The sequence below is a fragment of the Denticeps clupeoides genome, unplaced genomic scaffold (assembly GCF_900700375.1).
Source record: "Denticeps clupeoides unplaced genomic scaffold, fDenClu1.1, whole genome shotgun sequence".
Taxonomy (NCBI): Eukaryota; Metazoa; Chordata; class Actinopteri; order Clupeiformes; family Denticipitidae; genus Denticeps; species Denticeps clupeoides.
The window spans coordinates 1-139,142 of NW_021629722.1; the positions used below are offsets into that span (position 1 = coordinate 1).

Here is a 139,142-nt window from a genome sequence, read left to right on the forward strand (position 1 = left end):
TTTTTTTAACAGGTAATATCACATCACGGGTGTTTTTGTAAATGTCTCCACCCAGCCAGCAGCAGCTCTGAGGTGCTAGTGGCTATTTTGTGATAGTGAAGGTAATATCTCAACATTTGATATGTCCTTGAGTGTGTTATTCATATAACAATTATGAATGTCGCAAGACTAGAGGAAATCCATCACAGCTAACTGTGGTTAACCTGTTTAATTACTGGTTTATTGCCTAATAATGTAAAATAGTTTGTGTTGCTTTCACCAAGAAATAAAAAGAAATGAAAAACCTGACAGACCGTGGACACGTGGAATGGCAGATGGAGGTTTGGACGGTTGGCACTGGGTAAAATGTCATGAGTCTTAGTCAGATGGTCTATCGGTGATGCGTATCACCAGAAGATCTGAACTCACTGGAGCTCCTATGGGTGCCGAAGTGCAGCTCCAGGTCCAGACACTTGACCATGTCACTCAGCTTGTCGTAGTCAGGATCCTCACTGAGCTACACACACACACACACACTCGCATTTTAAACCTATAATTATTCATAATAAAATGCATATATAATATAAACTGTTCAAAACCCCCCACACGAGGCTTGAATAAAGGAACATAAGGCACATAAGGGGCCTAGTGGTTAAGGAAGCGGCCCCGTAATCAGAAGGTTGCTGGTTCGAATCCCGATCTGCCAAGGTGCCACTGAGGTGCCACTGAGCAAAAGCACCGTCCCCACACACTGCTCCCAGGGCGCCTGTCATGGTTGCCCACTGCTCTCTCAGGGTGATGGGTTAAATGCAGAGGACAAATTTCACTGTGTGCACTGTGTGCTGTGCTGCTGTGTATCACATGTGACAATCACTTCACTTTCACTTTCATATGAAGCACCTATGGACTCACCTGCCCCCAGATGGTACCCTCAGAGTTCTCCACCTGCTCCCAGCGCAGTCTCTTCACGCTCATGTGGCTGGAGTCGGAGGCGCTGGGGGAGGGTTTGGGTAAGGGTGGGGGCTCACAGGGTGGCAGTGGCGGAGGAGGGGGCGGGGTCGGCTGTTGCTGCTGATGGGCCTGCTGGGGCCTGGTGGGGCTGGACTGGGTCTGATAGGGGGGGGGCAGGAGGGGGTGCTGTGTGGGGCGGGGTGGTTGAGGCGAGGTCTGCGGGGAAGGTCGCAGGGCTGGCAGGCTCCGGTGCTGGTGCAGCAGCTGGAGGCTGGACTCCGCCCCTGCAGCATTCTGCGGCTGAGCGAGACGGGCACGGGGCAGCGCCCTCCGGCTCTGGAGCTGCTCTCTGGTGGGCAGAACCTTGTGGAGAGGCTGCCGGCCACTCAGAAAGGGATGAGGTGGAGGCGGGGGAGGCGCAGGGATGAGGGGGTGGTGTTGGAAGGCGGGCGGGGGAGGGGGCTGGGGCTCAGGGGCCGGCTGGACCGGCGGGTCGGTGAACTGCAGCGGTGGGGGAGGCGGCGGGGGGCTCTGGGGTGGAGGAGGGATGGTGATGTGCTCCGAGCTGGAGGAGCAGCTGAGGGAGGTGGTGTCATCGCTGCTGCTGTGGAGGTCACTGCTGCCGCTGCTCATCCCCCGACGCAACAGCCTCGCCTCCTGGTCGTCCTGGAAACTCATCTGGGAACAACAAACGGCACCGAAACCCGACATAAACTCTCCATCCGAGAAAAATGGACAATGGACACCAAGTTGGACTTATGTGTAAAGTGTGAAGAGAAGCGCGTGCCTCCTCGTAGTCGTTTTCTCTCCCCCATATAGTCGTCCACGAGGGTGACGCGATGTCCCAGCTGCTCGCTCAGGGCGTCCAGGAACTTGTCGGTGTCCCGGCTGCGGGGGGGTCTGGAGAAGGTGAACAGCTTGCGGGTGCGTGACAGCGGGCTGGGTGGCTCATCCTGGGGGGCGGACGGCGGTGACGCGGGGGACTGTCTAAACTCACGTACGGGTTTGAGTCCGCCCCCGGTGACGGGTCCGCCGGCGTGGCGTACTGGTCGTAATGAGGGCCGGGGTTCTTCCACGACAGCGAGAGCCCGGATTTCCGGCTCCCTTCGGAGAAAAAAAGGAAAGTACAGTGGCAGCGGGACGAAGACACGGGCTCCTCACGTCAGTTTCCCATGATGCATCTCGCAGCAGGTGAGCGCTACTGCGATGGTGGGCAGTTGCCATGGGAGGCGGTGACCTGGACAGGAAGTGGATGGCGTTACCTGTGCCAGAGTGTGAGAATGACGAACAGAGTTGTGGGTGGGTCTCCTGGCCGCTCTGGAACGTCACGCCGCTCTTCGCTGTGTACGCACCCTCCAGCTCTGAGTACACTCCTGACATCTACATGGGTGTGATCACATGGTGCACATGAGTGGCTGACAGAACGCACCGACCAATCAGAGGAAAGAAGCCCGACAAAAACACAAACTGACCAATGACCGTAAAGCCACAGATTTGCTTTTAGCGTTTTGTTTCTTTGACAGATTGGTCAGTTCATGCCTTTGCACTGCATCCCAGTCTGTGGTTTGAATGGAGTCTCAGACCAGCATCAGATATGTTTCTATGGAGTTTATTCAGTCCCAAACTATAAAAGTCATATTTTGGTTTTAAAATGACTTTGTTTAAACCAAACGAAATATATGCACAAAACTGACAAATTACTGCAAAAATATTATCTGTACTGGTTCTTTTTTTTTAATATTTCAATCTAGTTTTGATACTGAATAGTTTTGAATAACCTCCATATCCAAGCATCCAGAAGGGACCTGGTATATTTCATTGCATTCATAGGTTTCAAATACTTCCAATGCAATTCAAACCTCAACGTCCTCTCCTTAGTGGCATTTAGTTCATATCTGACGGCGGTCGTGCAGACATCATGTGTACTGAGGCTGGGGGGGGGGGTCAAAGGTTACCCACATGTCTTAAAGTGGGAGAGTCGGGGAAGGACGTCCCGTCGCCACACTGCCTCTCCTCCGGGCCGGGCCTCGCGGCCGTCGGCTCTGTGAACACCCCTGGACCACACACACAAAGCAGCATCCAGGAAAAGCGCCACACCCAGCCCCGCCCATTTTAAGCAAGCAGGCGGATGAGGAAGCGGCGGTATTCTAAAACGCCCCGGGCCCGAGTAGGCTGCTGTGACTGCGTGGAATGTGATGCACATCGAATGGGACTCAACGGGGGTTAATTGATCAGTAGGTTATCGATAAGTTTGCTTCTGTGGATAAGTGTGTATGGGAATGGGCCTGTGCAGGTGAAGGACCGTACCCATCCCCAGGTGAGTTCCGATGATGCAGTCGTCCGAGCTGCGCTCCCTCACGGCGCTTCGCTGGGTGTGTCCCCCTCACTCGCATGGAGCTCTGCGCCCGGTGCCGCCCGGGTTCTAGCGCTGCCACACAACCAGCACGATCATACTCTGAGTTACGGACAACGACTCTGCACGTTTCTCACCTGTGGTCTTGAAGCCCAGGAACCGGGACAGCTTGTTCCTGCACTGTTCCTGCTCCTCGTACGTCAGCAGCTGGTAGATGAACTGCCACAGCACCTGCTTGGCCGGTGTGTCCAGCACAGGAAATATGTCCACGATGAGGGTGTCCACGTTCCTGAAGAACAGGCGAGAGGGTCCCTCGTACTTCATCATAATTCACCTCAGTCGGTATTTATAAAGCATCTGACGCCAGTCCATCTCATGATGACATTGTAAAATATCTTCTGGATGTAAATATAAGCTAAATATAAAAAGGATTTTGGTCATATTACACCAGAAGGATCTGGAGAACCTGTGCTGGAAGAACGTCTCCAGCGCCTTGCAGACGGCGTAGCGCTCCTGCAGCGTGAGGAGGTGCTCCAGCTGCTGGCTGAAGGTGCGGCCGTGGACGCGGATGCTGGGAGGGAGGATCTCCGCCACCCACTGCAGCGAGCCGCCGGGGAGCAGGACCGCGCCAGCGGCGGCGGCCGTCCCTCCGCCTCGTCCGAGCAGGACGGCGAGTACGAGGACGCCGGCCCGTCCTCCACCACCAGGGTGGGCATCCCGCCGCTGCCCTGCAGCATGGAGACCACCTTCTCATGGGAGCAGCTCCTATACACACATACACAAACATATCGTAAATATTACTCATCTTTCTACTATTTTTACTGAATTCGTTCATATGGTGCAGGTGATGATCTGTCCCAAACCTCATGTCCAGTCCATTGAGGAAGAGGATCTTGTCCCCTGCCTTTAGGCCACATTCCTCGGCCGGGCTGTCTGAAGAGGACAAAATTCAGAACATTCTGGAGAATTTAAACATCTTCATCATCCAGAAGTGACGTCACCAGAGGTTTTATTCATCGCTACCCACACACACTGCCAATGTGTCGATATCTATCCTACACACACACACACACACACACACACACACCTTCTACACTCTCCTCTCTCCTCCCTCTCCCTGTCTGTGCGCTGCCGGGTTTAGTCACTAGTCACCCCAACCCAAACCTCCACAAACCAACACATTTACCGCAGCAAAAGTGCCTCGGTTGTGTAACCTGACCAGCAAAACCAGTGCAGGAGCTGAAAAGGACCAGTGTCAGATGTGAGATCTCTGCTTGATCCTCACTGCTCTGCTGTTGGTCTCAGACAGTCAACAGACCCACAGGAAGCCCAACAATTAATACCGGGCTGGGTTTGTATTGGGGTTCATGGGTCACAGTTTCAGTTTGGTTTCTTTAGAATGTGAGTGGAACAACAGAACTGTCTCACATCCAGAGATTTGATTACATATGAATCAACCAGCTTGTGTTCCTGAGTCTATTATTTTTCTTCCCGGAACCCAGCATCCACACAGCAGACGATGAGGATGATGTACCTGGTATAACCGAGTCGATGCAGACGGGGGCGTGTCCCCGCAGAGTGAAACCAAAACTCTTCTTCCCTCTGTACACACGCAGTGTCCTGCAGAAACAACACCACAATACACAACATATCAGCATAAAAAATCCCAACACACACACACACACACACACACCAGTACCATACATAAACACATACACACACACACACCAGTACCATACATATACACACACACACACACACACACCACACACACACACCAGTACCATACATAAACTGCTGGTGTCTTCCTTCTGTAAGTTCCTTCCTTCTTACCCACTAGGCTACTACCACTCCCACAGTACACACAAACACACACACACACACACACCAGTACCATACATAAACACATACACACACACACACACATCAGTACATGCATAAGCACAGACACACACAGACACACACACCAGTAGAAAACATAAACACACACTCAGGGTCATACAGTGAAGAGAAGGGTTCTGTGTCCAGGTCGTGTGAACGGTGTCGCCTGACGTCATCAAGACTCCCGTACATGAACAGCACAGAACACGGGGACGGACGGAAAGACACGTTTTCGCTTCAGAGGGGAATGTGGCGAAGTGTCTGACTGGTTGCTGTGGCAACTCCTCAAGGCAACAGCCAGTGCTGGGAAAATAGAGGGGGCGGATGGGGGTGCGATGTTTATATAAGGTGGGCTCGATACGACGTCGTGAGAGGACTTGAGGACATACTGGCCAGTCCATTAATAACTTTTACACACTGACCACACACATTTACAAATTCTCTCACAAAACACACACACATTCACATTTACAAACACAATTTACGTTACTAAATGCCCTCACATTATGGACAAATGCAGACAACACACAGACAATACACACATCAACATGTAACTGACCCATTTAACCCCGGCAGCCCCCCACAGGGGTGAAGCAGCAGGCGCAGCGTTCCGTATGGACTGTGTTCAGACCACATGCAGGAACCCGCACTGCGTTATATAACACACACTCCAGAGGAAGCCAGTGTCACAGCGACTCGGGTGGGAACACACTGTCCAGACGGACAGGCGGCAGTGGCAGGTCGGTTCCGTACACCAGCGCCACTTTACCTCTCCTGAACCTGAACTAGAAGCCCAATGCTGCTCACTGTATATTACATTATTACACACACACACACACATATACCTACTCAGTTTTATTTTGGTCAGAAACATACTCACACTGTGTGCTGGCAGGTACATAAATATATATATTACACACACACACACACACACACACACACACACACACACCAGTACCTACACACTCGAACAGGAGCAAACATAAACACACACACGCCAGTCCATACATAAACACACACACATACACACACCAGTACCCACACACACACACCAGTCCATACATAGACACACACACACACACACACACACACACACCAGTCCATACATAGACACACACACACACACACACCACACACACCAGTCCATACATACACACACAGACAGACTCACCTCTGGTTGGGCCCGGCGGTGATGTGGTGGCCGGCGGAGGTGGCAGGGTTGCCCTTCCGAGCGCTTCTCTCGGTGGCGGGTCCATTCTCGCCGCTGTCCCTCGGGACAGAGCTGGCACGTTTGGAGGCCTGCGGCCGCTCCTGGTGGTCCTGGCTGCGGCTGCGACGCAGGCGGCCCTTCGCCGTGCCCTCGCTCACGCTCTTACTTCGACACACGCGCTGGAGCAGGTTCTGCGAGACCGCCTCATCAAAGCGTTCCCTGTGTTTCTTGGGAATGAAGATCCTGGCGAACATGATGGACGGAGTTGGGGGGGAGGTGAGAAAGGTCAGATCAGATTCCAGTCCACAAGCACATTGTCCAAAATGTCTCCCACCCCAAAACACGAGACCCCTGTCCCTCTGACGAGGTCCTACACTGGTCTAAACGTCTCTTGAAGCTGCTGATCGGATCCAAACTTTGGCCCCGTCAAGGTTCAGGGCCCTTAAGGGTCCATGAGGACCACGAAGACAGAAATGTCCAGAGATTTCCAGAGCAGCAGCTCCACTGTCTTCCTCGCTGAGCTTCTCGGCAGCGCAGCACCCAGCAATAGAAAAGGTGTGTGGGTGTTCATCACACTGCCGCCTCTCTCTCTCCCTCTCCCCTCCTCCCTCTCTCTCTCTCCCTCCCTCCCTCTGTCGCTCGCACTCTCTCTCGTCTCCGCTTCTTCTCCTGCTCTTCCCTCCGCTTTCTTTTTCGGGGTTTAAAAATAAACCTCCCGCATCTGGATGCGCCGAACCGACCGTCTACAAGCTCGGCTTCCCACAGCGTCCCCGGCGCCTGAATGGAACTGCAGGAAGGCGCTGCAGGAAGGCGAGGAAGATGACGAAACGGCTGATCTGCTATTGCAGTGGTGAAGTTGGCCGTTCGTCGTGTTGCCGTTGTCCCCCGTACCCCGACTTCCTTGTGTGGGGAGCCCTGGCAGGCTCATTTCCAGGCAGTAATGATGATGAGACTCGCTGGAGAGTTGAAGACCAAGTACGCACAGAAAATGGAGATCTTTACATTTACAGAATTTTAGTGTCCTGCTCAGGGACACAGTGGTAGTAAGTGGGGTTTGAACCAGGGTCTTGTGGTCCATAGGCGAGTGTGTTACCCGCTAGTCTACTAGCACCCCATTATTTACATGGCGCTTCTACAATTTGAACCAAAGGAACCACAGAAACACAAAATAACAGCGTCGTAGTCCTTCTTACTGTTGCATGTGTTTTGTTGAGGTCTACATCACATGACACTGAGAAGAACAAAGCTTCGGGCCACGGGCCTTTCCTCAGGGTGCTTCCCGATTGTAACACACACACACACACACTCACACACACTCACACACACTCATACACACTCATACACCCTTTTCAAAGCAGCACGAGATCAGCGCCTCCTAAAACATGAACAAATTTCACAACAGAAAAACTTTATAATGGATCAAAAGCAACGCAGGGATCAAACCTCACGAGAACTCAACATTCTAGCATCTCTCCGCGTGGAGGACAGGACATTCCCCTCGACCCAGATGATGTCTCTGGTCTCCCAACAGTCCCTCTCTTCCATCACAAAGTGTGACTCTCTAATCGAATAAAACACTTGGGAGAGACAAGTGTCTCCAGTGTCTGGGAATCTCATTCCGAAACTCCACCATTCCCTCAAAAACCAGTTGACACTGCGAAGACTGCTGGAAACGATGTGAAGTTAAAGCTACTCACCCTAGACAGCTCATCTCATCCAAAATCTCAGTACAGAATCCAGCTGAGGAGCTGGACAGAGGAGAGAAGCGAGCACCCCGAGCGTCAAGCATCTACGGACTGAGCCAGCCGCAAAACCCCCAAAAAAAGAGAAAATCCCTCAATTTCATGGGCGAGAGAGAGAGAGAGAGTCGGGGTCAGGGAGTGGGAGGGGAGTGGACACGGGGACATGAGAGGTGGGTGAGAATAATTCACCTACCCCTACATGGCTTAAAGCACACATTTATGACAATATGACATTTATGCTACAGATATTGCACAAAACAATAAAAAAAAGGCAAAAAGAATCCATGGAAATGTTATTATTTGTATAATTTATGTATTATTAATTGTTGTTACCAGATGAACAAAATGCAATGGATAATTAAAATGAGCATAAATGTAATGTTTAGACGACATGGTGCTTCATTACCAGTCGGTAAATACCCTGGCGGTGCGGGTGGGTTACTGTAACCGGGACGAGGACGACGAAGCATCCGCAGTCACACAGCTGAGTCAGGACGAGGACAATCGCACGGAGCACGCGGTGACAAAGGCAGACGGCGACGCCCACGGCGTCGGATTTATACGGGAATGTAACGTGGGGCCCAGCCTTCCCAGAAGAGGATTCCGCCGTTTCCTACTGTCTCTGTGGTGTCCAACACGCTTGCTACAGGACCCGCTTATCCAGAGCAATTTACACGAGGGGCTTTAAAGTGTCCATCTGGTTTACTAGGACCCGATCTGTCAATACCATTAATAACTCAGTAACCACCTTTTTTTCTAATAAACATACATAAGAGGCCTTTTAATCTAAGAATTTCATAAAAAGAAAAAAAAATGTTTAGATGTTAGATGTAGGCAGTAACGCAATAATAATCCTCATCAGATTTATACTAGCACCTCGCAAACAATTACAATTTCATTGTAAATTTCATCCACGGTTTTCATGCAAAAACGGTAAAGATAAAAAAACGAGTAAAGACGTTCCTTTCGGCTCTCTTCCCGTCACGAGCGCATTCTGTAAACGGCAGCGAATTTCCCACTCAAGCAGATTAGAGATTATGGAGGGGGGTGGTAATCCCGCGGGATTGAGCGGTAGTTTCATTTATCATGATGTTCCTGACAGTGAGACCTTTTGCCAGTTTACCCGGCTTACCTCCTACATGTTTATTAATGTGTGTGTGTGTGTGTGTGTGTGTGAGTAAACCCATTAAACCCCCATCAACCCTCCGTCCGTCCTTATGAAGAGCCACGGCGGCGTCTGATTTTGGCAGGACACGCGGCGGCCCACGCCGGCGGATGAGTGGCTTTGTCGAGGGGCTGCGGGATCAGGCCTGGAGAGCTGATGGCCGGGAGGGGAACACCGCGCCGTACGCACCTTTTAACGTTCAGATTTAAACATGCGAATCGGGGTCCGCGGGGCGCTGTGGCAGCGACCTTTTCAAATCGTTACCTCTGAACGAACGTGTGACCTTCTCCATGCAGAACGCTGCGTTGTCTACGGACCGTCACGTGAACCTGCGGTCAGTCCGCATGGGACTGAAAAGGCCTCAACGCCATGGAAACGCACGGACAATAAGAGCGTGTGGGAGGTCGTGTGGATACCTGATGCTGGATATGAGTTGCTGATGCTCCTCAATTGGTCAGAATATCGGGGAGGACGCAAGCCAGCCAATCGACGTCCCTCTCGGCAGCGTAGTGCTTCAGCACGGAGAAACAGCTTCTCCTTCAGCTCAGGGTCATTACCTAGAACCTGCTCAATCTGAAACATGCACACAATACGCCATATTACACACACAGAAGACCCTGCATCATGTCCACATTCACAATGTCCACAAGGCACAGGAGACCTGCATCATGTCCACTTCACACAGAAGACCTGCATTCATGTCCACATTCACACATGTCCACAAGGCCACAGGAGACCTACATCATTGTCCACATTCACACATGTCCACAAGGCACAGGAAGACCTGCATCATGTACACATTCACACATGTCCACAAGGCACAGGAGACCTGCATCATGTTCACATTCACACAGAAGACCTGCATCATGTCCACATTCACACATGTCCACAAGGCACAGGAGACCTGCATCATGTCCACATTCCACAAGAAGACCTGCATCAGGTCCACATTCACACATGTCCACAAGGCACAGGAGACCTACATCATGTACACATTCACACAGAAGACCTGCATCATGTCCACATTCACACAGAAGACCTGCATCATGTCCACATTCACACATGTCCACAAGGCACAGGAGACCTACATCATGTCCACATTCACACATGTCCACAAGGCACAGGAGACCTGCATCATGTCCACATTCACACATCAAAACGTGGCAGCACACACACTACATACACATTATGCACAAAAAAACGACACACACAAATTGCATTAAAAACTGCATATACACAAACTTTCAGTAAAAAAAGCTATACACACACACACACACACACACACACACACACACAGACAACACCTTCAAATTCCATACAGTACAGGATATTCTGTTCATACACTCCTTCACTTCCTCTGGGACGTCTAGAGGAATTGGAATGTGAACTGAATTACACCTCCTGAAATCCATCAACCGACACCCGCAATGAAGTAGTCGGTTTCCATGGTAACAAGAGAAGTTCTGACTCCGTCTCACCCTTTTGTTGAACTCCAGGGCCTTGTGTTTGCGGTCCAGCCTCAGGCCATCGTTGCTCGGCTGCGACTCCTCGGCGCTCCAGCGCTTCTGCCTGCCGCCGAGGGCCAGGACGCCCAGTCGCAGCGTGCGGCCCTGCGAGGCCTTGATGAGCGCGGCGGCCATCTCGTGGTGCTTCACCGGGATCCCGTTCACCTCCATCACGTAGTCCCCCGCCTTGAGACCGCTGCGGCCCGCCGGGGAGCAAGGGGAGCAGTCCTCCACCAGCAGGGGGCAGTCGCCCACGATGGTGAAGCTCGAAGCGGCCGTCGGGACCTGGGCTGATGTCCATCTGGGAAACAGAGAGACGATGAGACGCCGTCTTTCTGAGCGTTCTTCTGTCCCGTCATATTGCCAATGCAGTAAAACACTTGGAAATGAAGCCGGGGTGTCAGCATCATCCACACAACGATTAAATGATCAGTTTACAGATCTGCTGAGGGATCAGATAATACGTACACGTTTACCTCAGGCCTTATTTGTTGCATTTTGTCCTGTATGCTGTACTGTATATGACAATAAAGATTGCAAGTAGGTTGAAAGCAATGGCCGAAAGGGGGGTCCCTGACCTGCTGTATGCGAGAGACGACCCCGATGCTGGGCGGGATGTTTTTCTGAGACTGGGCGAGTGCAATCAGCTCCTGGGCTCCGAGGCCGGAGACGTTCTGCCCCTCGATCTCCAGGATCTGGTCCCCGGGCTGCAGGCCCGAAAGCTGGGCGCTGCTGCCCTCCTCCACCGTCAGGATGTAGCTGGGACCCGTGCCCCCCAGCCGGAAGCCGAACTCCTCGGGCCAGCCCTGATTCGAAGCTGGCATGGTGAGGACTGCGAGAGAAGAACATTCTATTCTTTTCTTTTCTTTTTTTTTGCCGCAAAGGCCCCGTAGCCTCACCTCAATTAAACCGAGACCCAGTTTGGCACTGACACATCACCTGCGCATTTGGGATAAACCGTCTGCGTGGCCGTGAAGTGGGACTCCTGCACCTGGCTATTCCTGGTTCCCCGAGATAGAGGCCAAGGACACCAGCAGCCTTACAGTAATACAGAGGACATCTCACCAAGACCAACCCTGACGCACTGATCTCAGAACAGCAAGGGCGGGCCCACGCCACAGGTTACGTTTCCCCAGCCAAGACCATGATAAAAGCCAGGATGAAGCCTTGCAGCAACGTTCCCGTTACGTTCCCCCCACATTACAACAGATTTAACTCCTTCACCTACATGCACTCGCAACTAATGCACCAGTCCTGTAATAACTCCATAAAGCATGTCGTACGGACACTTACAGTAGTCTTTGGGCGCATGTCTCTGGCCGGACCTGCCCTGACGTAAGGAGTATCTCCCCCTTCTGTTCTGCAGAAATTTCTTCATCGCGTCCCTCCTGCCTTCGCCCCGACTGCTGCGTCCACCCTGTCGTCCCCTTGCCGTCAGAGAGAGCAGCCGGGCATCCTCAGCCGTGGGCGCGCGTCCAAAGTGCCCTTGTCTCAGAGTTGACTCTGCATCTCGGGCGAGTCTGTCCAGCCCAGCCTGTTTGCTGAGAGCCAATCACGAAACTGGGACGCGGTAGCACAGATCCTTAATAATTCTTCCTCCGAAAAGGGTGTTTTGAGGCCCCATTTTTCTATAAATACCCCCTTCCTGCGCTCTCTCCGCCAGCTCTCTCTCCAAGGGACGGAACCTGGCCCAGAATTGGCATGGGGATCCAGGAGGACGGCGCTGGCTAATTGGAGCGCCTGCGTGCCGCGTGCGAGCGCCGTTTTGCTCCGGATTAGACAGATTAGAGGCGCATCTTAAGGAGCCCCCTCACCGCGTGGCAGGGGCACATGTCTCCACCCCCACCCCTCCCAAAGAGGGGCTTAGATCCAGAGCTACTGACTCACTCAGAGGGTTTACTGAAAGCACCCCACCTTTCATGGACCCTTTAGAGGTGCAATGTGTTTAAAACGTTAAAAGGATTGGCAATTAGTAACAGTTATGTCAAAGATGTGTATGCATTGTGTTCAGGGTTGGGTAAAATAATTTCAGAATAGTGGTGATGTAATATAAATGTGTTACATTACATAAAAGAATAGAAATTAAATGCATTTTGAAATGCGCAAGAAGATCAGATGTTATGTTTCAGCGTTTGTTCATTTTTCATTTGTAATATTTCTGCGTGATTAATTTGATTATTCTTTGCATATTAAACGTGATAGTACAGGGTGGGCCATTTATATGGATACACCTTAATAAAATGGGAATGGTTGGTGATATTAACGTCCTGTTTGTGGCACATTAGTATATGTGAGGGGGGCAAACTTTTCAAGATGGGTGGTGACCATAGTGGCCACTTTGAAGTCAGCCATCTTGGATCCAACTTTTGTTTTTTCAATAGGAAGAGGGTCATGTGACACATCAAATTTTTTGGTAATTTCACAAGAAAAACAATGGTGTGCTTGGTTTTAACGTAACTTTATTCTTTCATGAGTTATTTACAAGTTCCTGACCACTTATAAAATGTGTTCAATGTCACCAACCATTCCCATTTTATTAAGGTGTATCCATATAAATGGCCCCCCCTGTAGAGTGAAGTCCTGTGCGGGACAAACTGATTTAGCACAAAATGCGAGACGTCGTGGCTAATACTCTACAGTTGGGGACTGGAATATCATCCTTAACATGAATAAAATACCAACACAGATATCATTTTTAAGGACTGTCCTCCGCGTCCCCATTAGAGGGTGCGAGTGAGAGAATCTTTTGTAAAGATGCCAGGAATCACAGGCACTTGGTACAATTTCAGCGGTCTACAGTGGCGATGGCGTAACATTCAATCAATAACGTGGTTCAAGCAGAGATCTGGCGTGAGGGCACGCTGTGCGTAGACGAATGCACGTTGTTCAGCACCATGTTGGCTTTCTTGTGACAGCCCTGTCACACCCTGTCACAGAGCAGCATGGCCATTAAAAACGCTGGCGCGGAGATACACCGCGACGCACCGTGACGTTAACTTGCCGCCATCGGGCACCGGCAGGCGGGTGACTGACACGGGGAATGTCCACGGGCGGTTCTACAGGCCCGGCTGAATAATTCAGCAGGGACGCATGTGTCCCCCGCACAGGCGTCTCCGCTTACCGCTCCTCCAAATGGATCAGGAATCACTTCATCTTTCCTACAAGCACCACACACTCGCATGCCAGCATGCCGCCACTCGATCAAAGCGGTGGAGTCCATTCAGAAAGGACACGAGTAGGAGTGAAGTAGTGAAGTAGGGTGGAAGTACCCGACATGCAGTAATGCCTTCACGTCCGAGCACCGCCAGCGAAACATTAACAAAGAGTCGGGAAGGGCCCAAGACAGACGAATGGATGCGGTCACACGCTGAGAAGATAAATAGACAGGAAAGAGAGTCACCTGCACCTGGAAAAACGGCGGGACCTCTGCGAGCTCGCGTGCCCTCGCACTCGTGTCCCAAACGTGACACGCGACACCAGCATGAGGACAGTGAGCGCCAGGCAACCCGATGCTCACCCGCCTTTAATGGCGCGGGGACGCACAATTGGCATGACGTGTTCACTGTAAAGCAAACATATGAATTCACCAATGTGGTGAGTCTTAAAAGTGTTCCTTGTTATTGCCTGGAAAATAAAGTTAACACAGAAGAGAACAGAGGGACCACGCCCCACTGAACATCGACGGGGATCATCTAGAGGAGAACCTCTCCTGGACTCCCAACGCCAGCTCAACAGCCATGAAAGTGTGGCGCCGTCTCTCCTTCCTGCGGAGGCTGAGCCCATCTCCCACCACCATCTTCACCACCCCGGCCCCAGGTCTGTCTCTACCGGGTACAAACAGATGCAGAAGTTGATGTTGAGCTCGTCATTTCAGCTAGATACATACAGTCAGGCAGAGAGGGCCCGGATGCTTCGGTACCTTTTTTTCTGGATGGTAGGAGGGTGAAGAGTGCATGTGAGGGGTGTGTAGAGTCCTTCACAGTGCTGGTGGCTTTTCTGATGCAGCGTGTGTGGTAAATGTCCATTGTGGAGGGTAGAGACAGACCTGGGGCTCTGTAATAACTGAGATCTGGCAGTGGTGGCCTAGTGGTTAATGAAGTTGCCTTGTAATAAGAAAGCTGCCAAGGTGCCACTGAGAAACGCAGCGTCCCAAGGTGCCAAGGGTGATGGGTTAAAAGCAGAGGACACATTTTGTGGTGTCACTTTCACTATGAGAGCATTCTGACCATCTGCATCGCTGTCTGGTTTGGGACCTGCACAGTATTGGACCCTACAGGATAGTGAGGACCGCTGAGAAGCGGTCCATAACGGACATTTACCACACGCTGCACCTGGAAAGCACTTCACTTTCATCCTCCGACCATCCGGTAAAAGGTACCGAAGCATTCAGACCCTCACTGCCAGACAGTATGTATGTAGCTGAAATGACAATAAAGCTCAACTTCATCTTCAAACATGTAAATCCAAAAACTCTATCAGTGCCAGTACGAGATTTTTATGAAGATTTTGGATTTAAACCCTATAGTCTAGACCTACCCAAAGTTTAATAACTGAGCTAATAAATAAATTAATAAATTATTGTTATATATTTTTTGTATATAAAATACTCACGTGACGAACAGGGGCGTGATTACGTCATCGCCTACGTTCCCGGAAGTAAAGAAGCAGGATGTAACCCGCCGACCAGCGGTAAAGCTTTAAACCAGAGTTTTTAATGAACGATCCTTAATTCGCGTATGAATTGTAAGAATAAACTGAAGATGTGTGTTGTGCAGACTTTATCCGGCTCAGCGGGCCTGGCGCCGTCGTTGCAACTTGTGTGCGGAGTTTCTGCACAGAGCTTTTATTTATCGTGATTTACGTGGCGGAGCACACAACAAGCTGCAGTAGCGTGTAAGTGTTGTGATGAAGTGCACCGTCACCGTGGCCTGGGAGAGCTGCGATTATAATCATTAATAATGTTGCTGTTGCTCTCGCCCTGTTCCAGGGTGGCCCATGGACTTCCTTACTCTGTTCGCGCTCTACGTCGCGGCCGTGCTGAGCTGCATCGTGCTTGTGTGTAAATACGGCGGCCAGCGACACCGGGCACCGGTCGGGCGCCTGTGCAGCGCGGCGGCGGCGGTGAGCAGCACGCATTCAGACGTTGCTCACTGGGATCTTTCTCCCAGGCATTTCTGCAGGTTTGATGGGGATGTTGGGTCTTCTGTAGCTGCAAATCTATGCTTAAACCGCTCATCGTTCTTACATTTACATTTAAGGCCTTTGGCAGACGCCCTTATCCAGAGCGACTTACAACGTGCTTCCATGTTACCATCAGTGAATTGATCAATTCTGGTTCACTTGGACCCCCAACTATGAATACAATCTTTTTATTCACTCTGCTGTACTTTCTATACAGAAGTCAGACAATAAGAAGGTTACAAGTTCATCTAAATATTCTCTAAAGAGGAATGTCTTGAGCTGCCGTTTGAAAGTGCTAAGTGACTGAGTTCTTTACTTTGTGCGTCACCACGTGTTCGGCAAGGTAACTGAAGCGCTGCATTATGGGATTTGTAGTTTTTGTGTGTGATCAGCGCGTCATGTCGCCGGGTCAGTATAATAAATCTGTATGAAATGGTGGCGAGTTTGACGCCAGTGTGTTATATCGTGCATTGATTGGATGTAAAAACACACGAGACGACTGCGCCAAGCCAAGTACGAGCAGCCAGTTAAAAACAGATATCTGTACCTGTTCGTGTAATGAAAACCTACCCATAAAATGAAGGGGTAAAAATATCGTACATTATGGGATTTATTGGAATTATTGATCGTACAGAGGGTTAAATTATGGTAGAAAAACGATCATTATCGTACGCCTTGCAGCGCTGGCGGTGCGGAGCGAGTCGGACACACGGGGGCGCTGTCGATCAGTATTTGATCAGAACAGCAAAACCGATTTCTTCAACTTCCAGTAATTCCATCAATAAAACCATATCCTTGCCAATACATACCCCACACCCCAGTAATTCAGTCAATACGCACAAGCAGCATAGATCGATGCGGCTTGATGGGTAGAGTGCAATAAGTACATTTAGAGGGTGCAATTAGTTAAATTGCACCACACTGCACTACTTTTGAGCACTTCCAGTGCATTATGGTTGAGAGACTGAAATGCTTGGTACTGTGGTTATGGAGAATTGTAAGAAGAATATTTTGAAATGCTATAATTTTTATGATTTGAAATATAGGGTAGATGCCGACTGGGTTGCTGAACATGTGGTTTCCTACACAGGTGCTTTCTCCCTTCGTTCCCGAAAAGCTGCAGAGGGCCGTCCTCGGAATCGTTCACAGACTCTTTCACCAGAGGTGGGCTATTCCCAAACCTTTCTTTTACTACCAGATGCTTGATGTTCTGTCTTTCGATTCACTGGCGACCTTCCACCCCCCTCAGGAGCAACTTTTTCATTTACCTGCACGTGCTGCTGGAAGTGTCTGTTTATGCCGAGTACCACTATGAAGTGTACGATTACTGCAGAGACATGGGCACCAGTGAGACCAGCCTGTACGTCCCATACGCTCTGTGGGTCATGAAGTCGATCTTCTTCTTCCTTTGCTGGAGCCGAGACCCTGGTATGTGACACATGGACATCATCTTGCCAGGACAAATGCAAGTAAAGAAAAGGGTGGTAGGTAGCGTAGTGGTTAACATACTCACGTAATAACCAGAATACTACAAAACCCCACTTACTACCACCATGTCCCTGAGCAAGACACTTTTATCCAGGGGGACTGTCCCTGTAGCTACTGACTGTAAGGCACTCTGGATAAGGGCGTCTGGTAAAAATAGTAAATTTAAAAGACTTTTATTACTGTTGAATTGTTTCCTGTGTGAAGGCACACTGACTAGAGCGAACCATGCCACGCAGCTTCAGGTCTACCCATTCGACCAGAGTCTGTTCCACTCGGGGGACTTCTGTCACACTTGTCAGCTGCAGAAACCCGCCAGGTCCAAACACTGCAGTGAGTTGTGCTATTATCCTGTTTGATGTCTGTGCCCTGTATGATTATACAGTGCCCAACTGTTCTTTGATATTCCGAACAGGTGTTTGTGACCGATGTGTCCAGCGGTTCGACCATCACTGCGTGTGGGTGAACAACTGCATCGGTGCTCAGAACACCCGGTTCTTCCTGTTGTATGTCCTGAGCGTGTGTGCCATGGCGGGGTACATTGCCACGGTGACAGTGGACATGCTGGTGCAGGTGGTGCTGGCGTCTGGGCTCCTGCATGCCCGCTACGTAGATGCTGAGGGTGAGCAGCAGCCCACCAGTGTGGCCTTTGTTGTCCAGGTGGGTTTAGCTGCAGCGGGAAATTATTTAGTCCTGACAGGCGCGTCGACCTTCACCTGCCGGCCGACCTCCGACTTCACTATGGACTGCTAGTTACCAGCACCTGAGCTGCTAAAATGTCCCAGCCAAGTGGCTGAGACATAAGAAAATCATGATATGATACAGCAGAATGTGAAAACACTGATGCTTAATAATCTTTTTTTTTTTACATTCTATGTAGCACACTTTGCACCAAAACCACCGCAATACAGCAAAATTATGGCACAAAGTACAGTGAGGCATCATTTTTACAAAATCCAGCATTTAAACATATAGGTAGAAACAGAGTAAACTAGTAAATTGTGGAAGTATAGCACAGGAAAATCATAACGTTAGTTATATCCAGTATTGTACAGTATGATGTGTTGCCATTAAAAATATTGATGCAATATTTTATGCGCTGATATTGTATCGATGCAGGGACATCAAATATCGATATTTTTGTAAATAAATTTGTTCCACCGGGTGGAGCATTTTCTTTAGTGAGGTCAGCAGAGATCGACCTCCACTCCTGTAGATGGCGCTGTGCAGCTAGGAGCTTTAAATTACTGCCTGGCATTTCACAAAGCATGACAGACAGGTCACAGCATCGTATATACGCTCAGTTTTTACATTTTCAGTGAACTCTAGAATATCGCAATATGTACAGTATCGTGACGTGTGACATATCATGAGATCCTTGCCAATACACACCCTAGTGTACTATACGATTTAAATAGAAATTCTATAGATACGTGTTATATTCAAATTTCATGCCAGACCAGGTGGGTAACTTGAAGTAACTGTTATCTCCGCAGCATCTCTTCTTGACGTTTCCCAGGATCATCTTCATGCTGGGATTCCTCATCTTCGTCTTCTTCCTACTAGCGGGCTACTCCCTCTTCCATCTCTACCTGGCTGTGTGCAATCACACCTCCAACGAGTGGCACAAGGCGCGAGGGCACGGCTGCGGGCACTGCCAGCAGGGCGGGCACCACGTCCACAGTACTTTCAGCCCTTTCAGAAGCTTCTACAGCCGTGGCCTGCTCAGGAACCTGTGGGAGATCTTCTACCCACTGTGTCCTGTTGAGAAGAAACTAAATTAGGCATTTTTTTACATTTTTGGATACATTTAATAAACAACATTTTATTACAGAGCGTGCACTACTCATGTGTTTCCGGTCCTGCCGTCCTCTGGAGCCTGAACCTGAACTGTCCAGAAAACCCACATTAAAGGCCCACCGTGTACACCACACGTGGCGGGATGTTAAAAGATATCTATTAGGAGTGGAGCAGTGAGTGGCATTTGGACAGAATTAGGGCGGGGCTGGGCAGTAACAGTGTTGCCAGGTTTGCATTTACATTTACATTTATGGCATTTATCAGACGCTCTTACCCAGAGCGACTTACAATCAGTAGTTACAGGGACAGTCTCCCTGGAGCAACTTAGGGTTAAGTGTCTTGCTCAGGGACACAATGGTAGTAAGTGGGATTTGAACCTGTGACTCTGTAGTCTTCTGGTTCATAGGCAAGTGTGTTACCCACTTGGCTACTACCATCCCAAGCGATGCTCCACCAAACTTTACACATTAACTTTTTTTTTTACTTTAAAAAATGGTTTTCTTAGAACTTTTCAAGCACAGGAATCAGAATAACTTTATTGTCGTTGTAACAGGGACCAAAAATGATAAAGTTATTCTGATGTAATACAGAAAGTAAGGGGAAAGCTAGCATATATACTGATACAGTAATTTGCACATGGAATAGAAATTGGTTTGAGATTAGGTGGAGATTAAATATCATTCAGCAGGGTAGAAACCTTGTTTTAATGCTCCTGTATCTCGGTGGCTGTTTCCGCTCTTCGTTAATGTGCTCTTGGCTGAAAGCCGTGCTATTGTTTGAACGTCCCTGCTGAAATCCCGTTCTCGCCCGCTGGTCTCGCGAGACTTGGCCGCCGCGCCGGTGCGGAAGTACGGGGAAAGGTCATGGCCGGTCCGAATTTAGCGGCCTGACGCGCAGCAGCGGAGTGACCTCTTTAAAAAAAAAAAAGCGGACCATGGCGGCGGCGGCGAAGTGCAGCCGCCTGGGCGGCCCGCTGGCGCGCCAGCTGCTGGACTCGGTGGACTCGGTCCTGTTCGACTGCGACGGGGTCATCTGGAGGGGCGACCAGGTCGTCCCCGGCGCCGCGGAGGTCATCAACCTGCTGAAGCGGCGCGGGAAGCGGGTCTTCTTCCTCACCAACAACAGCACCAAGACCAGGAAGATGTACGCGGAGAAGCTGACCCGCCTGGGCTTCGGAGCCTCGGCGGACGAGGTGTTCGCCACCGCCTACTGCTCCGCCATGTACCTGAAGTCCGTGTGCGGCCTGGAGGGCAAGGTCTACCTGATCGGCAGCGGCGCCATGCGCCAGGAGCTGGAGGAGGTGGGCATCCAGCAGGTCGGGGTGGGGCCGGACCTGGTCTCGGGGGGCCAGGCGGACTGGGCGGCCGTGCCGCTGGACCCCGAGGTGAAGGCCGTGCTGGTGGGCTTCGACGAGCACTTCAGCTACATGAAGCTGAATAAAGCCCTGCAGTACCTGGCCGACCCGGACTGCCTGCTGGTCGGGACCAACACCGACACCCGGCTTCCGCTGGAGGGGGGCAAGGCAGTCCCAGGTACAGGCCCGCCGGAGCCGGCGAGTGTGAAGCATGCTTATGCTTTTAAATTAAATTGTGATACACAGCAGCACAGCACATGGTGCACACAGTGAAATGTGTCCTCTGTATTTAACCCATCAACCTGAGTGAGCGAGCCCCCGTGAGTGGGGACGGTGCTTTGCTCAATGGCAGATCGGGATTCGAACCGGCATCCTTCTGATTACGGGGCCCGCTTCTTTAACCGATAGGCCACCACTGACCCTATAACACAAATGCACAAGCCAGCCAGGAGTCGAACCTAGAATCTTCTGATCCGTAGTCAGACGCATTATCCTTCGCATCAGTGTGGAGTAAAAAGTGGACGGAGAGCAGTCTCTTTAGACCGAGAACGTTCCGTCAACGTTGGACAACGTTGATCTCTGTTCTGGTGTGGTACATTTTAAATAATAATGCACAGATTTACTGCGAGTGTGATATTGCCCGTGTATCTACCGCTTTCGCAGCATTTTATTTTTGTGATGATACCACAGGTTTTAATATTTACGAAAATCTGGCTTTATACATCCTTACCGGGAGTTCTGTGCGATGAAATGCCTGGTCGTGTGACGTAATGACCGTAAAGGCCGGTAACTGATACTAATAAGGTAGAATATGGGCGCAAAACAGAACCAAGCGCTGTTTTCAGCGCTGATTTCAGAACAGTGAATTATTTTTTGTGGTTCCGTATGATTGGTGCACGCTTCCACCCGCCTTCGCCGACTCCGGTGCATCAGACGTAACCGCGCTACACCGTCAAACTGTACGTTTTGCCTAAACTGGTAAATGCATGTAATGTAATATAATGTAAAATCGCCATGGCAACAGCCAACCCACCTAAATGTCCATCACGTCTACATTTACAGCATTTACCCGACGCCCTTATCCAGAGCGTCCTACAATCAGTAGTTACAGGGACAGTCTCCCCCTGGAGACACTCAGGGTTAAGTGTCTTGCTCAGGGACACGATGGTAGTAAGTGGGGTTTGAACCTGGGTCTTCTGGTTCATAGGCAGACGGCATCCACGGCAGACGTTAACGTGAGCACCGCTCTGTGCCGCAGGTACCGGCTGCCTGGTGAAGGCTGTGGAGACGGCGGCGCAGCGCCAGGCGCATGTGGTGGGGAAGCCCAGCCGCTACATGTTCGACTGCGTGGCCGCCGAGTTCGGCCTGGACCCCGCCCGCTCGCTCATGGTGGGCGACCGGCTGGACACGGACATCCTGCTGGGCACCAGCTGCGGCCTGAAGACCCTGCTCACCCTCACGGGCGTGTCCACGCTGGCGGACGCGGAGGGCCACCGGGAGAGCGGCTGCCCGGTCCGCATGGCCATGGTGCCCGACTACTTTGTTGACAGCGTCGCGGAGCTGCTGCCGGCGCTGCAGGGGTGAACGCCGGCGCCGCCCGGTCACGTTTACTCCACCGAGCCGAAAAAAGAACAACCGCAGCGCGGTAATCAAATCCGGCAGTTTACATGGTTCAATATGGATTATTTTTACTTCCTGAACCGCGTTCATCATGTGACCCGGCACATCTGTACGGTGAATAAATCCAGCAGTTTACATGGTTCAATATGGACTCTTTTTTACTTCCTGAACCGCGTTCATCAAGTAAATAAACCCACATGTGACCCGGCACATCTGTACGGTGAATAAATCCAGCAGTTTACATGGTTCAATATGGATTATTTTTTACTTCCTGAACCGCGTTCATCAAGTAAATAAACCCACATGTGACCCGGCACATCTGTACGGTGAATATATTCAGTAGTTTATATGGTTCAATATGAAGTAATTTTTACTTAATGAACTGTGTTCGAGTAAATAAACCCACATGTGTCCCGGCACATCTGTACGGTGAATAAATTCAGTAGTTTATATGGTTCAATATGGACTCATTTTTACTTCCTGAACCATGTTTATCGAGTAAATAAACCCACATGTGACCCGGCACATCTGTACGGTGAATATATTCAGTAGTTTACATGGTTCAATATGGATTATTTTTTACTTCATGAACCGTGTTCGAGTAAATAAACCCACATGTGACCCGGCACATCTGTACGGTGAATAAATCCAGCAGTTTACATGGTTCAATATGGATTATTTTTTACTTCATGAACCGCGTTCATCGAGTAAATAAACCCACATGTGACCCGGCACATCTGTACGGTGAATAAATCCAGCAGTTTACATGGTTCAATATGGATTATTTTTTACTTCATGAACCGCGTTCATCGAGTAAATAAACCCACATGTGACCCGGCACATCTGTACGGTGAATAAATTCAGTAGTTTACATGGTTCAATATGGATTATTTTTTACTTCATGAACCGTGTTCGAGTAAATAAACCCACATGTGACCCGGCACATCTGTACGGTGAATAAATCCAGCAGTTTACATGGTTCAATATGGATTATTTTTTACTTCATGAACCGCGTTCATCGAGTAAATAAACCCACATGTGACCCGGCACATCTGTACGGTGAATAAATCCAGCAGTTTACATGGTTCAATATGGACTCATTTTTACTTCCTGAACCATGTTTATCGAGTAAATAAACCCACATGTGACCCGGCACATCTGTACGGTGAATAAATTCAGTAGTTTACATGGTTCAATATGGACTCATTTTTACTTCCTGAACCGCGTTCATCAAGTAAATAAACCCACATGTGACCCGGCACATCTGTACGGTGAATAAATTCAGTAGTTTACATGGTTCAATATGGACTCATTTTTACTTCCTGAACCATGTTTATCGAGTAAATAAACCCACATGTGACCCGGCACATCTGTACGGTGAATAATAAGCATGTTGTCTCCTCCTGCAGGAAGTGTCAGGTTGACTCCTGAACCATTTCTGTCCTGGATTATCCTCAGGTTGTCCCGGTATTAAATAAAGCCGTGGTGGTTTGTTCCCAATCAAAGCCTCCCTTGTTAATGTATGCGGCCGAGGGGTCGCCACGGGAACCTGTAAAGTCACCTTGGGCTGTCAGCGGCCGCGGGCGGGGTCTCCCGGACGCCCCGTGAGCGGCCACCGCCCGATGACAAACCTGTCTCCGGCGCCGGCTCTGCCTCAGCCTTTGTCCATTGTGTATCGGAGGGGTGGACGGCAGGGGGGTCACGTGTGTTCGGGAGTCGGGGGTGCAGCGCGGGAGGCGTGAGGGCGTCGGGTGGCTCGGGGGGGGACAGGTTCGGCTCAGTCCTGGCGATGAGCGCTGCCCGATGCTGGTAGGCTGGAGACACAGAGGAGGTAGCGTAATGGAGAGGTGCAGGAAGACCCCCGAGGTCGGTCTGGAGGCGCCCCGGTGCACGGTGAGGCAGATTTTTTGACTTTTCGGTAAGAGGGGACAGAGTCCTGGCGTTTTTGACGAATGTGGTCTGGTCCCCGTGTGGTGGCTAGGGCATGAGCCGGACTCGACGAGCCGTGTGGGGCTGTCTCGCCATAGCTCTGCTGCTTCTGGTAGCGTGTGCCGTGAGTCTGCCGCTGGGACTTCCTCGTGGCCGAGCAGAGGTAAGAGAACATCGGTTCCAGCGCCCCCAAATAGTCCAGAACGGCAGGACGTCATTTCATGGTGACATCTGCTCTTCTCCTGTATCTAAATGTCAGAACGTGTGTGAGTGTCTGGTTCCATGCGGTCTGTGCCTTGCAGGCAGTCACGGTCATTGTCCCTGACCAGAGCGGCCTTTTGGTCAATCAAACCGCGCGGGTGGACCGGCACAGCGATGTGGTGACCTTCTTTGTGACCTCCCAGGCCAACCACACCTCCACGGTGCTTTTTGACACGAAGCACGTAAGATCCTGCCTCAGAATCACAGACTAGTAGAACTAGTAGTGAATCAGATCGATTCTTGATCCTTATACAACATCAGTTATAATCTGGAACGTTACCGGGGAAACGAAGTGATTTCAACTTCCTAGCATCCTTATGATATATTGAAATATAAGTTTAATAACCATGTAATAACATTGTTTATGAACTAACCAGATTTCTAAAGCTAGTTGGGTCTAATACGAGGGGGAAGGAGCCTTCCCATTGGTTAATAAATCGTAACCTAGTCCAGTTAATTCGTTTTGGGGGCTGGCAGTGTGCATGATTTCGTCCCGTAACGCCACGCCGTGTGAAGAAACGCTTTTATTCACAGGGCCTCGTCTGCTACAAGCCCGGCAGCCAGAACACCTGCCTCCTGCGCAAGATGGAGGCCTCCGATTACGCCAACGTGGATGCTGTCCTGAACGGGTCCGGCCCGCAGGTCAGTGGCAGCCCCGGTCCGAAGGTGTCCGGCGAGGGACGATGCGCGCGGGTGGGGACAGCGGCACCCTGGCGGCTGGGACGTGGGTGGAGGGGTTAGCGGGACAGGGTGGTGACGCCGGTCCCAGTCTGAATTCCTCAGCGCACCTGAGGACCCCTCCCGGCGGGCTTCCTGGGTCCAGTTACAGGACGGGACCGGAGGCAGGACAATAGCCACTCTGTTGCCTTTTTTAAAGTCACTGCCCAGAGACGAAAGCGAGCTCTTCCGTTGGAGGAGCCGGGTCTCTGGTGGCTCGCCGTCTGTATGTTAAGGCGCGGCGTTTCGCCACGAACGGCGCGTCTTCGCGAGCCGCGTGAAACGGGAGAAACTGTCACCTGTCACCGGGCTCTTGACCCGAGGCTGAAATCGAGCGGTGGGACTCGTCTCTGACGGCCCGGGTCATTCAATCTCACCTGCGCGGCCCAGGCCCCCATCCAACACCAGAACCATTGAAGCCGAGGCACAATGGCCACTTGATGAAGGAGAGGGCTTCGTTTCCCGGCCCAGCCAAGCGTTGCGCCACGCCAATGCGTCTCAATCCGATCCGCCCGCCCGCCCGCCGCAGAAATGGCGTAGCCACAAACGCCTTTTGTGCTGCGGGGACGCCGCTTGGCGCTGTGAAGACGGCGGCTTTGTGACGGAGCGTCTCTTCCCCTGCAGGGCGGCCAGTTCTGGCTCGCGGCGAACGCGACGCAGAAGCACACCGAGTTCCTCAGGGTGCTGTCGGGCAGCCGCGTGGACGCCTCCACGCTACAGGTCCCCGTCCAGGAGCTCTGCCAGGGGGACTCCGTCTACTGGACCAGGAGGGCGGACGGTGAGGCTTCCCATTATTCCCGTTTTTAATTCCGGAACCTTCCCCGCAGCAGACTACACTCTGAAGTGTTTATAATGTCCAATAACTGATCAGGGTATTAATATTACATATCAATATGCAACCCTACAACCGACACATGGGATGAGGGGTGTTAGTGGCCTAGTGGGTAACACACTCGTCTATGAACCAGAAGACCCAGGTTCAAACCCCACTTACTACCATCGTGTCCCTGAGCAGGACACTTATCCCTGAGTGTCTCCAGGGGGGGACTGTCCCTGTAACTACTGACTGTAAGTCGCTCTGGATAAGGGCGTCTGGTAAATGCTGTAAAATGTAAATGTAAATACAATCTAAATTTGGGGGGATTGTGGAACGTGTATAAACTGTATTACTAACGTAATTCGATCTGTCGGGCGCGCGAGTTGTGTGAATATGTACAAGGGACGCCGGGACACATCGTCAAGTCTGTTGTCTCTCTACAGGCCCCGCCCAACAGCGTCTCATTTACTTCTGCATAGACATCTGCTTCCCCAGCAACATCTGCGTCTCGGTGTGTTTCTACTACCTGCCCGAGTGATGAGCACACACACGAAAACAGACTGGAAATGAACACACACACACACACACACACACACACACACTCCCATGATTCATCAGCGGACTCCGCCCGGCTTCCTCATTTCCTGTAACCTGAAGCTAGAGATTAACTGAGTGTTTCTGTTGTTGGGTTTTCCCAGACTTTCCAATAAAGAACCATGATATCATCTCCACAACTCTTTAGTGTTCACGGCCACATCTGAGTGTTGAACCCCATTATCAATAAAAGCGATCGTTTGGGTGATTCATTTGAAACAGGAAGACATTTTTCAGTCCGCCTTTCTTTAATCTGATTCAAGATTCAAATTGGAAAATGGATCACTGACAGTCACAAAAATGAAAAGCCTCACATTATAATTCTTTTAAATACAGAAACAGCCTCTGAGTAAACACTACAATAAACACACGTCGGCCACATATCGGAGGTGTTTAACAATGACGACGCCATGTCCTACAAGGGAGGACAGAATAACCCTCGTGTTGTCCTGATCTGATGAAGGGATCAGGGTTGTTCGATACTGGTCTTCATGATTAAAAATTGAATTTGATTGAGTTATTGGTGTTTTATTGAACTGAATAATGTCTGTTGTCCTGCCATCAGATCTTTCCTCAGAGGTGTGAAATGCAAAATTGTACATTTTAATCTGAGAGACATGCAGCACAAGGCCGAAACTGCACTGGGCAGGAGGCTTGTGGGCTCATTCCTCACCATGTTGTGGAAAAGAGAAGAATCAAGTGACATGAACATAACGTTGATGTGACGGATCCAACGTACAGAGCGTGTGGTACTTATCTTTGAAAAAAGGTCATCGCATTTGATAACCATGACAGGGTAGTTTGGGCCTGTCAGAACAACAGACCATTTACTATCGTGTTGGGAATACGTTTTTGGCTCTCTGAGGGTAACCGTTGAAGCCAAAGGCCTCGCTAAGACCATCTGACATATGGGACAAGTTGGTGCTGGCAACTGGGGTATGGAAAACCCGGAAAACTGGGAAAAAGGCAAAAAACATGTTTTACATTTGTGGCTGCCACGCTAAGACCTCTCTACACAAAATGACATATTTGTCGCTTCGTTGGGGACCACGGGACGCCCACAATTTGGGACCAAACTTTTTAAAAAGTGTGAAAAAAAAAAAAACAGGTTTGTTAAAATTTGCGATGACGCAGTTGAGCTTACAACACACACGACTTTTATGTCAAGTCGTGCGGCTTTTCGTTAGCATGCTAACATGCAAATTTTTGACCATGTGCCAAACATCGTTTAAAGTCATGTGACCGCCTGTTCCATCGGCTACTGTGATTATACTGAGCTCTTACAGCCGACACCAGCTCTGGAGGCCACGCCCAATGCTGCAACCAATGCAGGCCCGTCAAAATTTCTTTTGGAATTTTGGTTTCTAGTTCATATTTTTATACGCAATATTTATATTATTATTATATATATATATATATATCGGATGGTGCACTGAAAGTGTGTGAGGGAAAATAAACCTACATTTCTGCACACAACTCATCCTGAGATCAGGCCAGACTGGAATCAGAGGGAAATCACATCAAGCGGCGCATGATCGGCCTTCCACTACGTCGCTGTTGCTCTGATGATAATTGAATTTGCATTTCGGTTTTTCATGGTTAGCTGTTAGTTGAGTTGGAATCCTGGCTCAGGGTCCCCTGATGGGATCCGGCGGCTGCACTTCTGGAAAGTTCTGGAAAGTGAGTGTGTGTGGGTGACTAGGCAGATTATTCCCTGCGCGCCAGCCACTGCCGCAAGGACGTCCAGCACTGGTGCAAATCCTGCCCTCGCCAGTCACCTCAAAACATGCAACACGCATGTCTGCAAAGATCGCGTCGTTGCATTGCATGCACATTCAGCTCAGCTTTATCTGAAAAAGTACAATGGCTTGAAGATGAATCTTTATATAGACAGTGGTTTAAAACCAACATCCTAACTCAACCTCGACATTTACCAGTCTGTCAGAATAACTGATGGTTTTTACTCAAAATTGAGCAAAATGTGAAAACTTACTGGCCTTAAATTTCAAATGGAATAAAGAAATGGCGTAAATGTGTTTGAGTAAAATATATTATTAAAATGAGTCCGGTTGAAATGTTAGGAACATTTTGTGGGGCTGCTGCAGTCCACCACGACCCGGTCTCTGTCTGCGGAACACGCGCTTGATAAGAAAAGACAAACGAACTCTGATCTGAAGAAAAAAAAAACCATTTTATGCTCGTTTGTCGTGTTAAAAAGAGCGTAGAGGCCGCGGCTGGATTCAGGCGGATCACGTGGCGTTTCAGCCCAACACGCTGTCGTTGAAGGCCAGACACACCACGGCCTTCTGGTGGCCGCTGTACTCCCTCTTGATCTCCCCGGTCTCCACACACCAGAGCCGCGCCAAGTTGTCTGAAGAGGCTGAGATGAGGAATCGGGTGGTCAGAGGAATCGGGGGCTTTAAGGAATGCGACTGGTTGGCCGGGTCACGTGGTCTCCTACCGGTGACGATGTACTGCGAGTCTCCGGAGAAGGCGCAGTCCCACATCCACCCGCGGGACGTCTCCCCCGGGTTGTTGCTCTTGATGCTGAGCTCGGTCATCAGGGAGAAGTTCGACGTCCTCCAAATCTTGCAGGTCTGATCGGCAGAGCAGGTGGCCAGCAGGCTGCGGACAACCATGATCAGACGGGACCACGCGGGACCAGGCGTGCGGGGGCGTGCGGTCACTTACGTGGAGTCGGGGCTGAACCTGCAGCGCAGCGAGTAGCGCTTGTGAGCCGGGATTTTGGTTTTAGGGATGAGCTGCGTCACCTCGTCGCCCATCCCTCCAGCGAGGTTCCACACGTAGCAATTACCCTGAGGAGGACATCACCGGGACATATCACCGGGACATCCCGCCCGGACGTTCACGCAGCAAGGCGTGAGGACTCACCGAACTGTTGACCGCAGCCATGTAGCTGGCGTCGGGGTCAATGTGCACTGAGTTGACCGACACCTCCGGCTCCGGGATCAGCTGCTCGTTGTGGTCCGTCTTCAGGTCCCAGATGTGGATCACGCCGCTCTGGTCCCCGACAATCAGCTCAGCCTGAAACACGACGCGGCACGTTTCAACGTGAAGAAGCCCCCGTAATTCCCCGTAATGAAGACCCCCACCTGGTTGGGATGTAGACAGACGCAGTTAATGGGAGCGTTTACTTGGAAGATCCGCTGGCACTGCAGGTTCCGGGACCTGCGGGGGTTTTACACAAAAGATGAAATGAGGAGCTGGTTTGAAAATGAAGCAAATAAACTGCAATATTGACTTTAAGCAAGAGAAGACAAAAAAATTATAAAATTACAATGCACACAATAAAAAAAAAAAGATGTCACTGAGTAAATCAGTTCTGTAAGAGTTACATACAAAGATCGAGCAACGTTGCAGTAGAGTATTATAGGAAAAATGGCAATTTAGTCATATTCGAAGAACAATAATGTTAATAAACCCAACAACCTTTCCACATAATAATAACCCCGTCCTCATGCCAGATTGATTAATGAAAAAGAACAAGACGACAATATCGTTTCTGGAACTTTACTGGGTGATACTAATAGTCGGATTCTGAGACTCCAGGAATAGTCCAGGCCCCCACACTAATCGAGTAGCGTGTCTTTTCGAGGTTTGGACAGGACAGCGAGGGTGGGAGGAGCAGCACCCTTCCATCTGAGTAAGGCTGCACGTGTCCGGTATTTTACCGGGGGTCAGACACGCACCGTCACTGATACGCTGTTTGAGGACTGAGGAGAGGGTTTGAAATATCTCCCTCCGATATTTCTCAAGGCCAGGACGCGACCAGCACATATGGTCATGCGCGGCATCCTCACTTCCACATTTATCACAGCAGGGATCTACATTTGGGTAAATACGCGATAGTTTGACTTTGGACATATGACCTCTGTGCACAACTTAAAAAAAAAAGCACACAGTTAAACTGTATGCTTTTAAAATAGGGTGGTAGTAGCCTAGTGGGTAACACACTCGCCTATGAACCAGAAGACCCGGGTTCAAATCCCACTTACTACCATCGTGTCCCTGAGCAAGACACTTAACCCTGAGTGTCTCCAGGGGGGGACTGTCCCTGTAATTACTGATTGTAAGTCGCTCTGGATAAGGGCGTCTGATAAATGCTGTAAATGTAAAATGAAGCCAAATAGAAGAGCTTCTAAATGTTGTATTAAGCCTTCTGCTGGCTATTCTATAAAAGCAGGAGAGGCCACATCACCAGTGTCGTTCCACGTTACATACGTTCATATACAGACCTCAGGTCCCATATGCGCGCCATGCAGTCCTCCCCACCCGTGTACATCCAGCGGCCGTCCTCGTGGAAGCCCACCGAGGTGATGTTCTTGCTGACGCCGTCGTAGTTGATCACGGGGTTGGGGTTGTTGGAGTTCAGGTCGTACATGCGGATGTGCTGATAACCTGCAACGAGGCGTGAGAGTGTCATTGTGAGACGCTGCAGCACAGCACGCGGTGACACGGTGAAACGTGTCCTCTGCATTTAACCATCACCCTTGGTGAGCAGTGGGCACCATGACAGGCGCCCGGGGAGCAGTGTGTGGGGACGGGACCTTCATCAAGGGGACCTCGGTGTCAACCTTCTGATTACAGGGCCACCACTGGCCCGATTATTAATTATTTAGTAGAACGTGACGGAATGTAAGGGTCTCACCGGCGGCTGCGATCATGCTGCGGTCGGGGGTGACTTCCAGGGAGTTGACCTGCTGAGTACCGGGGTTAAGGAGCCCAACACCCCCTTACACGGCCCCCTTACACGGCCCTTTACACCGGTGAAGGATACGGAGTCCTGGTGCTGCACCGTCCTGGTGCAGATGCCGCTGTGCGCCTGCCAGAAGCGGACGGTGTGGTCGTACCCCGCGGTGGCCAGGATCACGGGGTCACTGCCCACCGTGCCCTGGTTCACGTTCATGGCCGCGGCGCCGGGCTCCCGGTTACGACCGCCACGCAGCAGCCCTACTTCATCTACCGGGGACCAAACACCCGACGAAGCGCTCCCGGTGTCCCGTTCCCCGCGGAAACAAGGGCGGCAGACAGACGTTCCGGATCCTCGAGGCGCTTTAGCGACCTCTGGTGGAACGGAGAGGCATCACGCAAAACTTTACTTTAATTTAATGTTAATACTATCAGCCTTTAATTTTTTTTATTGACATTTTACTTTTCTTAACTCTTACTTTTAATTTGCTGACGCTTTTATCCAAAGCGACTTACGAGGAGACACCAGCAATTCTCATTCGGTTTCTATAGATTTGGAGGTACAAAACTAAGAGCCCTGATAAGGAATAGAACATGCTGGGAAGTGCTACACTAATATATATATTTTTGTGAGTGTTTGTGCATGTGTGTGTGTGACTCGTCTGAAACACTTTTTAAACAAGTGAGTTTTCAAATGCTTCTTAAAGGTGGTGGTAGTCTCGGCTAGTCGAATGGAGCAGGACAAGTTGTCCCACCAGCCAGGGACAATAAAGCAGAACAGAGTCGATTGGGAACGGAGACCCCGTGAAGAGGGAATTTTTAGTCTCTAGTAATTTTAGTCTTTAGTAATAATTCTTAAATGCCTTTCAGGAATGCTGTAAGATCATACAGCATTATTAAGAGACTTGAATTATCTTATTTGAATGAATCTGTCTGTAATATCCTGTATCTGTAATTTCCTTTATGTGGTGGCCTAGCAGTTAAAGAGTCGAATCCCAAACCTTCAAGGTGCCACTGAGGTCCCCTTGATGAAGGTCCCGTCCCCACACACTGCTCCCCGGGCCCCTGTCCTGGTGCCCACTGCTCACCAAGGGTGATGGTTAAATACAGAGGACACGTTTCACTGTGTCGCCGTGTGCTGTGCTCACTTTCACGTCCTCTCAGATTTTAAAATGCCAATAAAAAACTGAAAGGCTGATAGTATTAACAGTAAACGTTTTAATAAATATCACATGTAAAACATATCTCATGACTAATCATAGCATGTTTACAAGAACTGTGCGTGTTTGAAATGGATCAGAACGGAGCGCGGCGCAGCACACGTCAGCCTATTTCAGAGGAGGAGGCTGGAGGTCTGCGGCGTGAGCACCCACAGACAGGAAGCTCTGCTTCACCTCCACGGGATCAGCAGGTGAGCAGGACAGGATCGTGCAGCGCAGTCCCCGCCGGGCCCCAACAGCTGGAAGGACCTGCAGTGAAGTACGCACACGTCAGGCCGGTAGAAACGACTCACAATCCAGCACAGTCAAAGGGCGCGTCGAACCTTGACGTAAATTTTACACCGCTCAAGAAGGAACCTCCATTTCATCTCCGTCCTCTTCCTTTCAGAGAGCTGCACGAACACATCCGTCTGCAATCGCACCGGAGTAAAGTGATATACATTTACATTTACAGCATTTACCAGACGCCCTTATCCAGAGCGACTTACAATCAGTAGTGACAGGGACAGTCCCCCCCTGGAGACACTCAGGGTTAAGTGTCCTGCTCAGGGACACGATGGTAGTAAGTGGGGTTTGAATATACGCAGTGATGAAAGACAGTAGCCCAGGTCCTTACTGTACATCCCAGCGTCTTCTCCGCCACGCGGCCAGCGAGGCTGCAGGACTGCAGAGTTCCAGTGTGGTCGCTGATGTCCACCGGTATTTCGAAGCCCGTCACAGCCTCTAGCCGCTGTTCCCGCCCCGGGCAGGTAACGTTGGGACAGAGTCCGACGTCCTCGGTCACCACGAAGCGGCACCTGGCGCTGAGAAAAGGTCTGAAGAAGCCACCGAGCGGTGCGCAGCGTCCACAGTGACACGTCCTCTACACTCACCAGCGGCTTCTGATCACCCGGGAGACGGCCGAGTCCAGCGCCATGGCCGAGATAAAGACGTACGCGACCGCGCAGAACGCGTTGTGGCTCTCCTGGGCCCTCAGCCTCATCAGGCTCACAGTCAGCACCTCACTGATGGAGTCAACTGATAAAAAAGACAGATCTGGAGACAGGTCCAACACCTGCACTGAGAAATGAGGCCGTCCTGCTCACGTTGAACACTATTTCCCGCCTGCCTGTCCGGCTCGTCCAGTCCCCCCGATTCCGCGAACTCTCTGGCGAAGCTGTACAGCATGTTGGCCTCCTGTGTGTCTTTACAGCATGATCTCAAGTTAAAGTGATTGTCACTTGTGATACACAGCAGCACAGCACACGGTGCACACGGTGAAATTTGTCCTCTGCATTTAACCCATCACCCTGAGTGAGCAGTGGGCGGCCATGACAGGCGCCCGGGGAGCAGTGTGTGGGGACGGTGCTTTGCTCAGTGGCACCTCAGTGGCACCTTGGCAGATCTGGATTCGAACCGGCAACCTTGTGATTACGGGGCCGCTTCCTTAACCGCTAGGCCACCACTGCCCCAAAAATATTGTGAGCTTGTTGACGCCCCTCTCCACGGAAATCTTTAGTAAAAGGCGAAAGATTTGTACGTGATGAAGAGAAGCCCAAGCGACATCTCACCAGGGTTGATGGTAATTATGGTCTTAGCCGTGACTGTGGCTATCATGGCACCGTGAAAGTTGTCAAACGTTATGCGAACGTCAGCAATGAACAGGACTGAAACGAGAGAAGCGCTGAATTAAATCATTCACACTCGTTTTAATCCGACAAAAGAGCGTCACATAATTACACAAATAAATATGCGCTGCTCATACCCGTCTCTCCTGGGACCAACGTCTGTAGAAGCTGGATGGATTCTATGTCCCAGCTGAATAACAAATCAGTTAGAAGTCAACAAACACAAATTAACCTGCATATCTCATAAAACATGTAAAGACAGACCACAGACACACCAAATCAGAGAAAAGGAATTCACGGTTTCATCAAAGAGCTTCAGTTCCAAGCGCTGTCCCCTGCGGTCGTTCGCTGTGGTGAAGGGTCTGGTCTCGCCAATCTGAGATCCACGCACAACACACACCATCACTACACAAAAATCTAATCATGCAAACAGATGTCGTTTTCATTCTATAGTTTTTTTTTCACTGAATGACGCAGCCATTTCTTACTGATTTGACAGCGGCCAGAATGTTGAGCACGCTTCCTTCCAGGCTGTGTCCATTTGCAACAATGTCCCCCAGCGAGTAGAAGTCCCCGGGATCCTTCACGGGGACGTGGAAAAGAGGAAAAAGTCTGGCCTCCACCTCCACGTTTGAACACAGCCTGATTGCTGAGTGGGTCTGTGTCACTAACAGCCTGCAGAAGCTGGGGAGAAATCAGTAGCCCTCATTATAAATATATTGGAACTATATGACACTGTACGAATGCAAGAAATGTTCATTCAGCCGTATGAAGAAACCTATTTTTCAAATGGCATTCATTACCTTGGAGTTGATGGACAAAATCGATCCTCCTTTTCTGGATCTTTAGCCGCAACAAGAGGATTTTCTAAGATAACTACAAAAAATGCTGATACTTAAACTCATCTGAAATACGTTGTCAGTCTCCCACAATAAAACCCCGGACTCACCACAGTCCCCTATTCTGAACCTGCTGGACAGTCCCCTGATGTACTGCTCGGTACCCCAGGAGGACACGTTGATGAAATGTTCAGGTGAGTCCTTGATGGTGAAGCTAAAGGTAAACCTCTCTGAGCCAAAATCTGAAATTCACACACTGGTGAGCAAACAAAGGCTACAGAAAAATAATTAATTCAATAAACAGTCTTAAGTTATGTTATATAATGAGTTACTTCTTCTGTCCGGAAAACCTTTGACATCGGTTTTTCCAATGATCACTCCCACTACAGTCTGTAAATGGAAAAAAAAACGATTCAACTTGTGGAGCCAAATAAACATGAAACTGTCCAATCTTTCTTAACATATGACTGAGCTGATAATAAATAAACCAGCAACAGGGAAATTAGTAACCGAGTCCAAAAAAAAAACATCCCCACTCTCCATTCGACTCTTTCAAAAGAGCCGAGTCGAGAAAAATATCATCCGGACTCGCCATTCGACTCTTCAAAAGAGCCGAGTCAGAGAGCCGAGTCGAGAAAAATATCATCCGGACTCGCCATTCGACTCTTCAAAAGAGCCGAGTCAGAGAGCCGAGTCGAGAAAAATATCATCCGGACTCGCCATTCGACTCTTTCAAAAGAGCAAACAACCCGTAATCAACATTTCTGCTGTTCTTAGTATATTAAACATTAGTAGCAGACATTAAATATGCGTATAACCAAACGGAGCCGACTGTAGATTGAAACAAATTGAATGGTGTGGTTGTTTAAATATATTTACTCTCTCCGTCAGCGCAGTTTGCCAAATGTACCTGTCCACTTACCGGGTGTTGGGTGTTCGGATTTAAATCTGAAATTGGGACAAAGGTTCTAGTTGTCGGGTTGTAGGTCATCTCAAGGCTGTAATCTGAGTTTTAGCAGAAACACCAGCTCAGCGTTAGCATTTCGGCTAAGTGAAATGCGATTAGTCATAAAAATTTACATTACATAAAATGTCACATTTCACACACATTACGGAACAGCGACCGAGGCCAGGTGGTTAACACACGAAAGCAGTGAACCTTCTCAGAGATGCGAAGCGGCACAGAAATGGTTTATAGTGATATTAAAGTGAGAAAAGCGCGGTTTCTGACGAGAACCTCCGTCTATACGGGAAAGCGCGCGACACGGCGGCGCGTGCGGCTTCACAACAACATTATTTATTCCTTATAAAATGTTATTTTATTCCTTATAAAAGCCCCAAAACACGCACAGAACGTGTCGATGGGCTTTTAAACAGGTTTTACTGCAACAACAACGCCCGCTCTTAATCTTGTAAAAAGTCGATAGAAAACAAAAGAGGAATTTTTGAACGCTCATGTTTCGTGACAGGCCCATAACATCCTCTAATTTAAAAGATGAATTTTATCATGAACCAACGTATGTTTTGTACTGTAAACGCGTCGCAATAAGCCTGTTTCTCTTATAGTCCAAGACTGGGTTTAATGTTGCAGCAACAAAATTGTTAGAACTTGAACACCACTCACAGGGCACTAGGTCAATCTCTATACACGTTTATTAAAATACGTTAGTCAGTATGATAAAATACATATAATTTGAGTTCTATACACTAGATACATACATTAGAACAGCTAATGTAAACCTTCCTACAAAAAAAAAAACACCAGCATACAATTTTACTTCATAAATTCATTTACAGCAGTTTGATTCGATCTTTAATAAAATAACTTTATTACAGAGTCTGAAAGGTGATGCACAGACATTAAAAAACTTTAATATACAATATACTATAATATGTATACTGAAATAGCAACGGATGCTTGAAATAGTTCTTAATAGCCAAACATCTGCATATAATAGTTCTTACCCATGTGTTACAATTTATGAACATTTGCAAAATTTTCAAGTGCAGTATAAGTGTAAGGGATGTTGCTGGCTCTGTTAAACCTGCTCCATCAATCCATACAATCTATACTAGTGCTCATTTGCTTGCAGCTTCCATGATGCAAGCATGAAAACATGACTACTTCTCACTGTCTTGTGTTTTGTAAAAGTTACTTTCTTCTTGCCAATTTGTGAAAATGTCATTTGAATTTGTTTATTCATGCAAGCATGAAGACCACAAAATTCAAATTAGCAACAAAACACCTTCCTTATCTGGGATGACCACAAATTATCAGTGAACAGGAAGTCCTGCTCAGCCTTTCTCCTGTCCACATCATGATCTGATCATCCCATCCAAAGATACGTCAACTTTGGCCTCCAACCTCGCTCTACTGTCCATCAACCTTATCTGAAAAAGACAAGGACAAAAGGAAGGGACTCATGAAGCACCTTCTGGATTAGGACTTGAAAATAGTGTAGTGGACCGTAGTCGTGTACCTTTAGGAATGAACTTGAGCGAGTGGCTGAATATTCAAAAGCGAGACAAGCCTTCTTCTGGCCCGTCATTCACAAACTCATGCCCCAGTCCATTCCCACACTTCCCACATAAAACCTGAAGACATAAGCATCAGCAAATCGTTACACGTCTGGCATTTAGCAGATGACTGTGAGCGCGGGGGACGGTCTCTAACCTTGTAGGCCGTGAGCGTCTCCATGTGCTTGGTCACGCTGTCTTCGCGGACTGTCTCGGTGAAGGCAGGCCAGGGGGAGGAATGGGCGTACTTGGACCTGCTGGAGAACAGCGGGTGTCCACACTGGGAGCAGACATACAGACCTGCAGAGGAAACCACACCCCATCAAAGCACCTCTCTCCGCGGTTAATGTGGGTCAAGACATTTACAGCATTTATCAGAGGCCCTTATCCAGAGCGAGTTACAGGGACAGTCCCCCCCTGGAGCAACTCAGGGTTAACAATGGTAGTAAGTGGGATTTGAACCTGGGTCTTCTGGTTCATAGGCGAGTGTCTAACCCACTAGGCCACTACCACCCTATAAGACACTCTTAGGTTGGTACAAGTTGTAATAATCGCTCAAGCGGACATAAATCATCGCAAGTACATTTTGTTATTACAGATGCACAGTAATAAGGAATAAAAAAAGATGTGCATGGTATATGTTAAGTATAAATGCTCGGGCCGGGCTTGGATAACTGACTTCGCGAGTTCGGGTCTGCCGCCATTCGTCCTTTCCGGGTCTCTACTGACCAACAAGAAAACGAAACTTGCCCGTTTTAAAGTGGTCCTTGTACGCCTCCTTTCCGAGAAAAGAGCAAAAAGACATCCTGCATGAAGAAGTACGCAGCACCGGTGTGCGCCAGTAGACCCGGGGACGGATGAAAGACGGCGACTTCCGGTCACGTGGCCGCCACGGAAGGTCTTCATAGCCCCGCCCCCAAATTACGACTTACTTAATATTTATTATCATAAATAATAAACTGTTTAGAGGAACAATAAACAAGTTGTGGGAAAGTTATAATTCTGAGAAATCCAACACGGAATCCAATACTCCAGAAATGAGTCTTTAAACATCAAAAACGGATGAAGCACGTACAGAGACCACTGGCATGTTAAAAAACATTTTTTTTATACAGTGAAAAAGCACAAGCACAGAAGAACCCATTAATGCAGTAAAATAAGATGATGGAGACAGTTCATATTTTTTACTCGTATTTGCAGTAATGTTTCAGCAGTTCTGGGAGTTCCAGCCAGTCCAGCGCCATCCTGTGTACAATGTGCTTTTGTATGGTCTTTCGGCATAGCGTTTGCAGAGAGGAAACTGAAATGAGAATGGAAAATCAAAAATGTAAAAATTATTTGTCAGCATTTGCCACACCTACACAGCTTCCCACAAAGGTTGTGAGACACAGCAGCACAGCACACGGTGACACATTTAACCATGACCCTTGGTGAGCAGTGGGCAGTCGTGACAGGCGCCCGGGGAGCAGTGTGTGGAGACGGTGCTTTGCTCAGTGGCACCTTGGCAGATCGGGATTCGAACCCGCAACCTTCTGATTACGGGTCCGCGTCCTTAAGCGCTAGGCCACCACTGACCCAGCAGCTTCTGCTCACTAGTAACAGGTTCTTTTCTTTTGGGGACAGTGGTGGTCTAGCAGTTAAGGAAGCGGCCCCGTAATCAGAAGGTTGCCGGTTCGAATCCCGATCCGCCAAGGTGCCACTGAGGTGCCACTGAGCAAAGCACCGTCCCCACACACTGCTCCCCGGGCGCCTGTCATGGCTGCCCACTGCTCACTCAGGGTGATGGGATAAATGCAGAGGACAAATTTCACTGTGTGCACCGTGTGCTGTGCTGCTGTGTATCACATGTGACAATCACTTCACTTTACTTACACACTTCTTACTGGGTTAAATATGACACGGACCACTATGATGCTGGCGCAGTACTGTAGTAAATTTAAATCGTACTTACAGCCATATTCCACCTGGACAATGCGAACACACTTGGTTGTAGCGAACACATCAACAACGGCATACAGGGGCCGGTCTGTGGAGATCCTCTTGGCCGAGGCTCCCATGTCCTCGCCGTTGATGACAATGTGCATGTCGGCGAGGCCCTGTTCTCGTGGCACGTACACGACGCCAATGCGACTGCGCCGGGCGGTAGGTGGGAGAGCGTTCGTCTTATACAGGTCGTCCAGGATGTGGCTGAACCTGCCGGGACGACTGCGGCCCACCAGCTTCTCTCTGGGGATCCGTACGTTCTCAATGAACAGATGTGTGCTGGTGAAAAACCTCTCGGGTCCATTTTCTCCATCTGGGGACCCCCCTGCTCGCTGCTCTGAGGGGGCGTCTTCATCTGTAACTTTATTGTGATTGCGGGTGATGGCGAACACCCAGCTGTCTCCGAGGTTGACCAGGTCCGGCAGGGAGTATTCTGGCACCGCGTCCAGCTCTCGAGGATCGCGTGCGGTCAGGCCAATCCGCAGGTGGCCGCACCAGCCCAGCTCTTTGTCCTCTATCTCCACCAGAAATATCTCCCCTGGCTTCAGGGGCTGCTTGCTGAAGCAGAGTCCATTGGCGAAGCTTTCAATACGAGTGGCTATCGTGCCAGAGGCGTCCAGTCTCACGTTAGCTCCGTGGATTTGGTGGAACTCCATAAACTGCCCCAAAACATCTGTCATGTTGAGGAATAACACTTTAAAATATCATAGTAAGAAATAACTGTTCCACTAAAGCACAGCACATGTGGCCACTGCTCCAGCGTCTAGTCCAATGGTGTCTATCAGCAGAAGCTTCGGGTGTCAAACGGGACGTCTATTTTTACTCCATGTCAAGGGCTATATTTAGCTGATGCAGAGGTATTCAAGGCAACATAGGGAGGAGTAAGAAGCCAAAAAAGAGGAACAAAAGGTGCCTACTCATTGCAAGGGTCCAGCAACTCTCTTCATTCAACAATTTAGTACAATCATTACTTACATTACTGTCCCTGTAACTACTGACTGTAAATCGCTCTGGATAAGGGCGTCTGGTAAATGCTGTAAATGTAAATGTAAAAAATGTTTGTTAATGTGAGGACCTGAGCCAGAGTGTGAACAACTTTGAAACCGCCTGGGTGCAGTTGAAAGAACTGCATTGTAAATTTAAGTTCTACAATATTGTAATGATTCATTATTAAAGCCATTTGTTTAATTGGTTCACTGAATCAGCACTGCCATCCATACACCCACATGTATATGAATTTGGCCCTGATCTGGGGAACAACTGATGAGATGAAGTGGTGAAGACAACCTTGTTCTCTGTAACCATCCCAGTCATTATCATAGTTTTTTTTATTAATGAATTCATCTCAGTTTGCAAAATAGAAGGAAAAAAATGCTTAATTTACAAGATGATTGGGAAGGAAAACACAAATGCAAACATGCAGAAATCTAAACGAATGTTGGCATAAAACTGTTTATGTCATAACCTCTGCTGGTGAGTTATTTCCTGTCTCAGGTGTGGTGACTGCGGACTGGAAGAACGCTGTCCGGTGTGCAGGTTTATTTTTGCTGAGTCCCATGAGATGCCTCCATTCGGTCTTATCCTTCTCTCTGGACACATGTCCTCTGCAGCCGCTGACGACGCAAACGTCATCTCACTCAGGATCTGCTGAATTGCTGGTCCATCCATCACGCGTATTCTGTAGGCCACTGGTGAACATAATAATGTTTTACATTAATTATGAAATCTATTATTATGGCACAGTTGCATGCAAAGCATTGGTCTTAAAATACTAGCCAGACATTAACAATGACATACTGGTGTGATTTTTCAAGCAAGAATGCATTTTTATTTCCCTTTCAGATTTACTTGTCTTTTTGTGCACTCTCCATTGTACTTCATATCAACGTCTGGACTGGGCTTGCTGAAGGAACGTGGATTTTCATAGATCTCAGGTGCTGGTCCATGGATGAAAAGTGGGATAAAAAATAAAAAAAAGTTCTTAATGATCAGATAGGGGAATTCTCCAGTCTCATCAAGATGTACAGATCTCAGATATATTTTACAACATTTACCCAAAATTATCATTTTATATTTACATTTAAACAATGCTTGTTCTAAAATATTTAAAATGTATGTGGACTATTCAAGTCTTTTGTTCGATTTCATAGTTTATCAGGATCGATGAATCCTTTTCATCGGCATCTCTCTCTCTCTCTCTCTCTCTCTCTCCTCGTGTGAGGTGAGGTTAGATGCAGAGGGTGTTGGGCTGTGATGCCTAATCTGGATTAAATGGACTGGGTGCATCCCCTCCATGACCAGATGTTGGCTGGATCGCATCTGCAGGGCAGGCGTCGCGCCGGACGGGCGGCTGAATTGTGGCCGTGACGTCACCACGTACGAGCGTGTGAAGCGGGTTCGGTCCGCGACGGGGATCATTTCTGCGGGACGTTGCGCGTAACAGACGTGGGAAGTCGCGGAACTGGAGAGGCGAAGAAGCGGCACAGGTACCGACACCATCACCATCCGTCCTCCTCATGCCGTCACACCTTCACCATCGAAGCATCTTCACAGTTACTTCATGCGTGTTTATTCATAAAAAAAAATGTCATCATTTAATTTGCATTTTACAGCATTTATCAGACGCCCTTATCCAGAGCGACTTACAATCAGTAGTTACAGGGACAGTCCCCCTCTTGAGCAACTTAGGGTTAAGTGTCTTGCTCAGGGACACAATGGTAGTAAGTGGGATTCGAACCCGGGTCTCCTGGTTCATAGGCGAGTGTGTTACCCACTAGGCTACTACCACCCTATATTTAATAAGGTGCAGTGGATGAGCAGCAGCTTTAATATTGGGTGAAGAAGTGACTCTCAGCACACTTGGGATTCAGGGACCTCAGACTCATACAAGCTTAGACTTGAGGGCACGGTCGACACGAAGGGCAATCTGTTTCAGAAGATTGTCATTTTTTGAGGTTAATCCACTTGGGTTATGTGCTCCTGATAAAAAAAAAAAAAAACACCCCGCAGAGCCCAGTTAATCTGCACCGCCGGACCGATTCCCTGTTTGCAGGACCGTCAAGCACTAAAGTAACAGCACTGACCCCGACATCCGAGCCATCATTCCACTCGGTCGTCTGGTGACACGAGAAAGCATCTGGCCTCCCATCTCAGCACCAGTATCACCTACATAAAGTGAAGCCATTAAATACAAAATAGATCCTTACAAGGCATCAGAAGGCATGTCAGAATGTGTCCCCTGCACACGTCTCCAACAAGTTGGTTGGGTGGGCAGTTTGTGCCCAGATCGTGCAGGAACATGCACGTTGCCCCACGCAACTCTGAAAATGTCTGTCATTTGTACCTAGACTGTCTGTCGGTGGGTTTAACATCCCATTTTTGGGTGGATTAAGTCAAATCCTCCAGCTGCTGTCGGATCTGCAGGGTTTGTGTCAGCAGTTATGTAACACCAGATGCTGGTGGTATGTGAAGCTTTTGTCCAAAAAGCCGCCATGCGTCCGGTTTATGTCCCCGGTGGCGCAGGATCTTTTTGTAATAACGTATATTTCATGGAGCTCAGCGGGACATCACTGCGCTCATTCAGCTCGGTGCCACCAAGCAGTCATTGTGAAGCGAGAGGTGGTGACAGGTGACAGCCTTTTCAGGAGAGCTGGTGAATGAAAGAGCCCTGCTGCTGTGCTTGATAGTGATGCTTCAGCTCTTTAGAAAGAACAAAAAAGTACCAATTATTTTACCAGTAATTCCAGTGATGTGTATCATTTAGTATATAAAAGTATTCTGTTAGAATAAATGAAAATAAATACATTCAGAGTACTCGTGGAATACTCGCAGTCGTGCTAATATGCTACACCTGGCAACATTTGCCTATTTCACAAGATGAAACACGGCCATTACATGAATAAACGGGCATCACATATAAAAATGTTATCTAGGTCCAGATGAATATCATGATCTGGATCTCAATTTAACTATAAACGGGAATATAGATTTCTTTTTTGTCAGATGCGAACGTTGCTTTGAGAGGTTTCAGTGCCCTACAATCCAGTACGTCATGTGTTCAGAAGTTTTTAGCGCAGATCAGGGTTCCGGCACGATGGCGGCAGCACCAGATTTGTATTAAAGCCAAATCCTGACAGAGCTTCTGACATTGAGCAGGAGCTCTGTCCTACTTTTCATGTTGTTTCAGAGGAACGCTGCCTGCTCTCTTTCTACAAAACGCCTGAAGCTCACATGTTCCAAGCCTGAAGAAAGGGTCTTTAGAAGGCCAAGTCCCCCCACAACGGACGTTGGCTGCTTGGCATTAAATGAAATCCACCTTGCTGAAAAGAGTTAGGTGCCCCCTGGGCAAAGTAGACAGATAAACTCTTAATTTCTTTGACAGGCTTATGGCGCCTTAATTCTGCCATGTGAAGATAAGACATGGCGGAAGCCTCCGGAAATGACAGGGGACCCCTGAGTCCCGGACTCAGCCCGGCCGAGCCGGGGACAGATGGCACGTGCAGGAGGGGCATTGTGATTCAGCTGACAGGCACGGAGGGGGAATGGGACAGTCTGGAGGACAACGAGCTCTTCTTCCCACTCAGCCGTGAGGGAGGGGGGTCCAGCGTCCCGCTGCCCAAGCAACGGTCGTGCCCTGACGAGGACTGGAACCTGCATTCGGCCACGTTCCACATGCCCCTCTCGCCCTCGTCGCCAGGGTCGCTGGGAGATCTCTCCGCCTCCCTCCCCAGCTTCCTTTCTCCAAAACCGGCCACGCCCGTCCCTCTCCACAAATCCCTGTCCACTGAACTGGAACTGAAGGACTCTTCTTCCATCTCCACTTCTTCGTCCCTAAAACCACGTCCTCTCATCAGCCTGGTGAAGTCCATCTCCACGGAGCTGTCCCGCAGCGAGCCGGAGGTGTGCCAGTCCAGATCCGACTCCAAGCTCAACCTGCACCTGCTGAAGCAGCTCGCGCAGCCCAAGTTCCGCGTCGGTGATTCCCGCACGGCCCCGCCCTCCCCGACCACCCTGTCGCCCACAGAGCCCAAAGCCAGCTTCTTCCGGGCGGAGCTGGAGGACACGCGCCGGCGCCTGCAGGACGCCATGCAGGAGCCCCTCAGCGTCTTCAGCAAGATCATGGGGGACGACAGCACGTCCAGCAGCCCCAGGCACAAGGACTCGCCGGGCTACAGGGGCCTCTATGCAGGCCTCACCAGGTCCAGCGGGGACCTCACCGCGTCGGACTCTCCCACCCGAGGCACCAAGCGCTTCGACTGTGACCCCAACCTGCCAGTCTTCAACTGGCCCATGAGGAATTCCAGGAGGACGGGCCAGCGGACGTCTCCGTCCCAGAAGCCGCAGGGCAGATCGGGAGACCAGGCACCTCCGGTGGAGCCCTCAGCCCACGGCCAGGCCGTGCCAGCGGTGCTCGGCGGGGGCTCCACAGTGCCAACGATGGGCCTGTGCTACTTCACTGCCCTGTCCTACTGCTGCCTCGTCTTTCCTCTGGGGACGTACCTGTCCGGCATGGTGCTCGGCCTGGCATTCGGCTTCATGATGGGCCTGCTCCTCATTTCTCTTGACACAAGTCGGCAGGACGCCATTCGGCCGCGCCCATGCGCCGTGGACCAGTTTGCCTACAGACATCCGTGTGACCTCCAGGGGGACCTGTCCTGCTTGAAGGTGAGCCAGCGTCAGAAGCATCACAGACACCATGCTGGTTCATTCCCCAGATCGTTCCATTTGACCCAGTTATCACACATACATCTGGGGCAGTGGTGGCCTTTCTGGGTCAGTGGTGGCCTAGCGGTTAAGGAAATGGCCCCGTAATCAGGTTGCCGGTTCGAATCACGATCTGCTGAGGTGCCACTGAGGTACCGTCCCCACACACTGCTCCCCGGGCGCCTGTCATGGCTACCCACTGCTCACCAGGGGTGATGGGTTAAATGCAGAGGACAAATTTCACTGTGTGCCATGTATCACAAGTGACAATCACTTTACTTTACATACCAGTGGCACTATCAGGTCTACATACATCATCTACTGAATTACAGTGCCAGAACCATTTACATCTACAGTACTTGCAGGGACAGTCACCCTGGAGACACTCAGGGTTAAGTGTCTTGCTCAGGGACACGATGGTAGTAAGTGGGGTTTGAACCTGGGTCTTCTGGTTCATAGGCAAGTGTGTAACCCACTTGTGGGTGACCCAGTTTTTGCTGACACCACACAACCTCTTCCAAAGACCTCGTGGCAGAAAACCAACTGATGCTACGGTCTTAAATGACTGCAAAAAGAAACCCTGCTACACGTTGCAGGTTGTCCTGTAAATCACAGTGTCTCTGAACGTAGTAATGGTAGAAGAGCCCATCATCAACACCACTGATGGGGCTCAGTCTCTCGTCGTCTCCTCTGTGTGTCTGTCCTGTCCACCAGGGCTGGTTCAATGAAACGCATTCCTACGACCCAGAGCTGTACCACCCGGCGCTCACCCACTCCGTCCACATCACGCTAGCGGGAAGCTCTCTGCAGATGGACTACCCCCGGCACAGCGTCTCGCGCCGGGCCACGACCGACAAGCCTCCCCACGGCACGGACGTTGTCCGCTCCCGAAAATGCCACCTGACCGGCAGCAAGGTCAGTTCATGTCCACCCTCCCCAACATGTCATCACATGATGATGTCTCGACAATGACGATGTCCAGTTTAATAAAAGCCATCAACACGTAGCTTGTCATCTTCTAGTAGTGCCAGTATCTTACTACCCAGTCTAATGGTTGCCTATTTTTCCAGCTTCTGAAATGATTGTGGATTGATTCTACATTCCAAAACTGTCCCTTTCTGATGTCTGCCATGTCAGGTGTTCCTCCTACCGGCAGCTTTGGCAAAAAAGAGGGTGTGGAACCAGAAATACCCAATTTGTATCACACTGGCAGAGGGTGAGGAGGCTGTGGAGGAGGTGTTAGAGGAGATGCAGGTTGAGGAGCAGAGGGATGAAAGGAAGTCTGGAGCTCAGAACACACTCTACCTGTTTGCGCGAACGGGCAGGGAGAAAGAGGAGTGGTTCCGACACTTCCTGTCTGCTTCTAGAACCAGTGACCAGGACAGATGTGGTAGGAGACAAAATCACACACACACCAAACACACTCACTAACAATGTATGTAATGCATTAACATACACATTCAAACAGCAATACACAAACACATACACCCGGGAACATTAGTAAGCGTGTATGGTGCGTGTGTGTGTACGTGCGCATGTGGGTGTGTCTGTGCATGTGTGTGTGTGTGTTTGTGTGTGTATATGCACATGTGTGTGTATATATGCGTGTGTATATGCGTGTGTGTGTATGCGTGTTTGTATGTGTACATGTGTGTGTGTGCACACGTTTGTGCATGTGTGTGTGTGTCTGTGTGTTTGTGTGTGTATATGCACATGTGTGTGTATATATGCGTGTGTATATGCGTGTGTGTGTATGCGTGTTTGTATGTGTGCATGTGTGTGTGTGCGCGCGTTTGTGTATGCGTGTGTGTGCACGTGTGTGTTTGTGTGTGGTAGGTATGTGTGCGTGTTGGGAGATTATGTCCGGCACGCTGCAGGCCAGCAGAGGCTCCAGTAAGGGCAGTGAGGAGGACCTGTCATCAATCACATGTCACCACGTCGGGGACAACGTCCTGCTGGACTACTACTCCTACATGAGAGCCCTCCTGCCGTCACCTGCACCCAGTCCCACCAGCAGCCCCGCTGCAGACAGCACCCACTCCAGCCCCACTGAGAAGGTGGGTCACCGCAGAAACACCGGGGAGACCTGAGCAAATCAGTATTAAATGATCATTTTATTACACGTGCATCCAAAACACACTAATAAGACAACATGATGTTACTGAAGATCTAGCTGTGGTTTGGGTAGAACAATCACTTGTTCTAGTAACATGAGAAGGCCGTTAGGAAGTTAGTACATTCCGTTCTTTACACCGGGGGAAAGGTCCGCACTGTGTCATACTTTTCATCTCCAGACGAGTCTTCTCCAGAGCAGACTCGTCAACAACGCTATCGTTCTTCTCATTTCTCCTCCTTTCCTTCAGAATCTTTGCTCTACGTCCCCTGGAGAGCAGCCTGTCTGGCTAAACGTTCTGATTGGCCGGATCTTTTGGGACTTCCTGCAGGAGAAGTACTGGGCCGATCTGGTGTCGCACAAGATCCAGAAGAAACTGAGCAAAATCAGGGTGAGGGGGGAAATATCCAGGGGTGTGTGATGTTTGTAATACACTGTGATAAAACAACAACAGTACATAGAACTCCAGCACTTTCACATTCACCTCCAATCACTCCGGACTCTTTTGCACAAAATCACTCAGCGCTTTTTACTTTACTGCTCTTTTTTTATGGCTCTTTTCTCTTTTCTTTGGTTATGTTTGCAATATTTGCATATTGGTTCATTGTATACTTGCAACATTTGCAATACTGTAGTCTGTAGCAGTCGCAAAAAGCATTTCACTGCACATCATACCGTGTTTGACTATGTATGTGACAAATAAATTTGAATTTGAATAATTCTATTACTGTTATCTGTGTGTGTGTATGCAGTTGCCTCATTTCATGAACGAGCTGACTCTGACAGAGCTGGACATGGGCTCTTCTATGCCCCAGGTCATGAGCACCTACGAACCTCAGGTAAACCCCAGAGGTAAGTCCACTCTCTCTCTCTCTCTCTCTCTCTCTCTCTCTAACACACACACATGCAAATCCTCATTCATGGCAGCTCATATCCTGGGACGAACGATTACTGTGCTCAGCTCTAATTCTCGTTTCGCACGCGTTGATGACAACAACAACAGCAACATTTATTTCTTATATAGCCCAAAATCACATACAGTATATTAAAGGAGTTTGGTCTTTTACCGAACTACTGAGGTGCCTGACACGAGACGTGGCCTGGCTGACGCGCTTGATGTAACAATGCTACTCTGTTGGTTCCGTTATATGCTACACAATTAAATGAACCTCGATGTCTAATACAAAAATGTCCATTTATTCCAAAGCACTTTGCAGATATCACCAGTTAGCAGTTGGAGTTGGAGGTACAGCAAACAGTCGGCGTAGCATTCGTGCAAGCGGTCAAAAAACCCTTTGCCCTTCCAGGTCAAACACCTACCAACAACATAGTTTGTGCTACCTTTATACCTGAATACCTGCATGCGCCACCCTGTGTTCCACCTAGGATATTACAACCATTAACCTTGCAACATTTGGCGGCTACACAGTATGTCTCAATGGGCTTTGACAGGCCCTACAGTTGACACCCCCACACTTGACCCTTCTGCACACAAGGAAAAACTCCACACAAAAAAACTCTAGGAGAGAGAAAAAAAAGAAAGGAAGAAACGTTGGGAAGGAGTGATACAGAGAGGGACCCCCTTCCAGGGTAGAGTGAGCCTGCAAATGGTGTCAGTGCAGGGCTGGTGATGATATAATAATAAGTCCTACAGTTGTAGGGTTGGAGAAGTCCAGGATGTATTCAGTGTCATGGTCTAGATTACGTGTCCGTAATGATGTTACTGGTCCACTTGAAGATCCCTGAAGCTGTAGTTGTAACGGTAGTGGTGGTGGCTGTGGTGACCCTCTGGTTTGTTTCATGGTATGTCCTTGTTCATCAGTTGTCAGGAACCAGGATTTATTTGCTGGTCTGATCACTGGGGTCTGCCAGTAGTCTGGGTGCTTGATTCCGTGTCTCGGAGAAAAACAAACAGAAGCAGCGGCAGACGGTTGCACTGTACGACCGATACTGAAATATGTGGTTATGGTGGTATATTGGCTAACTAGGGTGAATTTAACTTTGTCTGTGTCTAACAGGGGGACTCTGTGATAAACTGGACTTTATAATTGACACTGCGTCAAAATCAAGTGAAATGAGGGTCTAGGACTTTAGCAAAAAGCCAGAGAAAACAGATAGGTTTTGAGATTGGATTTAAACACTGAGACTGTGTCTGAGTCCCGGACACTGACAGGCAAGCTGTTCCACAACTGCGGAGCTCTATAGGAGAAGGATCTGCTCCCAGCTGTGACCTTCTGCACCTTTGGTACCAGTAGTGACCCCGCACCCATTGATCGAAGGGGGCGTGGCGGGTCATAAAGAACCAAAAGTTCACTCAGGTACTGTGGGGCGAGACCATGTAGAGCTTTATAGGTTAAAAGTAGGATTTTGTAGTCAATCCTAAATTTGATGGGTAACCAGTGCAGTGATTGTAAGACTGGGGTGATGTGGTCAAATTTCCTGGTTCTGGTTAGAACTCTGGCTGCAGCATTCTGTACTAGCTGGAGTTTACTCATGCACCTACTAGAGCATCCAGACAGTAATGCATTGCAGTAATCTAACCTTGATGTAATAAATGCGTGGACCAACTTTTCTGCATCATGCATTGAAATGATATTTCTTATTTTCGCAATATTTCTAAGGTGAAAGAATGCTATCCTAGTGACATTATCTACGTGCGAATTGAATGAGAGTCCTGCATCAATGATGACACCTAGATCCTTTAACTTCAATACTTGGTGAGATCATGGCACGGTCAGACACACCGTGCCATGCAGGTGTGTGTGAGTGTGTGTCCACGTGACGCCACCGCCGCTGAGATCCCTTCATACGTATCCTGCGTTATGTCTGTGCTGCATTCCGGTTTCTTCCGTTTTCTACTCTGCTATTAAAATTCACCACTTGTCTGCATGTGTCGAGCGTTTGCACCCCCTTCGCGCCCCGTGGCACGACACACCTCCTGACCCTACTCGTGCGGGTTCGTAGGGCCTGGCAATCCCGTAATTAACCGTAAAATCCAGATTATCCTCTCACATCACAGCTCATTATGTCGTGGATTTATTGGTTTCACCACGTTTTGACCTCCGAGGACATAAATGTGCTTTTTCTTCAGTAAAAACTGTGCTGGTTTTGTGTGTGTGTGTGTGTGTGTGTGCGTACGTGTGTGTGTGTGTGTGTGGTTGGTCAGGTTTGTGGCTGCAGCTGGAAGTCCGGTACACTGGCGCGTTGAAGATGACCCTGGAGACCAAAATCAACCTCAGCAAGCTGGGCAAAGAGGGAGCGCTGGAGTCCGAGGGGGCGGCAGACGCCGGAAGTGCAGGGTGAGAGAGGGGAAAAGTCGGGGACCCCCGCGTAAAGACCTTCATCGTCCCCCGCTTGGCCACGGGCGCGTGTGTGAATGTGACCTCGCTGTGGCTGTGTGTGCACAGCAGGTCTTGGACGGCTGTGCTGGCCGACAGCGACGAGGAGTCCTCCAGCGCAGGCTCCTCAGAAGACGAGGAGCTGCTGCTCTTGGAGCCGCAAGGGATTCTGGGAGAAAAATGTGCATCGCCTGGTGCTGAGGGGTGAGCTCTGTTTGAACTTTCTTATTCAGAGTAGCGTCACAAAATGGTAGCCCAGGTTCAAATCCCACTTACTACCATCGTGTCCCTGAGCAGGACACTTAACCCTGAGTGTCTCCAGGGGGGGACTGTCCCTGTAACTACTGATTGTAAGTCGCTCTGGATAAGGACGTCTGGTAAATGCCGTAAATGTAAAAACATCAAACAAGTGCCATTTGCAAATCTGTCTCTTCTGTCCCGCTGACAGCCGGACAGGACGCAAGATTTTACGTCTCGTTGACAAGATTGCAAAGTCCAAGTACTTCCAGAAGGCGACCGAGAACGAGTACATCCGCAAGAAAATGGAGGAGATGTCCAACACCCCTCTCCTACTCACAGTAGAGGTCCTGGAGCTTTCTGGAACACTCGTGGTCAACGTCCCACCTCCCCCTACTGACAGGATATGGTAAAAAAAAACTTTTTTTTTTTAATTCAGGCAGCTGTCGGAAGTGATGCCACCTGTTTCAGATAATCTGTTCTTCTCTCCTTCTTTTCAGGTACAGTTTCTGCTTCCCTCCTCGCCTGGACCTCAGAGTCCTCCCCAAACTGGGCGAGAGGGAGCTGACCTTCTGTCATGTCACTGAGTGGATTGAGAAGAAGCTGCAGGATGAGTTTCAGGTGACTGACCTTCCCGTTTTTTAGGATAATGTTTGTGACACTGAAGGCCTCATCGAGCCAGACTGATGTTCCCTTTCAGAAGGTGTTTGTTTTACCGAACATGGACGACATCTACCTGCCCCTCATGCATTCTGGCCTGTACCCTCAGCAGGAACAGAGCTGCTCGTCCCCTCTGGGCCCTGATGCTGTGGGGGAGTAGCGCCTCCCTGTGGACAGTGCAGGAACCGCAGCGACTCCATTACAGGAAAAAAACTGGCAGAATGAGGACGAGCGGGTATATAGACAGATGCGGGTCAATTTTCTGTAAATACGATGCTGTAACGCCATTTGCTGCCTGAAACATGACCAACAGGAATAGATGTTGGTATTTGCTTCTTTGGGGCTGATGCTGAATGGAGGAACGTTTTAGTAGAAAAGCCTTTACGTGTATGAACGTGTATGTCTGCCTGGGATAAATAAACCTTTTTCGATTTTAAACATATTTCATCGGATCTTTTTTTTTTGTTGTTGTCGTCATTGTAGCTGCATCCATTTGTCTGCCACAACTACCCTGCCTACAGTAGCTTCCTGTGCCAATACATCAATAATGAGATAAGAGAGCTTTATCTTGGTCACATGGCTTTTGCAGCAACAATAAAATGGTTTAAAAGTAAATTAACCATAAAACAAGATGATACGTGGTTTATAAAGTAACAGATATAGCACGTGAAGCGATTGTCATTGCAGCACAGCACGCGGTGACACAATGAAACGTGTCCTCTGTATTTAACCATCGCCCTGAGTGAGCAGTGGCCACCATGACAGGCGCCCGGGGACCAGTGTGTGGGGACGGTGCTCCATGGCACCTTGGCGGCTCGGGATTCGAACCGGCAACTTTATGATCCCAGGCCGATCCTTACGTGTAGGCCACCGCTGACCCATGTATGTATTTATTTATTTATAATATATACATGTTTAGTGCTACATTTCATCACTAATCAAAGTGACATCATAATTTATGCAGCAGTCTGGTTCTCACTTTGTACAAGGGTTAGGGTTAGTGTTAGGGTTAGCAATACTCTCACGTTCAGTTTTCGTCCATGCCGCTGTCTTGTTTGAATTGTGTTCTAGTTCCATCTGTACAGCATTATAACACCCGATCACTGAGAAACAGGTTTTTACTTTGTATGAAATTAAAACGCTTGAAAAATGACTTAAACTAAGTGAAAAGAACAGAACTGACCATGGTAAAAGTTAAAGTGAAGTGATTGTCACATGTGATACACAGCAGCACAGCACATGATGCACACAGTGAAATTTGTCCTCTGGATTTAACCCATCACCCTGAGTGAGCAGTGGGCACCATGACAGGCACCCGGGGAGCAGTGTGTAGGGACGGTGCTTTGCTCAGTGGCACCCCAGTGGCACCTTAGTGGATCGGGATTCAAACCTTCTGATTACCTTTCTTTAACAGCTAGGCCACCACTGACCCAGGCCACCACTGCCCCTGGTATGCCAGACCAGAATGGTGAAACCATCCCATGGCTGCTGAGTGGGGAAGTAATATCGGTTGTGCCACCCATGTCAATTGTGCCCACAACTGGTCCTTGCAGATAAGACTACAACTCAGATACTATCCTGTGCACCACCCATTCCAATCTGGGTTTGACTGGACAAGTTGCCCTGACTAAGTAAGTGTTCCTTTCAGGAAGAACATTCAATCACTGCTGCTGAGAAGGAAACAAGGCACCTGAGTTAATATTAAATCTTGGACACACATTTCAAATGTCTTTATATTATACAAACGAGAATAAACACAGTTCAGCCATCCTGTAAAAGAGCATTGGGCAACTTTTTTTTTTAGATTTGTAGGTTCTTTAATTGTTACACACTTGACACTAAATAAATTATGACAACCATATATTTTTGTGAAAGTGTCCGCAGAAATAATAAACCATTACTGGAAAATCTAGAAAGGTTTGCAGGAAATTGATGTGAGAATATTTAGGTCAATCAGTTTTTCGGTTTATGGGCTCTTTTCTGAAATTTCATTCATGAGCCATTTAAGAACAAGCATCTAATGCGTTTGAATAGTTTTGTTATCGTATTATTCATCACCAGAGAAATCCAACCAGAAGCCCCGCTCCCAGAAGGCCTGCATATAATGCCATTTCCCAGACTGCTGTGCGTTGAACCCTCCTCTTGCTGCTGCGGCTCATGTTCCCCCCGTCTGATGAAACAGGGTGACAATTTAAACCCTCTTTAGAAATTCAACCACAATACACAAGGAAACTGAGGGCTGAAACAACGAAGAACGTTGGCAAATGGATCCAAAGTACATGAAATCCCCAATCTGGCCAGTAAAAGATATTAAGTTCATTTTATTCCATGCTGACATACTGCTGAGTGCTTTTATGAGGACCTAACACGAATGTCGACACACAGCACCCAGTCGTCATGTTTAACTTCCGAAAAGCACGGATTAATTTCAGTATTCAGGGTTCAAAAGCGCGAGCCTTCGCTAATGCCTCTCCAACCTACAGCAAATAGAGCAAGGAATGTGGGGCTTGGAGGATTTAGAAATATCTGAAACTGAAAGTTTATGGCCTTGTAACCAACAAAGGGCACAATGTTGCCATACATACACAAATAGAGTATTTGCCGTTTAAAAACTCACACATGAAACTGAAGGCTGCTTATAAAGGCTGCTGCTTTGTTTTTTAGGTGTGGTCATTCATTCCACTTAAATTCTTTAGAATGACAAATTATATGTAATAAACAAAAATGATAGATGCAGGACAGCCTGCTGATTAAGGGTCCTGGTCGTTGGTCAGGACCAATGATCCGGTCAACAGGCGCCAGGGGCAGAAGGGCTTCTCTGCGGCTGTATGGAACATACTCAGTATCCAGAATTCCACGTCTGGTTCATGGTGTCAGATTGTGTCATGATAAGTTCTGTACCCAGGCCTGTTTTTCTGGTTGAGGCATTCCATTCAATTCAAACTTTATTAGTCCCCGAGGGGCAATTTAAAATAAAAAATGTTTTTATAAAAGGCACAGGCGTGGTGGACATTCCTAAAGGGTGTAGGTGGTAGTGGCCTAGCAGGTAACACTTTACTTTACTTTATTTGGCAGACGCTTTTATCCAAAGCGACTTACAATGGGACGCTTGCCTATGAACCAGAAGACCCAGGAAATCAAGCAAGACACTTAACCCGGAGTGTCTCCAGGGGGGGGGACTGTCCCTGTAACTACTGATTGTAAGTCGCTCTAGCTAAGGGCGTCTGATATTTGTTGTAAATGTACATGTCCTTGAACTGAAGTCAGCATTGAATCACAAATATGTTTTTGTATTTTTTAATGAAAAAAAAAAAAAAAAAAAAAAAAAAGTAATTTAATGTAGCAAAAAAAGGCAAAAATTGAAAAGATTTTTCAAAATTATAATATTTATTCATTACAGTTGGAAATAAAGTTGTTCAGTAAAGGTTCCATTATGGAATACAAGAGACTTCCGGCCCCTCAAGTCCAATAATATATGTTAAAAATAGCAAGGAAACACATAATATACATATATAAATTCAGAACGATTATGTAAATGATTACATACATTTATGTAAATTAATACTTCACATGATTGTAAACTGTAACATTCTGCCGTGGTTCGTGTTCCATCACATGTATAAGATAAGTTTGTGTTTACAACACAAATCTTCATTATTTGAATAAATGTGGCATCTGAATCAAAACATGATCTTGACATAAATATCAAAACGTACTTGAACAAATGGAGTAAAGTTCCCTGTTTAACATGCTGGGATTTCCATGCCGCGGGGTAACAGTTTAGCCCTGGTTTCCATGGCGACCTTGCGGGTGTAGGTGGTGCAGCGTGTCAGGATCTCTTGTGCCTGGGGACGGGGTGGGACCTTGGGCAGGGCCCTGCACCCCCTCTCTGGGCTCTCGTTACGTTCAGCCCCCAGCTTGGGCTGGCCGCTTCCCCGGAGCTCCGCCTCCTCCCCTTTGCCGGAGAGGCTGAAGGTGGGCGAGTTGCTGCCGGAAGAGGTGAAGCTGAACTCGGCCTCGGAGCTGGACTCGGAGCTGAGGCCGCTCTCTCGGCTCTCGCCGAGGTCCGGGTCGGGCCCCCGCCGAGGCTCGAGCAGCGTCTCCAGGGACCGGGACTTCATTTTCTCGGCAGCCATGGAGGGCGTGGCCACCGCGGTGGACAGGTTCAGGGTGGATCTGTACACTTGGCCGTGGAGCATCTGTAGGCCGACGTAGGGACTGTTATACGGCTGCAGGTACATGGAGGGAATGTAGCCCGCCCGCCCATCGTACCTGTGGGTGAAGAAGACGTTGGTCAACCAACGGGCCAAATTCACCGAACACCGCATCATTAGAAATATGTCCGTACCTGATGAGCCACCAGCCATCGTCCGACTTCTGCAGCACTTCCACAACAGCGCCGATGTTCACCGACACCTCATCGTCTTTCCTTGAGGCGTAGTTCTTAACGGCACAGTACAGGGAACCTGGCGACCGGAATTACGGCGTCAGACGGCGGGCCGCGTTCTAAACAGAGACGCGGAGACGGGCTACGTACAGGCAGCGACTGTGGCGTCAACGCCGTCTTCCTCTTCTTCCTCACACACCTCCAAGTAGGGGGCAGGGAACCAGGCCAGACGTTTGGCTTCATTTTCTACCAGCCACCATCCTGCCGAGCACGCACACCGTAAAAAACACAGTCCATCAAGGACCTTCTGCTCCAACGTGGTGGACCAGTGATGACCTCTGGCTGTCTGTGCTGCCGCTCACCTGCTTGGTCTTTGATGAGAACGTCGAGCCTTTCCTCCACACCCACTTTGAAGGGCCTGTTCTTGGTGTCCTTGGTCTCATACGGGGCGACCGTGCGGTACGTCTTGGTCACGAACGGCTGTGTGACGTTTCCCACGCTGAAGCGCTTCTCGTGAGGGTTCCAGGCAGCCGGCGTTTCCGCCACGTCATCAGACAGCAGCACCATGATGCTGGGAGGAGAAGAACGCGTCAGGTCCGTCACGTCCACCACACCACGAGCAGGCGGGCAGCCGCTCACCTGTTCCTCGCAAACTCGGGCTGCAGGTCGTGCTCCTTGGGCAGGAAGAACTGGATGACCTCTGAACTCTGGATGACGTTGGGGTCGCACTGCAGCAGTTCGGTGCAGTACTTCTCCAGGAGCTTCGAGCGGCGAGCCATCTTGCTGGGGCCCTTCTTCTGAAAGCTGGTCTTCACACCTGCGTTTGTGTTGAGAAGACAGCAGAGGTGTGAGATGGATTTGTTGACAGTGTGTGTGTGTGTGTGTGTGTGTGTTCTGTACCTCTGAATGTCGGGAGAATCCTCTCTCCTCGAGGAAAAGATTTTTCTCTGGGAAATTTCTTTTTCAGCTGTTTCTGTTTGACCGGACAGGGAGAAGATTATTCGTGGCGCTTCTAAAATCAGGATTACATCGTGCTTCTGTGTTCATCCGAACTTACGTGGAATTTCTTGAAGTCTTGGTACGACCTGTAGATGATCACTTCTCCATGATCTGACCACAGCACCGAGGCGATGAACATCTAAAGACACACATTCATATAACTGTAAAATGTCTGTAAAATGCTGATTATGGAGAGAAATATAGTGAGAATATGATGAGGATGATGGTGATACCTTCACACTCTCCTTTTGCATCACTCCCATAATCCGGATTTTCGCGGGGTACCGCTGCGCGCTCATCCTCCCTGAACTTGAACCCGAGACCGGACCGCGAGTGACTGCAGCCGCCGCTAACGGGGCTTTAAATAGACCCGCGGCGGCGGTGGGCGTGGCCTGGAGCGCACCTGCGCAGAGGGTGGGCGTTCCCGGCACGTGCGGGGGGCGGAAACCGGCAAAACAAAGAGCGATTATGAGTCACGTGGGAGTCAGACCCGAAATCTCATAACAGGTGAGACAAATAACAGTTCAAATGAACTAATAAAATGATCATTACTAAGTAGGTGTTACATAACCAAACTTCTCTATTATATATTTTACATTTACGGCATTTACCAGACGCCCTCATCCAGGGGGATTTACAATCAGTAGTTACAGGGACAGTCCCCCCTGGAGACACTCAGGGTTAAGTGTCCTGCTCAGGGACAGGATGGTAGTCAGTGGGGTTTGAAAATTTCTGTTAATCAAGACAATAGATTCTGAAAAAGTTACTAAATGTTACTATCTTCCAACTGAAAAACCATCACTAATTAAAATGAACCGTAAAAGCGTCTATATTAACAGGTCTGTTTCCTGCGTCCTTTCTATAATTAGTTCAGGCTGTAAACCCCCTGTGATTTGCCAGAATTGCGTGAGATGCATCTTCCTGTGCTCATGTAAGGTTTTATGTAATGACAAGGCACTGAAACTGACACCAGTCAAGCAAATACAGCTATTTTATGCTTTCTGTGGCTGTGAGGAATCGTCTCAGCGTGAAAAGGGAAGAATTCTGTTCGGAATTCTGCTTTAAGCAGAGCCAAAAGGGCCGGGCTTTGCTTTATTAAAATCAAACAAAGTGTGTTTCAGGTCCACGTATGTCATCCGGCTATAATTTCTGTGTGATGACCAGACACGTGTGCGTGGGTGTGTGTGTGGACAGGGGAATGGTGCGCAGGTGTGTGATGGCCGGGCAGGTGTCACCCAGATCTGAGGCGGCGGTCCTGGAGCTGGCAGCTCTTCACAAGGTCTCGTGACAGCCGTGACCCCCGCTCAAGGTCACGCGTGGTCCGGGCTGGTGGGTTCTCGTGCCGTGACGTCATCAGGCCGTGTTGTTGCCAAATCTGCACGTGAGGCGGCCACTTCACAGAGGAGGCCTCCGCGAGCCGGGCATGGCCACCAACAATACATGCACACAGAATATTTTCATTTGGATTATATTTTATTTAACAGTCATTCATATAATGCATGCATTAAAAACACGGAGAGCATCAGTGTAAGGCACAGATGGAGCCTTATTAAAACTTGCAACCATTGACAACAAGGTCAACCACATGCCAGAGGCTGAAAACAGAAGCACATACAGGGAGGGGCTGAAAAAGTCAACTAAAAAAACAACTAGTAACTATTATTAGCTTTAAAAAGTCAATATAGATTTATTATATAGTCTCTTTTTTTTTATTTTTTTTTTTTTTTACCGCACCTCTGATTAAGTGGCTGTAGAAAATGATCAATTAAATGCAATAGCTGGTCTGTCATTTTACCGTACGTGTCAAACCAACCCACTTGTCACCTTCCTGACTATGGTACTCCACTTCGGTCCACACGCACCTCCGTATCGGCAGCATAATTTGCAATGGAGGTAGGCTTTTCTGATAAGAAGCACAGAGCAAGTACACTGCAGAGTGGCAGGTAATCAGAAAAGCCGTCACATATACTATGAAGTATTTGTAGGAATGTGAAGTGAAAGCACCCAGTGCACCCAGTGAAACGTGGTCTCTGTATTTAACTCTCACCCTTGGTGACAGTGGGCACCATGAGAGGCGCCCGGGGAGCAGCGTGTGGGGACGCAACCTTCATCATGTGGACCTCAGTGGCACCTCGGCGGTTCGGGATTCGAACCCGCAACCTTCCGTTTACGGGGCCGCTTCCTTACCTGCTATGCCACTACTTACGATGTAACTATGGAACTTGTGCCCAATTCACAGGTTGCAGTTCCCCTTAAGTATGGACTTGTAAGCAGTTTGTAAAAGAATTTGTTGAATGAATGTGTGAAAAGCTCCGTTAAATGATCAACAGTAATAATATGTAATAAGCACATTAAAATCCAGGGCTGGGCTCGTTGCAGTAAGGAAGTTGCTCCAGTGACACAGTTAACTTGTGTGTCCCTTTTGTGCTGAAACTGGTGTTACGTGGCCTTACATAATGCTGCTGTCTGTCGCTTTTTAATAATAGCTCCGAGAGCCGGTTACTGTAAGAGCCAACCGCTCGTATGACCTGCATCTCACGCTTCTTCTGAAGCCAGGTTTCTGTTCTGTAGTCACGACAGGTATGAACGTACATCATCTCTTGTCATTCGCAGTGACCCCTGTCACCGCTGCCGTGGATGTTACCGTACGTCACAGTAGTTACTCAGGCTGGAAAATTGACCAAAAAAACAGCAACTTACAGACAGACACAACATGGCTATGATCGTTGGAAACCTTCGCCATTGTTTGCATAACATAAAAACGGCGCTTATGCAACTCAAATGAACCGCGCTGAGAAGCATTCTGGGAATGTACTGGGAAAAAGTCCAGACAGGTGAGACGGTTCATTTCCTGCCGATGGAGCTGTTATGTCAGCTACCAGTGAAGAAATTACACAACACTGATTTCGAATTCTTCCTGGTGGACACACAGGGGCCGCCAGGACATTCGGTGACAGTTCGTACGCGCAGGGACGAGCGAGTGAGACGGGAACCCTCAGCATTCAGATTTTCCGGCAGCCTGTTTTTCCATGAGAGTGACCTGTGACCTCTTTCTCGTGTGGTTTTCTGATAAAGGACCAGCACTTAGACGTGAACGAATCCGAACACCGTACAGAAAATGGTGCCAACCACAAAAACGTCTCCAGTTTCTAGCCGTTCCCTCGTTTTCCAAGCTCCAGTCCAGCATTTTACTCATCTGTACGTCCATGTCCAGCCACCCTGTTTTCTTGCCAGGTGAACCCAGAAACTCAGTACCTGCACACGTTAGCGCAGGATCCGCTCATCACAGGCAGCGCCCCAGAACTTTCGTTCCCTGGAGAGTTCATGCAAGCTAGATACTGTGAAGATACCAGCAAGCAACCCCAGCGGATCACTCATCACATCAGCTCGTTTCCATGAGTCCACTTTTACGTACAAGTCGGAGGAAAGTTTCCACGTTGCACCAGTTCTCTAAATCACAACTGACAGAACCAGAAATGCAGGGAGGAAAGAAAGTCGTGCTGATGTAAATGCGGGAACGTTCTACCTGTATTTACATCTTCAGACACAAAATCGGTTCCTACAGAGCTTATAAATGCACTTAGAATGTCAGGATATAACATTTTTAACAAACTTTGGCCCGGCCCTTTATCATCCTTCTGCACCGACATATCCAGCGTCTTATCCAGAGCGACTTCCAAAAGTAAAGTCAAATATCCATCACTTTCAGAACTTGGTATAAAAAGTGTACATTAGAGCTCTTTCAGTCCAAATATTTTCTAAGCAGGAAAGTTTTTATGTTCAGATGTTGGGAGATCTAGTGGAAGCTGATTCCACCACCTCATCTCCAGGCCAGAGAAGAGTCGAGATGGAGGTGCAGAGCGAGGAGTGATGAGAGATCATCACTGGATCATCTGGAGAGGTTGATTAGTGCGAAAATGAAGACCAACCAGGAGTGAGTTACAGTCCTGTGTTGATAAAAATGGACTAATCCTCCTAACGTTGTAGAAAAAGAATCAACGTGAAGGAGAGAGTTTTGAAATGTCAGGCGCTTTAAGTTGGATATTCTACTCTTGCATAAAAACAGAATCACTAACAGGCCCAACTAAACGTTTAAAAATGGCAAATTACTGTAAAACTCGTCACTAGAGAAATACAAAATGTTTATCAAGGAAAATATTCTCTTGTGCACACACATTATACCTGTAAAATACATATAATCTTATTATATATACATATATACTTATAATACTTACCTTTTGAGGTGTTTTAAGACCCGGCCCATGATCAGTTTCAAAAGCAGAATAAATATCAGCTCATATCAGGTTACGCATTACACGTAATCCATTTTCCGGGTATTCAAACTGAGCCAAAGTGAGCCAATACATGTGAACTGTAACAAAAGCTGGAATAAATCTTAAAATAGGTCAAGTTAAACCACAAAAAATGAGATCCTGTTGTGATATGAGATATTTCTTGGCTGCAGAAGGTCCCTCTGGCTTTCTGAGATAACAGTCGTCTTTTGTCAGGACAGACCTCACAGTAATTTAAATTTTTTATTGTTTCACTGAAATATGAAGCCACTTTGCACTCGGTCGAAATGGGCTGCACACTTTGCGGTGTAGAAAATGGCTGAAGTTATAAAATAAGACGGGTCTCCCTCATAAAACAGGCCAGACAATTTTCCCAGAAGTCATCTGAATCACATCCTGTTCGCAGAAAAGAAACAACGCAGTCCAAACAAAACTCCATTTGAAACCCGTAAACGTTGCCCGGCCTGTCCACACCTTACGCTTTCACATGATCACATGGGGGAAAGAAAATCTGTGTGACAGACTACTTCCTGGAGTATCAACCATGAGTGATGGTAGTAAGAGTGATCGGGTGACATCACCGAAGAGGGACAGTGGTGTACGTGACCAGCCGCGACGCCGGGACAATACGGGCGTCTGTTATTCATACACGTTCGCATACCTCGGAGAGTTGTGAGAGCACCACTAATGTCGGTCTGTCATCGCCGGTGGTGCGAACAGGTCAAAGGTCACCGCGTGACGTTTGTCAGACCTGTCTGAATACAACACACGCGTGCCCCATATCAGGGTTGTGGGTGCAGGAGCCCATCTCAACCCACCACAGCAGTTATGACCGTAGCGTAAAGCTCATTCTTCCGAGCCACCAGCCTACTCCCACGTTTTCCATCATTGTAGAACACAGGAAGTAGCGCCTTTTTGTCTTTTTCAAGTAAAACTTGGGAAATGTTCATGGAGTAAAATTAATGGGAATGTGGTGTTTAATGCCTGAAAGCGTCTGCTACAGAATTTACGATAAATATTAGAGAAGTGTAGGGGCAGTGGTGGCCTAGCGGTTAAGGAAGCGGCCCCGTAATCAGAAGGTTGCAGGTTCGAATCCAGATCCGCCAAGGTGCCACTGAGGTGCCACTGAGCAAAAGCACCGTCCCCACACACTGCTCCCCGGGCGCCTGTCATGGCCGCCCACTGCTCACTCAGGGTGATGGGTTAAATGCAGAGGACATGTTTCACTGTGTGCACCGTGTGCTGTGCTGCTGTGTATCACAATGACAATCACTTCATGACCATTTATGTTGGTAGATTCTCACTGAAGGCATCAAAACTATGAATGAACACATATGGAGTTATGTACTTAACAAAAAAAGGTGAAATAAATGAAACATGTTTTATATTCTTTGCTCTGATTACTGCTTTGTACACTCTTGGCATTCTCTCGATGAGCTTCAAGAGGTCGTCACCTAAAATGCTTCTCCAACAGTCTTGAAGGAGTTCCCAGAGGTGTTTAGCACTTGTTGGTCCAGCTCACCCCAAACCATCTGGACTGGGTTCAGGTCCGGTGACTGTGGAGTCCAGGTCTCCACTTTTTGTTAAGTACAGAACTCCACATGTGTTCATTCTTAGTTTTGGTGCCTTCAGTGAGAATCTACCAACGTAAATGGTCATGAAAATAAAGAAAACACATTGAATGAGAAGGTGTATATTATATACTCTCCAACACAGCAGCACAGTCCCATTTACTTTCTGTGCAGTCAGAAGAGAAACATCAATATCCAAATGTATGAAAATTGTGAGAAAGTTCTTGTCAATCATTACTGACCCAACCCCATTCAGCTTAAACTCACCTGAATTCCTCATCTGCAATTTGCCAAGATATTTGAACGGACGTCCTTAATTAATTATGTCGCTGTAGCAATTAGTACAGAGTATTTTACCCTGTAATTTACCCTGCTGTCCCTGCACTTTTAGGTATGGACTTGACTTGGGAAGTAGTGGCTCATCCAAAAGTCCCACAGAACTTCGAATCCTGTTCATGTGAAACACAGATGATGTTCTGAACGTGGAGAACTGGAGGACCGAGTGTACGTTTAAGTGAATAAAAGCAACAGTGTGCAGGGTTTGGGTTCGACTGTTTCCGTTAAACGACCCAGTGTTGTTTCATTCAAACCAGCGGTGTGACACCCAATATACAGGTTCTCAGAGCATCACTCTCTCTCTCACATACACACACACACACACACACACACACACACACACACACACACACACACACACACACACGTTTCCATACGACAGAAACTAAAAATTGTGCTTCCTGCGGCGCCATGCGATTTTCCTGGGGGGGATTTGGTGGCTGTTTGGGGGGCGGGGCTGGCGTTCAAACTAACCGGCTGGGGCCGCCCCTTTCCGTGACATCACAGTCACGTTGATGTGTGAGGAGCAGTATTTCTACTGGCACGCTTACTATCAGTTAGTTCAGAAGACCGAAAATATCGATCCAACGCCGATACCATCTTGGTATGGATCCGCACATCCCTACGGCCTTACGCATGTTGCCTATGTGCCAGGTGCTGAATGTCCCGGATTTCTGCAATTTGGCCTTTAACAAGCTGAGGTTTCACTGAAAATTACATTTTGGAAAACGATGATTTCTGATTCATTCATTTCATAAAAACAGATCAAATTAAGGAGCTAAATGTCATTTCACACAGCACTGGATCACCTAAAACGTGCGATGCCAAACCTGCCCCAGATATTTACCGCTTTTATCATACCTACATTCAAACATGGAAAGTGACTTGGGATTCAGAGTCACAAAAGCTTCAAAATTAATATTAATATAGAGCATTATTTTACACAACGTTGCTGTCTGACTGTGAACAGGCCTACAGATCAGCATCTCACTGACTTCATTTTAATAAATCTATGCAAACACAAAATTGTAACCTGAAGATACCTCTGTGACTCAATACACAACTTTTAGTCGTGTATATACACACACACACAAAAGTATATAACCAAGTTGTCCCGTGAGGACTAGTGATATGAGACAGGGCACAAAAAACTGTGTTCATATATGCTTTACTGTGCACCAGCTCTCTCTGTACATGGTCACACTCTCAGTTTCAAATACTCACACACACACACACACACACACACACACTTGTGTATTTAAGAAGACGACAGGATCAGGTTAAGCATGTTGCTCTCAAAAGGCAGGAAAATAAAAGTAAACACTAAACACAACAGAAGGTTCCGGTGAAACGTCTCTCTTCAACACCACGGAAGCCGCCGTCACATTGCATAGTTAGACACATTAGGGGATGTCTGGCGTGGAGAAGATCTTTGAGGAAAATCAGTTCTGTGAAAGGAGGTTCAGAAGAGAAGCGCTGTGAAGCAACTATGACCTTTAGCATATTTCACACTCACACACACACACACACACACACACACTCCCCGAATATCTTACACCATCTCACACGCAGCAAATTCGTCGTTAAAACTAAAGTCTTGCCTTTACTCCAAAATAAAGTTGCCCCCGTTCACTATACAACGTGTTCTTAGCAATAAAGCAATACTGTCCATCGCCTGGAGAGTCCATCCGTCCACGTCCAGAGCTAAAACTCAAACGAAGCCCAGTGCAGCTGCTGGAGAAGCCACGCCCACACCAGTGCGAACACAAGCAGCAGAGTCGGTGAAGATCAGCTTTAAAAACCAGACACTTTAAAAACACACACGGGGCCCCTCCGGCCGCGGCCCCACGCGTCCGCGCCGCGGCGGACAGGCGGTGACGCTCGCCGCCGCTGCCGCCAGTCCGTAGTCTGTCCGTTGCCATCGGAAACTAGTTTAGATGGGGGCGGTTTCCACGCGCTCCAGCGCCTCGTCCCCGTCACCGAGTCGCTGGGAGGCTGCAGCACAAAGTCCTTAGGCGGCGCCGAGGCCGCGTGTCACCGGAACTCATAGATGGCCACGCTGTGCTCGGGGATGTGGGTCAGGTTCAGAGACTGGTACCTTAAAATAATACAAAAAAAAATACATAATTATACGTGTGGATCAGGGGGACAGACGTAGACAGAAGCATCTAGAACTTGTCCGGTGGAGATTCCGACAATACGCAACATATTGCGGGGGATGAACCACATACGGGCTCTTCGGAGCACAATGTTGGCACTAAGCTGGTTGGCATGTGAAGAGAGAACTACAGAAGCCCAGCTAGCGCTAGCATGTGTGTTTAGGCTCCCAGACATGTGATGCACGGTTAGGTGGCACCATCCATATTGTCCCTGAACTAAAGATCCACCAGAAACAACCACAATGTTTGGCCTATGGGGCAAAAAAACAAAGAGAGAGAGAGAGAGAGTACCAGTTTCACAGTTGAAAGGGACAATTGTCTGCAGTGTAGAGAAATAGGTTTTTACTATAAAGACTTTGAATTCGAAATTCAGACTGAAAGATTTGCATGCACGACTGTAACGTTCAGAGTTCTTTCTGGACGGATTAGTGACGATCTAGCGCTCCCTGGTGGCGCAAATCCGTTAGAAAAGGGGCCGTTACCACTCGGAGCTCCGGTGGTAATAATATCCCTCGATGGTGGAGGTGGACTTCTGGAAGCAGATGTAGTAGAATCCGGCGAACGAGGCGCCGCTTATGTCCTTGATGGTGTGATCTGGGACCAGGAACTGCTCCTGCACATGGGAGGCAGAGACAGTGTCATTCGAACCCGGCCGCCCCCACTGTCCTCGGCCCTTTCCATCCTTTTTTACATGCAAAATGAAGCATTAACTAAAGGGTCAGTTCCTAAAGGTCCAACCTGATCTAAATCCCCTCGAAAAGGACGAGCGTGGCGGAATCAGAAATATCATAAAGTATAAAGTGGAGTGATTGTCACTTGTGATGCACAGCAGCACAGCACATGGTGCACACAGTGAAATGTGTCCTCTGCATTTAACCATCCCCCTTGGTGAGCAGTGGGCAGCCATGACAGGCGCCCGGGGAGCAGCGTGTGGGGGCGGTGCTTTTGCTCAGTGGCACCTCAGTGGCACCTTGGCGGATCGGGATTCGAACCAGCAACCTTCTGATTACGGGGCCGCTTCCTTAACCACTAGGCCTTCACTCCTAATGCAGTTCAGCTACCTAGTGTCACTGCTCTCAAAACCGGCCTTAAACTCTAATGTAAATGATTTTTTTGTCAGATGCCTTTGAACATTTCACAGTAAAACGTATTGGACAAACATACGAAGATTACTTCTAAAAACTGCCGTATATTTAAAGTTTGTTCCTTGTCATTGTCACAAAATATTGGCGTCCATTATGTTCAAAATGGCCGACACTCCTGCAGTCTGGAAAGATGGAATAAGCTAGAGCAATTACAGAACAGACCCTGTGACCCCATGACCCCAGGCTCAGAAAACAGAGCAGGGACGCAGGTCAAAGGTCAGTTGAGGGAAGGGCTCTCACCTTCCACCTCATGAAGATGTAATCACTGTTCTTCAGCTCCTCATAGTCGAAGTCGTCCGAGTTGAAGGTTTTGGCATACTGGTAGAAGGCCTGGAACTTTCCCTGAGGAGATCGAAACCCAATTTAAGGAGTTAAAGCAGCCGAACAGGCCGCCGTGAAGCAGAAGCGGCGGCGGCGTCCGGCCTTACCCAGTGCTTCCGGTCCACATCCTCGTCTGCGTCCCACTTCCGGGTGAGGAAGGGCCGCTTCGGGCTGATGATCTCCCCCGCGAAGAACGTGGTCAGCGTCGGGTACTCCTGCAAACCAACAGAACGTGAGCCGGGGGCCGGGGGGCCAGCGAGCGGGCCGGGCGCGGCCCGTCAGGGCAGCAGCTCACCTCCGTCAGCCCTTTTATCTTCAGGTACCCGCACAGATACGAGTCCTCCATGGTGACGTGCTGGGAAAATAAAGAGAACAGGAACTCCCTGGAGTCACACTGGGAACGGAGGTTTTTAAACCACATTTCCAACCCCAAGCACACACACAGAGAGCCGTGACGTGACGTGAAGTGACGTGTTCTTTAAACACACGCCAGGTAACAGCCGGCCGGACCCACGGCAGCACCGCAGGCCGGACCCGGGACCCGGGACCCGGAGCCGATTACCTGCAGCACCACCTCCACGTCGTACGAGTTGCCCTTGCTCTTCTGGTGGCCGCGGAAGCGGGAGCCGCTGTACAGCAGCGAGGTGACCGCGCCGGGCTGCTGCGTGTGGATCGGGGGCGGCGGAACAAGCGAGGCCGAGGACTGGAGGGCCATGAGGGAGCTGCGGAGGGGGCCGGCGCGGACCGGCATTACATTGACCGCCCGGAACTCCGGCCAGAGCCGCGACGGCGCCTTCCCGAGTCACTCGCCGCCGAGGGCAGGGGCCCAGCGGACATGGATCGGCGTGAAAACAAGCCGCCGACAGCGCTGGCTCCCCAGCTTGGAAGTGGGCGAGCCTCGACGCAGCACGGAGCAGGTCACGCCTTCAAAAAGCTCGCCGGCGATTGGACCATTTCCCGAAACGCATGATGGGTAATTTGCGGATGTAGTTCCCTGGCGTCACGTAATTACTGACGTTTATGCCGTTTCAGCTCATTTACTTCTGAACAGAGTTTTACTGATTAAGTGTTCTATATAAAATGTGTCACAAAGTGAATACAACGTCTACTTAAAATACACCAAAAACAAAACAAAAACACTTTTTAAAAGAATTAACACCGTACTCTTAAAAACGTCAGAGACCTTAGATTGGCGTAATACCGCTGTTCAGAATACCAAGTAATTTCAAGTAATAACATTTTGTAAATTTCATGTGTATGTCAACTTTCTGAATAATTTGTCTAGATAGGTATATATCTAGACAAATCGATCAATTGACAAATAGATCATTTGAATAACGAAGTTGTTCGAAGCTGTTCCTGTAAAACTGCATTTCCCACAATGCAGTCGCACACGGCCGTGTTTCGTTATATCCGGAAGGTCAACAGCATGGTGGCTTGCTGGAATTTGAGGCGCTGGGCTTTTGCTTTAACCTTTGAGAAATTACATCAATGTGTTTAGAGCTCCGTACTGACTTGTCCATATATTTACTCACTAGTGTGTTCACGGTCGTCCGCATTTACACCGTTTAAAGCGTTTAATAATTCCCCGACATTTTTCCATGATGTGGGGACGACTTGTGAGAGTTCGTGGTGGGGTCGCTCCGACGCTCTTGCCTCTTGCTGTCAGACATGAAGGTCGTAGTCTTGGTCGGACACCTTTCTTTCAGAACGCATCGTACTCCACTGCCGCAGCAGGTGGGTGTTTTTTCCAGTGTTGCCAAACGTTGAAGTGTCGTACCAGCAACTTAAAATGATCGTACACATGCAATTTACATTCTGACGTTTCTCAGAAAATCTGCTTCAATAACACATTGTCATAGACTGTGCATTAGGGATGTCCGGGTCGATCCTAAATATCGATACTATCGATACCAAGTTGGTATCAGTAGTGGCTCGATTATAGCACAACGGTATCGATATTTCGGTGTTCTGAACCATGAAAGTAAATGTACCGGTAGAAATACTGTTCCGTGACGTCACTGAAAGGGGCGGCACCAACCCCGCCCACCAGCAGCTCAGTACCCAAGACAAGCACCCCAGAAAATCTCATGGCGGATGAACATTGTGTCACTGAGAACAAGAGGTGGACTGAATACATTTTTTTTGCTCCCCGCAGAGAGAAAGAAGTTCTACAAAGATGTCAGTATCTCACAAGGCGACGGTAAAAAGAACTTTATTCGATGAGATCCGATGTAAGCGACATTATGTGTGTATGTTGATGGAGTACGGGAATTTCCTGCAGGCGGGCTGTTTGAGATCAGTCTGGACAGGCGGAAGTTGAGAACCCCTGGAGGAAAACTGTTCACGGTACCGAATGAAGCCTTGGCCATTGCCGTGGCGACGGAATGGGACGCTCAGAAAGACACGCTCAAGTTCTACACGATGCACATGGTGAGACTGACCGAACCAGAAGATTCTGTGCTGTGCGTGTCGTCCATGTGACTTTTTAAGTAGTGAATTGTTTCTTCCCTGCGTGCTTTTACGATGGTATTCTAATTCTAAACGTTTTTCCCCCACCAGACCACTCTGTGCAACACTGCCTTGGACAACCCTACCCAGCGCAATCAGGTCCAGATGATCTCAGCAGCTCTGAAGTTTTTAGAGACAGACACTGTGTGGTGCGCTGTGCTTTCTGACGGTATTGTTCTGCATCTGAAAATATGATGAGGCCAGATGAACGTGTGACTGGCTGTGGTTTCGTTTGTGTCTACAGCTACAGAGTGGAAGAGCCTCCTGGTCTGGTTGAGCTTCAGAAGAATGAGTGGGACCCTGTGATGGCCTGGATTGAGAAAAGGTATTTATTTGCAGGGCTCCAATGCAGACTTGATTTTCAATGCTTTAAAATGTATGAATTTCACTTTTGAAGTATTATTTACCACCATCTGCTTTGTATTTTAGGTACAATGTTGTCATTGGCTCATCTTCAGATATAATGGGTCCAAGTATCCCAGAAGAAACGAAGGAGACCTTTCGTCAGCATCTGCTCTCTTATAATTTCTGGTCGCTCACAGGTACCTTTGACTTGCAAGTTGCAGGGCTCACTCTGTTTGCCAGTGGCTCGCCAAGAAATCAACTATCTAACACAAATTTGATTTAAAACCTTTCTTTCGATCAAAAAACGAGCGTGGCAGCAACTTCTCTTTCCAGTGAGAAGCAGCCTCTGCAAAGAGAATGTAAAAGAGCCGTGTTCAAAAACTTTTTTAAAGTGGCGCGCATCCTGACCCATTCACCGATGGCGGGATAATTAAAGAGACCACGGTAGCAGAATCTTTATGCCAGGACTGTAAAAATAAGACTCTATTGCTATTTCCATTGTCTATTGTTAAAAATAAAAAGCCTTTTGAAATATTGAAATACATTGAATGCAACGTGAACAAGTGAATTTAAATCTTTCCTACACAGTATGTGTTCTGTGTGATCTTTTTGGTCGTAAATTAAGTTTTGAAACCGGAGTTGCTCTGGGATGCTTTCACTGGGTAAAAGTTTGGAGACCCCTGATCTTGGGACAACTTGCTAGCTTTGGACCTGTGGTTTGTGACTACTGCTGTTCTCACCGCTGTCTGTAGGCCTGGAGTACGTGATCACTCAGCTGAAGTCCGTGGTTCTGTCCCTCGGACTGGTCGACAGACACCTGAGCGTGGAGCAGGCGGTGCTACTGTCTCGTTTGGAGGAGGAGTACCAGGTTCGCCGCGCTTCTGCTTATTCCAAGGCACCTTTGACTGTTCGCACTCTCACACTGGGACGCAGATCAACAGAAGGCGTTCCTCTCGTTTAGAACTGTGGTTCTGCATCAGGACACAGCCTACAGATAACTATCATCTCAAAATTGTGAGGCCTTTAGTAATTGTCTCATTTCGTTTTCTTTGCTTAGTACGAGATGTTACTCTTTTACAGATCCAGCGCTGGGGCAATGTGGAGTGGGCTCACGACTACGACATGTACGAGCTGCGAGCGCGCTCAGCGGCGGGAGCTCTGTTTGTGCAGCTGTCCTCTGAGAGCTGTACGGTCAAACGCAAACTCCTGCAGGACTGAGCGCAGAAACGCAAGACTGTGTGTGGAGGGGGGACCACAGACCACAGAAACTCGCCGTTTAACACTGCTGAGGGAAACAGAGATAATTCCACCAATGAACGCTTGACTTTGGAAAGAATTCAAGGTTTCTCTTAGATTTCACCTGGTGTAATGGTAAAAAGTTGCGATCAATGTATTTAAACCGTTGTCTTTTTACGTATGCTTTTGTTTAATATAAGAAGCGTTTACGGTAACGTTAGTATTTTTTGGCATGGTAATGACATTTGTATTGAAACCTGTCAAGCGTTATTTTATGTAGGAATAAAAGCTGTATAAATAAATAAGGAACTGTTTTTGACTGGCAGTGTGTTCATCGAATCGCGTTCCCTCTTTCAACACGACAACCAATGAGATTCCGGAAGGGGCGTGGCCTCCGCACTTTTCTCCGCCCCGAGCCGTGAGCTGGTTTGTTGTCAAGATGGAGTTCCTACTGGGAAACCCGTTCAGCACTCCGGTGGGCCAGTGCATCGGTACGGTCTGCTCCGCGCTCCTGTACTGAACTGTTGTTGCGATGCGTGGGCTTTTTCCCAACTTATGTATTTAGCGAATAGGTTTTATTCGCGCTATAATGCGGCCACGAAGGCTAACGAGCTAGCGTTAGCATGGCTAGTAATGCTAAGCTGCTGTTGGGTAGGAGCGGCACCAAGACTCGATATAAATATATATGTATATTTTTTTTACCCTTAGATTGCGTGACAGTATACGGTCCGAAATGAAGAAAAATATCATACATATATTGTCTTGCTAAACGACATGGTGTTTACGTCTCTGAGCTCCGTCAGCTGCACAAAGTGTTCAGGTCTTCTGGTGATGCGACCGGTGTGTCTCTATGATGGCACATGCAGGACGGACGATGGGTACAGTGAACAATCGGGCCACAGCAGGACCGTCTTGCTCAAAATGTCCACCATCAGTAACGAGCAGAGGGCTGCGAATGTCGCCTTTCTCGCCTCAGTTTCTGTTCGACTCCATTGCAGCTGCATTTGTGTCGATTGTTCCTGGAATGAATGTTATCGGTGGGTATAAACCATGTCTGTGCTCCTCAGAGAAAGCCACCGACGGCTCGCTGCAGGCCGAGGACTGGACGCTGAACATGGAAATATGCGACATCATCAACGAAACCGAGGACGGGTGGGTGACCGGTTTGGATTGGCAGCACTCGTCTCTGATCCCCCCATTTTCTTACCATAATGCGCCACTGTTCTCTCTGTCACGTAGACCCAAGGATGCTCTAAGGGCCATTAAAAAGCGTCTGAATGGCAACCGGAACTACAGAGAAGTAATGCTGACCTTGACGGTAGCCACGCGCTCGCATAAATCATTTGTAAACGAAGGCTGCTTGTGGTTGTGCCGCGCTGATCCTCCCTCTCCTCCGCCACGTCAGGTCCTGGAGACGTGTGTGAAGAACTGCGGCTACCGCTTCCACGCTCTGGTCACCACGCGGGACTTCATCGACGGGGTGATGGTGAAAATCATCTCCCCCAAGAACAACCCCCCTGCCATCGTACAGGACAAGGTGCTCGCCCTCGTTCAGGTGCGTTTCGGCGAAAGCAGCTCGCCCGCGGCCTGCCGCCCAGGCTCGCTGGCACGGATGCGGTCCGGTTACCTGCCGGGCTTCGGGTTACGTGCGGAGGGTCAGGAGTTTATGGAGCACTTTTGTTTTATGTGTTGTGCATAGTAACTCGTTTCCGGTGTGTCACGGGCTCCTTAAAGGAAATTAGTTGAGGTTGAAGTTTATTGTCATATGTACAAAGTACAGCGTACAGAGCACAATGAAATTCTTACTTGAAAACCTCTCCCACGTAGAGAGAACATAGAAGACATAGTTTGGTTTTTCCGAGTTTCAGCCTGGTTTATGCTCCGCCCTCTCTCACGAAGGCGTGGGCCGACGCGTTCAGGAGCAGCCCGGACCTGACCGGCGTGGTGCACATCTACGAGGAGCTGAAGAGGAAAGGGGTGGAGTTCCCCATGTCGGACCTGCAGACGCTGTCTCCCATCCATACGCCACAGCGGGTTAGCTCCGCCCGCTCTATACGCCTGTGCGAGCGCGAGCAACGGGGCGGCGGTCTGATGTCGAGTCTCTGGTTCATTTTCGCCCACAGCTACAGACCGGCCCGGAGGGTGACCAGGTACTAAATAAGTACAGTGCCCCGCCCCAGCCCAAATCCCAGCCACCCCCCGTCACATCTCCGCCCGGCCACTCCGTCACTCAGATGCCCAACGTCCACATGGCGGGACCGATCACGCCCAATGCTGAACAGGTGCGCGAGATGATCTTTACTTACCTGGTAAACCCGATGTCCGGTCCAATCGAGGGACGTGAGCTGCCATGGCAGAAAAACAGAGCCACCGTCCTCGTCAAACCGCTTCCTTGAATGATTAATGATACACAGCAGCACAGCACACGGTGCACACAGTGAAATGTGTCCTCTGCATTTAACCATCACCCTGAGTGAGCAGTGGGCAGCCATGACAGGCGCCCGGGGAGCAGTGTGTGGGGACGGTGCTTTGCTCTGTGGCACCTTGGCGGCAACCTTCTGATTACGGGGCCGCTTCCTTAACCGCTAGGCCACCACTGGCCCAGAGCAGTGGCTCTGAGTAAAGAGCTGTCCTTTATTTGTCCCTGTCTTCTCGAGCAGATCTGTCGGCTGCGCAGCGAGCTGGACATTGTGCGGGGCAACGCTAAAGTCATGTCGGAGATGTTGACCGAGATGGTGCCGGGACAGGAGGATCCCTCGGACCACGAGCTGCTGCAGGTGAAGCAGGCGGAGTTTTTGCCGGGCTGCTGGTGTGGGGGAGGCGGGGCTCGGGTGCTGAGCGAGGCTGTTCTCCGTGCAGGAGCTGAACCGCACCTGCAGGGCGATGCAGCAGAGAATCGTGGAGCTGATCTCGCGCGTCTCCAACGAGGAGGTGACTGAGGAGCTGCTGCACGTTAATGACGACCTTAACAACATCTTCCTCAGATACGAGAGGTATGCAACACTGTGATCTGAACTGTTAACAGAAGGTTTCCTCCCACCATGCATGTCCATGTGATATACCAACACAATTCTTGTTGATTCATCGATATTCTGCCTTTTTTAAGGCTTTACCAATGGAGCTTGAGTGAATGCAAAGCTAAAGCACAAGAATAGGTCATTGCAATCAGCAATGCATTTTTAAAAAATGTTAAATTGTGGAGCACAAATCATCATCAGGTGATCTCTGATCATGCTCATTATTGGAATATTCCATTTGTGGATCAATAAATTCTATAACAAATTTATTATAATTCTATAATAAATTTCTTGAAGGTTAACGTCGTTTTCTTTGATGCAAGTGCACTAAACACAAAGGTAAATATAAATGTTGCCTGTTGCAGCCATCCCTGGCTCCTGGCTGTATTTGTGTATTGTCCTCTGAGGAGAACCTTACGGCACCATAAACCATGACTACATCAAATTGTGAATGCCGTGAATATTATCCAGGAGTTTAAAGGTTTGAATGTTGAACGTGAACCTGATTATTTTAACAACCACCTTGCATCAGTAAATATGTAAAATGACCCTGTCCTGACAGTTCGTTCTGGTGTCTTTAGATACGAGCGGTTCCGGTCTGGTCGGAGTGCACAGGGAGTCAATAACGGAGTAAGTTTGCACCCATTTGGCCCGAACTGCCACAGCGCGCACAGTCACTGCTGACGTGCCGAAATGCGGTGCATGGGCACTGGTTTTGTCGTCGCCATCGTTGTTGTATTTTCTTTTTCGTCTTTGTCCTCGTCTCCACCTGCCCGGTGCTTATCCCCCCGACTGTCTTGTAGTTCCTGTAAAGCGGACGCACCGTTGTAGTCTCTGATGTACCTGCTGCACACAGCAGAGCCGCTGGACGCATGTTTATATGATTTATCGTGTTTTTCCTTTTCTGTGTTTTTCTTTGTGTGTGTGTGGCGTTCATTGCTAGCTGAGGCAGGCAAGTATGAAGGTCATCCCAGTAGTGTTTGCCTTGTCATGAGCCGCAGCGGTGTTGAAACATGGCTGGCTGGTGTATGGGCGTGTTTCCACTCTGAATCCCTGGGCAGGACGGACCGTTTCTCCGCCTCCCTGCTTGCGAATGCTGCCTGTCCTCCTATGCCCCGCCCCCTTCTACGCCTCCCTCCTCCCCCTGACTCCTCTGAGCCTCCCTTCGCTCAGCGAAGGGCTTCGGATCCCACCGGCTTGCCGCTGCAGTCTCAGTCGCTGACCGAGCCACGCCCATTTCTGTGTCTCCAGTCATAGTCATGGCTGCCCTACATCGGCGTTAACCGCTGACTTCACGTACGGAACCCCAGTTCCCCGTGTTCCTGTAGTGTTCCGTAGCTGCAGCTGTGATGTAGGACAGCCACAGCTCAGCTGGGAGAGGCTGTCCTATCAGGGGTGAAAAGGGATTTAAGGTTGTTCGATGTGCATCAGATTTATTGGTTTACGTGTTCATTTTTATTTAATTTCACAGTAATTTACTCTCCTCTTTAATTTGCACTGCATCATTGCACTGGTTTCAGGTTCTAATCTCACTTAATGCAAATGTCTACACTGTCTGGGCTGTCACATGGGAGGGGGTTTGCTCCGAGGCTGAGAGTGTGTGTGTGTGTGTGTGTGTGTGTGTGTGTGTGTCGGTGCTGTGTCACCGCAGGTGCTCAGCGAGGCGACGGAAGACAACCTGATTGACCTTGGACCTGGGTCCCCTGCAGTGGTCACGCCCATGATAAGTGGGACACACCCATCCACAGGCCCCGCCCATTCATCGCCAGGCACCCTTTCCTCCCGACTCGCTCATTTGGGTGAGTCACCGAGACATCTGCCACTGACCTGTCACCTGTCAGGACACCATGGCGGTATGAAATCTGCAGATTCAAAATGTCATTTGGTGACACGTCAGTTGTAAACTACGCCCAGATTGGTCAGCTGATGGTTCCTCCCTCCTCAGATATGGACTCAGAGAGCGTCAGCGGCACCCTGGGCACCCTGAACAGCCGCCAGCAGCAAGACGACTTCGACGTGTTCGCTCAGACACGAACTGGCAACGTACCTACCTCCAGGAAGTAAGACCCAAGACCCACGTGACCACCATAAACTAAACATGCTCACAATCACTTGCACAACCATTGCCTCACCACACATTACCCTTTACTTGACTGTGTGTTTGTTTTAGTGCGCTTTTTGAAGACACTCAGGCTGCAGGTGGAGTAGCTCCGACCTTGGAGGTGAAACAGCAGAACACAGCAGGGGTGAGAACTCTATAACTTTTTATATTTTATGCCTCAGACCCTAATTTTGGAAGGCACACACGATTTAACCTCTTTGACCTACCAACTTGTCCTTAAAGGTCCCCTATTATGAAATTTTCACTTTGTGAGATGATTTAACATTAATACGAGGTCCCAGAGCCTGTCTATGGTCCAGCAGTGGCTAGAAATGGCGGTCGGTGTAAAGAATTTATTTTGCTTCACCAGCAGCTCAGATGGCCGGATCTGGAATTTGTCCCCTTATGACATCATAAGGGGAAATGTTTCTCATGCTTTTTCTACCCAGAGAATTTCCCGCCCCTCCCCTAAAACATGATCTCCACCGACCGTCATGGCTTCCAAATGTGTGAAGCACTGCAGTTGCTCTGTGATATGAGCACAAAAGTATTTTTTAGTTCTGTCACGTAAGAACCAGCGGGTTCATTTTATTTTTTGGGGAAAAACGCCGACACGACTTCCTGTCTGCACCAAACATTCTGGTTGGTGGATGGGGTTGATGACATCATTTCAACTTCTATAGGCCACTCTCCTCCTTGTCCCGCCTCTCTCCTCCTCATTAGCATTCAAAGCTACAGACGGTGAAACGGCACGTCCTGGGAAATCTCATAGCGGGACTGGATCAAAGTGGCTGGAATTCTGCACCAAGAGGCTACAGTATTAGGGGACCAACGAGACCTAAATAAAAGCAAAACTCATAATTGTGTGGTGGAGCAAGCAAAGAACTAAACTGCACAGGACCGGTGCTCTCCAGGACCCCCGTGGAGATACGAAGTTGAAGTTTGGCACCCTCTTCTGGTGTTTGTGTTGGTACTTCCTGCCTTGCTGGGGGTTTAATTTAACGCTTCAGAAAAAGCACTTCTGTACAAAAAGTAAATATTTCAAAATGTTCCTGCTGTATCACTGTTCACTGCAGGAATCTGAGTGTCAGTTTCCTGTTTATGATGATGATGATGGTATCTGCTGTGTGTGTGTGTGTGTGTGTGTGTCCTGTCATGTGATTTGAGGTTTTTCTGTTGATGACTCTGACCGCCATCCCACTGGGGATTCCTTCATGTTTATTCTTGTCTCTTCTCCATCTCCTTTTTTTTTTTGTTTGTTTTTCCCCCATCTCTGCAGCGCTTTGTGTGTTTTTCGTTTGTAAGTGAAGATATGCAGATATTTTATTTTTTTTTGCTTTGTTTTCTCCCCCCTTTTTTGCATTTTTTTTTTTTGTTATGGGGGTGGTTTCCATGACTACGCTCCACAGGTTTCTGTTGCCCAGTCCTCTGTCATGGATGACATAGAGGAGTGGCTCTGTACTGACGTGGTGAGAAGTCTTTCTTTTCGTTTCCCTTTTCATCTGCAGTTTGCGGTTTTGTTCTTCTCCTTCCTTTCTTCCCCGAGTGTCACTCATTAACCCCTCAGTTAACCATTCACATCCCTTTCTGTTAACTTGCTCTCACGCCTGCCTGTAAATAAGGGGCAGTTTTCTCTCCTATCCCAAAGGGGGCAGCACAACGTGCTCTGCAATAATCACACGCATGTGGAGTTGGAGTGTTTCATCTGTTCTAACTCGCTAATCCACAGTTCTGGAGGGAACTGCGATAAAGAAAGGCATCTGATTCACATCAGTCCCTTGTCGGGAACCTGACCTCTGCATGTTCGTGGAGTTTTGAACAGGGTTTGGTCTGATTTGTGTGTTGTGGACGTTCTGGAGTGTATATGTGCGATGTGAGAATGAAGGGAGGGTCTTGTGTCCCCTGATTTGTTGTCCCCAATGTCGTTCGCATTACAGCATCTGCAATAGAAATGACTCGTTCATTAAACAGATTTAACCAGAGACAGAGCCGCATGGATGCAGGGTCTGATGCTTTTACCTCTAAAGGTCTGTCATTCCCATGCAGGTATTTATGGAGGTTTCTGGCTAGGTCAGAGGATCACAAATTGACAAAAAACTACAATAATCTTGTTTAATGTTTGAGAAATTAGTGAACACAGAGTGATTCATTAAACATTCTGATGCTACAATGTGAACAAGGCTCATGAGGGTGACCTTTGACCCATCTCCTTCGTGCTATCGTGACCGCTCTGGTTTTGATTTGTTTTTCCTCTGTTCTTCCCTTTCTCGGCGTGCCTGAAGAAAGGAGATGGCGCTGAAGAGGGCGTGACCAGTGAAGGTATTATCTGTGTGTGTAAATGCACTTTTTGCTCCTCTGCCTGTCCACGTCCCCTCGGTGCAGAAAACCTCCCCAACGAACTGTCAGTACATCAATGACAGGTCACATTCTGGAGGAGAGAGGCAATTCATTGTCATGCGAGCAAAAGGAGGATCAAAAGAGGCGTGTCATTAACATATTAAAATATTCTTTTTAAATGCCTGGATTATTACGCTTACAGCATTTATTAGATGCCAGAGCACCGTTATTTGATTAACGTTAATACAAGTCCCCAAGCCTGTCTGTGGTCCTGCAGTGGCTAGAAATGGCGATATGTGTAAAGAGTGTTTTGGTCGTCCTGCTTCACCATTCAGACAGCGGCAGCTCAGATGGTCGGATCTGGAATTTGTCCCCTTATGATGTCATAAGGGGAAAGGTTACCTCCCGTTTCTCATGCTTTTTCAACCCAGAGAGACTTTGACGAACCAGTTGGTCGGTGTTGATGACATCATTTCAACTTCTATTGGCCACTCTCCTCCTAGTCCCGCCTCTCTCCTCCTCATTAGCATTTAAAGCTATAGACGGTGAAATGGTGCGTCCTGGGAAATCTCATTGTGGGACTGGATCAAAGTGAATTTCGGAAAAAGACTTCAGATACAGAATTAGGGACCAACAAGATCGATATAAAAGCACTTTTAGGAACATTTAAGAACCCAAAACCATTGCACTATTCAAGATTCAACTGAAAAATAGAATAATCCCATTTATAATAAATTTCATTGTGAATGACCTTAATGTGAATATCATGATAATGGTTCTCTCCTACTCAGAGTTCGACAAGTTTCTGGAGGAGCGGGCCAAAGCAGCTGAAGTGACCCCTGGCCTGCCTTCGCCCCCGAGTGACAGCCTTCCCACGGTGACCAGTGCCACTCCAGCGGCCACTAAAAAGGTGCAGCAGCCTGAGGACAACCTGTTTGCTGTGTAGGCGTGTCGTGGTGTCCATGCTGCCTGGTCCTTCCTCTTGCGCTGCTGTCCCCCCGTCCCCCTCCGCGTCACACCTCGGCACCCAGTCACTCACCACCAGCTCTGCTGCTGTCAACGTTTATGATGGAGGAGTCCTCCCGACGGGTTTCCTCCAGAGTTTTAACACCATTTTCAGATTATTTATTAACCAAAGATAAAGGTGGTCTGCCCTGCTGGAGTGGTGTTTGATGCTTTTTCCTCTCTTCAATTATTCCAATTGACTGGTTTTAATTAGGACATTTCTGTTGTTACTAAGCCAGTCTTAGACAAGGGAAGCAGCAGGCCGCTGCCTGACCTGACCCGACCCACCAACCTGACCCATCCTCAGCAGCAAATCCAGGCTCTGCTGGGTTCAAAGGTTCAGCTTCCTCCAACCTGATCTTGTAAAACACTGGACTTGTAAAAATCACTTTATTTCTTTTCCCCCCTGACTGATAGATGATGACGTGTTCATATAACTGGTACAGGTTTGGAAATAAGGGATGGATATTCATGCAGAAGTATAAGAATAAGGGAACTGTGTAGGATTTAAGGGACACGTGTCTGTTTTTGGTTCTTTATACGACGTGCATTTTATGTCCAGTCGCATTAAGATACAACTCGGCAGCAGTGATTTTCACAACACTAACATGAGACGAGAGACCAGATCAGATTCGGATGGAGTAAAGTGTGTTTCCTGTTGAGCCACGCCCGCTCTGCTAAGAGGCTGGTTTGCAGTGGTTTGCTCCGTTGCACTAAGCGTAGCTGAGGTTTGGAAATGTTCCGGCACTTTCTCTAGTTCTGTCAAATGGAAGGAAGCGCTACGTGGCAGATGGCGCTCACTGAGAACCGCCGGTGGGACTCTTCAGTACCTTCCTTTCTGAATTATATAGACGTACTTATAAACTTCTTTTAAACGTTGATGTTGTGGACTTCAGTATTTCTGTTCAGTGTTTTTGTTTTCTGTGTGTGTGTGTGTGTGTGTGTGTGTGTGTGTGCGCGCGTCCTAGCTCAACCAATGTTGTTTTAATTCATGTCCAGAGCCCCGCTCTCGTTATTTAAATTAAGTAAAGTTAATGTAATGAGAAGGTTGTGAGTAGTTCTGAAGTTGCTTTATTATCGGTGACCACATGCTTTTGGATGAATTAATGAAATTCTTCTGCATTAATGAATCTTCGGTGTCCGTTGTTGAGACAGTCAGCTGGTTCTGGAAGATGAGGAGAAGTCTTTAAACGACGGCAACAGGATATGGATAAATTCTGCATTCTGAATTTGATACCTGATCCGCAGTGTGTGTGTGTGTGTGTGTGTGTGTTTGGCACACACCTAGAATAAGACTGGAGCCCTGTACAGCTTACTGGTGTCTCTGTTCCACATGATTCTGCTCTAGACCCGTATGCTGGTGAGTATGGGGTGTAGAGTCGGGAGAGTTTTGATTGGCCGGACCTCTCTTCCCCTCCTGAAGGACGTTGCTGCTTGTAGAGGTCTCGATAGAATTCCATCCGTTACCTTCAGCTGGAGGGAATGAACAGAAGGAGAAGGGCCTCGTGTGTGTGTGTGTGTGTGTGTGTGTGGTGTATGCAGTTTGCTTCCTTGTTACCTCAACATTTCTTCTGTACCGTTTGACTTCAGCATGTTAAACTCTAATAAACTGTAATGAGTTGCTGTTCTCTTTCTTGTCTTCTTTTTCACTAACAGAGGGCATGATGCTATTTAGTTTTTATATTACATAATTCACTAATTATATTACATATATGTACTATATAGGCTATATATTTACACCAAATATAGTAATTGTACTGAGGATTCAAGGTCAAAGTAACGTGAACCTGGAGAACGTTTATTACTGAAACATAACTGGGGCAGTGGTGGCCTAGCGGTTAAAGAAGTGGCCCCGTAACCAGAAGGTTGCCGGTTCGAATCCCGCACTGAGGTGCCACTGAGCAAAAGCACCGTCCCCACACACTGCTCCCCGGGCGCCTGTCATGGCTGCCAACTGCTCACTCAGGGTGATGGGTTAAATGCAGAGGACAAATTTCACTGTGTGCACCGTGTCCTGTGCTGTTGTGTATCACGTGACAATCACTTCACACTTAATGTTCCAGAAACTCCGTTCTTATTTAACAAAATCATGGCCATTCCCGGAACCTGAACATTCTAGATCTTCTGTAACTTCAGTAAATCAAGCCCAGTACAATTTAGAACAAATGTCCCTATTCACCCGAAATCCAGCTGTTCTGTTTATTCCGTCAGCATCGGTTCTGACCCACGGCTTCATCACGGCGTCCTCACGGCTGTCAGATTTCCTTCCCTTCCATCACCGCAAGTCATTCTGTGAAGTGGAACCGCTCTGCTGCCAGTTGCGGGTTACAGTCGCTCATCTGAAGTCGTCGGCTCGGGGTTCGAACCGGCAACCATAAAAAAACTAGATAATAAATGTTCACCGCCAACCAGCGTATTCATGAGCTTAATAACCTGATTCTGACCTTTGCCCTCTCTCTCTCTCTCTCTCTCTCTCTCTAAACCTGTATTTAAAAAGATGGACGTTGGTCTGCATCCGCACTCCGCCATCGCTTTCCGAGAATGCAATTATTAAACATGCGAAAAATGGAGAAAAAAAAAAACCCAAATGAGCACTTTGTGTTTGCGACGCGGTGGCCGCATTGTCGTCGCACATCGCCGGTTTTCCCAATTTCTCCCGCTGTTCGGCCGCCAGCGAGCGCGGCGCTGCGTAATTACACCATCAGGAAGCCGTTAGACAGTCGCGAGGCTTTTGGGCCTAATTGGGCCCCGCCGCCTAACTGCGCCAAAGATGGCCGCCGCTCGGCGGGTACGGACCCGCCGCTCGGCGTCCGCAGGCCTGGGAGCGCTTTATGCTAAGTTAATTTACCCAAATACGTCCCGCGCGCGGCAGCGGCTTTGCCGGCGTCGTTAATAGAAACCTGCTGATCCATAACAGGCGTGGCGCTCCGCGATCGCTGGGGGGGTATTGTGCGCTTTATTTCTTTATTTATTCCCCCCCTGAACATTAATATCAGTGATCGATCGGACGATTTGCAAGCCGGCATAAGGGCCGTTTAATTATAATTGCATCAGGAGTGTCGGCGCGGTGGCGCCGGGATTTGAATAAGGTCACGTCTCGCGCTCACCCCGCTGCTGTAGCGCTATATTAAATGCCACTCATGTTAAGTGTGTCGAAACCCCGTCTGATGTAGGCACAGCAGAAAATAAAGGTTAAATTGAAAAATGTCCCTTCACCAGCGGAAAGGCGGGATGATTGATACTCCGGCGGAGGAAAATAGATGTTAAGCGGAGCCCGTTTTTGAGGCCGCTGCCTTTTACGACGGCCGTATATTTTTAATGGGGTATTCAGATCAGCTCCCACTCTCACTCCAGCTGAAAAGGTCAATCAGGTGGATTAGAGGTACTTGTACGAAGGTTGGGCCGGATAGATTTACAACAATTACACTTTTTTAAAATGCCGCGCACACATTATTACTATTTATTATTAGTAGTATTATTGTTTCTGAGAGCATTCTGCAGAAGACGGACGTGTGGGGGTCACAGGTCACAGGTTTTATTGGCTTGCAGGTTGTTCTGCTTTGACATCTCATTGATTATCATGTAGAGAGCACATGCCTAATATACACCGTTATTCTGAGTCCACCAGGGTTGGGCCGCCTTGCTCATTAGAAATGATTAATACTGTAAAATCGGACATGGTCTCTAAATCAGCGCTGTACAATCGGGCTCCAAAATAATTCTCATGACGGCCTGGCCTCAGGTGTGGATCACGGCGCTGCATAATTCATTATTCATTCATTTTAATACAGTAGTGCATCTCAAAAAATATCATTCCCTGATTTAATATTAAAGGCAAACCTTCATTTTTTGCTACATTAATTACATGTAAAGTGTTTTTTGGGGGGTTTTGTTTGGTTACATCACGATATATTTATTCTCTCAATACGTGGTTGGGACCGAAAGGTTGAAGGTTCGCCTTTTTTAATGAAATAAAAACCGTATTTTGCCTCTTTGAGACCAGATAAGAGAGTAATATTGATAATGTGCCCAACCCTAGTGTCCACACACCAGTCGTGTTCGCGGCTCCTTTTCCTCGGGTTCGTACGTTAGAACCGGAGCTCAGCTCCCAAACCGGGCCGCGGTGGCCCTTCAATCAATAAATTACTTTAATCACGTCTCAACAACACCGGCGCTCCTTCAGTCTCTCCGGGGGTTCGAGGGTCGAGGGACACACACACACACACACACACACACACTCGCGCACTGCTCCCGCCCGCCGGGGCCTTCCGGAACCGCCCGCACGTTCCGCAAGGAGAAGTCACAGAGTCCAGAAGTGCAGGCTGAGGTGCTGTGGTTCTAGCAGCGGGACGTGGGGTCCCGCGGCGCCGTACAGGGGGGCCCGGGCCGCCGGCGTGGGGTCAGGGGTGGACAGGATGTAGTCAATGCTGAACTTGATCTCGGGCTCCGGCTTGCCCGACGCCGCGGCCAGCTGGCCGGCCCTGAGGCCCGGGTTCGGGGGACAGGCGGTGTCCGGCGGCTGGTGGGGGTCGCCGGACGGCTCGCGGAAGCCCATCTTGACGTTGCGCCTGCGTCGGCGTCTGCGGAAGTTCCCGTTCTCGAACAGGTCCAGCATGGACTCGCATCCCGAGGCGAACGTCCAGAAGTTTCCTTTCCCTTTCTCATTCCCTTCCGTCCGGGGGACCTGCAGAGTCATTTCACCGTCACTCACCGTCACGGGCGGCCGCGGCGCCAGCGAGAAGCCGTTCACACGTACCTTTATGAAGCAGCTGTTGAGGGACAGGTTGTGCCTGATGGAGTTCTGCCAGGCTCTCTGGTTGGACCTGTAGTAGGGGAACCGCTTCATGATGAACTCGTAGATCCCCGACAGGGTGACCCGGTTCTCGGGGCTCTGCTGGATCGCCATGGCTATCAGGGCGATGTAGCTGAGCAAAGCCAGATAAACTCCACAATTTAACCTTGTACAGCTACAGACAATATTTCCAACAACTCCTCAGTTCTTTGTGCTTATGTATAATCCACTGATCACACGTGAATCAAGAATTCCAATTTTCAGAAAATGTTCCAATTGTGCAATTATGTTACAATAATGCTAATAATGTAATAATGTAATAATAATGTAATAACAGTGAAAAGCAGGATGGAATCAGAGGGTCCTTCATCGTGCCCACCAGAATCAGCTGAAGTGACTTATTGAATATCAATAAAAGTAGTGATGATTGTTTATGCATATTAATGAGCATTAAAAGGGGCGTATTCACCTGTAGGCGGGCCTGCACATCTTCTTCTCCTCGTCGGAGCTGCAGCTCGGGTATCCGTCCCCGTCGTAGTTGAAGCAGTTGTACGGATACTGGGAACGATCGAACATCGTGCTGCGGCTCCGGCTTCCTGGCCAGGGACTCCCCGCCCGCGTCCGGCCCGGCGCACTTAACGGGGCTTACCGGGGGTGGGCGTGGCCGTCCGGGGCCACGCCCCTCGACGGCGGGTGGTCCGCTTTTTTTTTATCGAGGCAGAAATCCGACATCAACAAACACGCCGCCGGGGTCTCCCTCTCTCTCTGCGAACTTACAGAAACTTCAGATGCGATCTATAATGCGACATAATGGCCCAGAAATTGCGCTTCCGTGACTGAAAGGAGGGACCGGAGCATGAAGGGCGGAGGGGGAGAGAAACAGCCGCCGGCGCGGCTCCGCCGTGTGTGGGCCCAATTAAAGGCGCGTAATTACGCGGAGACCCGCGCTCCCATGTCCCCATGTCCCCAGAAACATGGCCTCTCCACACCAGCCATGCGCTTGGGGACCACTTGTCAGGAGGTACGGCCACCTTGTCCCTCCTTTGATGGCTGGCTTGTGTGGAGGCCTTTGCTCTGGGTTTGATCTGATTAGGAACTCTGGGCCTCTGAGGTCCCTGTCCCTTCAGATGTCAAGCCCGGCTGAACTTCCGGCCTTCGCGACTGGAAGACATTATTACCCGGCGCTCTAAACTGAGCCAAGGGGCAGCGGAGGTTAAGCAAAGGTCACAAAACCCGACAGCACCCAGCAGAACATAGTCTCAGTATTATTTTACCCATACACTACAGAACTATTTACTTTATTAACCTAGAGCTGCAATAGCAATTTGCATAAATGTTAAACATAAAAACACACACAGGACATAAATATGAAGATATATAAGCAGAAGCACAAACATTTCAATTCCTTACCATATAAGGCAGTTAGGGGATGGAGATCTAACCTCATTGGCTCTTTAGAAACCTTTATTTTAACCTATATTTTTAACCTATATTTCCTTTTATTTATTATTTTATATTAACCTATATTTCCTTAAAATCGAATCCATAAAGTGATTCATAGCTGCAGAATAACCAGTCCGTTTTCTTGTAGATGACCAGGAATGTTAACGTGTTACTAATGCATATGCATTTTTTGGGAATGATTTAAATCACTACAAAACAATTAATAGTATTAATAATAACAGTAACTATAGTTACAATTATCATTATTATTAATGCTAATAATAACAAAACATAGAATTTCACAAAAACTATTTGTTGAGGTTAAAGTCCACCAGGTGATTAACTGTCATTTATTTATTCATGTATAAAACAGAAGTGACAGAAATGTAAAAATGGTTCTTCATTCAATCTTTTCTTGTGAAGCCTTTAAACTAAATGTTGTTGTTATTACTGTTTTTTATATTATTACATGAACAAATATGCAAATTAAAACAGACGCAGTGCTTTGCTTGAACCATGAAACTTTTGGCCATTTTGTTTTATTGCACTTTTACAATGCAGCAAAAGAATGAAAAGTTTTACAGAAGCATGTGAAGAAATCAAAAACCGAGCAGAACTGCAAAAAGCCGGTAATATCGTTTAAAGCTCGTCTGTACCAAAACCACGGCTGGAAACTCAGAAACAAAAATGTGTGTAATGCTTCTCGGACTACAGTCGACCCCTCTTCCCCAAATCTAACAGCTAGACCCGATATACATTTATACCGCTTATTCTTTACATCATTTCTTAAAATTAAGCTCACCCAAAAACATTCAAGTATTCCTATTATTGCACAGGCACTGATTTCAGCTCTACACACACACACACACACACACACACACACAAACACCCAGCGCTACTCGCACTATCAAATCTCGACTGGATAGAAACAGTTTTTTTTTTACATCAGATCTTCCAAAAACGATTTACAAAAAGCTCCGCTGCAAATCAGCATTTTGTGCAGCACATCGACAACCTGGAAACTGAAAAGGTGCTCAGGAGACGTGTGGAAAACGAGCATAGAAATATTTCATTCAAATGTGATGATGATGATGATGATGGTGGGGGGGGGGTTCTGTACACTGGACACTGGGTCCAGGCAAACATGCCTTTCTTCGGACTTGTGTAGATATCAGAGGATGGTCTGATATGTCAGATTCTTCTTTATTTTAATTAAATTGATGAGCGGAACGCCCTCGGTCAGTACGGTGAATTTGGATCTTGTCCTGTGATGAGGACACTGCAACTTCACAAATCAGGAGCAACACACAACCTGCTGCAGGTGAAGCAGTTTCTACACACACACACACGCGCATATACACACACACACACACAGACACATACACATGCATACACACACACACGGGCACACACATACATACACATGCATACACACACATACACGCGCACACACATACATACACATGCATACACACACATACACACACACACAAGAATACACGCACATGCATCCACCCACACGCACGCACGCATACACACACACATGCATACACAAATGCACACACACGTACACACATGCATGCGCACACACATGCACGTGCGCACCCACACGCGCACACATGGACACACACACATGCATACACAAACACACACATGCATGCGCACACATGCATGCACACACGAATGCACACATGAACACATTCACCCATATCTATAATTATTTTTTATTTATTTTTATTTCACGAATTGAATCAAACTCTGAAACTTATTAGTGTGACCTAAGCAGTGCAGAGTCTAGTGTGCACTTTGTAGTTCTTGACAGATTTGTTTTTCCATTTTAATCACCACACAAAACACATGCGCACACACACACACACACCTACTGATTTTTAAACATGTTGCTGCGCTTGGTAAGGCGTCGGCTTCACACACTTCCTCTGGACAGTTCTTGACCTGGATGGATTACTGACTCTCCACCATGTGGCGAACGGACGGACACTCACTCACACACACACACACACACACACACACACCGCCAGACTAACATCAATTTATGATTATTCAGAAATAAATAAAAGGCTTAATAAATATTCTCGGGGGGAAAAAAATAAATGTTTTATCCACACAACACCTCGGAGCAAACCTGCACTCCAGTCAGATCTGTAGGGTCTTAAATTAGAGAAGAAGGAAGAAAACACCACGCTAAGCTGCAGAACTCCACTTCCTGCCCCACCACCCGCCAACAAGCGTGAACCCAGAGGCTCCTGGGAGATTCCTGACCACACTCACACACAGCTGGGCAGCAGAAGGAGGAACCCTGTGGAGTCTGTGGAATTCACTGAATTCAGAGGAACGAGAAAAGAACGTTTAAAGACCGCGCGTCTCTTCAGCCAGACAGCCTGTCCTGCACTGCGATTGGTCCATGTCCTATGCCGTGATCGGTCCACAGATGTACTACCTCTTCTGTGCCCTGCGACTGGTGTGGGCAGGGTTTACAAAGTGGGCCGTCTCAGGGGCGGGGCCCATGTCGTCCTCCACCACGCTGCTGTACCCGTCCTTCTCGATGCAGTCGGCCAGGACGCTGAGCACCAGCCGCAGGCGGCGGTCCAGCGCCTCCAGGTGGGGGCGGATCAGGACGGGGGCGAGGCGGTCGCGCCGCAGAGACTCCTCCATCAGGACGCTCAGACGGAACTCCTCCCTCGCCAGGAGCTGCAGACGCAGGTGCGTCGACTTCTTCACCCTGAGGAGCAGAGGGACGCGCGTCAGCACCCCCAGTCAAATAAATAATAGAAATGTATTTCATTTCAGCTGAATAAAATACCGGTCTCTGTTCGTATGGGTGTGTGTGTGTGTGTGTGTGTGTGTGTGTGTGTGTGTGTACCTGCAACACTGACTCAAAGGCACCAGAATTGAAAGCTCATCATGGGAATGTTTTCCAAACCTGGATGAAGGGGAGAGGACGTGCAGACATGTCACCCACGTCACCCGTCACCGCAGAAATGACAAAGTGAGCAGAGGACGGTGAGCAGAACACTCACCCTCGTCCGTTATCCAGGTGGATGATGAAAGTTTCGTTCCCGAACTTCTCAAAGGTTTCGTAGTGATGCCGATCCATGTTCCCTGTCGAAGAATTCACACTCATTACTGTTGGTCAGAGTGTGTGTGTGTGTGTGTGTGTGTACACTGCCCTTCATAATTATTGGCACCCCTGCTTATGATGTGTTAAAAGCCTTAAAATAAATTCAACTGCTATTGCAGAAGCATCACACGCTCACACTGAAAATCGTAGAAAAATGAACCATCAACTCAAGTGAATTTTAAGAGGAAAAAACTATTATTATTTTTCATACGGCGGGAATGCAAAGTATTCAGACCCCTGAAATTTTTCACTCTTTGTTATATTGCAGCCATTTGCCAAGTTGATTTTTGTTCCTCATTAATGAACACACAAAATGTCCTTAAATGGAAGAAGTTTGGGACGTCCAGCCAAACTGAGCTATCAGGGCAGAAGATCCTTTGTGAGACCAAGATAGAACCAGCCACTGCTCATCACCTGTCCAACACAGTCCAAACAGTGAAGCATGGCGGTGGCAGCATCATGCTGTGGGGATGTTCTGCAGCTGAGCAAAGGGTCTGAATACTTAGGACCATGTGATATTTCTGTATTGATGAATCTGCAAAAATGTCAAGTTGATCAGAGTATCTAGGAAGACCAGAGTATCCTGTCAGAGGAATCGTGAATTGTTCAAAACAACTGGAACAGTTTATGAGGAGAACGGTAAGAGAAAATCTCCAAAACAACCACTGGGCGTTATCTACATGCCAACAAGCTGTTTGGGAGGCCTGCATGGAAAAAACATTTACTCACTCACAATCATAAACACACACGTCTGGAGATTGCTATGCAATCTGGGGCTTCAACTGGAACCATGTGCTTTGGTCAGATGAGACCAAAATACAGCTTTTTGGCAACAAACACTCTAAGCCGGTTTGGCGGATGAGTATTAAAAGCACCTCTTGGCCAGGAATCCCAGAATCTGCTCCATCAGACCTCTACAACTAATACAGGATGCAGCAACACCTTCCCAACTTCTCCACACCATCACACTGCTACGTTACCTCCACTGGATCCCAAACCCCCAGAATCTGCTCCATCTGACCTCTACAACTAATACAAAACTAGACTCTTCTCTGTCTTGGTGGAATGAAGTTCCCCTTGAGGTGAGAACACAGTCGCTGAGTATTTTTTACACTGCAGCTTAACACCTTCATCTTTAGAGAATATTTACACTAACTTGTAACTTTCTTATAGTGTGAAAAACTACAACCGAGTGAATAAAAAGTCCTGGTGCACAGAACTGGTTACTTCACTGATGGTGACATGAAAGCAGGTCGTACGTCTCTCTGGATAAGATGCTGTTGAAGCGCGAGGAGGAGCGCGAGGACCCGGGTCGCTGCAGGGTTTAGAGAGACTGAGCTAAGAGGAACGCATGAAGATCCTGTTTCTATATTCTCCCGTCTTGTGAAATGTTATAGAAGATTAGGTGCCAAAAGGGGTTTTGTACAAAGTATTACCACCAGGGGTGCTAATAATTCATGATTTGATGTAAAAAAATTATTTCTCAGTGTGGATCTTATTCCCCACTGAATAAATGCACTTGAATTTTTCATTTTTTAGAACAAAACTGAATTTATTAGAAGCTAAAGAACACATTTTAAATGGGCGTGCCAATAATTATGGAGGGTACAGTATGTGTGTGTGTGTGTGTGTGTGTGTCCTTACCCATGAGGAAATCAAATATGGTCATGTCCATGACGTCCAGGAGGCGGAACCCACTGTCATAGGGCGGAGTCTGTTTTACCTCCTCACAGTAATCAGGATCCACTTCCCACCTGAACACACACACACACACACACACACACACACACACACAGTCACATAACGTTCTCTGTGCAGAGCATCAGTAGACAGTCGGCAGGAGGAGAAAATCAGATCCATCAGATTTCTCACTCGGCTTTCTTCCGCTTGTGGTAGGAACGCCTCCACGGGTTCCTCCAGGTTTTGCGCTTGGCCAGGGCCAGGTCCGGCAGGAAAGCAGCGAGGGACCCCTCGATCTGGTCCGGCCGGCCGCACAGCGCGTGCTCCGTGGAGCAGTAGTAGGAGCACTCGCCGTAGAAGCAGATGTTGTTGGCTAGGCGAGTGAGAGCGGACGAGTAAGAAACGAATGTGTGAGTGCGCGGCGCCCCCGTGTGTTCATGACACTGTGTTGCACCTGGTGATATGAAGAAGGTTCTCCACAGCTTCTTATCTCGAGTCACGTCTCTGATCTCCTTCGTCATGTTCACCAGCCTGCCAGCTACAGGGGGCACCCGGCGGAAATCCAGGATCCTGAGGGCCACACGAGGGCAGAGAAACTTTCACATTCTGCACATCTAGTCACCTTTCTCGCGCCGATCCTGGACATTTACATTCGACCATCTCAACCGGACAAATCACGTTGCATTTTAATTAAATACATCACAGAATCATGATGCGTCCATCATAAATTCTTCCATAGGTTTATATAACAACATGAAATACAGATAAACATAAATGAAAGGTAAATAATAAAGAAAAAGTTATTTTATGAGTTGTAATGGAGGTGGGACTCATTTCACTGTTACAAATATATAAAATAAATTCATATTATAATATAAATAAATAATATAATATAAATGTATAGAATTTTCACGTAATTATATATATATTAGTATAGTTTTATAGTTTTAATATAGTTTTTCTCCTTCCTGGAAGTGGCAGTGGTGGCCTATCCGTAATCAGAAGGTCACCAGTCACCAGACTGAGCACCGTCTGTTATTACAGGACCCGACCAGAAGGTGGCGCTCACACCACGTGTTCCTGCGGCCGTCCCACTGAGGGACTGCGAAGGGAACGTCAGGAACATTTGGGAGGGACAATTTATCCGGCAAATTACACAGGAGAGCGGGACAAGCCGGGACCATCAGAGACGTGTTCAGACTCGGCATCACTCATCCCACTACACCGTAGCTGGCGGTGGGCGGGGCACGTAAACCACCGCGCCCCTGGCCATGACTGAGGGAGGCGTGCGGTGAATCACAGCGCTGAGTAAATACGTGTGTGTGTGTGTGTGTGTGTGTGTGTGTAATGGCTGGAAGAGTGAACCGGCGTCCCCGTCTGTCTGTGTCCACGTTATTGCATCAGGATCTAGAAAACGTTATTTATCTTCTCTGCTGGATAAATCCGAGTGGACAACATCGTTTTTCTGCTCCGTCGTGTCCTACCAGATCAAGCGGAGTCAATTCACGACACACCGAATCATTTGCTAAAGAATCTGAATCAAGTTTTAACATATAACGCAGCTATATCATCTAAATATGAACTACTGTGTTCTGATGCTGACGGGCGGAGCCTCATTCAGACGCTTTTTTTAGACGACCGGGGGCTGCGCTGCCAGCCCACAGCCGGAATATTTAGCTCAGCGGAGGCCACTTCCTTCCACCACCCATCACGCCGGCTGCCGGTCGGCCTCCAGCCAGATGTGCTGCAGCCGCCACGCCCCAGCCGGCTCCGCCCACTACTGCTTAACACAGCCGCCGTGTGTGTGCGAGACCCGTTCCGGTACAGCAAACACACAGCAGGGCTCTGACAGGCAGTTCTACACACACACACACGCGGAGCGTCTATCAGAACACCTTTAGCCATATTTTATTCTTGCTGTGTTCAATAACGTGCCGTTCACTCGTTCACCAATCAGGATACCTGGATGAACAGCATGTTTTAATTAATTAAATGAAAGTGGAGTGATTGTCACATGTGATACACTCGCCATGACAGGTGTGTGTGTGTGTGTGGGGGGGGGGGGGGGGGGGGGGGGGGGGGGCCGCTTCCTTACCCGCTAGGCCACCACTGCCCCATGTGTGGGTGTGTGGGTGCATGTGTGGGCGTGGTCACCACATCAACAACATTTACTTCTTATATAGCCCAGAACCACGTGCAGCACGCCTCAAATGGGCGTGGTCTACAGAGGTGAGTGAAGAGGGAACTTTTGACAGGAGGTGGCTTCAATTGTGCAGAATGAGAAGTGACAGCTGCCAATCATCACCACTGGCTCCTCCCATTTTAAACACGATGACATCATCTGTCTCTCAGATAGATACGGGGAACTCCGGAACACATATACTCACTCGGCCCGGGAGAACACACTCTCACACACTACAAACTAGTGGATTCACACACACACACACACACTGACACACGCCTCACCTGTCTAGGTGGTACGCGGCGATCTCAGCGTTGTGGCGCTCGAAGTCCGAGAAGTAGAAGAAGTCGGGGGGCGTCTCCTGCTCTCGGGTCTGCCTGCAGAGAACAAGGGTGACGGGATAATCAGAAATGTTCTAACACACACACACACACACACACACACACACACACACGTCCCAGGAACCTGAGCCTCCTACTCTGACCTCTGACCTCCATTTAAAAAAATTAGCATCTGGAAGAAAAAAAAAAAAAAGAACGAAACACTCCCTCCTGGTTTCCGAAAGGCAGCTGTGCTCTAATCACCATCCCGCCTCTGTGCCGGGCTGCAGTGCATGCTGGGAGTCGGGGCCTAATCTCCTCCCTCCGCTGCTCGCTGCCGTGCCAGGATGTGACAGCTGAGCCCAGAATCGGCCTGAGCGGTAAAAAGTGGCAAAAGAGGAGGGTACCACACACACACACACACGCACTGGGTCAGTGGTGGCCTAGCGGTTAAGGAAGCGTCCCCGTAATCAGAAGGTTGCCGGTTCGAATCCCGATCAGTCAAGGTACCACTGAGGTGCCACTAAGCAAAGTACCGTCCCCACACACTGCTCCCCGGGCGCCTGTCATGGTGCCCACTGCTCACTCAGGGTGATGGTTAAATGCAGAGGACAATTTCACTGTGCGCACTGTGTGCTGTGCTGCTGTGTATCATGTGTGTCAATCACTTCACTTTCACTTTTCACTCACACACACACACACACACGTGTATGCACATCTTTACATAGGACGTAGTGTAATAAGTGAGTAAATACTCTTATCCAACAACCTCTTCACCTCATCTTACCTCTAAACTTTATTAAACTTCACCGCACGACAGGTTTTTACATGACAAGGTGCCATAATGCATGTGCAACTACTGCTGCAACCCGGTTACTGCAGCTCACACACACACACACACACACACTTTAACTGGCAGCATGTGAGACGCCGCTGGTGCAGCTCAAACGGACACCATGACCTTCACAATCATTCACTCTCTCTCACACACACACACACACACACACACACACATTCTGTCTGTGTGCTGGTGTGTTTGAATTCTATTTGTTGATTGCTGTGTCTGTGTGTGTGTGTGTGTGTGTGAAAAGCTGCTGTAAAAACCACTTTTTTCTCTCATTATTTTTAGTGACCTGAGCGTCTTTTAAAAAGTTAATTTTATGAAGAGAAGAGGGTAACTTCAGCTGAGGAGCGCCGCCCGGTGGCCAGGGGGTGTCTGTATGGACACACACACACTGCAATCTGCAGTTACCTCATGATAAGCTTCACTTTGCTGTATAAGGTCTGTGTGTGTGTGTGTGTGTGTGTGTGTGTGTGTGCAGGGCAGGGCGGGGCTTAGGCAGCTGTTTTACGTACATTTCCCTGACTGTGAAAAATGGTTGGTGTGGAAACAGGAACTTGGCAATGAACCGGATTCTGGCATTCCAACTCTGACACTAACACACACATACACACACACACACCGGTGGCCCATGATGCACTGCTGCCGTTAACGGACAGATCAGAGGCTCATACGGCGATGTAGCACATCACTCACACACACGTACACACAGACACCTTGAGAGGCTGCACACAGCTCTGAAACGGGACTGGGGAGGGGCCTGGTGACGTCACTGTATACTGGGGGAGGGGTCTGGTGACGTCACTGCATGCTGGGGGAGGGGCCCCGTGACCTCTGTGGCCTGACCGCGCAGTGTTAATGATGGAAGACGGTCTTTATTCTTAATAGGACCTGCTGTGCCCTTTCATTTGTCTAACGAGTTTAGGCATCGATTTTCCCTCCGGATTCGGCTCAGACTAATGAAGGGCGCTGTGTGATTAGGAACAATCCGTTTTTCATCCACCGTTCGGTGTAAAATGCCCATTTGGTATCAAATGAAAATTAATTACATAATCACACAGGAAGTAAACACACAGACACCTTCTGTGATTGGTGGGTGTGGGGGCCACGCCCCACTCGCCCAGTCCAGAGCTCATCTACGTCTTTTCTTCCTGTATCGATTTCACTGCCCAGAGGGAGCCAGCGTCTGAAGGTCCTGGAGCGTGCTCAGCGCCTCACTCCGAAGAACCGGATCACGGCTAATTATTAAAGCCGCGGTGACTCCGGTTAATTTCAAACCTTGGTTTAAAAAAATAAATAAATAAAAACCATCCCCACCAATCCCAACTTGCCAGCGGAACACCGAATTCCTTTCCACTGGCATGCAGAAGGTGGAATTCCGGAAAGAGGCCGACACCCACAATCCAATAACAACGGTGTTGGTCCCCCAGTATACACAGTATTTAGTCTAGTCACCGTTCCAGTGTTCTTTTTCCATGTGTGTGTGAGCAGGTAGTAACATTTTAAACTGGGATTAAGGACAGTATTTATTCCAATTTTCATACGATTATCAGTGATTAGGGAGGGAATCTCAACGTATTGATTATTGATGGATTATCAGTGAATGATTTATGGATGGATCAGTGTAATTTGTACCCGGGACACTGGCCACGCCCCCTGCAGCCTGGCACTATAAAAGGTTCCCGCTCCAGACCTCCGGGTTCTGGTACTAAACGGAGAACAGACGAGTGGTCTCGGGAGGAGTCGGCGGGACTCCCTGTCTTGTATGCGGGGTACATTACATCCAACTGCCTTGAGTTTGTATTTCCGGTGCTGGCGTGGGTCTCCCCTTTTCCCGTTCCCACATGTCCCAAAGCTTGGTCCTAATAAATATTGGTGGGAATAATCTGCTCCAGTACAGTTTTTATCCTGCTCATTGTGCTGGACTTCCATTTTGGAGACCAAAAGGTATAAAAATATTTGTAAAAAATAATTTTAAAAAACCTGATCTAACTGTTGGGCAACATCTACAAAACCCCGGTCACAGTTAAAGATGAAGGCAGATTGGAACCAATCACCCGGCACAAGATCCAGGTCATAATTGATGTTAGAGGTCATAGTTCGTATATTTAATGTGGAGTAACACAGATCCAATCATTCCAATTCAATGGAAACTGAACACAGATTCCAAAATCCTGTCGGCCATTTACAGCGTTCAGCAGACTCACGTAAGACCCGATCTGAATATACATCTCAGAACCATACACATGGTTCTAAACATATAGAACCGTACACGAGAGTACTTTCTAAACAGGAAGGATTTTATCCTCTGATAAAAGCTGTTGGAAGATCTAGTGCAAGTTCATTCTACCAGAGAAGAGTCAGAGAAGGGAACGCAGCAGTGGGAAGGTGTGCTGCAGCGCTCTGGATCATCTAGAGAGACCGGCTTTCTAATAGTCTAGAAAATATGTGAGAGGGAATTGTCCATGGCTACCCCGGTGGCAGAAGAAGAGATTGGGGAGTTGTCCAGGGAGACCAGCGTCCATCATTCCTTTTCTCTGTACATCTTTTCCTGAAGCCACACACACACACACACACACACACGTGACCCACATAACCCAGAACAGAGAGATCCATCCTGAACCCCACTCAGCAGCGACCCTCGAGGCGACTCGTCCACTTTATCAGAAGGTAACTCTTCTGGAGCCTGATTGGCTGAGCCAAATGAAGCAGAGTTCTGTATTAATCCATCGAGAAGAGCTTTTTTTATGTTGCTAGGCAGCCACAGCCAGTTATTGCACCACACTCGTTTGTGTGGAGTATTAATACGTCTAATTATTTATTGATCATTTCAGCCATTTAATTGTGTTTCTCGCACTGCCCCAGCATTTAATTAACTAATAAGCCAGAAGCGGCTGAGCCGCACTGTGAATTTATTCTGGCTTCCAGTACGTCCACAGCCCACAGGAGAAGGTGCTCGCCAGAGTTCAACATCGTCCCCCAAATTACAACCTGCAGTCGTCAAGCCAAAACACGTCAATCACTTTTACAGCTCGACGCGATTACAGTAATTAGCAGAGCCGGGTTTTACTCAAACGTGCAGGCGTCCAGTCCTCCGAACAGGCCTGAGCAGCTCCACCTCGCAGCAGGGGAACTCCAGAGCCGAAGACACGACCCTCTAAATCCCGTCCCCCCGGATCTCCACAGGGGCGTCGGGAGGAATGCCTGGCATCCCGTCTCATCCTGACGATGGTCTGGGTGTCGTCTGCATCTACTGTTCACTCACAAGAGCCTCCAACGCTGCTGAGCGGACAGTAACTCAGCCACAAAAATATATCAATTCTAATGTATTACAAGCGGACTAATTTAAAATAGCCACATCAAAGTGTTGACTCTTCACTGGAACGAATGCTCTTGGAGACCACAAGAGGGCGATATATATAAAACCTGTACGCAGCATTTATTAACTTACCTGGTTGATTCAGAGAACACCAGGACTCTAGTTGCTCTTTACTTTTATGAAAGTGTCATTGTGATGCACAGCATGATGCACACGGTGACACAACCAAATGTGTCCTCTGCATTTAAGTGGTTAAGTGTCCTGCTCAGGGACACGATGGTAGTAAGTGGGGTTTGAACCTGGGTCTTCTGGTTCAAAGGCGAGTGTGGTACCCACTAGGCTACTACCACCCACCACCCCCTTACTGGGCAGTGATGACAGGCGTGCGGGGAGCAGTGTGTGGGGACGGTACCCAGACCAAGGGGACCTCGGTGGCACCTCGGTACTTCAGGAATCGAACCCACAACCTTCCTCTTTACCCGCCACGCCACCACTGCCACTAAAAAGCTAGAATTAAGGTCAAATTATCCACAAATTGCTGCTATGTTTCAATAACCATCAGTTTTTTTTTTTATTTTAAATGATGCAAGTGCAGTATGAACCTTGAAAATGACCTTCTGAAATCATCATCATCATCATCATAGGAGCGTGTGCACATTCACACGCCGACTCTGGCAGCAGGAGTCCAGCACATCTGGGGTGGGAAGAGGCGGGGCCACCGCGAAACGCCACACCGTGGGGCGGTGACGTGTCCGTCAGCTCTGTTCTGCAGCACGTGATTCATATTTCATCCTCCGCCAGGCTGCTTTTATATCTAAATAAAGGGCTGGCGCATTATCATATCACATGGCCAATTACTGGCATTGTCACAGGCCAGCAGGAATGGAAGGTGACATTTGCACGCCGCACGGCACGCATCTGATCATTCAGAAATATTCCGTCTCCTTTCTACTTATGTAGGTCACGCGAACGCCCACTTCCACTAGACGGCTTGATAAAGCGCGATAATTACGGCGAAACGAGCGCGTCGGGCACTCAACCAAAGCGCTTTCAGCTCCTGGCTGAGTCACTCACTCGGCGCTGCAGACGTAACGGACCGACACGCAGGCCGGCCGGAAAGAGCCGCCTCGGCGGCACCCATGGGCCCGCAGACGAGGGGACAGGAAGCCGTCCCTCCGACATTTCTGACTTCCTGCCGCGAGATCATCAAATTCAAATGTTATTTGTCACATACACAGTCATGCACGGTATGATATGCAGTGAGACGCTTTCAGCGACTGAACAGACCTCGGTATTGCAAATGTTGCAAGTATACAATGAAAACCAATACGCAAATATTGCAAACATAACCAAATATTACACTTTTACGTCTTTAACATAAAATATGTGTAACAGGTAGGGTGAAGGTGTGCAAATGAGTGAAGATTATGTATAAAGATTAAAAAAGCCAAAAAAAATTGCTTGAAAGTGAAAGTGCTGGAGTGGATTGGAGTTCTATGCACCGTTGTGGTTGAGAGATCGGATCACCATTAACGCGGATTATAATTACAAACGTAGGCATGTTTACTGAAACGTGCACAATTCTAATAAAATATTTCAATTTCTTTACAGAAAATATAATCATTTATTATATTTCTATATGTTATAGAAGATATAGTGAAATGTTCAGTGTGGCACCACTTGGGGCAGTGGTGGCCTAGCGGTTAAGGAAGCGGCCCCGTAATCAGAAGGTTGCCGGTTCGAAACCCGATCCGCCAAGGTGCCACTCAGGTGCCACTGAGCGAAGCACCGTCCCCACACACTGCTCCCCGGGCGCCTGTCATGGCCGCCCACTGCTCACTCAGGGTGATGGTTAAATGCAGAGGACAAATTTCACTGTGTGCACCGTGCGCTGTGCTGCTGTGTATCACATGTGACAATCACTTCACTTTCACTATTTCACTTTCACCATCTCCTTTTTTTTTTACCCTGGATGGTTGGAGCTTCTTCTCACCAGAGCACCAGCCAAGAGTCGTGCCGTCCCCACCTGACCCCAGATCAGTTTATCAAGGCAAATCTGACCTCTGACCTCATGCCGGTGGACATGTCCTCCCTCTTGGTTCCTGGTGCGATGTCGGAATAACTTGAAGGTGACGACATGGACCGTTTCCGATGTCTCGCCACCCCGTGACGTCCCTGTCCCCGCTGCGGCGTCCTGTTGACTCATGCCGGGCAAACAATGAGTGACACGCGGGGGACGGCGGCACCGGAGCTGCGCTCCTTCCTGAAAAGCCCACTTCATCGGCGGCCCTCTGCCCCCGAGGTGAAAGGGGGCGGAGGGCGGCGCCCCACAACAGAGCCACCTCTGTCCCGCCTCATTCCAGGGCAGGTGGCTCCGGTTACGGCGCGGCTCCAGAAATGCCCGAACAATCGGCCGTCTTCTTTCCCGTCCCGGCGAAGGTCTGAGGAGCGTGACAGGTGCTCGCCCGACTCTTTCATGTCTGGATTGAGAATTTATTGTCGCGGCAACGAGGATAATTACGGCGGCGCGGCCCGGCGCAGGAGCCGGCACGCGCCCAAACTTGTTTCTTAATTGCGAAAGCAGTTCCCCAAACTGCGAGACACGCAAATCCTCCGGTTTTAGCGGCGGCTAAATTTGTCCTCTCAATTCCTGTTTTTCGAAGACGACTGCCGGTCCCCCGCCGGGGACGTCTCCGCGGTCACACTCCTGCCAGCAAGCGCCCAAATTGGTGGGTGGGGTGGGTGCAGCCCACTGATACGCGGTCGGGAGTCTCAACTCTGCAATTAAGCGGGAAAACGGCGGGGACGTGAAGTCCACGTGGGCTGCTGGTCCCATGCCTTCCCACCGCTGGACCGGCGGTAACGTTTTATAGGGTCTTCGGGACCCTAATCTAGTCCAAGACTGGAACAGCGGGTCCAAAACTACTCTTACGTTGCCAGTCAAATCCCTTTTAATGTAGTAGATGAAGAAACGCTTGTTTTTCATCTGGCCTGGCGGTTAAGGAAGCGGCCCCGTAATCAGAAGGTTGCCGGTTCGAATCCCGATCTGCCAAGGTGCCACTGAGCAAAGCACCGTCACCACACACTGCTCCCCGGGCGCCTGTCATGGTGGAAATAAATCAAGTGAAAGTGAAATGATTGTCATTGTTGTACACTGCAGCACAGCACACGGTGACACGGTGAAAAGTGTCCTCTGCATTTAACCATCAGCTTTGGTGAGCAGTGGGCACCATGACAGGCTAGGCCACCACTGGCATAGGCCACCACCAATCAAATACATATTTCCTGCGTTAGATCCTCTTTACGAAATTCAGCCGCGGTGCAGAATTCCAGCCACTTTGATCCAGTCCCACAATGAGATTTCCCAGGAAGCACCATTTCGGTGTCTGTAGCTTTAAATGCTAATGAGGAGGAGAGACCATCCACCAACCACAATGTTTGGTGCAGACAGGAAGTCGTCTCGCCGTTTTTCCAGAAGAAATAAAATGAACCCGCTGGTTCTTCAGAGTCTCGCGGGACGGAACTAAAAAAAAAAATGAATTGTGCTCATTTTTACATCCAGTCACCGAGCGACTACAATGCTTTGCACGTTTGGAGGACCATAGACAGGCTAGAGGAACTCGTATTAATGTTAAATCATCTCACAAAGGCACATTTTCCTTTAAAAATAGTCTTTGCCATAGTCTTTGTTGGGTCATGCAGGGTCAGGGCCTGGTTTTAAAGCTGGTGTGACAGTCTGAGGCCACATTGTCCTGAGGTTTGGACATCCAGTGCTTTCACCCCACACTTCATGGTGTAACGTCCAGGGCACCCTGACATTTGGGACTCACCACAGAGGACGGCGTTCCGGAAAACGGAGCTGGACCCAGGCTTGTTAAACATTTATAGGGACCAGTCAGCTTCTCCTCACGGGAGGAAAACAGATTTAAAACCCCGCAGCTGTGGGGTTGGGGGTTTATGAAGGTTTTATTTTTTTTGTCTCTTTTTAAATGATTCCTGTAAATGTGATAAAATGAGAAAACGTGAGGAGAGAAGAGACGGCGAGGAACAAGGAAGCCAGACGGTGTAGGTGTGTGAGGCAAGTGTGTTGCCACCATGGTTCATTCCATTTACTGCGATCACTTTAATGGCTGCAACCTTTATCTGGTGGAAACTGAACTCATGGATGGAAAAAAAAAAAAGAAATGCACTTACATCATTTATATTTTCAACATTCCATCCATTAAATTCAATAATAAGAACAATAAAACTAATTATAATCCTGTAGAATTGCATTAAGGACCATAAGCCGGCCTATAAACTGCCGCAGCACTGGGCCTGAACATTAGTGGCGAAAGTCAGGTCCCTGATCGTACCGAGGACTGAATCTTACCCTTCAAACCAGAATAAAAGTCCCATTATTCATTTCAACGAAGAGTTATGCTTTTCACCCCCACAAAAAAAAAAAAAAACCCTGCCGTGTCCTGATTGGTCCCCTCCTTTAACCATGCGCACTCATGAATAAGACGAAGTGCGTTGGGAATATCCACTGATGTCAAATAAAGTGTTGATCGTGTAACTGAATGTTGTGGGCGTGGTCACGTCCTCAATGTCTGCTTATACAGCGGATTTATGAAAATAACACAACAGGAGCTGACGCTGAACTACACCCGGACGTGGCTTTTACATTGTCCAGAATCTGGAAGTATTATGCGTGACAGCTGTCAATCATTCCCACAGGCTCCGCCCATTTCCCCCCCACTGTTGTTTATAAAACCGGCCCCTCTCTTGTTCGTTCATCTCTCAAAATGCTGATATTAGCGAGCACACATTTTGTGGAGCTTTTTACTGCTCATCCATCGTGACCAGAAAAATAAAAGGCCGTCGCGGTGCAGTAAGGACCGGGTGACAGGGCGGTGACAGGATTCAGCGCTGCCCTGATTTCAGGCCGTGTTGTTGTCACGTGTGTTTTTTCCCTTCCCGGCGTCCGCGGTGGAGAGGCGGAGCTCGGCTGCGTGACGCGGCAGCACCAGGCCTAAAATAGAGTGGGGGGTGAGAGCGGCGTCGGAGGAACCAGGCGAACATTGATTTAGCGAGAGCGACATCGGCAAACCCCGGCGGAGCACAGATTTGCTTCCAAAGCTCATGTTTGCACACCCAGTAAAGCAAACAGGACGCAGCGCCGCCGGGCCACCGGGCCACCGAGCCACCGGGCCACCGGGCCCACTGCAGATAAAGTGCTCACGGTCCATCTCTTCAGAAAGAGGAAGCCATTAAGAGGGCCGAGTTAAAAGCCAGACGGTTAATCCAGCTGTAAGCTGCATGTCGTTTCTGCTCTTTCTGCCCCGTTCTGCTACACACACACACACACACACACACACACACACACACCCTATATACACCCACGCACACACACTATATACACCCACACACACACTATATACACCCAATATACACACACGCACACACACTATATACACACACACACACACACACCACATACACCCTATATACACACACACATACACGCACTGTATATACACACACACAAACACACACACAGAGGGGGTCAGAGTCAAAATAATGCAGCTTTTCCACAGGGACACAACAAAAGCCGTCGCAGTCCAGCAGTTGCACATCAGCCCGCCTCGCCGCTCGACATGTGGGGAGATTACGGCCTTCGTTACGACTTCGTAATCCGCCACCGCAACCCGATCAGAAACCAGAGGGGCGGCGCGCCCATAAAATATCCACGATTCTTCCTGAGACTGAAGTGCTGGTTAATTCCGGTTATATGGCGGACGAGGGGGGGCTGACGATGAGCAGGACTCACACGGCGACAGATGGAAGCACAATTTCACAACCTGACAGCATGAGACCCAGACGTGTGACAAGTGTCCACAACCATGACCCCGACCCTCGGTTCACCTCTTCTCAGACGGGACAATTCTCATAACGACCCGCCTCACCCCCCAGCCAACACCGTACTCGACCACGTCACCACGGCAACATCCTCCACATCAGCCGACCCCGTGCCTAGCGTCCTAATGAACTCGGACGCGCCGGAGCGGTGACCTTACCCTGGGTCACCTGACCTGACCGCGCACTTTATCTCCGTCCCGGGACGACAGATTTCAGACTTTAATACCGCGGCCGTGACGACGCGCCGTTCAGAGTTTAAGCTGCTGGACCGCGAGGAGCGTCACACCGGCGCAGCACACAGAATAAAAACAGGTTTTAACAGATAAGACCCGTCCTGGAACAATCTCTCAACATGGACGTTCCTGGTGAGGAGATAAGGAGTCGGCTGACACACACACACACACACACCACTGACACACCCAAGCAGCAGACACATAAAACACACCCACAGCAGCCATTACACATACCAGCATCTAAACACACACACACACACACACCCCGACCTGCGATTATTCAGAAAGGCCGGATGGTGTAGTGAATAATGCAGAATTCAGATTCCTTTAAAGGGCCCCGGGCGTCTTTTTATGAGACAGAGGACTGCGAGAGGAAGCGAGCGCGGCGCTGTCGCAAGACGCAGCTTTTTACGTAACCGCGGTTCCTGCGACGTTCCTGGACGTTTCCCATGAGCCTCGGCAGCGGCGCTCCTCGGAGAGCCGCTAATCAACGTTTCCGTCAGCCAGCTGCTCAAGGGTCTTCCGTTCAGCCTCGATGATCTGAGAGGACAGGAAGTCGACTGTCACTCACGTCCCCCACATGCCAAAGCCACCACTGGGGCCGAGAGACCTCCACCAGTGTGTGTCTCTCTCTCTCTCACACACACACACACTCATCCTTATACGATACATGTATAGGATCGACAGAGCTGAGGTGAAAAGGGTTTTAAAAAGGTCTTCTTGCGTCTCAGGATGGACACATTTACAGGCGAGGACATCTCCAGCTCCGACCTGGCGTTCTGATTGGCTGAGAGGAATCCTGGGAGTGAGGATATAATCACTCTGACTCATCTCTTCGAGAATCATTAACTTATTTACCGTCACAAAATCATATTTCCAAGGGAGACGTTGCTAAGGAACCGCGGGACCACATCAGATGGATCTGAAGTTGTTGTTTTTACTCTGATATTAATTCATACAAAAAATGTGATTTTTTAAAAAATATATATTTCTGAACAGCAACCGAACAGGTTTCCCTTTCGTAGGCAGAGCGCCGTACAGTCAGCAGTGACAGGGACAGTCCCCCCGGGGACACTCAGGGTTAAGTGTCCTGCCCAGGGACACCATGGTAGTAAGTGGGGTCTGAACCAGATTTTTTTTACCCACTAGGCTTCTAACTCCACAGCTTTCATGAAGATGAACCTGAAAGTATTTTCATTTTGCGATAAAATGTCATCTACGTTATAATTAGTTTTTCATCGTTCGTTTGTTATTCTGGCATCATTACAAAATATGATATAAGTGCATGAATAGCAAATACAACAAATATATGAAAGGAATTGCAAAAGGTTCTATAATGGTGAAGGTATGAAATATGCAGTACAGATAAAGCAGTTCCGCAGCGGCCCGAGTGGATTATTACCTAAATAATTACCGCGCCCGCTCTCTGGACCCGCCGCTTTACTGATGAGCGAAGCCGAGGAAGCCACAACCCGTCAAACACGACCACGGCGTTCACAAGCCGAGACACCAATAAACGTCCCCACCCGTCACCGAGCCATCAGATCAAATGACCTTGACCGCTCGCGCAGAGACGTTAACCACACGACACGACCAAAACCCGCGGCCCCACGCCGGACCGATCGATGAGGAGCCCGGCGCGGCGATGACAGGACGCCCGCTTCAAACGCCGTCTCGGGTGGCGGCGGGCGCGGCCGGGCGCGGCGGAGCCGAGAGAACAACCTGACGCAGACTGAAGGGGATTTAATCAAAAGCCAAAAGTCATTTTCTTGCAAGTTGGAGAAATCCAGTCAGAGATAAAACATGTTTAAAAGTGTCTGCAGGAAATTAGAGCTCTCACACACACACACCACACACACACACAACACACCCCACACACAAGAAAAACACACCCCACCACACACAAACAAAAACAACACAAAAACACAAACATGCACAACAACACAAAAAAACACACCCAAACACAACACACACCACCCCACACACCCCCCCCACACACACACCCCACACAAACTCACTCACCACACACACACCCCACACACACACGTACACACACACACACTCACTCACACACGTACACACACACCCGTGTACACACACACACTCACTCACACACGTACACACACACCCGTGTACACACACTCACACACGTACACACACACCCGTGTACACACACACACACACACACACCCGTGTACACACACTCACACACACACACACACACACCCGTGTACACACACTCACACACACACACACACACCACACACACCCGTGTACACACACTCACACACACACACACACACTCACACACGTACACACACCACCGTGTACACACACACCACACACACACACCAGCGGCAGAACAGACCAAACTGTTGCCCCAAACACAGACCCTCAAGCAACAGAAACCGCCGAGCAGGAGGAGCCGAGCTGGCCGCCGCGTCACATGACCGCCGAGCTCCAAAATTACCGCACAAAGACCGTCCAGTTACCGATCTGCCGGTCCCCCACCGCGCCGTCAAATCTCTAAATTACAATAATTCGCTCCGGTAACATAGTACGTAACCTTCATTATTTTACATTTCTTATTAAATTATTACAGTATTTTATTTCAAGTTATTAAAGGAAAATCCTCAACAACTAAAAGGAGCAGCAACTCGTCTTCATCGTCCGGCGGTCACTTTACCTTCCCGCCCGACTGAAGTACTTGTGCAATAAAGCAATTCAGATTTATTATGCTTATCACTATAATAATAATAATTATTATTATTATAGAGTGTCTGGAGAGTCACTCTCACACACACACACACACACACACACACACTCGCGGTGATTTACGGAGACGAACAGAGCTTCTCACTTCATGGGTTTGAAGAGCGCCTGTCCGTAGTTGTGGAAGGTCATGATCAGCTTCAGCTGCGTCCCCCCGGACTTCATGGCTGTTGGGAGAGGAGCAGGACGTCAGCTCGCGTTCGCTCGTGTTACACGACGATTGTTCCCCCGCAGACTCTTTGTTGGAAGTGCGAAACGGGAGAATTTGCACAAAAGGTGTCGGGTCCCGGCGTTCCGGCACCACCCTCCGGCCCGATTGTCTCCGTTTTCTGCACAATGGCCGACCTTTGGCGGACCTGCGTGAAAGCGCGTGACGCACGGCACGTCTTACCAACGCTGGTGATCCTCTGGGCCGCCAGGTCCGCCAGCATGGCGTCGATGACGGGGTTGTGGCGGGAGTAGAGCTCGAAGCGGTTTATTCCGATGTGGAAGCGGAGCCAGTTGGGGTAGCTGTCGGCCGACAGCTCGCCCGCCCGGGCCTTGTCCTCGTCCCTGGCCTGGGCGCCCCTTCACACACACACACACACACACACACACACCAGAGGTCAGAGGTCAGGGGAACTGTCATATGGAGACAAGGAAGGAGTAAAAGCGGCACCTCACCATTCCTGGTTCTCCGCCGCCTTGGGGTCGAACCGTATGTCCGTGTTGACGTTGAACAAAGTGTCCTCGTCGGTCAGCGCCGGCAGGGCCACCGTGTACAGGGGGTGGGCGAACAGGGCGGAGAGCCTGGAGCCCTGCGCCGGCGCGCCCGGCCGCGGGTTCGAGCCCTGGCCCGGGCTCCCCCGGCTCCCCCGGCTCTGGCCGGCCGGCCCGGGCCTGTGGGCAGCCTCCGGCCTCTCCTCCAGCGAGTGGGAGGTCAGGTTGGAGCTGGGCTCGTTGCTGAAGTCCTGCAGGATGCGCAGGGTGTGCTTGCTGGAGCGGCCCGGTTCGGCCCGGTCCCGCGGCTCCTCGCTGGGGCCGTGCGGGCAGGAGCAGGAGCCGCCGGCCCGCCGCTCCAGCCGGGGCAGCAGGTCGATCATGATGTGCATGGAGCAGGCGATCAGGAAGACCATGAGGATCAGAACCCGGAACTTGCGGAAGAGGATCATCTTCAGGAGGACCAGCGCGAAGCCGAACGGGGTCTCTACATTATAAACGGCGGGGACCTGCGGGGGTCCATCCGCCAGCTTCACCAGCCCCTCCGAGGAGCCCCGATCCCCGCTCCTCCTGCTCTCATTCCGCCCCGAAGGTCGACCGTCGGAACCGGGTCCCGTCGGGCTCGGCTCGCATCATGCGAGAAGGAGACGCGTCGAGCGGAAAACGGGACGAATAAAAGCAGCTTCCAGGTCCCCCGCCAGGTCGCCTCGTTCCCGGACGGTCGCGTCCTGTCGCGTCCTGGCGCGGCGCGCTGCGCGGAGGGCGCGTTTTATTCCGCGGAGCCGAGATCCGGCCTCACCCCGCGTCACGGACACCAGATTGGCTGCGGCCGACAGCAGCCCGGAGAAAAGCAGCAATCAGGAGCGGCGGCCGCGGCCTGCAGTACCGGCGGCGGCCGGAGGGGGGCGCCGCGCACATCTGTCAAACAGCTGTAATACGCAAACACGCATTTTACACGTACAGTACAGGCCAACAGCCTGGACACCTTCTCATTCGATGTGTTTTCTTTATCTTCAGGACCATTTACGTTGGTAGATTCTCACTGAAGGCATCAAAACTACAAATGAACACATGTGGAGTTCTGTACTTAACAAAAAGTGGAGACCTGACCTCCACAGTCACCGGACCTGAACCCAATCCAGATGGTTTGGGGTGAGCTGGACCAACAAGTGCTAAACACCTCTGGGAACTCCTTCAAGACTGTTGGAGAAGCATTTCAGGAGACGACCTCTTGAAGCTCATCGAGAGAATGCCAAGAGTGTGCAAAGCAGTAATCAGAGCAAAGAAACTAGAATATAAAACATGTTTTCACTTATTTCACCTTTTTTTATTAAGTACAGAACTCCACATGTGTTCATTCATAGTTTTGGTGCCTTCAGTGAGAATCTACCAACATAAATGGTCATGAAGATAAAGAAAACACGTTGAATGAGAAGGTGTGTCCAGACTTTTGGCCTGTACTTTATATTTCTATGTCATTTATTTACATTAGAGAGTCAGTCACATGCAATTCTAGGTACAATTTGTTTGCATTTTGAACCCTTTTTAAAATGGTTAAAAAGATGAAATAAATAAATCCTGTACTAGGCCTCTTGCTGCAGGATGTAAAAAAAACAAACACATTTTCTATTGTCACCTGTGTCACACCCTTATCATGCTGACAAAAGACACAACCACCTTAATGGGGTTAAGATTGTTGACCAGTAAGTCTGAAAAACCTTGACCTTGAGTCTGACCATCATAAGTTATGTTCTTAACCAGGGGTTCTGTGTAAAAATGTGTAAATGGGTTAAAATGATCAAAATATAGTGACAACATCTATCTTGTGCTGCAGAGATACAGAAATATAAAGTTAGCATGATCGTTATCTGGCCACTATATATTTCTAGATTATTTATTTTTAATTTGATTAATCCTGAAGGAAATTGCTTCTCATCTTTTATTCCAGTGGCACCTTGGCACATCGGGATTCGAACCGGAAACCTTCTGATCACGGTCGCTTCCTTAACCGCTAGGCCACCACTGCCTCTAAATGTTTACATTTCAGGGTGGACGAGTAATGTGGACTGATGTTCTTTCAGTGCCTTGCTTCTCAAAGTGTGGTATGCGGCTTCCGTCTAAGAAACTCAAACCATTTAAAATTTTCCCAGCTGTAAAACCATCCCGTGTCATACTCTCATTCATATCAGCAATCAGCAGACGCCCTTATCCAGAGCGACAGTCAGTAAAGACAGGGACAGTCCCCCTGGAGACGCTCAGGGACACAATGCCAGGAAGTGGGACTCACTGGGCTGCTGCCACCCCTAGTACCAGCCCTAGTTTAACTACTTTTTAATGGCAGTCTTAATTGTGAAAAGATTTCATTTGTCACTGTTTTTAGGGTCTGTCACAGTTTCAACACTATTTAAGTGACATAGGTGGCCTGACAGGGCTGTTCCAGTTGGGAGGGTCCTTTAGATGTGGCAGTGCAACGTATCCTTGTTTCAGAACACGACTATAACTGCTTAGGACTCATCGGTCCCTTTTTATGTGACATGGAAATTGTAATGTGCTCTTGGTGGCTTCTGAAGGCGGTGGCCTTCAGAAATGTGCTCCACGACAGCCAGATCACCGTACAGCCTTTTTCTCAGCATGCAAATACATTTACATTTACGGCATTTACCAGACGCCCTTATCCAGAGCGACTTACAATCAGTAGTTTCAGGGGACAGTCCCCCTGGAGACACTCAGGGTTAAGTGTCCTGCTCAGGGACACAATGGTAGTAAGTGGGGTTTGAACCTGGGTCTTCTGGTTCACAGGCGAGTGTGTTACCCACTAGGCTACAACCAGATAATGCACACAAGCCTTGACCTTTTGACCTCGCTCTCTATTGGATGTAATACTCGAATTTGACAGTTTTTCAGCACCGATATTTTCACATTCCTGAGCGCCACAGGCCTTCCGGCAGAGGGACGGCAAAAATGTCCCCACAAACCGAGGACACAGAGCATCTGTCAGCAGGGCAGTCAAACCGCATGGAGAAGTAAACATGCTTCCCACTCGCCGGATCCCTGTGGCCACTCGCGGCACTCCGGCCTGGGAGAACGAGTGACTGATTTCACCCCTCGTCGCGCCGTCACCGATCTGAACCTCGCCGGGCCCGCGGCTTTTACCGCCACCTCTACATTACCCGCTGCACGGCTGATTGGAGGGCTAATGAAGAAGTGGGCGGGGCTTAATGATGATAACCGGCTAGAAAGGCCTTTATCTGAGACAGCTGTGGCGCGGAAGGCCGTAAATTAATCGCGGCGTCTTCGTGAGCAGCCAGCCGAGCGCGGCGGCGCTTTGGGCGTCCAGATGTTGCCGCAGGACGCGGCGGCACGTCCGCATCAAGTATTCATTTGATTATGTCTCTGCGCGGCAGCAAAATGAATGAGATCGCTTTCAAAGCTCATTGCGGTGATTATCTAGACAAGCGCTGGCAGGGAAAATGGCGGAGAAACAAGGGCGTTCAGCGCAAAGTGCCGTGCCTCTGCCAGCACGGTCTGTCCAGACATACGATTCAATTCAGCTCTCATTTGTTACGTACTTTTTACCGCGGTCATCGTCAAACGGCAGGAAAAGTCCAAGGCACCGTCCAGGGTTGTCAAAACCGACACGTGAATTGATGCGGTTCACTTATGAATATTTACCATTTTTAAATAAACCGTTCACTTCCTGTGTGGGTTGACCTCTGACACGGATGCGAAATTCAATCCCCCCGGAGACAATCGTATGGCTGGAGATGGACGTTGGCTCTCTCTCTCCCCTCCTGAACTGTTAAATATGCACCATAGCTTTAGTCCATGCCGGGATTCATCTGGATTCATTCACCGTAAAATGTGCGACCAGAAATATTAACGTTGAAAAAACGTTCCACGCGGGACGCTGCAGGATGCCGACGTTACGCGGGTTTGGTGTGACGCTGCGTTCGTTCTTCAGAACGTTCAATTCTGCAACGTCGCGTTACTATTGACACATGATGCCGTTCGGTGTCAAGTTATTGATGAGGACACACACACACACACACACACACACACACAACAGACCTCTGTCGGGGTAACTGGGCTGAATGAGAATTGATCTTTGTGGCTTTTTTTTTTTTCGGTCAATGGTTCCTTTCATCCGTAACCTGAAAATCTGCCCGGTAACCTCAGCGCCAGGACCCCCCGTCCCCCAGGAGCCCGGCCGCTCGGCCCTCAGCTTGCGGGCATATTGCATCACAGCCGATGACCCGCGGTGCGGCCGGCGAGGCCTTGTTCCCAGACGCGGCTCCCGGTCCCGTGGATCGAGGTGGCGATGGGAGATGCGGACAGCGGCGCGGTGTGACACTGCGATTTGGGAGACGCCCTTATCCAGAGCGACTTACAACATGCTTCCATGTCACCATGTGTGTTAGTGTGGTGGTCTAGCGGTTAAGGAAGCGGCCCCGTAATCAGAAGGTTGCCGGTTGGAATCCCGATCCGCCAAGGTACCACTGAGCAAAGCACCGTCCCCACACACTGGTCCCCGGGCGCCTGTCATGGCCGCCCACTGCTCACTCAGGGTGATGGTTAAATGCAGAGGACAAATTTCACTGTGTGCACCGTGTGCTGTGCTGCTGTGTATCACATGTGACAATCACTTCACTTTTTTTTTTTTTTACCATGGATGAAGTGGTCAGTTCTGGTTCACTAGGACCCCCAACTATGAATACAATCTTTTTATTCACTCTGTTCCAGTTTCTATACAGAAGTCAGACAAGAAGAAGGTTACAAGTTCATCTAAATATTCTCTAAAGAGGAAGGTGTTGAGCTGCCGTGTGAAGGTGCTCAGTGACTGAGCTGGAAGTTCATTCCACCACCGAGGGGCCGAGACGGAGAAGAGTCTAGATGAGCGTCTTCCTTTTACCTTCAGAGATGGAGGGACCAGGCGAGCAGTACTGGAGGCTCGGAGTATACGAGGTGCAGTGCGAGGTGTAATAAGGGCTGTGAGGTAGGATGGTGCTACTCCATGTTTGGCTTTGTAGGCCAGCATCAGTATTTTGAACCTGATGGTGCAGCTACTGGGAGCCGGTGGAGGGAACGTAGCAGAGGGGCGGTGTGGGAGAACTTGGGAAGGTTGAAGATCAGTCGTGCTGCTGCATTTTGTATGAGTTGTAGAGGTCGGATGGTACATAGTGGTAGAACAGCTAGAAGGTAGTTACAGTAATCCAGTCGTGAGATTACTGAGGACTGAACCAGGATCTGGGGGGCCTGGGTTGACAGATAAGGACGGATTCGTAGAGAAGGAATCTACATGAGCGGGAAAGACTGCTGATGTGAGTTGAGAAGGAAAGTTGGTTGTCTATTGTTACTCCAAGGTTGTGGGCTGTTGCGATCTCTGAGCGTCACCCGCTCGGAGATGCCTGCCGCTCCGCTCCGAAGGAGACGCCGGAGAGATGAGGTCCAGGGGTCTTTCTTAATGAGACACGATGAGGTCCCCCGGTAAATGTGGCCAAGCCAGCGTCCATTTTGCAGAGGTGACATTTATTCATCAGACGCTGCGGCTTTCGGCCACGTGCCACTCAGACACCGGCCCCTCCGGCTAAATTGGTGGCAACGTGCCCTTGCGTGTGCTTGGGGTCGAGGGGCATTATTCACAGAGCAAAACTAATTTCTCCGGCGCCGCCGTGGAGCGTCTGATAGGCCGGCGGTAAATGGATATTACCTCTGCTGGCCCGGGTAATCAGCATGCGGAGGTCACGATGATCTCCCCGGCATCCGGGGCCCGCCGTGCCGCCACCGGGCCCGCTCCATAACCCAAGCGAGAGCCCTTCTGGACAAGCCGCGGGGAGGAAGGCCGGATTCCGGATTCCCTCGCGCGGGTTATCGGCTGTTGTTTGGAAATTCCCGCCTACCTGCTGCAACGCACCTGCGACTGGCTGGACGCTCGCGTCCCGTGCGTTAGGACAGGTCCTGAAGGCACTTTACACCCTGCTGCCTGCCGGGGAGCATCGGATGCCCGCTGGCACCGGCGTGGGCTGATCGGCAAGACAGCCGAGTGCGGCGAGTGCCCTGTGATGGTCGCCAGGCTGGAGAGAATGGAAGCCAGCGACTTGGGCCCAGCGGAGCTACGAAAGACGTGTTTACAACAACAACAACCACATTTATTCCTTATAAAGCCCAAAATCACATACAGTACGTCTCAATGGGCTTTGACAGGCCCTACAGTTGACACCCCAACACACTTGACCCTTCTGCACACAAGGAACAACTCCACACAAAAAAACTCTAGGAGAGAAAAAAAAAAGGTTGGAAGAAACGTGTTTGTCCAAAAAGTCCCACAGTTGTAGGGTTGGAGAAGTCCAGGATGTATTCAGTGTCATGGTCTAGATTACGTGTCCATAATGATGCTACTGGTCCACTTGAAGATCCCTGAAGCCGTAGTTGTTACGGTGGTGGTGGCTGTGTTCCCACTCACATTCAGAGCCTCGTCTAGCCGCTTGCACCTCCTCGCCGGGCACCGTCTATATGATATATTTGTTTAAGGTTATAGGGCGCGAGGGACGCGCGGGGCCCACATGTTTGTGTCCGGGAGTGTGTTTGGCGGGCAGGAAGTGGCGGGCACTATAATTAACTGGCAGCGAACGCGCTTAATGAGCATGAGGGTTTTTTTGACGGACGGTGGCGTTTAGTTTATTTCTGTTTGTGGGTTTTGATGTGCATCCTGAGGCCTGGCTGGTCAGAGCTGATTATAGCAACAACCCCATAATCGGCAAAAATAACCGTCCTCCGAGGCCGACTGTTTGTTATTCTGGCCGCACTATATCTGTACGAAACTATAACAGAAAAAAGCACATTCATCTCCGCATTTCAAGCAGCCCAAACAGAGTCTTCATCAAAATCCTACAGAGAAAGGGGGGGGGGGCGCTCCTGACACAGTAGAACCTCCGCTGCCTGACTTCATTCTTTTGGCCAATAAGAACTTTCTAATTTCAACCCTTCAGTCACAACCAAGCACTTGTAGAACAAGAAAATCACATACGAAAACATTCCTTAGACTTGCACGTGTAAAGACCAAACTCCTGACCTTACACTATTGAACAAGCCTCATATTTAGCCGTTCAATCGTGCCAAAAATTACCTTATTATTACCTGAGGTAAAGTGAAAGTGAAGTTATTGGGAAACGTGTCCTCTGTACAGGGTGGGCCATTTATATGGGTACACCTTAATAAAATGGGAATGGTTGGTGATATTAACATCCTGTTTGTGGCACATTAGTATATGTGAGGGGACAAACTTTTCAAGACGGGTGGTGACCATAGTGGCCATTTTGAAGTCGGCCATCTTGGATCCAACTTTTGTTTTTTCAATAGGAAGAGGGTCATGTGACACATCAAATTTATTGGTAATTTCACAAGAAAAACAATGGTGTGCTTGGTTTTAACGTAACCTTATTCTTTCATGACCACTTATAAAATGCGTTCAATGTCACCAACCATTTCCGTTTTATTAAGGTGTATCCATATAATTGGCCCACCCTGTATTTAACCATCACCCCTGGTGAGCAGTGGGCACCATGACAGGCACTCGGGGAGCAGTCTGTGGGGACATGACAGTCATCAAGGGGACCTCAGTGGCACCTTGGCAGTTCGGGATTCGAACCAGCAACCTTCTGATTATGGGGCCGCTTCCTTAACTGCCAGGCCACCACTGGCCCTAATCACTGAAGCTGCTGATTTAGCGGATTATTGTGATCGTCTGGGATTTGGTCACTTGTGCTGAGTAGTGACGATAAGATTTTATTGAATTAAACAGATTTGCCTGTTTTTTGGACACAATAAAGGACGAAGATACTTTTCAGAAGTTGGATTAGATTAGATTAGATTAGATTCAACTTTATTGTCATTACACATGTACAAGTACAGGGCAACGAAATGTAGTGAAAAGTTGGATGTTTCTGTTTAGTGTTAAGTGGTGTTCTAATAACGTGAGAAAGTGGATTTCTGCTCATCCATTTCCATTGATAGGGTGGTAGTAGCCTAGCGGGTAACACACTCGCCTATGAACCAGAAGACCCAGGTTCAAATCCCACTTACTACCATTGTGTCCCTGATCAGGACACTTAACCCTGAGTGTCTCCAGAGGGGGACTGTCCCTGTAACTACTGATTGTAAGTCCCTCTGGATAAGGACGTCTGGTGAACGCTCTAAATGACATAACAGTGAAAAGTTTAGCAGCTTCATATCGGCTCCTGATGACAGACTACATGATGCCGTGGCCTGGCGCCCTGGTATTTTGTGGATGGATGAGTCACTCTGGCGGGGGACCGGCCGCCCACCCGGCCCCCCCAGGCCGAATTTACCTTCATATTTCAGTGGAAATAACCTGTTCACCACTTCCCGTCACCCACCATGGGAGAAATCAGACTTAATGGCAGAGAAGGAGAGCGTGTGGGCTGGCATTCGGCGGGAAGGGGCGGGGGGTGATCCATCCTGAGCTCATTTTTAGCCCCGGCCTGCCGCTGTGCAGATGCCGGCCTGCGCTTGGCGCGTACGGAGGAGGTCCTCCGTCCGAACTCCCCAGTAGACGCCCGGCCTCTCCCAGTTCCCGGCTCTTCAATTATTCCCAGTGCGGAGTCAGCGCTCTGCCCGATCCGCCGCCGGTAAGTTATAACTCTCCAGCACAAAGGTGGCAGGTAAGCGCAGCGCCGAGGCCTCAATTACCGTTGGCGCTGCGAAATGTCACGGCAGCCTGACGCACACACACGCGCGAAACTGCACCTGGAGCCTGGTGGCCCTCTCATGTCACGATGACACCATAGAAGGAGCCACACACCGAACCCACGGGCCATCTTCACCCTGTTTCCCGATGCGGCTGCACTGCCATCAATCCACGGCACTTCGAATACCGACATCGGTAGCCAGCAGTGTGCAGGAGGACCGTTCTCAAGATGAACACGTCAGTAAGACACGATCATCATTAACTTGGCCCTAAAAAAAAAGGTGACAGAGCCGCAGACCTGCCGAAAATTACGACCAAGGCGGAATAAACCGAGCGGCTAATTTGCACAGCTGGAAATACTCCACGTCTGCGAGCTCCAGTGAGGCTCTTACATTCACGTTTGTGCACATTTAGATTCTCTCCCCTAAAGAAAATGGAAATAAGCGCTGATAAAAAACTGCGCCGTTGCTCTGGGGCCTGTCATTTATCAGCCTGGAGGCGAATGTGTAAAGCCACAGACAGCCATGTGGCGGGAGCAGAAAAACAGGCCAATTTTAGCTGCATCCCGGCCCACAGGGGCGTGGCACAGTCTGGTTAAAACGCTCTTTAGCAATCCTGCAAATGAATGTTGCCATGGACATGACACTGCGCGCTATAAAAATACTCTACAAAGTCCTTCTAGATTTCTACGTCTACCATAAAGGCAGTCAGGTCACTTTAGGCAGTACGGGTGTAAGTTACTTTATAAGGACGAATATTGCAAAAGTCATTTTTCACATATCATAACCATACCACCCCACAGGTACCCACCCATCTATCTGTGTATTTTTTAATTTCTTTGGATAAATGTACTATTGCCTTGGTTCTGAAACTGTGGTACAATGGTGGTACCGTTCATTTCTCTGTATAATGAGATCATCATTAATATTCACAGCAGTGTAGTTATTTTTCTACACAATATCCATAGTGTAGTACAATTAATATCATCACTTGGTGAATATTTGACTGCAGTGTTGAAAGAAGATGATAATTCAATAATAAATAATATTCATATTGGGAAGACAATTGCCTTATATGTGAAACAGTTTAATATGCCTACACTCCTGCATTGTAATTCAGGTCATAATGGCAGTACATATTTTCAGAGGTGGTAGTCATGGTGAGGTGCTGTTGGCAAACCACATGATATTCAACAAATGCGGATATTTTAGCAATTTCATTTGGTAAATTCATAAAGCCCAGTGTGTGAAGCATTATTAATCTATATTAGAATGATGAGTCTAAAAAGGATACGAAAAGTATCTCTGTCTTTATTTCATTTGTGTGTCTGTGCCATTTGCAAATTACCAGCTGCACCTCCTGCTAAGGGCCCATCTTCTCCTGTCACGAAGCTGCGGTGACGCCCTGCTTGGCAGATCATTAAACACATACGACAAGTCCAGGCAAAGCCTTCGCACCAGTGAGTAGCTGCACACAGCGCGCTGCACCTGCTGCAACTTCTGGCGGGAGAGTAGGGGCTGTGTGAGTGTGTGTGTGTGTGTGTTTAAATATGGAGGAGGCCATCACACAAAGGGACAGTGTTCCCACTCCTCCAGGAGCCCCGCCCTGGCGGGCTCGGGTTCACGTGTATGTATAGTCTACAGTACATCTCAGTGTGTGGAGTAAATGTTGCATAAAACGCTCCGTTTCGGGTTCTCATCTGTTCTGGGGGTGGGTGACCTTTCCGGCCCCCCCAGGCTACCCAGCATCCCGCTTGCTCAGTGGCCCTCGCAACAAAAGCCGTATTGACGGGCGACCGCGGCTCTGTCTCTCCGCTGCTGGTGATCAGGTGTCACCGACGCAGAATTCTGCTCTCCCACCACCTGAGCTCGCACCGCCGGCGGCGTTTTCATCCCGGAGAAAGAGGTTTCATCAGCGGCTGGGGGAACCGCTGCAGCGCTTATTTCCCGGGGTGCTGCAATAAACGACATGATAACACATGATAAAACTCTTTTAGATTAAATATGTTCTCATATTTTATACATGTTTTTACACATGTTAAATACATTCTTCTCAGCCAAAAAAGACCATGTTAAATCCAGCCAACAGAATCTTGGAAACAACATTATTTCCAAATATAGGAACATGTAAGACAAAACCTATATTTCAGAAACATATTTACGTGCTCTTAATCTACGCCAATTCTGGGAACAAGTACTGTGGAAATCTTCAATGCTTTTCCGCTCGTGTTCCCTGCACTTTGCCCAAGCAGTAGACAGACAGACAAAGTATTATTCTGGGCCGAGAAACGCGTGTTCCGCGCCGCAGAGGAAATCACGGCAAAATCAGACACCGAACAGCATTTCGGAATGACCCACAGCGTCACCTGTCACCGCATCCGCATTTTTCACTCATGCTCAGGCTACTCAGGTTTACTCGGTCTCATTAACGAAGCTATTTGGGTGAGAAAGACCAGCCCTGCAGCGCCCCCCTCAGGCCAGTTATAGGTGTGCGAGGCCTGGGCCTGAGGACAGGGGTCCAGTAACGAGTCCAGAGCGGCATTCATAAATTAACGACAGAGAGAAGGATTCATGCAGAATTTACACAGGCCACGCCCCCCTGCTCCGCCCCCCTGCTCTGTTCTGCTACACATCATTAGGCGGCCTATCTGAGCGTGAGCGGGTATTTTGCTCACGCTGACAAACGTCATCTGAAATGTCACGCAGCATCCGCGAGTCTCGGGTAGAGAGAGGTGACACGGTGCGGATGAGAGGCGATGAGCGAATCCCGCTGATGCGTTCACACCTCGATGGCGGGGTCACATCCACAGAAAAATACATATTTATTATAGATGATATACGAGTTTTTGCTGAGTAACTTCAGATTCACGCGTCTGGTGCTCTGCACGCGTGTTGAACCCCGGCCTGGACGAGGCGTGTGGGGTCTGCATCTCCACTGGGTTCTCCGGTTTCCTCTCACCATGCAGGCATGTGGATTGGCGACTCTAAACAGACTGTATGTGTGACTGCAGGCGGGTGTCTTTGGCAGTCGTGGCCCTGAGTTACAGGACTAACCGGTTAATGACAGCGAGTGAGTGGGAGAGCATTTACACATATACACACACACAGAATGAAAACACTGTTTCAACACACACACAAGAAAATGGAGAACTAAACGAGTAAATCCAGAGTAAAACACACAGAACTTGCCTCAGTAGCTCAAGTGCGTGTGCCCACGTTATGCCAGCTGCTCCTTTATCAGTGAACCTGTGTGTTCACGTAAGTGTGAGTGAGTGTACGTGTATGTATGTGTGTGTGAGAGTATGTATGTGTGTGTGCGCACGTGTATGTGTGTAAGTGTGTGTGTGTGTGACCATGTATGTGTGTGTTTGTGTGTGCGTGTATGTGTGTGTGTGTGTGCGTGTATGTGCGTGTGTGTGTGAGTGTATGTTTGAGTGTGCGTGGAAGTGTGAGTGAGTGTGTGTGTGCGTGTGTGTGTGTATGTGTGTGTGCGTGTGTGTGTGAGTGTATGTATGTGTGTGTGTGGAAGTGTGTGTGTATGTATTTGTGTAGGTGTGTATGTGTGTGTGTGTGTGAGTGTATGTGTGAGTGTGTGTGGAAGTGTGAGTGAGTGTGCGTGTATGTATGTGTGTGTGTGTGTGTGTGTGTGTGCGTGTGTGTGTGAGTGAGTGTGCGTGTATGTATGTGTGTGTGTGTGTGTGTGCGTGTGTGTGCGTGCGTGTGTGACGTTACCTGGTGTCCTGGCCCAGCTTGGGGGTTCAGACTAGGCTGCAGGTCGGCAGCTGCTGTAATGGTCCACATCAGTGAAGCTCCGCCTCCCCCCGCCCAGTGCCTGGCGGTGAAATGAGGTGGAATCGCAGCTGCTGATGCGCACTGAGCGCGTGCAGAAGAAAGCGTCTGTGGTTTAATGCACCCAGGGGTGCGCAGTTAACGTGTGCTGAAACGAACCCGGGCGACCTCCATGGCGTCCTCATCGGGACGAAGACCACGTCACCCTCCACCTGCTGGAGGGGGACTTCTCTCGGTGAAGCGCGGCCTGATTTAGACATGAGATTCAAATGCAGAGATGGGACGGAAGGAAGGAGCTGCATCAGCAAGAAGTTCAATCACACACAGACCAAGACAGAGAAGAGCAGAGCCAGAGAGAGACATGGAGACTCTCATGGACGAAGAAGTATTTCAAGTGCAGAAAGTTCCCTTCAACAAGCGAACAAGCGTCCGTCACGCATTAAAAAACGACACTCATTACTAAACTCCTACGCTGTAAAGAAAGCTACTTCTCTGGAAAAAGATGAAAACTTTTTTTTAGCTGAAATTGGTCAACAATAGAATAATGTTACAGTAATGTTACAGTAATGTTACAGTAACGTTGAGCAATTAACGAAACTGCTTTATAGCCAGTGTTATATATAATATAACCACACCCCAAGGTAGGAAGGGTTCAACAGGCCACAGCAGAGCAGTGGTTTTCCAACCTTTCATCGTTGGGTGAGACTAGACTCATCAGCAGCTCATCACGATGAGGAAGGTGTGTTGATGCTGAATGATTGCCATAGAAACAGAACATTTACCATCAATTTCCATTCCCTTTGCCTCGATAGGCTGCGAGATAACAGCTCGCGGCGTCGAACCTCTGACGCATCTCTTTAAACATCCTTCTGCCTTATTACACCGTTTGCGGTGGAAATGTAATGAGAAACGACGTTGCTTAGCAACAACACCAACATCCTGCAGCTCACCGGTGCCAGTAAGTGTCTCTGTACTCTGTCTCTCGGTTAGTTGATGTATTTTCTGACTCGTGACTCCCAGATGCCTCAGAAGATACCAGCAGAAAAAAGGGAGAATTCCTCTTCACCCAGGAGCCAAAAAGAAGTTCTGTCTGGTGGACAGGCGCGATGGGGACGCTTCACTCGCAGGGACAACTGCTGACAAAGGAGTCTACGGAACTGAAATGTCATTTTGCCCTGCGGTGTCCTTCATTTGTACAATATATTTCACCCCGGACGCCCACAACAAGATAAAAAAAGGCCCGTTAGACTGGCAATCCTGCTGACGGGGGCGCTCTATGCAAATGGTGAGCTTTATCGGCGGGGGTGATTGTTCCGATGGACACAGGAGTGAAAATCATTTCCCAGAGAAGCTTTTGTGAGAAAGCCCTTACTCAGGAGCACAATTATCCACCCGACGCCCCCATCATGTCCCAATAACTCCGCCGTTCCTCAGCAGAGTGGAAATGGACCCGGGAGTGGCCTCTTGAAAAAGAGGGCGGGGCCAATAAGCCGAGGTCCGAGAGGCGGTGTGTGTGTGTGTGCGTGTGTCAGCTGTGAGCGACGCACACGCTGTGCTTATTTACACATTAAAGGCGCCGATGGTGCTGTATGAAGGGACCGTATGGCCGCAGCAGATGCCACCAGCAGCGCCCACATCAGTGATGAGCTTTGTTCCGTGGCCCCCTCTGTTCTTCAGAACACCACAGCCGCCCGGGCCCCAACATTACATCAAGCACAACCCTTCAGGACACTCAAGGTGTAGCTGGGAGGGGAGTCACGTGACGCGTGTGCGCGCGTAAGAACACACCGACAAATCCGAAACGCCGGATCGGCACTTCTGTACCCATGCTGTTCACCAGGAGCACGAACAACCTCTTCTCCACACTGAGGAGGTGCTAAAGACACTTAATGGACGGAGGGTTTCGTGTCACTGCAAGATCTATTAGCTGCAATTTGAATCAATTCAGCCTTTCCTAATAACACTGCTCTCTGCTCAGCAGCACTCGGGTCAGGATGCATTAGCTGATTCTAATTTAACTAAGAGCCCTGAAATAAGAAATGGCCACCAGCGACTCTGCACTGGCACATGACTAACTAGCACACAGCACACAAAAATAGGAACAGGAACTGGAGTGACATTTTTAAACGTTAACTGCATTTTCATGTACGTAAAGTGCATCAAACATTGGTTTGCTTTATACAATAGAAGTAGAACTTGTGTTAAAGTAACACCATACAAAATTACACATCTTTTAACTGCTGTTTTTTGAAAGAAATTATAATTATTCTGTGCGAAATGGAGGGACACTCAGGGTTAAGTGTCCTGCTCAGGGACACGATGGTAGTAAAGTGGGGTTTGAACCTGGGTCTGGGGTCGTCTGGTTTATAGACGAGTGTCTATTCTACTAGCCCCATATGTGCCACACCCACCCCTGATGGGCCCTCCAGCCAAGGGCCACACCCAGCTGAGCTGGTGCTCTGCTGAGCCTGGTCGTGGATGCATGCATGTCAGACTGCCCCAGGAGTGTCGATCTCAAGGTCACATCGCTGCGTCTGGGCCAGTGGTTCCCAACCTTTTTCCCCTGAAGCCCCCCCCCCCCGACGGTGTCCAAGATAAGCCAGGACCCCCCCAACCCACATGCACGCATTAAAAGCGTTTTGTTCCTATTCTCCTTGTTTTACACTGCAGGGTCTGTAGAGTCTGTGTTGGAGCTGTGATTGGCAGTTCAGACTTGACCTGACTCGACCGTAATGCTGTGTGATGCATTTAAATAAACGACAGTCACACAGTCAGGGTTTTTACGCCATCGATTCCACGCATCCACGACCCCGTGAGCTCTTCCATGAGGGCAGAATGCTGTTATCATCATTTAGCAACCGTTAATACATTATTCAATATTTTACACCTTTTTCATGAAATATAAAGTGAAAAGCAGACTCTTCTGATGTAATAATAAATAATAAAGTGAAGTGATTGTCACATGATACACAGCAGCACAGCACACGGTGCACACAGTGAAATTTGCATTTAACCCATCACCCTGAGTGAGCAGTGGGCAGCCATGACAGGCGCCTGGGGAGCAGTGTGGGGGGACGGTACTTTGCTCAGTGGCACCTCAGTGGCACCTTGGCGGATTGGGATTCGAACCGGCAACCTTCCGATTACGGGGCCGCTTCCCTAACTGCTAGGCCACCACTGCCCCTGCTAGGCCACCACTGATGTGGTTCAGAGACGGAACAGAACAGCCTTTATGGACTGCTCAGGTATAGATGGTGGTGGCGGATGAGCTCTCATGCTGCTGGGCCCACCACAGAGACTCTTTCCTTGAGCTGTCCTCAAAATCTGGGCGTCTCAGAGGACCCCACACACACACAAACACCCCAACACAGCCGCAGCTGGCTGACCTGGTCACCCGTCTTCTTTTCAGCTGCGGCTCGCTGCTCCCGCCCCACCGGGGGAGTTGCTTTTCTCTTAAAGAAAATGGATGGCGGCCGGGCGCGGTGCTGGTGGTCTGACGGATGATGGGTGAGGAGGGGAGGCCGTGAGACCCGTACCTCCCTCGCCTGATCTGATTGAAATAAATGAAGTCCTCCTTTCGGCTGTTGCCATGGCTACTTTGAGGCGAGCAGCAGTCCCTGCCGGAGCCTCCGTCTCCTTCGTTAGCCGGATCGGCGTCCGGACGCGTGTCATCGTGGCCGATTATGCAGAATCTGAAGTACAATATCGCACATTACTGCCTCTGATAGGAGTCTAATTAGGAGCAGAACGGAACGTAACCTATCAGACACGGATAATTAAATCGTCTACCATGCAGGAGTAATTGGCTCGGAAATGCACAGTTCCATCTATAATGGGTGACAAAGATGTGGAGATTTCCGAGTGGAACACACCGTTAAAGATCACACGGCGGTTCTTTACAAACGTTGGACAGGCAGGGACCTACTGCGTCCTCCATTTACACGCCGTCCACTCTGTATCTGACCGGGCTGGGGCCCTAATGGGGACGGTTAGTGGAGCTGAAAATGATCAATATTCACGTCGATAAGACAATATTTATAATTATATTCCATGATCTGTGGAATATGATGATAATTATAAGATATGATGATGAAATGAGGCCTTTGTGCCCAAGCTTTCCAGAAAGTTTCTCTCCATTCTATGAGGACAAAAAAGTAATTAATTTTCTCAGTTCTTCCCAGCAGAGCGTTTCTCTGGTGGGCTTGATGGATGGTGACAGTGCAGGCTCCAGGTGAACAGGTACCTGCAGGAGACATGCTTCATTTCTTCTGATTAAAGGAGAAAACAGGCAATGTGTCCTGGGGACGTCTTTTCTCTGGCTGTTAACGTTTTCCATTCCAGGGTGAGCGGCACAGAAAAACGGATGCTTCTTTGATGATGATGATGATGATTGTGATGACTGGCCATGACAGAATAACGGAATTATTGCTACCATGAGTAATTTCCATAGTTATGGTGGCACTCACACCTATGGGCATGACTGTGGACAGCATGGAGGAAAGTGGAGGATGTGAGTAATATAATTATTAGCAAAAATATTTGTAGAAGCAACTAAAACCACAGTAGTAGTATTACAATAAGCAATACTCTTTGCACAAACTCACTTTGCACAAAATCTCTTTATATATATATATATATATATATATATATATATATATATATATATATATATATGTGTGTGTGTGTGTGTGTGTGTGTGTGTGTGTGTGTGTGTGTGTATACACACACACACACACACACACACACACCCACACATTGACTTTCACTCATTTGCACACCTTCACCCTACCTGTTACACATATTTTATGTTAAACACATACAGGGTGTAATATTTGGTTATGTTTGCAATATTTGCATATTGGTTCATTGTATACTTGCAATATTTGCAATACTGTAGTCTGTACAGTCGCTAAAAGCGTCTCACTGCATATCATACCGTGTACGACTGTGTATGTGACAAGTAAAATTTGAATTGGAATTTAGTACAATAGGTGCAGCAGTAACTACAGTACTAGTAGTAGAAGTAGTAGTATAAGTATTATTAGTAGTGGAAGTAATAGTAGTAATAGCAGTAGTAGTAGAAGAAAAAGAAGAATAAGCAGTTATATGAACAGCAGTAACTGCAGTAATGCTAATATAAGAATAAGAAATATTAGTACAATCAGTAGTGAAAACAGGTGCAGCTGTAATAACAGTAGTAGTAGCAGTAGACGTAGTAGAAGAAGAAGTAGTAGTGGATGGTAGTAGCCTAGCGGGTAACACACTCGCCTATGAACCAGAAGACCCAGGTTCCAACCCCACTTACTACCATCGTGTCCCTGAGCAAGACACTTAACCCTGAGTGTCTCCAGGGGGGGACTGTCCCTGTAACTACTGATTGTAAGTCGCTCTGGATAAGGACATCTGGTAAATGCTGTAAATATAAAAATGTAAATGTATTACCAGTACAGGCGCAGTAAAGTAGCACCAGTATCAGTAGCACTAGGATTAGCGGTAATAGCGATAGCAGATTTGGGGGATCTCGGTGTAAATTTCTGCCTGCTCCACCGAGACGGGCCTTTCATTTTTCCCTCCTTTTATCCACTGCAGGGTATATCAGACTGCAGTATATCAGACAATGACTAAATTAACCTGTTCTCTCTTTGCCAGGGCCCCCAACGTTTCTGATTGATACACCCATTTCACACCAAGATTTCACGCCTGGAAGACCCTAAATGGCTCTGGTCCCATGACAAACAAATCAATTTTTATATACTTGAAAGTTGCTGGTGTTGAAAATTGTTTGAATTCCTCTCAAGCTCTTAGAAAAGTACACTAATCCGCCCATTTTTCTAGATAATGGAGTGCTATTGATATGGAGGTCTCACTTGGAGAAGTTACTATGTCAGTGAAAAACGGCCAACAACGTCTGCAAACAGTAACATTTTTTATCTTTATTCTTATTTCTGGGTCTAATAGACCTTTTTGCACTCCAAACTTCATTTGTTTCAAGTGCAGGAAATAGTTTATATGACATCAGCTAGGTTGCCAGTTCGAATCCCGAAGCACCAAGGTGACACCAAGTCCCCACACGCCGCTCCCCGGGCGCCTGTCATGGTGCCCACTGCTCACCAAGGGTGATGGTTTAATACAGAGGACACATTTCACCGTGTCACCGTGTGCTGTGCTGCAGTGTCTCACAATGATAGTCAATTTCTGGATCTATTTTTTTCTGAATTTCATATCTGCCTGTGAGCTGCAGGCTCAGCTGAAGAGACTCACAGGAGGCATGAACTGAAGATTAGACTTTGAACACCAGCTCTCATTAAAATAAAAAGGCGCAGTGTGGTCTGGATCCAAATCTTGCACTGCAGAAGTGCCCCATGGAGGGTGATAGTAGCCTATTAACCAGAAGTCCCAGGTTCAAATCCCACTTACTACCATTGTGTCCCTGAGCAAGACACTTAACCCTGAGTGTCTCCAGGGGGGGACTGTCCTTGTAACTACTGATTGTAAGTTGCGTCTGGTAAATGCCGTAAATGCTGTAATGCTCTGGTTCATCTGCTGGTCTTTCAGGAGTGAATCCACACGAACACGACGTGGCGGCCTGCTAGTTAGCCGTGCCACTACCCAGCTGCATGTTCTCGTTCACTTGGGTTCATTTCTGATAGAAACGTTAAAGCCTGATGAAGCCCTCAGCCTCCAAATCAACATTTACATTTACAGCATTTATCAGACGCCCTTATCCAGAGCGCCTTACAATCAGTATTACAGGGACAGTCCCCCCCTGGAGCATCTTAGGGTTAAGTGTCTTGCTCAGGGACACAATGGTACTAAGCGGGATTTGAACCCGGGTCTTCTGGTTCATAGGCGAGTGTGTTACCCACTAGGCTACTACCACCCTACCACCAACAGAATGTTGAGATCAAGAACGTGGAGACAACGTTCCTGACTTGAAATTGGCTGTGAAGGTCTACAAGGTCCACAAACAGTATTCCAGGTAACGTCACAGGACCTCATCAGATCATTTCAAAGGGACAATTTCTTTCAAGAACTCGATCAAAGGTGTTAATGTTAACGAACACTGCCGGCCAGCACTGGAACCCTGGTGTGCTGCAGAATCCGGACGTTGGTGAGGTCGGCGGCGCTCTGCGGCAGCTGTTCTGCAGAAACGTCCCACAGGGCGCCCCCATCTGCAGGGCGGCCGGCCGCGTTCACACACTAATGAAGATGACTCTCCCTTTATCTGCAGTGACAATCTAGAAAGCACTTTTCAAGGTGAGTGGAGCGGGCGTGTCCAACGGCGGCGTTTGATCACAGCGTGATCACAGGCCCCAGCTGAGACCCGCCGAGGGATTTACATTTCATTCATGTCGGCCAGACGAAGCGCTTTCAAGCTGAGTTTAGCTGATCATGACTTTACTCTGTACTACACTTTACCTCGGAGTGAATGCTGAACACGCGACGGGGCGGGGCCGTCAGAACCCCTATCCCAACGTTTCTCAATGTTCTTATTTCATTTACATGTATGCACAGACCTATCACAGTGATGTAAACTGCCTCATAACTGGCCAATAAAACGCTCCAAGCAAATAATCATCATGTTATGCGGGTCGGGACAAACGCTGGCAGTGGTGGCCTAGCGGTTAAGGAAGCGGCCCCGTAATCAGAAGGTTTCCAGTTCGAATCCGCCAAGGTGCCACTGAGCAAAGCACCGTCCCCACACACTGCTCCCCGGGCGCCTGTCATGGCCGCCCACTGCTCACTCAGGGTGATGGGATAAAAGCAGAGGACAAATTTCACTGTGTGCACCGTGTGCTGTGCTGCTGTGAATCACATGTGACAATCACTTCACTTTTTAACTAGACGAACCAGCAGACAAGTAGCAGTGACAGTATATCATCGTGTGGATATATTTATTTTATAGTGTACATGCTATATGAACGGTGGTGGTAGCGATATGACACGGTATGGTAATAATAGTAACCCAGCAGCACAGTGTGAGGTAGTGAGAGGTGGCAGATGGGATATAACGTGAATATCGCACGCATCTTCAGTCCCAGCGGAACTGAAGAAAGGTAACGACTGAAGGACAAATGAATAAGAAACAAACAAGCACACGTGAATCAGCTGATTTCATGTAAAGCGACGGAATGGCCGGCTGTTATTAGATGGCACGCGGCGAGCATCAGTGCTGCTGATCCTCATTCAGGACGGGACGGAGCCGCACAGCTGCTCTTGACAGCAGAGCTCGGCCCCTTTGTTCTGCCGTGGAGGAATAATACATTTTCAATGGGTCCGATTCAGATGTAAAAACCCGGCGAGAGTCTGACGGGGGTTCAAGGGCGAGACGATGAGAGAAAGTACTGAAGGGCCTTTAAACATTTTACCTGCACGTGCCGCAGCTCCGCGGAGAAGCGGCGGCTTGATTCCATTACGCTTTCATTACGGTTGTAGTTAATGGCCGTGTCACAGTCTGTTAGATGCATTCATCTCCACTGTACTATACAACAAGACAACGGCGCGCAGAACAAAGACAAATGGCTCCGGCAGCGCCGCGATCCCGCCGTTATTTTCAGCGGGCGGCGTACAGTACGTGTGAATAATGATGCTTTCTGTAATCCAAACAACTCAATTATCTGCACCAGCACCAGCCGCATCAAAGAGCGTCACCACGGGCAGACTTCATTTAAAGACACAGCGGCGAGACACAAGTCCCCCTACACCCTGTGTCGTCTGCATTTATCTGTTTAAACGTGCTTTCGCGGTCCACGAGGACCGGGGAGGTAGCGTGGAAGCATGGTTTACATGTGGGGGGAAACTGCAGAACCCAGAGGAGACGCACACCAGCAGGGGAGAGCGCGTAAACTCCACACACACACACAAGGCCGGAGCCGGGATTGGAACCGGCCATGGAAGCGGATATTCCGGCCCATCTACCGGGCAGCTGGTGGGGGACGCACTGCCTAACGAACATTTTCACTGGGCTTAATTGATATTTATTCTCTGCTCAGCCCCATTACCTCTTGGATTAAAATGCATCCTGGCTGGCTAATGACCGCAGGCATTTTGGCCAAAACCACTTTTCTTTCAAACCCACATGCTTTGATGAAAAGACTTTTATGCAAGGCAGGTATTTCTTTTGTTAAAGGAAATTGCTTTAAAGGAAACCTGTTTATTTCATATTTCATATATTTTCATTTTTAAAGCTTGTCTCTGCATATTCATTATGACAAGCATGACAAAACATGTTAATTCAAGGAGAATAATAAAGATAACTGTCACGTCTACGGACTTACGGGGCAAGGAGTCATGACAATAACAGTGGTGGCCTAGCGGTTAAGGAAGTGGCCCCGTAATCAGGAGGTTGCTGGTTCGAATCCTGATCCACCAAGGTGATGGGTTAAATGCAGAGGACAAATTTCAGTGTGTGCACCGTGTGCTGTGCTGCTGTGTAACAATCATGTGACGTGACAACCACTTCACTTCTAACTCACTTTCTGGTTCTCATTCTATATTTATATTTATATTTGTATACAACTTATATATCTCGTTCAGTTTAATACATGTGTTTAAATTGCTTCAGCTCACGCTTAATTCTCATTTGTTCATTCGTTCCACAGTTTATCTGATGAGTGCATTTAGAGCATTTTGTTATTTGAAATCGGCGGCAATCACTTCAACTGGACTGGTGTCTCATCAAAGATGAGTGTGTGTGTGAGTGTGTGAGCGTGCGTGTGTGTGTGTGTGTGCAGTCTCTCCGGTCAGGGTGTGATGAGTCTCCACCAGCAAGAACAATCCTGACGGTGCAGCCAGTGCCAGCAGCTTACCGGAGTCATAATTACGTCTGAATGAGGTAATTATGCCTTTGACAGATAATCAGAGTTTGTGCTGATTGAACGAGAATCTTTTTTAAATACATGAAGGGTAAAATGATGACCAGAGGCACAAAAGTTGTAAATGAATGCCTTTGCACAGGCTTGACTTAAATCCCCCAGACCCCGTACAGACCAAAACACAGCGTCCAGTCCGACCCCGACCCCGACACACTCCTCTAACGCACAGTGCATCATCACCTTAATGTAGAAATGACATCTAATGCAAATTTCACAGACTTTAACAAGACAAGAAGCACAACTTGCCTGGTCATTGTGCCTGAACGCGCCCTTTTTCTCGTCATCACGAACGCAGGCTCGTGCTTTAATAAACTCGCTCAGAGGCTACTGAGTTTCAGGAACGAGCACCAGTTTACCGGTCAGTGCTGCCGAGGTCTGTAAACGTGCCGGTCACTGTAATTACCATCGGCTATAATAAGCAACCGGCAGGTAAGTAAGCAGCTGGTGGGCGTGGCTGCGTGGGTTCGACACCGTGAGGCCGGGGACAGGATGCTGGATGCCATGGTCCTACTCTGCTTCAAACTCTGCTGAAACACATTTACAACATTGTGCATTCTGAGCTGCATTAACACTTCATTCCTGTTTACTGAGAAATGTAAAATACTTCCATCTAATCCTGGAGGTATGGAGGCCAACATTAACATGTACTGTGCAAGTAGGAACAGACACGTTTTATTTATTAAGACAAAGAAATAAAAATGTCTGAGTGCTACTTTTATCTGTGTTGGATTTTGAAAGCAGGAATACGTTCTGTGTGGAAAGTAGGTATATAAAAATGTCAGAATTGAGCTTTTGAATAAATCATCCATGCTTTATTTTAAAGGCTTTTATACATATATTTTCCAGAGAGCTTTTGTTATCTTTCCATGGATTCGCATTTATTATTTATTACTTGATGAATTGAATGCTGTTATATATTATTTTCATGTATTTGTCAGACCATGTCTAGTTTTTGGTATGTGTATACATACACAGACACACACACGCGCACACACACACACACACTCCGGCCTAGCAGTTAAGGAGGCGGCCCCGTAATCAGAAGGTTGCTGGTTCGAATCCTGACCCGGTATGGTGCCACTGAGGTGCCACTGAGCAAAGCACCGTCCCCACACGCTGCTCCCCGGGCGCCTGTCATGGTGCCCACTGCTCACCAAGGGTGATGGGTTAAATGCAGAGGACTCGTCTGCTGTGCTGCAGTGTTTCACATTGACAATCACTTCACTTTCACTTTTCATGTATATACACACACACAGTTTTTTGCATGTTTTGTGTTTCCAGCCTTTAAAACACTAGTTAATATATAAATTATATTATTATAAGTGTATTAATATATTATTAAGTGTATTTAATAATAGAAATTTAGTGTGTTAATTTCTGGAAATAATTTTACATAAGCTGTGCCAACGCATGGGAGTGGCTGCGTCGACTGTGCAGGGAACGTTGGATCTTTCCACCATCAACCAGACTGACTTCGGGAAAATTGCTGCCATTGTTCCAGCCATTTAAATCAATTAATTATGTGCAATTACAAAGTCATTTGGTTTTATGGATTAATGCTAAGTAGGTTGCCAAGTATGCTTATATAATATTTATCCCACGGACAGTGTGGATTTCTGATCCTGTTTGAAATGGTGCCTACTGATGAAGATCATGCAGTCCAACTACTGACGGCTCTACATTCATCACAACTTCAAATCTATAAAATCATATTCAGGCTGACACAGAATTTGATTCTCCTCCTGTCCCATGTCATCATTCCAAAGCTTCCAAGGCCTTCAGATAAAGACGCTGAAAAGACAAATCAAAGGTAACAAACCAGGAAACAAAATGTTATATATGTATATATGTGTGTGTGTGTGTGTGTGTGTGTGTGTATGAAAAAGGGGAAAATCCACCATCTTTTCAGATGAATTCAGATGTAATTATGACGGTCAGCCGTCGGCTGCAGACTGCAGGCCTTGGCGTGCGTGAATGAGGATGTTTAAAAAAGCTCCACAGTTTCAATTTCATCTGATGTCAGGACGCCTCGTCCTCCACGTCTTCAGATGTTCCATGAGCTCCTCTGAGATTTTTTACCGCCACTGCAGCTTAATTTCCTTCCTAATGAGATTTCAGACTCGGACGTTCAAAGAGTTAAGAACCATTTTGTTCGTTCACTGAAATTTGAAAAACTTTCAAATTAGAGTCGATTATTCCGCCTGATTTGCACTTTAATATATTTATATTCGTCAGAACTCAGACGTCTCTCGTTTTGTGACCCTTGGCTGCATTTCTGACAGACAAATTTCCCCATTTGAGGTTTAAAACGGAACGTCGTTTATAACCATCGTGAATTATGCCTGGCGTCCGGAGGCCTTATTATTCCACCGATTCGGACAGGAAGTGGCGAAGCTCTGGAAGCCACTCGGGGTTCCTGGCTGCAGCCTTCACTTCACTTCACATGAGCTGACGCCACCCTCACACGCCCGGCCGTGTCACACTCACGATCCGCACACGGCTCATTAGCCGCGTTTTCGGCCCGAGTGACATCGTCCCGGGAAGACTGAGCTGCCGCCTCGCCGCTGCACTTCCCAGACTGACAGGAATATGACAGCGCGCGTTATTAAAATATCTGGATTAAATTAAGGGGGTGAGTGTGAAAGACCCATTAATGATGATGTTTTCTCCGGAAAACACCAATGGAATGAGCCAGGCTCCTTTCCGTTCTGTTCTCTACGAACAATAAAATAAAATAACTTGCATCTCCTGTATTTCCAAAGGACAATTCATTCTTCTCATTAGTTACCTACATGGTGGCGGTGACGACCCATCCAGCCCTTCTTGGTGATGTGTCACCCAGACGATGAACTTTAGTAAAGAGTTACAAAGGGGAGGAGTCTGTAGGCATGATTGACAGCTCTCACACACTCTTATTTCCTCCTTCTGGAGGATTTAAACTCCCTCCTGTCAATACGTGACGTACCCAGGTGTGACTGTCACCGTGAGACACTGCAGCACAGCACGCGGTGACACGGTGAAACGTGTCCTCTGTATTTAACCGTCACCCTTGGTGAGCAGTGGGCACCGTGACAGGTGCCCGGGGAGCAGTGTGTGGGGACGGGACCTTCATCAAGGGGACCTCGGTGGCCCCCTCGCAGCTCTGGAGTCGAACCTCCGATTACGGTCCTGACCCGCTAGGCCGCCACTCTCCACCGTGGAGATAACCAGCACCTGACCAGACGAGTCCGCTTGTGAAGTGGCCATTTATTTTAAACCTTTCAGGGGTTCGTTCTTCTTCGTTTGGGACTTGTCTGAAGGACACAGCGAATTCTAGAAAATTCTGAGGGACAAAAATGACTCCTGAGTCACTGCTGTCATATCAGCCTGCGGGAGACGCCTGTTAACAGAGTCGCGCTCGTAACGGTAACAAAAGCCGGCAGCGCCACGTGCGTAAATGGCTTCTGCTTTTCTGCAGTTACTATGGAAACACAGAAGCGTGTAAAAACATCAGCACGAGGCCGTACGTGGAAATCCATTAACCGCTGGACTCTGGTAATCCCGAGCAAGATAATGCAATTTGTCCGGACGGCAGGGCCCCGGTCTCGCGGCACGGTGGAGGGAAAAGGCCGCGTTGTTTTTTAAAGTCGCGACAAGGCCACAGCTCCGGTTTCCCACTCTGGGAGCACGAATTGATTTATTGACAGTGACAACTGCATTACTGTTTTAATTATAACCACGGCGCTCTGTCCCCACGCCGTCCACCAATCACAGCGCCGGAGAGCCGGGTTATCCACCCTGCTGGAACTTGCCACTTTGATTAATTTGACAATTGTCCCCAATGTCAAGAGTAACAGCAGCTCCAGGTAGATAAGAGCAGACAATCCAAGCAAGTAGCCAGGCAGAGTATGGCATACAACACACACACACACACACACACACACACAACACACACATATACACACACACATACACAACACACACACACACACAACACACACATATACAACACACACACACAACGTATATACATTTACATTTACCGCATTTACCAGACGCCCTAATCCAGAGCGACTTACAGTCAGTAGTTACAGGGACAGCCCCCCCCCCCCTGGAGACACTCAGGGTTAAGTGTCCTGCTCAGGGACACGATGGTAGTAAGTGGGGTTTGAACCTGGGACTTCTGGTTCATAGGCGAGTGTGTTACCCGCTAGGTAACTACCACCCTTGTATATACATATACAACACATATACATATACAACATAGACAACACACACATACAACACACATACATACACACACACACATAAAACACACACACATACACACACAACACATATACATGTAGTGTACATGGCTGTGGACGTCCAGCACGCTGCTACTTTGAACATGTTTTGGTTACTCTGGTTATTATTTGTGTGTTGGTGTATATTGAACCACTCTGGTGGTTATTTGTGTGTTGGTGTATATTGGACCACTCTGGTGGTTATTTGTGTGTTGGTGTATATTGGACCACTCTGGTTATTATTTGTGTGTTGGTGTATATTGGACCACTCTGGTGGTTATTTGTGTGTTGGTGTATATTGGACCACTCTGGTGGTTATTTGTGTGTTGGTGTATATTGGACCACTCTGGTGATTATTTGTGTGTTGGTGTATATTGGACCACTCTGGTTATTATTTGTGTGTTGGTGTATATTGGACCACTCTGGTGATTATTTGTGTGTTGGTGTATATTGGACCACTCTGGTGGTTATTTGTGTTGGTGTATATTGGACCACTCTGGTGGTTATTTGTGTGTTGGTGTATATTGAACCACTCTGGTGGTTATTTGTGTGTTGGTGTATATTGGACCACTCTGGTGGTTATTTGTGTGTTGGTGTATATTGGACCACTCTGGTTATTATTTAAGTGTTGGTGTATATATGACCCCTCTGGTGGTTATTTGTGTGTTGGTGTATATTGGACCCCTCTGGTGGTTATTTGTGTGTTGGTGTATATTGGACCCCTCTGGTGGTTATTTGTGTGTTGGTGTATATTGGACCACTCTGGTTATTATTTGTGTGTTGGTGTATATTGAACCACTCCGGTGGTTATTTGTGTGTTAGTGTATGTCGGACCACTCTGGTGATTATTTGTGTGTTGGTGTATATTAGACCACTCTAGTGGTTATTTGTGTTGGTGTATATTGGACCACTCTGGTGGTTATTATTTGTGTGTTGGTGTATATTGGACCACTCTGGTGGTTATTATTTGTGTGTTGGTGTATATTGAACCACTCTGGTGGTTTTTTGTGTGTTGGTGTATATTGGACCCCTCTGGTGGTTATTTGTGTGTTGGTGTATATTGGACCCCTCTGGTGGATATTTGTGTGTTGGTGTATATTGGACCCCTCTGGTGGTTATTTGTGTGTTGGTGTATATTGGACCACTCTGGTGGTTATTATTTGTGTGTTGGTGTATATTGGACCACTCTGGTGGTTATTATTTGTGTGTTGGTGTATATTGGACCACTCTGGTGGTTATTTGTGTGTTGGTGTTTATTGAACCACTCTGGTGGTTATTTGTGTGTTGGTGTATATTGGACCCCTCTGGTGGTTATTTGTGTGTTGGTGTATATTGAACCACTCTGGTGGTTATTTGTGTGTTGGTGTATATTGGACCCCTCTGGTGGTTATTTGTGTGTTGGTGTATATTGGACCCCTCTGGTGGTTATTTGTGTGTTGGTGTATATTGGACCCCTCTGGTGGTTATTTGTGTGTTGGTGTATATTGGACCACTCTGGTGATTATTTGTGTGTTGGTGTATACTGGACCACTCTGGTTATTATTTGTGTGTTGGTGTATATTGAACCACTCTGGTGGTTATTTGTGTGTTGGTGTATATTGAACCACTCTGGTGGTTATTTGTGTGTTGGTGTATATTGGACCACTCTGGTGGTTATTTGTGTGTTGGTGTATATTGGACCACTCTGGGTATTATTTGTGTGTTGGTGTATATTGGACCCCTCTGGTGGTTATTTGTGTGTTGGTGTATATTGGACCCCTCTGGTGGTTATTTGTGTGTTGGTGTATATTGGACACCTCTGGTGGTTATTTGTGTGTTGGTGTATATTGGACCCCTCTGGTGGTTATTTGTGTGTTGGTGTATATTGGACCACTCTGGTTATTATTTGTGTGTTGGTGTATATTGAACCACTCTGGTGGTTATTATTTGTGTGTTGTGTATATTGGACCACTCTGGTTATTATTTGTGTGTTGGTGTATATTGGACCACTCTGGTTATTATTTGTGTTTTGGTGTATATTGAACCACTCTGGTGGTTATTTGTGTGTTGGTGTATATTGAACCACTCTGGTGGTTATTATTTGTGTGTTGGTGTATATTGGACCACTCTGGTGATTATTTGTGTGTTGGTGTATATTGGACCACTCTGGTGATTATTTGTGTGTTGGTGTATATTGGACCACTCTGGTGATTATTTGTGTGTTGGTGTATATTGGACCACTCTGGTTATTATTTGTGTGTTGGTGTATATTGAACTACTCCGGTGGTTATTTGTGTGTTGGTGTATGTCGGACCACTCTGGTGATTATTTGTGTGTTGGTGTATATTAGACCACTCTAGTGGTTATTTGTGTTGGTGTATATTGGACCACTCTGGTGGTTATTATTTGTGTGTTGGTGTATATTGGACCACTCTGGTGGTTATTATTTGTGTGTTGGTGTATATTGGACCACTCTGGTTATTATTTGTGTGTTGGTGTATATTGAACCACTCTGGTGGTTATTTGTGTGTTGGTGTATATTGAACCACTCTGGTGGTTATTTGTGTGTTGGTGTATATTGGACCACTCTGGTGGTTATTTGTGTGTTGGTGTATATTGGACCACTCTGGTTATTATTTAAGTGTTGGTGTATATATGACCCCTCTGGTGGTTATTTGTGTGTTGGTGTATATTGGACCCCTCTGGTGGTTATTTGTGTGTTGGTGTATATTGGACCCCTCTGGTGGTTATTTGTGTGTTGGTGTATATTGGACCCCTCTGGTGGTTATTTGTGTGTTGGTGTATATTGGACCACTCTGGTTATTATTTGTGTGTTGGTGTATATTGAACCACTCTGGTGGTTATTATTTGTGTGTTGTGTATATTGGACCACTCTGGTTATTATTTGTGTGTTGGTGTATATTGGACCACTCTGGTTATTATTTGTGTTTTGGTGTATATTGAACCACTCTGGTGGTTATTTGTGTGTTGGTGTATATTGAACCACTCTGGTGGTTATTATTTGTGTGTTGGTGTATATTGGACCACTCTGGTGATTATTTGTGTGTTGGTGTATATTGGACCACTCTGGTGATTATTTGTGTGTTGGTGTATATTGGACCACTCTGGTGGTTATTATTTGTGTGTTGGTGTATATTGGACCACTCTGGTGGTTATTATTTGTGTGTTGGTGTATATTGAACCACTCTGGTGGTTTTTTGTGTGTTGGTGTATATTGGACCCCTCTGGTGGTTATTTGTGTGTTGGTGTATATTGGACCCCTCTGGTGGATATTTGTGTGTTGGTGTATATTGGACCCCTCTGGTGGTTATTTGTGTGTTGGTGTTATTGGACCCCTCTGGTGGTTATTTGTGTGTTGGTGTCTGGTGGTTATTATTTGTGTGTTGGTGTATATTGGACCACTCTGGTGGTTATTATTTGTGTGTTGGTGTATATTGGACCACTCTGGTGGTTATTTGTGTGTTGGTGTTTATTGAACCACTCTGGTGGTTATTTGTGTGTTTGGTGTATATTGGACCCCTCTGGTGGTTATTTGTGTGTTGGTGTATATTGAAACCACTCTGGTGGTTATTTGTGTGTGTTGGTGTATATTGGACCACTCTGGTGATTATTTGTGTTGGTGTATATTGGACCACTCTGGTATTTGTGTGTTGTGTATATTGGACCCCTCTGGTGGTTATTTGTGTGTTGGTGTATATTGAACCACTCTGGTGGTTATTTGTGTGTTGGTGTATATTGAACCACTCTGGTGGTTATTTGTGTGTTGGTGTATATTGGACCACTCTGGTGGTTATTTGTGTGTTGGTGTATATTGGACCACTCTGGGTATTATTTGTGTGTTGGTGTATATATGACCCCTCTGGTGGTTATTTTGTGTGTTGGTGTATATGGGACCCCTCTGGTGGTTATTTGTGTGTTGGTGTATATTGGACCCCTCTGGTGGTTATTTGTGTGTTGGTGTATATTGGAACCCCTCTGGTGGTTATTGTGTGTTGGTGTATATTGGACCACTCTGGTTATTATTTGTGTGTTGGTGTATATTGAACCACTCTGGTGGTTATTATTTGTGTGTTGTGTATATTGGACCACTCTGGTTATTATTTGTGTGTTGGTGTATATTGGACCACTCTGGTTATTATTTGTGTTTTGGTGTATATTGAACCACTCTGGTGGTTATTTGTGTGTTGGTGTATATTGAACCACTCTGGTGGTTATTATTTGTGTGTTGGTGTATATTGGACCACTCTGGTGATTATTTGTGTGTTGGTGTATATTGGACCACTCTGGTGATTATTTGTGTGTTGGTGTATATTGGACCACTCTGGTGATTATTTGTGTGTTGGTGTATATTGGACCACTCTGGTTATTATTTGTGTGTTGGTGTATATTGAACTACTCCGGTGGTTATTTGTGTGTTGGTGTATGTCGGACCACTCTGGTGATTATTTGTGTGTTGGTGTATATTAGACCACTCTAGTGGTTATTTGTGTTGGTGTATATTGGACCACTCTGGTGGTTATTATTTGTGTGTTGGTGTATATTGGACCACTCTGGTGGTTATTATTTGTGTGTTGGTGTATATTGGACCACTCTGGTTATTATTTGTGTGTTGGTGTAAATTGAACCACTCTGGTGGTTATTTGTGTGTTGGTGTATATTGGACCCCTCTGGTGGTTATTTGTGTGTTGGTGTATATTGGACCCCTCTGGTGGTTATTTGTGTGTTGGTGTATATTTGACCCCTCTGGTGGTTATTTGTGTGTTGGTGTATATTGGACCACTCTGGTGATTATTTGTGTGTTGGTGTATATTGGACCACTCTGGTTATTATTTGTGTGTTGGTGTATATTGAACCACTCTGGTGGTTATTTGTGTGTTGGTGTATATTGAACCACTCTGGTGGTTATTTGTGTGTTGGTGTATATTGGACCACTCTGGTGGTTATTTGTGTGTTGGTGTATATTGGACCACTCTGGTTATTATTTGTGTGTTGGTGTATATTGAACTACTCCGGTGGTTATTTGTGTGTTGGTGTATGTCGGACCACTCTGGTGGTTATTTGTGTGTTGGTGTATATTGGACCCCTCTGGTGGTTATTTGTGTGTTGGTGTATATTGGACCCTCTGGTGGTTATTTGTGTGTTGGTGTATATTGGACCCCTCTGGTGGTTACTTTGTGTGTTGGTGTATTTTGGACCACTTGGTTATTATTTGTGTGTTGGTGTATATTGAACCACTCTGGTGGTTATTATTTGTGTGTTGTGTATATTGGACCACTCTGTTATTATTTGGTGTGTTGGTGTATATTGGACCACTCTGGTTATTATTTGTGTTTTGGTGTATATTGAACCACTCTGGTGGTTATTTGGTGTGTTGGTGTATATTGAACCACTCTGGTGGTTATTATTTGTGTGTTGGTGTATATTGGACCACTCTGGTGATTATTTGTGTGTTGGTGTATATTGGACCACTCTGGTGATTATTTGTGTGTTGGTGTATATTGGACCACTCTGGTGATTATTTGTGTGTTGGTGTATATTGGACCACTCTGGTTTATTATTTGTGTGTTGGTGTATATTGAACTACTCCGGTGGTTATTTGTGTGTTGGTGTATGTCGGACCACTCTGGTGATTATTTGTGTGTTGGTGTATATTAGACCACTCTAGTGGTTATTTGTGTTGGTGTATATTGGACCACTCTGGTGGTTATTATTTGTGTGTTGGTGTATATTGGACCACTCTGGTGGTTATTATTTGTGTGTTGGTGTATATTGGACCACTCTAGTGATTATTTGTGTGTTGGTGTATATTGGACCACTCTGGTTATTATTTGTGTGTTGGTGTAAATTGAACCACTCTGGTGGTTATTTGTGTGTTGGTGTATATTGGACCCCTCTGGTGGTTATTTGTGTGTTGGTGTATATTGGACCCCTCTGGTGGTTATTTGTGTGTTGGTGT

General features: G+C 48.3%; 13 protein-coding genes, 1 non-coding gene and 2 pseudogenes across 25 annotated transcripts; 6 read left to right on the top strand and 10 right to left on the bottom strand.

Moving 5' to 3' along the window:
• Positions 1–226: 226 nt before the first annotated feature.
• LOC114772599 (delphilin-like) lies at positions 227–12,563 on the bottom strand (annotated as a pseudogene).
• Positions 12,564–15,427: 2,864 nt separating this feature from the next.
• LOC114772604 (probable palmitoyltransferase ZDHHC4) lies at positions 15,428–19,287 on the top strand. 5 transcript variants are annotated; one of them, XM_028965492.1, is made up of 8 exons: positions 15,428–15,475; positions 15,562–15,679; positions 15,774–15,907; positions 17,058–17,131; positions 17,217–17,395; positions 17,660–17,785; positions 17,868–18,112; positions 18,949–19,287. In XM_028965492.1, the coding sequence occupies exons 3-8, from the start codon at positions 15,782–15,784 to the stop codon at positions 19,234–19,236; spliced, it is 1,038 nt and encodes a 345-aa protein (XP_028821325.1). In that variant the 5' UTR covers positions 15,428–15,475; positions 15,562–15,679; positions 15,774–15,781; the 3' UTR covers positions 19,237–19,287. The 5 variants fall into 5 exon arrangements, with proteins under 5 accessions (XP_028821325.1, XP_028821327.1, XP_028821329.1 ...); XM_028965494.1 differs by having other exon boundaries at positions 17,868–18,074; XM_028965493.1 differs by lacking the exon at positions 15,562–15,679 and having other exon boundaries at positions 15,444–15,475.
• Positions 19,288–20,010: 723 nt separating this feature from the next.
• LOC114772607 (glycerol-3-phosphate phosphatase-like) lies at positions 20,011–23,210 on the top strand. The gene is made up of 2 exons (XM_028965499.1): positions 20,011–20,784; positions 21,865–23,210. The coding sequence occupies exons 1-2, from the start codon at positions 20,187–20,189 to the stop codon at positions 22,188–22,190; spliced, it is 924 nt and encodes a 307-aa protein (XP_028821332.1). The 5' UTR covers positions 20,011–20,186; the 3' UTR covers positions 22,191–23,210.
• Positions 23,211–24,004: 794 nt separating this feature from the next.
• LOC114772608 (BRICHOS domain-containing protein 5-like) lies at positions 24,005–27,031 on the top strand. The gene is made up of 6 exons (XM_028965500.1): positions 24,005–24,119; positions 24,208–24,318; positions 24,458–24,598; positions 24,951–25,058; positions 25,758–25,911; positions 26,394–27,031. The coding sequence occupies exons 1-6, from the start codon at positions 24,030–24,032 to the stop codon at positions 26,486–26,488; spliced, it is 699 nt and encodes a 232-aa protein (XP_028821333.1). The 5' UTR covers positions 24,005–24,029; the 3' UTR covers positions 26,489–27,031.
• A 1,685-nt stretch (positions 27,032–28,716) lies between these two features.
• On the bottom strand, positions 28,717–31,561 carry LOC114772605 (target of rapamycin complex subunit lst8). Its single transcript, XM_028965497.1, has 8 exons — positions 31,343–31,561; positions 31,214–31,265; positions 30,801–30,963; positions 29,658–29,733; positions 29,437–29,589; positions 29,236–29,360; positions 29,006–29,169; positions 28,717–28,924 (listed from the first exon to the last, which is right to left on the bottom strand). The coding sequence occupies exons 1-8, from the start codon at positions 31,469–31,471 to the stop codon at positions 28,806–28,808; spliced, it is 981 nt and encodes a 326-aa protein (XP_028821330.1). The 5' UTR covers positions 31,472–31,561; the 3' UTR covers positions 28,717–28,805.
• A 1,021-nt stretch (positions 31,562–32,582) lies between these two features.
• Positions 32,583–36,162, bottom strand: LOC114772601 (meiosis-specific with OB domain-containing protein-like). Its single transcript, XM_028965484.1, has 14 exons — positions 36,029–36,162; positions 35,843–35,925; positions 35,253–35,310; positions 35,031–35,162; positions 34,885–34,957; positions 34,570–34,765; positions 34,357–34,457; positions 34,219–34,271; positions 34,025–34,120; positions 33,560–33,658; positions 33,347–33,491; positions 33,091–33,277; positions 32,798–32,884; positions 32,583–32,723 (listed from the first exon to the last, which is right to left on the bottom strand). Exons 2-14 carry the CDS (start codon positions 35,909–35,911, stop codon positions 32,583–32,585), a joined length of 1,437 nt encoding a protein of 478 aa, XP_028821317.1. The 5' UTR covers positions 35,912–35,925; positions 36,029–36,162.
• LOC114772617 (U5 spliceosomal RNA) lies at positions 33,907–34,016 on the bottom strand. The gene has a single exon (XR_003744001.1). It is a non-coding gene; the product is annotated as a U5 spliceosomal RNA (small nuclear RNA).
• Positions 36,163–36,729: 567 nt separating the features above from the next.
• On the bottom strand, positions 36,730–38,313 carry LOC114772611 (methionine-R-sulfoxide reductase B1-A-like; annotated as a pseudogene).
• A 260-nt stretch (positions 38,314–38,573) lies between these two features.
• LOC114772612 (neuralized-like protein 2) lies at positions 38,574–40,337 on the bottom strand. Its single transcript, XM_028965504.1, has 2 exons — positions 39,389–40,337; positions 38,574–38,737 (listed from the first exon to the last, which is right to left on the bottom strand). The coding sequence occupies exons 1-2, from the start codon at positions 40,098–40,100 to the stop codon at positions 38,622–38,624; spliced, it is 828 nt and encodes a 275-aa protein (XP_028821337.1). The 5' UTR covers positions 40,101–40,337; the 3' UTR covers positions 38,574–38,621.
• A 1,378-nt stretch (positions 40,338–41,715) lies between these two features.
• LOC114772614 (testis-expressed protein 2-like) lies at positions 41,716–51,913 on the top strand. 4 transcript variants are annotated; one of them, XM_028965506.1, is made up of 12 exons: positions 41,716–41,906; positions 43,802–45,084; positions 45,838–46,038; positions 46,261–46,513; positions 46,960–47,180; positions 47,487–47,627; positions 47,989–48,088; positions 50,403–50,535; positions 50,644–50,778; positions 51,023–51,220; positions 51,312–51,432; positions 51,512–51,913. In XM_028965506.1, the coding sequence occupies exons 2-12, from the start codon at positions 43,840–43,842 to the stop codon at positions 51,629–51,631; spliced, it is 2,868 nt and encodes a 955-aa protein (XP_028821339.1). In that variant the 5' UTR covers positions 41,716–41,906; positions 43,802–43,839; the 3' UTR covers positions 51,632–51,913. The 4 variants fall into 4 exon arrangements, with proteins under 4 accessions (XP_028821339.1, XP_028821341.1, XP_028821342.1 ...); XM_028965508.1 differs by having other exon boundaries at positions 51,515–51,913; XM_028965509.1 differs by having other exon boundaries at positions 51,581–51,913.
• A 2,978-nt stretch (positions 51,914–54,891) lies between these two features.
• Positions 54,892–57,175, bottom strand: LOC114772616 (NADPH oxidase organizer 1-like). Its single transcript, XM_028965510.1, has 8 exons — positions 57,091–57,175; positions 56,916–56,996; positions 56,759–56,831; positions 56,498–56,675; positions 56,221–56,429; positions 56,009–56,119; positions 55,820–55,937; positions 54,892–55,743 (listed from the first exon to the last, which is right to left on the bottom strand). Exons 1-8 carry the CDS (start codon positions 57,154–57,156, stop codon positions 55,215–55,217), a joined length of 1,365 nt encoding a protein of 454 aa, XP_028821343.1. The 5' UTR covers positions 57,157–57,175; the 3' UTR covers positions 54,892–55,214.
• A 7,033-nt stretch (positions 57,176–64,208) lies between these two features.
• LOC114772610 (glucose-induced degradation protein 4 homolog) lies at positions 64,209–67,610 on the bottom strand. The gene is made up of 6 exons (XM_028965503.1): positions 67,244–67,610; positions 66,977–67,036; positions 66,789–66,896; positions 66,601–66,702; positions 65,698–65,828; positions 64,209–65,154 (listed from the first exon to the last, which is right to left on the bottom strand). Exons 1-6 carry the CDS (start codon positions 67,430–67,432, stop codon positions 65,091–65,093), a joined length of 654 nt encoding a protein of 217 aa, XP_028821336.1. The 5' UTR covers positions 67,433–67,610; the 3' UTR covers positions 64,209–65,090.
• A 446-nt stretch (positions 67,611–68,056) lies between these two features.
• On the top strand, positions 68,057–71,092 carry LOC114772603 (ATP synthase mitochondrial F1 complex assembly factor 2-like). Its single transcript, XM_028965491.1, has 8 exons — positions 68,057–68,418; positions 68,840–68,884; positions 68,966–69,114; positions 69,244–69,341; positions 69,437–69,517; positions 69,622–69,734; positions 70,290–70,405; positions 70,618–71,092. The coding sequence occupies exons 1-8, from the start codon at positions 68,283–68,285 to the stop codon at positions 70,753–70,755; spliced, it is 876 nt and encodes a 291-aa protein (XP_028821324.1). The 5' UTR covers positions 68,057–68,282; the 3' UTR covers positions 70,756–71,092.
• A 99-nt stretch (positions 71,093–71,191) lies between these two features.
• On the top strand, positions 71,192–80,854 carry LOC114772602 (TOM1-like protein 2). 5 transcript variants are annotated; one of them, XM_028965485.1, is made up of 16 exons: positions 71,192–71,264; positions 71,841–71,925; positions 72,013–72,091; positions 72,179–72,328; positions 72,673–72,807; positions 72,897–73,055; positions 73,434–73,550; positions 73,633–73,766; positions 74,372–74,420; positions 74,734–74,742; positions 75,442–75,589; positions 75,736–75,850; positions 75,961–76,036; positions 77,301–77,360; positions 78,174–78,210; positions 79,020–80,854. In XM_028965485.1, exons 1-16 carry the CDS (start codon positions 71,213–71,215, stop codon positions 79,172–79,174), a joined length of 1,560 nt encoding a protein of 519 aa, XP_028821318.1. In that variant the 5' UTR covers positions 71,192–71,212; the 3' UTR covers positions 79,175–80,854. The 5 variants fall into 5 exon arrangements, with proteins under 5 accessions (XP_028821318.1, XP_028821320.1, XP_028821322.1 ...); XM_028965487.1 differs by having other exon boundaries at positions 72,013–72,073; XM_028965489.1 differs by lacking the exon at positions 77,301–77,360.
• Positions 80,855–83,533: 2,679 nt separating this feature from the next.
• Positions 83,534–84,601, bottom strand: LOC114772613 (forkhead box protein L1-like). Its single transcript, XM_028965505.1, has 3 exons — positions 84,495–84,601; positions 83,990–84,200; positions 83,534–83,917 (listed from the first exon to the last, which is right to left on the bottom strand). Exons 1-3 carry the CDS (start codon positions 84,599–84,601, stop codon positions 83,534–83,536), a joined length of 702 nt encoding a protein of 233 aa, XP_028821338.1.
• Positions 84,602–87,085: 2,484 nt separating this feature from the next.
• On the bottom strand, positions 87,086–107,414 carry LOC114772609 (extracellular serine/threonine protein kinase FAM20C-like). Its single transcript, XM_028965501.1, has 10 exons — positions 106,519–107,414; positions 106,247–106,422; positions 105,944–106,022; positions 92,754–92,846; positions 90,742–90,857; positions 90,480–90,660; positions 90,252–90,361; positions 88,507–88,588; positions 88,350–88,409; positions 87,086–88,208 (listed from the first exon to the last, which is right to left on the bottom strand). The coding sequence occupies exons 1-10, from the start codon at positions 107,004–107,006 to the stop codon at positions 87,923–87,925; spliced, it is 1,671 nt and encodes a 556-aa protein (XP_028821334.1). The 5' UTR covers positions 107,007–107,414; the 3' UTR covers positions 87,086–87,922.
• Positions 107,415–139,142: the final 31,728 nt, after the last annotated feature.

Bases quoted from the DNA above. Each gene is read 5' to 3' on its own strand.
- LOC114772604 (XM_028965492.1), top strand. From the start codon at position 15,782: ATGGACTTCCTTACTCTGTTCGCGCTCTACGTCGCGGCCGTGCTGAGC. The intron at 17,132-17,216 runs GTGGGCTATTCC...CACCCCCCTCAG, and splicing joins CACAGACTCTTTCACCAGAG to GAGCAACTTTTTCATTTACC. The intron at 17,786-17,867 runs GTGAGTTGTGCT...TATTCCGAACAG, and splicing joins CGCCAGGTCCAAACACTGCA to GTGTTTGTGACCGATGTGTC.
- LOC114772607 (XM_028965499.1), top strand. From the start codon at position 20,187: ATGGCGGCGGCGGCGAAGTGCAGCCGCCTGGGCGGCCCGCTGGCGCGC. The intron at 20,785-21,864 runs GTACAGGCCCGC...TCTGTGCCGCAG, and splicing joins GGGGGGCAAGGCAGTCCCAG to GTACCGGCTGCCTGGTGAAG.
- LOC114772608 (XM_028965500.1), top strand. From the start codon at position 24,030: ATGCTGGTAGGCTGGAGACACAGAGGAGGTAGCGTAATGGAGAGGTGC. The intron at 24,319-24,457 runs GTAAGAGAACAT...TGTGCCTTGCAG, and splicing joins TTCCTCGTGGCCGAGCAGAG to GCAGTCACGGTCATTGTCCC. The intron at 25,912-26,393 runs GTGAGGCTTCCC...GTCTCTCTACAG, and splicing joins CTGGACCAGGAGGGCGGACG to GCCCCGCCCAACAGCGTCTC.
- LOC114772605 (XM_028965497.1), bottom strand. From the start codon at position 31,471: ATGAACGTGAACCAGGGCACGGTGGGCAGTGACCCCGTGATCCTGGCC. The intron at 29,734-30,800 runs GTCTGTATATGA...AAACCCCCGCAG, and splicing joins GCGCGCATATGGGACCTGAG to GTCCCGGAACCTGCAGTGCC. The intron at 28,925-29,005 runs GTAGGAGACCAC...TCCTCATCTCAG, and splicing joins CTCGCAGTACATCGTCACCG to CCTCTTCAGACAACTTGGCG.
- LOC114772601 (XM_028965484.1), bottom strand. From the start codon at position 35,911: ATGACCTACAACCCGACAACTAGAACCTTTGTCCCAATTTCAGATTTA. The intron at 35,163-35,252 runs GTAACTCATTAT...TGTGAATTTCAG, and splicing joins AGGTTTTCCGGACAGAAGAA to ATTTTGGCTCAGAGAGGTTT. The intron at 34,958-35,030 runs GTGAGTCCGGGG...CATTTTTTGTAG, and splicing joins GTTCAGAATAGGGGACTGTG to TTATCTTAGAAAATCCTCTT.
- LOC114772612 (XM_028965504.1), bottom strand. From the start codon at position 40,100: ATGACAGATGTTTTGGGGCAGTTTATGGAGTTCCACCAAATCCACGGA. The intron at 38,738-39,388 runs GTAAGTACGATT...TTCTCATTTCAG, and splicing joins TGTCCAGGTGGAATATGGCT to TTTCCTCTCTGCAAACGCTA.
- LOC114772614 (XM_028965506.1), top strand. From the start codon at position 43,840: ATGGCGGAAGCCTCCGGAAATGACAGGGGACCCCTGAGTCCCGGACTC. The intron at 47,181-47,486 runs GTGGGTCACCGC...CCTTTCCTTCAG, and splicing joins ACTCCAGCCCCACTGAGAAG to AATCTTTGCTCTACGTCCCC. The intron at 51,221-51,311 runs GTAAAAAAAAAC...CCTTCTTTTCAG, and splicing joins CCCCCTACTGACAGGATATG to GTACAGTTTCTGCTTCCCTC.
- LOC114772616 (XM_028965510.1), bottom strand. From the start codon at position 57,156: ATGAGCGCGCAGCGGTACCCCGCGAAAATCCGGATTATGGGAGTGATG. The intron at 56,430-56,497 runs GTGAGCGGCTGC...TTCTCCTCCCAG, and splicing joins CCCGAGTTTGCGAGGAACAG to CATCATGGTGCTGCTGTCTG. The intron at 55,744-55,819 runs GTACGGACATAT...CTTCACCCACAG, and splicing joins GATGGCTGGTGGCTCATCAG to GTACGATGGGCGGGCGGGCT.
- LOC114772610 (XM_028965503.1), bottom strand. From the start codon at position 67,432: ATGCCGGTCCGCGCCGGCCCCCTCCGCAGCTCCCTCATGGCCCTCCAG. The intron at 67,037-67,243 runs GTAATCGGCTCC...TTATTTTCCCAG, and splicing joins ACGTGGAGGTGGTGCTGCAG to CACGTCACCATGGAGGACTC. The intron at 66,897-66,976 runs GTGAGCTGCTGC...GTTGGTTTGCAG, and splicing joins AGATAAAAGGGCTGACGGAG to GAGTACCCGACGCTGACCAC.
- LOC114772603 (XM_028965491.1), top strand. From the start codon at position 68,283: ATGATGTGGGGACGACTTGTGAGAGTTCGTGGTGGGGTCGCTCCGACG. The intron at 68,419-68,839 runs GTGGGTGTTTTT...TGCTCCCCGCAG, and splicing joins GTACTCCACTGCCGCAGCAG to AGAGAAAGAAGTTCTACAAA. The intron at 69,518-69,621 runs GTATTTATTTGC...TTTGTATTTTAG, and splicing joins ATGGCCTGGATTGAGAAAAG to GTACAATGTTGTCATTGGCT.
- LOC114772602 (XM_028965485.1), top strand. From the start codon at position 71,213: ATGGAGTTCCTACTGGGAAACCCGTTCAGCACTCCGGTGGGCCAGTGC. The intron at 73,056-73,433 runs GTGCGCGAGATG...CTTCTCGAGCAG, and splicing joins TCACGCCCAATGCTGAACAG to ATCTGTCGGCTGCGCAGCGA. The intron at 75,590-75,735 runs GTGAGTCACCGA...CTCCCTCCTCAG, and splicing joins CTCCCGACTCGCTCATTTGG to ATATGGACTCAGAGAGCGTC.
- LOC114772613 (XM_028965505.1), bottom strand. From the start codon at position 84,601: ATGTTCGATCGTTCCCAGTATCCGTACAACTGCTTCAACTACGACGGG. The intron at 84,201-84,494 runs GTGAATACGCCC...TATTGTCTGTAG, and splicing joins ATGTGCAGGCCCGCCTACAG to CTGTACAAGGTTAAATTGTG. The intron at 83,918-83,989 runs GTACGTGTGAAC...ATGACTCTGCAG, and splicing joins TCAACAGCTGCTTCATAAAG to GTCCCCCGGACGGAAGGGAA.
- LOC114772609 (XM_028965501.1), bottom strand. From the start codon at position 107,006: ATGATCCTCTTCCGCAAGTTCCGGGTTCTGATCCTCATGGTCTTCCTG. The intron at 106,023-106,246 runs GTAAGACGTGCC...CTCTCCCAACAG, and splicing joins CCAGAGGATCACCAGCGTTG to CCATGAAGTCCGGGGGGACG. The intron at 90,858-92,753 runs GTGAGGCGTGTG...TGTGGCCCTCAG, and splicing joins GCCGCGTACCACCTAGACAG to GATCCTGGATTTCCGCCGGG.